Genomic DNA, 135,839 nt, shown 5'->3' on the forward strand with positions numbered 1-135,839 from the left:
CGCGGGGCGATGCCGCCCCCGCCCCCCGCCGCCACAGCCCGGCCGTCGGACGGCGCCATGCGGGGAGGGGTCCCGTGCCCCGCCGGGCTGCGCAGGCTGAGGGGGCTCCCCGCGGCCCGAGCCCCCCGCCGCCGAGGTGGCAGGGCGGCCAGGCGCCCGGCTGGCGAGGCGTGAGCCGGGAAGCTCGGGGGCGCCGCGCACGCCGGGCCCCAGCAGCGGATCTCGGCTCGGCAGAAGAGCCCCGGGGAGCGGCGGGGCGCTCGGGAGTTACGGAGCGGACCCCTGGCGCCCACCGCCGCGGCCGGGGCAGCAGTGGCGCCCTGTGACGGTGACGACACACCCCGGCGGACGGCTCCGCCGCTGGGGGAAAGCCGGCAGCACCCTGCTGATGGGCCTGATCCTGCTCCGGGGTGCGGGGGGGCTGCTCCCCGGCTGGCTGCCCTCGTCCCTTCAGGGCTCCGCTCCCCCAGAGGGGGAGTCCCCCGGCCCCGACACCGTCCCATACCCGCAGCGCCGCTTCCGGCCGGGCCGACCCCGCTCTACCTCAGGCCACCCCTGTTCGCTGCGTGTGTCTGTGTCCGTGTCCCCGTCCCCCTCCACCCCCGGGAGAGACTCTTCCCCTCCGCGCCGCTGCTGCAGGCGGCCGTTCCGACTGAACCGGGCACAGACACCGGGCACCAACCGCCCCCGACCCGGCCCAGCTCAACGGCCCACGGGCAACGGGGGCTTTGTATGGAATCCCATTCAAACCACGCCGTAACCTTCCGCCTCGGGGGGAGAAGGAGGGGGGAAAAGTAGTCCCTCGCCACCCTCCTCCCGTTGCTGAGTTCACAGTGGGGCGGAGGACCCCACTGCCGCCCCCGCCGCGGGCCGGGCCGAGCCAGGGGGCGCCGCTCCGGCGGGGGTGAGCGAACCCGCCTCTCCCCCTCTCCGCCCCGGCGCAGCCCTCCGAGGAGAGGTATCGCTGGGCGGAGAGATCGCGGAGCCCTCACACGTACGGCCCGGCGATACGCCTCCACCTAACCCAGCAAACGGAAGCGCCGGGCCGCCACGATGGACAGGAAACGCCGTCCAATGGGCAGGCGGCCTGGCCTCCCAAAATGTAGGTTTAGCCAATGCGGAGGGGTAGGAGCTGGGGGAGGCGGGGCCTACCGCAGGCAGCAGCGCAGGTTGAACGGAGTCCCAGCGCAGGGCTGGGATGAGCCTCAAAGTTAGGGGCGATCGTGGTGGGGGATGTAGCAGCGCCGCTGCCGCCGCGCACCGGCCCGGCCCGCCCCGGCTCCCGCCCGCCCTCGGCGCCTCCCCCAGCCCCCCCCCCCCGCAGTTTTTAAACTCTGACCCCCCCCCCCCCCCCCCCCCCCTCCTTTCCTTCTTCTCCACACCCCCCCTTCCTCCCCTAAATGCCAGCCATGATCGAGAAGGGCCCGGAGGTCTCGGGGAAACGGCGGGGCAGGAACCACAACGCCGCCGGCGCGAATAATAACAACAACGGCGGTAGCAAAAGTTTATCCGCCGCCCCCAACGGCAACAGCAGCGGCAACTCCTGGGAGGAGGGTAGCTCGGGGTCCTCCAGCGATGAGGAGCACGGTGAGGAGCGGGGGGGCGGCGTGTGTGGGAGCTGGGGGGGCAGGGGCCGGGCGGGCCCACGCGGGTAACGCTTCTCCCTCTGCCTCCCTCAGCTGGCGGCGGCATGAGGGTCGGGCCGCAGTACCAGGCGGTGGTCCCCGATTTCGACCCCGGTAAGTCTTTATTTATTTCTTTTTTAGGGGGCACGAATACATCTCCCCCCACCCACCCCTTTGGACTTCCCACCGATGAGCGGAGCCGGGGGGGGTACTCTGCTCATGGGGGGTGGGTGTGTGTGTGTGCCCGAAAATAATCCCCCCTAATTCCGGCCCCAAACACCCGGAGCGGGAGCAAGGACCCCCTCTTCCCCCCACCCCCCGGCTGATAAAAGAAGTCTCGATGCTTTCCAGAGGGCGCTTTGCAGGCAGGGAGGAACAGGGAAGCTGGCAGGGCTAGAGGAGGCAGGAGATGGCAGTTGGGTGGTTTTTTTTTTTTTTCTTTCTTTCTTTTTTTTACCCCCCTCCTGGACTTGTCTGTCTGTGGGCTTGGTGGCAGCGGTGGAACTAGAAGATATCAAGTTGTAAATATAATTTTTTCGAAGGTATTTAGAAGGGGCTTGGGTCTGTATTTTAATTTTCTCTCTTCCTAAGAAGCTACTCACTTCCCCCCTCAAAAAAAAAAAATATGTTTCACATTCCAGCTATTCTGCTGCGGTTCTTTGTAAGCTAATTTAAAGTGGTATGGAAGCAAATTTTGAGCAAACAAAGGAATTGGGGCTGTGCTGAAAGGCAGGTGCTGGAAGCACGTTAGTACTGATGTATCTCTGTGTATAGAAAGACAGGCTGTTGACCTCCTTAGTTTGAAATCTAAGCATTTCTATTTTTTTTGTTTTGTTCCTTTGTAAGTGGAGGGTGAAGCTAGCAAAAACCCTCCTCTTGTCTGGAGAGCCTAGCGTTTGGAGTTGTCCCTTTGCCCAGCCCAAACTTAATTGAATCCTCCGCACCTCTTGCCTTAAAACAAAAAGAATGGTGTGGAAAGCCACAGTGTCTCCTTATTGAATCATCCTGAGAGTTACTATTGTGTGGATTTAGGAAAAAGGCTTCTCATGGATCATCTTCAGGCTGTGCACTAATGTGTTGGATGCTTTTTTTTAATTATTAAATACATATGTTTGTTAACTGTTAAGGTGTCGAGCACGAGGGTGAAGAGGATATTTTTTTTTTCCTTAAGTTCATTATTACTTGTAGGTATTTACGGATTCATTTTCCTCCACTCCTCCCCCCCCCCTTCATTTTGTGACAAAATAAGATACAAGGTCTTGGCACATAGGAACTCCATTTCTTGGTTGACCAGGAGGAAGGGGGGGGGGGGGGGGAGGGGAGGAGGTGGAGAAGAAGAAAAAGGCAAGGGGGAGAGCTGTTAGTTAGGCAGCAGTTGACACTATTTTTCAATCTGTAGGTCAAATGCAACATTTCTGTAACACAATGTGCATCACACTGGCTATTAGCCAGGTATCACAACAATACTTGGGCTTTTCGGTCACCCCTGTGAATTACCTCTTTTGTGCAATTCATTTCTCTAACATAATAGATGGAGGGGAAAAAATACTATATGCCCCTTCCTCACTATTATGTGCTTAGTTATACATTGTTCTGGTTTTAACTTATAGATGCACAGTGACCTATACAAAGGTTATTGCTTTTTGTACTGTGTGGAATGGAAGGGGTGGGGGGAAGTATGTGATGTAGGGAAGATTTTTTTTTCTGAGTAACATATACCCTAACACGGCATCAGCAAGCGCCCTTGAGTACACGGTGTAATACAGGTTTTGGTAAATTCACTTGAAGTATATGATCAGTCTTCTGATGACCTGAATGGGCATTGGATCCTCATTTACTGATCTATTATTTTCTCCCCACCTCCCGCCCCCCCCCCCCCCCCCCCCAAAAAAAAAAACAAACCCCAAACAAACAAAAACTTTATAGTTAACAAGTTTGAGGTGAACTTTGTCTGCTTGTGTATTGAAGAGTTGGTTTCCTAGCCTCTGGAATTACTCGGGAATGGTTTTGCAATGCAACGTTGTTTCCTGAATTTTGTGATCTTTTCTCAGTCCTAAAGGCTAAATAACCATGTTGTGTTTATTTGTTATGCTTCTTTTGTTCCCTTCTTTAAGAAAGAAAACCCTAAATAAGCCTAACACCCTGCACTAAGACCTTTTGACCGAAACTGTTATATTACCAGTGAGACAGGACAATTTCAAAGTTGAATTGATGAAATAGTGTTATCAGAGCGCACAGATGCTGTGTCTGTTTCTCACTAGAAATTTTAGGGATGGTTGACCAAAGGGTCCTAAAGCTTGAAGGTTGCTTGGTGTCGAGTTGCAGAGGCTTTCACCTTCAGATTAGCTGGCTGGTAAAATGTAAAGGGCTCACGCTGCTCTAGCTGTGTCTAAGGGGAAAATGGCACAGACTAGGCCTTGTATGTCTTACCTCTTTTTTTTTAGCTTAATGTTCAGTTATACCTTGAGTTTAGCGGAGATATCTGTAACTGCTGATTCTTACATCAGCGTTCTTATGTGGGTGTTCTTCTGTCCCTATGCATAGGGCAGAGAAAACATTTCATTTTGTTTCACTTCTCAGCCACATGCAGTCTGTAGCAAAGAGCAATAAAATCAGGAAAGCTTTTCTGAAATCCTTTTCTGTGAGACTACGGGACAAAGGAGAGGTAGAGCAAGGCAGTGGTGTGATGCTATTCTAGGTTTCATGAATTAAATAGCTGGAGAAGAGCAAAAAAAGTACCATATGGTACGGCCTGAAAGTGAAGAGAGTGTCTTCTCAAGATCTCATAGGTTTAGGGAGGGAAGGGACCTCAGCGCCTTTCTGTTTGCATGGAAGGGGGACAGGGAGTGAGAGAGTGCTCGTGTCTCCCTTGTTTGAATAGAGCGTGAGGAAAATGGTTAAAGGTTGTGCTTTGGTTTTGCTTCATCCTTATAACCAGAAAATAACAAGTTCTCATTCTGGATTAAAATACCTTGGTGCAAGTTTTTGATACTCCTTGTGGCTAAAACTTGCTGTGATGTGACCGAGGAAGGGCATGATGTGATTTGGACTGTAAAAATGCTTGTGGCTGGAAAGCTCTGTAGGAAGTAGTCCTTACTTGCAGTTCCTTTAGTGAATCTCTCTATGGTGGCAAGGCCTATTCCATGGGCTGGCAGAGCCTATAGGTTCTTTGCCAAAGTTAATGTTCCTGTCTTGCTTGCCTATCCCAGTCTCCCCTTACTTTGGGAAAGATTTTGCTGCATTGATCCCACTTATTTTATCCTCTCAAAAACTTATATTATTGGTATAGTACTTACACCTCTATTATTTGTATAATAAGAATATTTGTACAGTAAAGGCAAGGCTTTTGCAGAGGCAGTGTGTTTATTAAATAAGCCAAAACTTTTTTGGGCTGAAAATCCCATGCCAGATCTCACTAGAATCAGTAAAACTTGCACTTCAGCTGTGTTTCACTGTTTGGCCTTTATTTCACAGATGTGATGTGAAAAATTGCTATTGTCTCTCCTATTTTTCTCTTATTAGAGCTCAGAGTCAAATATTTGCCAGCTGAAAATTCTGTGTGTTAAACTAAAGGCTGGTATTGGTAGGTCAGCATTTCTTGCAAGTTCTTGGTCTGAGATGTTGAGGGTTTTGAAGAGGGAAAACTATTATGGTTCTTTTAATCCATACAAATGAAACTCACATGTCCTGTTAATGAAAAAACTCAGTGGAAGGAAACATTGCATATCCTAAAGCTAAATAAAAATCTTTCATATGGCAAAGCGCTGATACTGTGCTTGACCATTTTACTTGTTTATTAATTTACGCTATTGGAACATTGAAAATAGGAGCAAGAAAACATTAGTGAGTACTTTAACACGGCCAGTGAATTTAAGTAAAGATGAAAGCTTCTGTAATTTTGAGAAGTGTTAAATAACTCCCTGCGGAGAACGGTGTCTCCTGGATTTTGACATGTAGTGAAGGCAGATGAGCTTTTTTTTCCTCTCTTGTAGCACTACAGCTTTAGATTCCCTCATTAGCTGCAATGGCAGTAAAAATACAAGCCGTATCTTGTACCTTTGAACATCAATTGTGTTGGTCATCTTTGGAAAGCATCTTCCGAAGCTATTTCCAGTGGAAACGAGCGAAAGCTAGTTTGACTCAATAGTGTCTTGTAGAGATCCAAATTTGGGATGCGTGTAAATTGGGAGGCTTCAATCCCTTGTTAGCAACGCTACTCTCTTCCCAGTATTTTGTTGTTAACTGTAACAATTGTAACTGTTGTGAAGTAGAAATGGTGGAAGGAAATACTTTGTAGTGCTTCTACTTCTAGGTGCAGGAAAGTCTACTGGAAGGTGCTTGCTGCTGGAGTGTAACTAATCCTTGAGGAGCTTGTTTGCTACTCCACAGTTAGCTGTACTCTTGTGTGCTCCTGCACAAACACTTGATATTCCCTGAACCACTTTAGTGGCCAAGACTGTGTTGTTTCACCGTTACAAAAAACAAAGGGGGAGGAGTATGGGAAGAAACCAACAACCCTTTTCAGTGTAGTCAGAAACTCTGTCAGTGTAGTTGTATCTAAGAAGGGGTAAAAATACATATATATAAAAAATATATGTATAGTCATGGCTGTCTCTGATCTGAAATGCCTAACGGCGAAGTGGTGGTGTGGCTGTGCCCTAGGGGAGGAAGCTGGTGAATCCATCTAACTCTGTAAAAAGTGCACCCATCCTCTGTCTATTTAAGATTAAAGGTGAAAGTATAATAATGGAATAGCCACTGAGTGGCTGATTCCCCTAGAACAGCTGTCTTTCTTTGGTGATTGTAAAGGCCAGATTTCATTAGGTTATATCTTCAACTATGAAGCGCCTATTGGTCTACATGATGGGGACTGTAACCCTTTAACAAAAGGTTGTTAAAAGCCCCCTTAGGACTTGCACTTGGTAAGTGCAGCTCCCAGCCAGCTTGTTCTGTTTCTTTGCTTGCAGATAGTCCTGCTCGTAACAGTCCTAGTAGTTTGTGAATAGTCTGAATACCCAAGGACTGTAAGAGAAAATGGTATTTAGATGAATGGACTTGTCAGAAAGGGGGTGGGGAGAAAACTGTGCTCTCCAGGTGAGACTTTGGGATCTCCATCTGAGCAAGTGGAAAAGCCAAAACCAAGCTCCTGAAAATGGAAATACTGGTATCCTGGAAAGCTATCTCATCTTCTCAAATGACTTTGCCTTAAACACTACAGGCAGGAAGGAACTTGGTGCAAGTGTCTCTTTGGAAAAGAAGGGAGAGTTACGAGAAGGTTTGATCTAATCAGAAATACCAAACCATAATATACTAATGCCCAGTGTGTTTGGGCTGACAGAGACTGCCTGGTATCTTGATAAACCAGGTGTCCTTTCACTGTTGTCTGAGGAGATGTGCATCGTCCCCTACATGAGTTTTTCCTCAGGTGGTGGAAAATCAAGGTACTGTGGGTTTTCTCTTGAACTTTTGGGTGGGAGAAGAGGAGTTTTCCCCTAGTTGATCTGCTTAGCCCTTTATTCCCTTGTGGGCTATATGTTTCTTGTCTTCCTTCTTCCAGAAGTCCAAGCCTCTCTGTATGTGGTATACTTTAGAGCAGATGAGGAAGTCCTCCACAGGCGCTCCACCAAAAGCTGTTGCCCAAACCTTGTTTTTTCAGCTGTCTCAACCCCATAGGCATTTAGGTACAGTTGAAGGGAGTTCTTAAGGCCAGGCCTGGTCCCCAGCAGCCCTGGAGAAGGGGGAGATGACTGCTGCCACCTCCTTACTGTGCTGGCAACTCTGCTGGTGTGTGGTGAATCTCAGTCTCGTCTTGTTCCTTGACTGGTACATGCTGCTGGTCTAGTCACTATGGCAGGAGAGTGTGCAGTCCCACTACTACATTACAAGAATGAAGCTGACTTCTGGATGCCGGCAGGTTAGCTTATTCTCTGTTTCTTAAATCCACCCTGGAGAAAATAGTAGTGCCCAAGTTGGAGACTTTGTTATCCGTATCTCTGGCACCTCAGCAAGAGAACAGCTGTTGCTTTGGTGCCACACCTTTCTTACCTCTGGGCTGTTTGCCCAAGGGAGACCATTTTTAATCCTGCGTGGCTCAGTAGTTAGCTTTCACCTGCTCTGTTCACTTGTCCTGTGAAGGGGTGCAGAGGCTGCTGTGGTGAGCAGAGCTTCTGGTCCACGTTATTCCAAGGCATGGCTTTGGAGCTTTCTCATTATTCAAATAGTACCAAGAACATCCTTCTCAAACCTTAATGCTGTAGTAAACAAACAAGTCTCGGTGCAGCCAAAGCCTGTGGCTTCCTTCCCTGCCTGGCACATGCAGTGTTTGTATGTGGAGGTAATAGCTGTCTCATGTACTGACAAATGTATTAATGGCTGGACTGGAATTAATACTAGGTAGAGTGACTACTTTGTTCTTCATAGCTGGTTCCTGCTGCTTAATGAGTTGCTCTTAAAAACTCTTGTTTGCAGCCCTAGTTAGGTCTGTGACTTGGCCAAGTGAAGGCTTAGAGCTCCCTGTGATTAGTCATTATAATTAGCTCGGAAATCTTTGCCTCTGTGATCAAGGCACACTGTATAAAGGCACACTGTATAATGCGGCTTATAGTGGGCTGCAGTCCTGTCACATACCTTCAGAGCAGTGTAAATGACAGCGCTTTGTTGGACATACGTATGTATTTTAACTGTGCTGTAACTTTAATATATGATTTTTTTTAATATGTGCCGGGCAGGTAAATCTGAAGTAACTGGCTCCTCAGAAAATTGTGGTTTGTGCTAGTCCCCGCTTCCCTAGGATACAACAATTCGTGGTTGTGGCCAAGGCTTGCCTTACTCATTCCAAGTGTAAGGTAATATTTAGACATGGTGACTAGTGGCTGACTTGAGTCTAGAGACCAAATTAAAAAAAGAAAACTTTGGGGTAGTTAGAAAGAGCCTGCTGTCTTCCTAGGAAGTCTGTACCTCTTTATGTACTGGGTGACCTTGTCTTTTGAGGCTTTGACTTGACAGTATAAGAAGATGAGCAATCCCACGTTCTTAAGTGTTTAAACTTGAAACAACAGTTTGAAATTCAGTTCTTGAACACATGAAGTTGATTTGTAAATGAAACTTGGTCTTAAATGCTTAAGTAAGGTATGTTAGATTAGATGGCTTTTTAAACTTTACAAGCTTTTAATTTATAGTTTGATATGAAAGTTTTGATGACTTTGTGCTTTTCGAAAGTGCAAGAGGATGTGCTCAGCCTTTGTGAAGGCAGTGAAAGTTTCTCCAGCATATTCTAGAATTGGGCTGCTTTTGTGCTCCTGTTTCTGTTTTGAAATGCAACAGATTGTGATGGGACTGCCTTTAAGTATTGTAGGTCAAACTGAATAAATTTGTACAATATTGAGACAAAACAAGTGAGTTTAACTTACCTTTCCAAATATCTTCAAAAATTCAACTCCAAGCAGCAGTTTGCTCTTTGAACTTCATAAAGGAAGTATTGGTAAATGTTGCGTCTGGGGTGAGGAGGCTGCAGCCGTGTGATAAAATTGCAAAAATCCCCTCTCAGGAGGAAATTGTACTCTATGCTTCCCTCTTCAACCTGTCTTTCTATCTTGTATGTACCTATAGGGCACATCAGCAGAGTCTTACATGTATTCTGTATAACTACGTATATCTCCAGAAAAATATTATTCCCCTGCCCTATTAATTATAGGCAGGAGGATAAGGTAGTGAGCTTTTGTCCTTAAAGTTATTTCATCTTCCTCACCACCTCCCTTATCTCTGTGCTCTTCATCTGGATGGATTTCACAGGTAATAATCTGAGAAAGTCAATGGCTTGTTTTTGTAGTGTAGTTGTCTAATTAGAGGAGTCTAACCACATGGCTGTCTATCGCAGCTTTTCATTTTTGCTGTCTGTAGGTATCTGTGATAACTTGTGATGATAACATGTGCGTGTACTTTTAGATGGCTAGATGCCTTATCAGGTTGGGGTTTAGTTCGTACAGACTTTGATTTGAAAGTTGGGTATTAAAAATAATTATTAGTGTATGTGACCTTGAACTGGTGTTCTTCTAGACTTTATAACCCTAGTATGAAAGCCTGGTGTAACAAATGTGTAATCATAGTTTTGGCTTCTGGGTTCAGAAATCCCTAAGGCATATGTATAAACAAGACTTGTACGCAGGGGCACGATGCCTGCCCTCTGCTCTTAGCCAGTCCATGGAGGAGGCACAGAGAGATTCCAGTTCCACAAGGGGATTGGGGATGCTAAGAAAAACCTTTCCTGAGTAGGAAATGGACTCCCCTTTAAGAACTGAAGTGGCAGGACTGGGAAAGTCTCGTTTACAAAACAGCATTGCTTTTGAAGCAACTCTTTACTTGCAGTTTGCATTGAAATATGGAGTTTTTTTCTCTTCCCTGTGACTTCCCACCTTCCTTGGGGGTCTAAACTCATCCCTCTGTTCTCATCAGTAACATTGGTTTGAGTCTTGGCCACGTGTGGATGGGGATAGGGGGAGGATTTTTCACCTCCTGAGAGCTAGCTGCCCCATGTGGCAGGTGCTGTTGGCTGGAGTTGTTCAGTTTTGCGTTTGGGTTGCTAACGGCTGTGTGAGAAGCTAAAAGGGCCGTGTCTGTAATCCAAGGGCTTTTTTTTTTGTGTGCGTTGAACAGTGTAAATGACCTGTAGATACCAGTGTGCCTCCCTAGGAGGGGGCTGCTCTGGGTGCTTTTGGGGGGAGTCAAGAACTGTAAAGCCAGGCAGGTGTACCAGGTGTAACATTTGTACTTCTGTGGTATTGTTTTCTGTCTGGGAATCTTAAAGATGTCCCTCCTGGGACCCTTGTGCAGCTGCCACTGCACTGTTCATGACAGTAGCCATGGGAACACAAGTAGGATGATACAAGTTTAAAACCCCAACTTGTTGCTAGGCAGACCCAGCGCAATGTGTAGATTAAGTAGGTTTAACAACAACAAAACACCAACCCTGTTCTCATGTTCTACCTCTTTCATGGGGGAAGACAACTTGGCTTGCCCCAAATTCTGGGTCTTTGTCTTTAGGCTGGCAGAATGGAACCAGCCCCCAAAGGGTCCCCTGATACCAGCCAACTTGGGGGGAAAACCCCTTTTGTACATCTGAGTGAGTACGTGGTGGCTGGGTGAGTGGGAGTTTCAGCAGGTAGGTTTTGACACAACCTTTTCTTGAAAACAAAGTGCTGCGAGGCAAAGCGATGTGCCATCCAATGCAAAACTGTTGTGCTGCTTGTATAGTCTAAAAGTTGTAGCCTGCGTTAAAATAGATACTGCTAAAAGTGACACTCTAAACAAAGGTCACAGGCTTAAAATATCACAAGATCGCTTTTAAACTCTGGCTGTAAAAACTTAAAATTATGACTAAGGCAAGCTAAACACCTTCAAAACTTACAGTGCTTTTGCACACAGCATAAATGACGGTATGTGCTAGATGAGCTGGCATAGACCTTTTAACAAGGGCAATCTTTTGTTGATAAGTTGCTTTGTCCCAAGATCATGTTTTGGTACTTCTTGTTCAAGAAATAAGAGCAGCCTGTTCCCTCTTGTTATTTTTGCCATCGATGCCTGACAAAAGATGTGTGGCAAATTGTAGGGGCATGAAGGGAACTGGAGACCCAGTCTCTAAGGGAACGATGGGCTCTGTACTTCTTGAGGGCTGAGCTCCAGCATGCCTTGGTCTCTGCAGCTTCTGGCTTCCTGTATCACAGCAGTAATTGGTTATGTTCTGGCCACTGGTTTAAATGGATCTTTTTTTATTTTATAAACATTTGCTGTGCAGTAACTGTCATTCCTGTTGGAATAAGGCCATTTATAGAGATGCTCCCAATTACCACCTGCTCTTTTTCTTTCTTAGCAAAGTGCACTCTTACCTAATTTAACCTCCCACAGCAACTGTTTTCTCTTTGCACCTTGGCTCACTGCTATCCCTTTCCCCTCTGACCACCCTAACTAACTACAGTTGTCCTTGCTTGTACTTCCAGAAATTACCCACTTCTTGGGGGGGGGGGGTGGGGGGAAGCTGCTTTGCTTGGTTTGCCCCAAATATTTTTGTAGTCAGCTCTTACAAGAAAAGATTGCTTTCCTTTTAATATGCCTCAGCCTTTTTTGTTGTTTCCTAAGTTGCTATTTGTGGTTCTCCCACTTTCATTATAATTTGTGTACAGCTTTTAGATCCTATCTGTCCACCCTCTTACTAACCCAGCCTTCCTTGGATTTCTGTGCTCCTCTCTATGCTCCTCAGCCCTCTTTCCCTGTACTTTGTTCCTCCAGGAGAGACCTCTTCTCTGTGCCTGAGCTGCTCTGTAGTTGTTTTCCCAAGTTCCCTTGCAGGCTGGAAGAAAGTGGTCATGATTTTTATTTTGTTATGATTTTGCTCTAAAAAAGGGGAAAATGTAGCTGAACTCTTCCTCTTAATCTAGTTTACAACTTGTATACCTCTCTGGATGTGGGGTCTGCTCTGCCTGTTTTTCAAGCATTTAAATAGCAGTGATGATTTTGCCTTTTCAACCTCCTTTCTCGAGGCTTTTATGCATTGTTGAAGAGTTTCTGCCTCAGCTTTTCCTGTGGAAGCCTCAAGGTGCCGCTTGCTCTTGCAGGAGCAAATGCTTCCCACCACTTTAGCCTGGCAGAGCACCTGTCTCTGGCCAGTAGCATCACTCTTTTCCTGAACTGTTACTGCTGTAGCAAACAGGTGTGAGAAGGATGAGAGAGTTCATCCCTTCTGCAGCCTGGGCTGCCCTGGGGACAGGCTGAACGTTTGGCTGGAGCTTTCAGCTGGCCCCTGCCTGCTGGGCACTGAGGCTGAGTTGCTGTGAGTAGCTTTGAAGCCTGTCCTGTGAATTTGTTGAGGAGGGATGGGGGGTCTCCTCACCTGTTTTGTGAATAAAGCAAACCTTGGGGTTGCTGGCTGACTGAAATCTGCAAGCAGCAAGTTTTGATGCAGTGAGGATAAGCTTTTTCTCGCTTTGCTGTAGACTCAGCCTTGGGCTCATTGTTGGGTGTGCTGAGTGGGGTGATGCTGAGGGGAGCTGGGACAGTACAGCTGGATCTCATCTGAAGTTCTCATCACCTCTCCTCCTTTTAGGCTTTATGCAAGTATTGAATGACTTGGGGGAGAGGCTTGCTGGTGGGAACTTGGTGGCAGAGGGAAGATTTTTCAGAGCTGTCCTCTGGCTCTCAGCCCAAGATCTGAGTTGCTTGGCAAATTGTTTCCTCCTGTGCATACTGGCTCTGAGAAGCGGGTCTGCTCTCTGGGAAACTGCTTCATTGTGTTCTAGCTCTTTCTGTATTTTGGGTGGGTTTTTAGGCCTGTTGATTTGGTTCTTAAAATGGTTCCCCTCCCATTATTTGCTTGGGAGTGTGAGTGCCTGAGATGTGTGTGTGGTTTTTTGTGTGTGTTTTTTTTTTTTTTTCTTAAGGCAATTTCAGGTGAAACAGCCAGCTGTCCTCCATGAGCAGGTCAGATGCTTTCCTTGTGGTGCAAACAGGGCAGGCATAAATCCAGGTATCCTGCCAACAGTCTGAAAATTGGCAAGGGTCTAGGGGCATATTTGTAGATCTGGGTGAAAAATGACTTTTTCTATTGGAGCAGAAGCAAAGATGATTGGAGTTGGGGGGTCTTGTGGTTTGCTTTGGTGCAGCTGGTGACAGAGCAACATCCCTGTGCTGGTCCAGAGCAAAAATGGGCAGCCTTTGTTTTGCCTGACAATCTGAGACTTGCTGCTGCTGGTTTGAAAGGACAAATGTGTATTGAGAGGTCCTTTATAAACGTTTAAGCTGTTTAGAGAGTTGTATGCGAGTGGTTACCTTAGGCATAGTGATGTCTTTTATTGTACCCATCTTGCTGAAGTTATTTTGAAGGATGGAGAAGACAGAACTTCTTAGATCCTCAATAAGAATATTTTTAGAGATTATAAAAACAAATAAATGAGGTGTTGAGGGGATTAGACTTGGAAGCAATTTTTACTGTTCTGAAACTTGCTGGGGAGGGGACTGTTTCATGCTCTCTTACCTGAGCCCTTCTGAAGAGGCTCTGGGAGCAGATGCTGGCCTCGTCTTGAAACCAACTGTCTCTATCTCAGTTCAGTGGAATGCTGCCCTGTCTGGTTATTGCTCACTCCTCTGCTGTTGTGTTGCCCAGAGCAATACCTCCTGAGCAGCAGTGTGTCCTTTTGTTTCAGCTCAAGGGAAGGAAACTACTGGGTGCAGTAGTACTGCTTGCAAAATGATTTCAGTGTCTGCTGGGGGAGTGGGGTAGGAGATGCAACTGGGGGCTCTTAAAAGAGGTGGGTAGGAGAAACCTTTCCAGTGACTATATAGTGCCTATATAAATAAAGGCAGCGGATTTAATTCATGCTGCCAGAGCTGGGACAAAGCTTGGAGCAGGTGTACATCCAGAGTTTTGCTTAAGTTGGATGGATGCCTGCTGAAATGTTTATCAAACGTGAGAATAAAAGGAAAAAGGTTGCCTTGAACCTTTTTTTGATGATGCATTTTAAAAATAACTTTTCTAAAGTGAGCAGCAGGTACAACTAGAGTTTGAAAAATTGACTTGGTGCTTGCAAGCCACAGTGGGAAACACCTGTACTGCAATATGCTCTGCAGCAGGAAGGGATAAAATGGTTGGGTGGTGCTTCCTTACTGTGGTGTGTTTGCTGTTGTGGGGTTCTCCTTGTGTGCTAGGGTTGCCTTTGCACTCTTATTGCTACTCTGTTCTTAATTTTTCATCAGTAGATGTAATTTGGCTTGGTAACTGTATTGTACTGCTGTTCGAGAGGTTCTGGAGTAGGAAAGTTAATCTTGGTAGTCTTAGCTCAGGTTTACCTCTAAAACTATGGCACGCAGTTGAAGCGCTGAAGCTGTCTTCAGACGAAGAAAGACACTACTGCACTAATGTGCTAATTTTATACTCTCACTTGGCAGGTTGCCTTTGTAATCAAAGGGCTGGAAATTTTTCAGTTTGAACAAAATGTTCTAAGTAGCTGTTCTCTAGGTGGAAACGGATTTGATACGGGATACTGCCTTCAGAAGAAATCCATCTTTCCATAACTTCCTGGGCATAATCATTCCCACTAAAATTCTCTTTCCTGACTAAGTGAAGCTATAGTAAAGACCTGAGAAGGCTTACCTGTGGAGATTCCTCAGCAGAGGCATCTCTCTTCAGTCTCTGTGTCTGATGGGAAGGGGTGGCAGGGGTAGGGGATGTGTTTTCAGAAAGTACCTGTAAGTTTTAGGAATGGCAGTTGTTAATGAATTTCAACAGGGCCATTCTATTATGTGCCATTTTCTCCCTGTTTGGTTAATAACTATTGTACGTGCTTGGTAGAGAGCATGGTCAAAATAGAAAAGCTTGTTTTAAGGAAGTTTGGAAGAGAATGTCCTGGTGAGTTGTACAGTACCTGACACGTGAGAATTATGCAGCAGGAGGTAAGTATCTGCTTCTCATCAACAGTGTAAAAGTAATTAGAAACATCTTTTGATGCCCTTAAGTTTTTGCCCATTGTTTAAGGGAATCGGTGAGCATTGACTAGAGAACATGGGTATCCAGACTTAACTTTTTCCAATGAATGTCCACAGGAGCAGAACAATCACAGGGCAATCATATATTTTTAAAGTGGTTTGATATGAAATGTTAACTCAAAGGCCATGTTATGTTACTAGAAAGCTTAAAACAAATGGCAGAATTGCTTCCAGGCTCTATGAAACTCATGTCTTCCTGTTTTCTCTGATTTATTCTTTTTGAAGTAGCTTCCAGTGTTCTTGAATCTATATACAATTTTAAATACAGTATTTTCTAATGAGCCTAAAATTTCAACCTCTGTAATACTATAATGAGAGCTGGCTGCTAAACTTTGTTGCTTTGAGTTTAAGATGAAACAAAACTCTGTGTGCCATATGTTAAAAGGACAAGCTGACTTGACAACAAGAATGTTTTATCTTCTGCATTTTGGCAAGTCTCTGTAGTCTTGGAGGGCAACTGTAAGGAGAGAGAAATCAGTGAAGGTGTAGGAATGATGTGAACAGGACTTGTGAGGTCAGCAGAACTGGAAGCTGTGTCTTACATGGGAGGGGGGAATAGGAAGAGAACCAGCCAAGAAGGGCTGAAAAGCGGCAGTGGGGAAAATCTTAACTGAAAAAAAGTCTCATGCTGTTAGTGTCCCCTCCTAAAGATATTTGGCTATTCTTTCTGTTGTTTTATCATTTGATAGATCAAACATAGAGTTGCCAGTTCAGATGAGTGCAAATCCACCCTTCCTACACTTTGCCAGAATATGGTCTTAAATTGAATTCCTGAGATCAGGAGTCAAACCAGGCTGGTGGGGTGGTGGTGGAAGGGAAGCTACATCCATGACAGTATCTTACTAGCTAAAGGCTGCTGTACCTGCAGGTCTGACACATCCATGTTGAGCTGAGCTACTGCTTCTGCCTACAGCAGCTGTTCTTATCTGTTAGGGCCTTACGTACATAACTGGGTACTGCCCTGGCAACCTGGGCAAGTGTGCAGCTTGCTTGGTGATGGGAGAGCCAGAGCAGGCCTGTCCTTCCTTTCTCTCTTCTGAGGGAAGGAGAGCTGTGGCTTTCTCTGCTCACATGCCCTCTGCGAGCCCTGCAGCTGCTCAGGCCACTCAGCTGAAACTCTTCTTTGCTCTGGGTTTTGTTCTATCTTACCTGAAAGCAGTTTGCTCAGAACTTAAGGACTTACATAGTGGGATGCAAGTTGTGTTCAGCATCTGCTGTTGTGCTCTGTCACCATCAGCAAAGTGTGATGTCTCCATGGCATACTGTTCAGTTGGTGCTGCTGTGTTGGGCTTGGTGAAGCTTGATCACCATGGGTCTAATGACTTGCTTGCCATAACCTGTGATAAAGGGGGAGGGGAGGATTGCAAGTGAGTGTTTCAGCCATCCTGTCAGTATATTTTACTGTCCTGTTGGTTGTCCTGCCTGTCCTTTGAAGCCAGGCAGCATCCCTTTGTACTGCCTTTGGGGCATGAGGATCTCGTATGTGATGACTTTCTGCTGGACTGTAGCAGGCTGCTGGAAGTTTGAGCGAGCCAAATGAGCTGCTGGCTCTGGGGATGTGCCCAAGCCAGATGCAGGGAGAGCCAACACTGTAAGTCACCATGCAGGCTGGCTCTTGGCACGGTATGCAGCCGAGTAAAAGTTGCAGGACATGCTTTGCAGGGTCTAGAGGCTGAACTCACCTCTGAGTGGATCTTCTAAAGTTTTGTTACTTCTGTTCAGGCTTGAGTTCTACAGTACGGGTCTTTTTCCTCCGTCTCTGTGTTTTACACTATATTAAAGTTCTTAAACACTTGTCTGGGTGAAGGGGCCCTTAAGGAGTCTGGAAAGAAGGGAGGTTGAAGGTGGAAGGACAGAAAGCCTTATTTCATCCGTGAGCTGCACAAAGCACCATATCTCTTTCAGAGGTGGAAGTACTGTTACTACATGCATTCATGCCTAGACCTCTCAGGGGCTGGGACAGGTCTTGCCTAAATCTGATCTCCCAGGTCATGCTAATTCTAGTTCTTCTTTCTTGTGTCATGCAATAGCTCAGCCTCCCCCCTCTGAAAAACAAGCAATATTGCAGTCATTCCTGTGCTGTTCATGTGCTGTGTGTTCAGAGCAGGACCCTCCTCTGCCACTGGGGTGTCCTTGCTGCAGCAGGTGGTGGTTACACTGTCACTGAATTTGGCCAGGCATGTCCAGGATCCTGATCAGTAAGAGCAGGCACTTTGTGCTGGCGCTGTTGTTAGACAGGCATGAAATCCCTGTCTTGGATCACAGTACAGTTTACACCCTGTTGTTTCACAGATGTCTGTGTCATACAGCTGTAGGGTGACAAAAATCATCTTGTCAAAGCAGATGTTTAAGTGGCTATTTAACTTGCTTTGTAGTGAACTATCCCCATGCAACTACAGCTGAGTGGAGAAGGAGTATGGGCTAGCATAGAGGGAAGTGGTGGGAATACTGCCTCCAAATAGCCGTAAATAAATAGTCCTTGATTGCAGCCAAGCACAGCTAGAGCATTAGTGAAGTGAGCAAGGGAATGAAGTAATGATCATGGACAGACCCTGGAATGAATTGGACAGGGGAAGCTGTCAGCACACCCAAAATGGCCCTTCTGTGTAGATGTCTGACTAATTGGCAGTGATGGGGGAAAGAGCACGTAGGATGCTGGGATTTGACACTAGCCTCTGAAGGGCTCTCTAGGGCATATGTGACCACTGGAGGTGGCTTGTGAAGCTGGCTGATAGGGTCCTTCCATAGGGTTTAGATGCATAGTAACGAGAAGGTTGTCACTGGCAGGGAAAGAAAAATAACTTGTTCCCCTCTTCAGTCACTTGCACTGTAAGATTACAAGCTTGTGCTGGGATTGGGCAAAATGAATGCTATCGCCTGCAGTGTTCATGGCTCTTGGTACTTGCTTGCCTCCACATAGAGGAGCTTGGGACATTTATGTGCTGCAGGGACAGTAGCCACTTTTCCTGTTCAGGGCAGGACTTTCAGTGCACAGTTAATCCAGGTACTAAGATAAGTAATTAGCACCTCTACTCTGCATGTGCGGTCTCCATAGCTAAGCCTCCATCAAGTTCTTAAGTTTCTTATTTTGTTAGCCCCCAGCTGGATCACTTCTCTTGGCACAATGGAGGCTGAACTTGAATGAATGAGAACCCAGCTGGGAGGTGAGCCAGCTTGCTGTGCAGATAATGTGGCGATATGTCTTCTCCTTCCTCCTGTTTTTGGCCCAGTGGCCTAAAACCTTTTTCTGAAAAAGCATCCTCCAGTTGATTTTTCAAATGGGGAAACAGGCAGGGCTTCTTGTAACAAGGGAGGGTAAACTTGGTTTAGGTTACTTTGCCCTGCAGCAGAGAACCCTGACACCTGAAGGTAAGAGGTGGTGGTGGGGAGAAGACTCCAAAGAGAGCTTGGTTTCATTAAGCAAAGTCACCTAAAATCTTGACATGTTAGAATCATTTCCACTTGGCATAGCCTGTGACAGGTGTTTCACCATGGGAAACTTACTGCTTGACTTCCAGTATGACCTTGGGCAGAAAGCTGAACCTTTTGGCTTTCTCCGTTTTATGTTAAAGCTGCCTGTGTTGTTCAGTATGGGGATGAGAGTGGAGTGGACAAGTGTGTGTGTATCTAGACACATTAGAGAAGAAACCAGCAGCCTAAGCAGAGCTAATGCTTTATGAGGCAGGGCTGGAGTCCCCCCTGTCTGATTTGGAGACAAGTTAAGACAGGGAGAGGAGGTGTCAGTGTTTGTAGTCTGTCTTATTAACAGAATTGATGTATCTGAAGACTGGTTTGACCACAGCAGATTAATTAATGTTCTGAAAGTAAAACAAGAAGAAAATTTCCTTTGTAATCTGTCTTCCAAAAGTCGAAAGTGTTTCTGGCTGCAGGATATCTAAGGTGCATTAACTGTTCCAATGTGAATTCCTTGTGGAGACTGTGCTTGCTCTAGCATTGCTGCGAAGTAAAGCAGGTGCAGCCAGCGCTTGGCTTGCCTGGCCATCTCGGAAGGAGTCTGCATTTGTGCACTGGTTTGGGGGGAGGCAGAGATCTCTCTAGCAGGGAAGGCAGAAGCTGAATTTACACGTTTCCCTTTCAGGCTGCTTGGAAGGAAGAGAAATATGTAGTAAATAAATGTGTGTTGGGGTTAGACTGTTGTGCCAGACCTGTGATGTGTCTTGAAGTTTAATTCTTTCCCACTGCCTGTAATGGAGTGATGAGGGACCAGAAGGTTTCCTGGACTGTCCAGTGCTGCTCATGTCATGTAAGGGCATATTTCTCTGGGTTTCCTTAATTTCTAGTTCATAATAACTGACTCTCTTGTTCGCATGTGCAAGAAAAACTGCTCCCAGGCACCACTGGAGTTGGGGAGGCCTTTGCGCTGACTGCTTTAGTATTGTTCCTGTTTCTGGAATGTCAGTTCTATGGGTGAAACCTGGTGTGGTGGAGCAGCCACAGCCGCAGAGCAGGTGGATTTCACTGGCTCAGGAGAAATCCTCTTCCCCCTTAAAAAAAGGGTTTGGAGGGTGTTTCTCGGCAATTTCTCTGCTATGCTTTTTTCTCTGGCTATTTCACCAGAGGGTTTTTGAGAATCTGGAGGCCTGTCCCCTGAAAATCTGGGAGGGGAATACAAGATACTAGAGAAGGTAGGGAAACTCTTGAGGCAGTGTGTTCTGGTTTGCTGGATTCAAGCAAGTGCCTGAAGCCCAGAAGTTCCCCCACTCAAAGCCCCTGTTTACTGTGAGAGCTGGAGAAGTGAATGCCAGGTGATGCCAATAGAAGCATATTCAGTTCTCCTGGACTTCTCTCTAGCTGCCTGCCTAAATAAACACCCTCTGCATCAGTCACACTATTGTCTCATGCCTCTGAGCTAAGCTAATTTTCCCCTTGATGGTGTAAAACAGGAAATGCATTCCAAATCTTTGACAACTCTAGCTCTATCCCCTCTTAAACGATGAGAGGACAGCTGGTCTATGGAAACACCACAGCATTTATCACCTGGCCACATGCAAGGTAGCCAGAGGGTGCTGCGTGCCTGCCACATCCATTGGAAGTCCGCGGTAGTGGAGCTAGCGTTTGTCTCAGCCTGCTTTGTGCAGTGTGTTTCTGTACAATGTGTGAATGCCAGTTGTTTAGAAATGTTATGGAACTCATGTTCAGTCTACTCCTGGAAGGGAGAGATCAAAAGCAGGTCCAAATGTGTTGTCTGTGGTCTGTGAAAACCACAGTGTATTGGATGGTGAGTTACCTTCCTAGGTTCAGTTATAACGGAGCCCGAGGGGACCCTGAGGGGAATAGGCTCTTGTTACTGTGATGTGGAGACATAATTTAAGCAAGTCCCTCTCAGGGTTCAGGGCCTCCTAGTGACCTGCTTTACTGTGAAGAGATGCTATTGTGACATCGACAAGCAGAAGCCTGTCCGAGGCGATGACCAAGTACGCCCGGCTGTAGTTTGACATGTGTATTATGACAGATGGATACGCAGGTGAGCCAAGAAGAGGGTAAGAGGTCAGAGTAGCTAGAAGAGCTTCTCCTGGATCTAGCAGCCAAACAACTGTTGTCCTAATCAGCAACTTGTGGGAATGGCTTGTGGAGACAGGATGAAACAAACACTGGTCCAGCATTCTGTTTGCTAGTGTGCACCCAAGTGTCTTGACAATTTATTTCTTTAAGGTGTATTATCAGCTATGCAGAGCATTTAATGTCTCAGACAAATTGGTCTGTAGCTGTACCTTGAGACTTTTTGCAGGCAGTGTCTATCATGGCAATATAAATCATCCATCCATCTAGTGACAAAAATGCCTGCTGCTTACCCCTGGAAACATGCTTTTGAACTGTCAGAGTGTGAACACTGTGGTGGGCTAAGCAGTAAGTCTCAAGTGCATTGTGCTGGCATGGTCCCTGCTTGGTGCAGTGCATGCAGGGGAGCCTGGATGGGGCCCCTGGGTTCAGGAGCAGTTCCTGGAAGCCTGGCTTCCTGCTGCTTGTGACTTCTCAGCTCTGTGAAGTTTTATGCTTTTAAGTGGATGATCTGTCTCAGTAATTGGTCCAGGGGCTTGGAAGACAGAGGTGTGCAGCACCGTGTTCTGCTGTAGAGCTGCTTGTAGGGAGTGGGGGGCGATGTTGCTGGTGTTTTGAGAACAGTCCTTGAGGCTCGTCATTAAGTACATTGTAACTGGCTCTGATCGAGGGCTTGCAGTGTGTCTGTTGCTAGTCTGCAAAGCTCTTTCCTTGTGGCTTTATCAATTTCAGCTTTAAAAATAAACTTGGACTTATTGGCTGTGTGCAGGCTTGGGATGGCACAATACACTGTTAGTTCATCTTTGGAATAGAGGTGTGGGTCAGCTGCTGGCAGGCAGAAGTCCCTGATGTAGATGCTGTGTGGTCAGCACACCCCACCCTTCTACCAGCAGAACTTGCTGGGAGGTGGTTTGGCATTGCTGTACAAGCACAGCTCTGCCAATATAGCAGGACACATACTGGGAATGCTCTGAGGATGCTTTTGTGCTTAACTGCTATGGAGTGAATCCATGAACCAGAACCTAGCTAGGTCAGTGGAACCAAGTCCCTTTGGGTTGGAGGACTGTAGGCTGGGCCTTGTATTGCCATTCCTCCTCTTTCCCAACTTACAATGTGAAACAGTTGTGTGGGTGGTGTTTTTTTCTTTTTTTCCTTCCTCTCCCTTTTATTTTTATTAAGCTAGTTTTAATCCACAGTATTGTCTTATCCTATCACCTGTGATTCTCCACAATTGTAAATTGGCAAGAGACTTGATTAAAGCTTAGCAATACATTAAAATCTTTTCTAGTACTCTAGGAGCTTTGACAATAAGAATGACAAGATTTCTAGAACCTAAATGTTTTGTCCTCATTTGTTCAGCTTTTTGCTTTAACAACTGTCTCCAGTGGTCTTTTTCAGGCAGTTCACCTGGTGCGGAGGCAAGATTTGCTGTTCTGAACTTTTCAGAATCACTTCTGCCTCCCCGCTTCCTAAAGGCTCTGCTCTTAGTACTCACAGAGTTGCAACACCAGGTTAGAATAAACTGATGTGGCACATGAGGAAGGATGGACTGGGGAAATACGGTAGAAGACTTGTGTCTGAAACTGCAAAGGCACAGATAGCCTCTTTTCTTGTGGTTAATAGCTTGCTTTTCTTTCTATTTCACTAATTTATTCCTTTATTTTCCTGTGCATTAGTCTTTGAAATACTGCTAGAAAAGGATAGGTAGGCATAGATGCAGTTTCCTCTGTTCTGAAGTGTAACAGAGATAGATCATTAGCTTCTCTGTAACCAACCTACCCTCCTTAACTACTGCTTTTTGTTCCTGGGTTTTCCAGAAGGTCTTGCTGACTTGCATCAAAACAGGAAGTCTGCAGTGCTGTAAATAACTGGGTGGTTCAGTTTGATTTTTTTTCCATCCAACATTTTACCAGCCAGAGTTAAAATTCTTTTTATTGGCATCAGTCATCCTGAGCTAGAGCTAGACTTTCTTTTGGCACATAATAACCTATCAAGTTTCATTATGGAGAAATGTGGGATTTGAGGGAGAGTGGGGTTGGTCCTGCTTTGTCCCTCCGCTGTATTTTGGCAATATTCCCTACAAAGGTACTATATATGAAGACAGTGCAGAATGTCAGAACATCCTTGGACTGACCCTGAAGGTTGCTGTCTGTCTTAACCTGACTGTAGGAAAAGAAGGCTTAGTTCAGCAGCCTCAGAGGAGGAGCACAGCAGATGAAGACAGAGGATTTCGGTTTCCTGGTGAAGTTCTACTGCTGGATTGATGCGATCATACCAGTATAAATGTGGAGCAGCCTCCGTGCACAGCAAGAGTGGACATAGTGGGTGTGACTACTTTTCCATGGGTGACTTCTCAGTTTAACTTGCTTTCATCTTCCACATCTGTACAGAGGTTTGAGTTATGTCATGACTGTCCCTGCTTGTGGTAGCAGCTCTCTAGTAGGTTAACTGTACTCTGCAGTGAGATACCTGGATATGAACTTCAGGAACTCCTTTTGATAGCCTGGGCATATGGATATGATTCTCCTGCTATGTTCTTTTAGTAGTTTAGGTAAAGCTTAAGCTGTGTAGCACATCTCTGGCTGCAGGTCTGCAGGGTTCTGACTTACACTTTGTCTACACTAAAAGGCTTTTTCTGTATAAGCTGAGCTAGGCTGTTAGTTTAATCTGCTGTAGTTAAGGCTGTATAACCCTTACAGAGGAACTCCAGTCAGTTGTGAATAACTTGCTTTCCCCTTCCTTTCTTCTCCTTCCCAATGGGGTTTCCTATTTAGAAAAGGGTTTTATGAAACCTCAAATGATATTTAGGAAGCTGTAGACTTTCCTAGGTAGGCAAAGTATCTCATAACTTACTAGACACCACTCTGAAGCTGTGAGCCCAAGGACACCTTCCTTTTGTCCTGCTGGAGTGAATGGTTTCTGCTCTTGCTTTGCTTCTTCAGGCAGGAACCATTTTGTGGAGATCTCTGATATCTAGGTCCCTGGAAAGGCCTGTGTCTGAAGCAGAAGGGATACAGCTACAGAAAAACCTGTCCAGGTAACTGGCCTGACACCGGTGTCTGCTCCTGTTAGCACTGGAACTGGATGTGCAGTTGGTGTCCGTGCTGGAAAAGTTATGAAATAACAGAGGGTGTGACTGCAGCGCACAGTAGCTCTCTTGCAGAATGCCATTTTTCTTTTTCCCTGCACCTGAGAAGGGGTATTTTTGTACTTCAGTCTGCTGTGGCAGTTGTTCTTCAGCAGGCGTGATGATCTGCCTGTGTTGGTAAGCTGTTAGTACTGGGAGATTAATTCTTTGGATGTGATGGATGGAAGCCTCCTATGGCCACTGTTACCTCCAGGAGGTAACTTGAATTGACTTTCTGTGGTCTGTTCACTTTGAAGTGCACTGTGGTAAAAATTCCCCCAAGGTCTGTCTTTGTCTGGCTCCCCTGTGTGCAGCAGTTCTTTCTGTTGTGGAGTGTGGAACGCTGTCCTGATAGTGGCCTTTAGACTTGCTAGCCCTCTGTGTGTATGTCTGCAAAATGCTGAGTATCACTACGAGTTGAAGGCAGGAGGAAATAGAGGCGTTGAGGTAAAATGACTTGTATCATCTGCTCCAGGGAACAAAATGTGGTTTTCTAATAGCATCCCTGTACCACGTTCTGTCACTTTCTGTGGTAGTCAGAAATAAATGTATTTTCGATCGGACAATCTAAGCTTTTGTTGTAACAGTGCTTTAGAGGAGAAAACATGGGGCTTCTGGCTGCAAGGCAACTTAGCAGGGTAAGGTCTTCATGAATCAGTAGTGAAATGTAGAGTCCCATTCCAAGATTCAGATCTTGTAGGTCTATGAGAAGAAAAAATTCCCTCAGGTTTTTTGTTTGTTTTAATAAATTAAGTGGTGGGCTTAAAGTGAGAAGGTCAGACTAACACAGATACTTGTAACCAGAAGTAAATGATACCTGGGACTGGTTCATGGATGGTAGCGCTGTGTTTCATGAAGGCCAGATAGTTCTCTAGGGCAAGATTCAGTACATGAAACAACACTTAATCTCTATGGAAAGGTCATGGATGTGATGTACTAGATGTGAGGACTCAATAGGGAAAGAGAGTAAGTCATTAGTGCTCAGAATCTGCTTTTCCTTCCCCAAGTCCAGCATGAAAAAATCCGAAGGGATATTCTTGAGATATACTTAGCATTAAAAGTGAAAAGCTTTAAATGGAGATGGCTGCTGCACTTAAGTGATTCAGAATGTTTTCTGTCACTAATGAATTCAAATGTTTGCTTCATTTAAAAAAAGAAAATCAGTATGTATGAATTTAATTAGTGATAACATGGGATCAGATTTACTTTTTGTCCTTGCTGTTTCCATGTCACAGTGAAGGACACTTATGTAGACTGGGATGTTGTACTTGTTTCTTTGTTTGCATTATGACGCCATTTCAGGGCCCCCAGGATATGTAACCTTCTATTTGAGTTAACAATATTGATACTTTCTATTTCTGACATTTCCCTCCCTCCTTTGTCTCATTTTAGAGATACACCAACTGGCAACATATACACTTATTACTGTAGTGTGCTGTGATGTTCTAGTCTCACTTCTGAATGGTGATAAATGTGCCTTGCGTTAGAGCTTTAGTTGAAAGCATACCTGATGGAAATTTATGGGCTAACTCAATTAGGCATGATGTGTTTCTCATTCCTAGATGAGCAAATGAAGTTCCAAGTTCCTACAGCTGACTTCTTAGAAAACTTCTGGGAAAGGGCAGGTAGAAAGAAAATAGTTTTCACTCCTGGCGTTTCAAAACTTCAGGAAATGTTACACATCTGGGTGATGCATGAGGTGAACAAAACTGATTGTCTTTGTTAGGATGTAACGAGACAAGACAGTGTCTAACCTGAGAGAACACGAGGCATGTCACAGACCTTTCCCTCTGCCCTCTGCATGTGTCCCTTGTTCTGCCAGGATTTAGGTGGTTGGGGAAGTTCCCTTCTAACTCACAAGTGTTATTTTTAGTGGCAGTGCTGAGAATACTGGTGTAATGGCCTTGAAACCATCCAAACAAAGAGATGGGAGGAACAATGGAAACCCACCATGTCTTTTGAACAACAGCAGAAGTGGTAGGGTTACACAATGGTTTCAGGTGAGTTTTCTACAGAAGAGCCAAGGGAGGCTGGGAAGAGATTGTTAGTATAGCTAAATGGCAAACCCAGGTAATTGCTGCTTATGTTAAAAAAGAATAAAAATCTTCTCCCTTGTGGCAGGGTTTCTGGTGGCTGAAATTGATGGTTCTGTAGGAACAGTAGAGGAAGAGCTTCTGAAAGCAGAAAAATCTGCTTTCCTGGTGGTGTTGGTAGCATGTCCTTGGCCTATACATTTGAATTGAAACTTCTGTTCAGGAAGGTGCCAGCATCAGAGGGTAAAGTTGGACATGATCAATCTTAACCTTGATGAAGGAGCAACAACTGATGGCCTAGCATGTGTGCATACAGCTTGTGGGGGGGAACCCCCTATGCAGTATTCTGTCAGGAGGTGGCTGTAAGAGACAAATGTTTATATTTTGTTTCTACATACTATAGCCTGGTGTATTCCCTGTCCCTTTTGTCTTTCCCTTGTTCCTACAGGGGAAATTTTCTTGCAGGTGGTGCAGTAGAGCAAAGGCATGGTGCCCTTGCCTTAGACAGTGTTACTGCAGGACACTAGCTGAGCCTGCTTACATGTGACATTTGGTTTTTCAGAATCCAGAAGCAACCTAGAAGCTTGTGAAGGCTTGAGTTTTCCATAGCGTCACCCAGGCAAAGTGGGGCTTGGAAGAACAAGGTGTAGTTATTCTGTTCCTGTAGACCAATGGATGAGATCTTCAGAAGGGCTTTGCTCTTGGTTAGGATGTGAGGGAGGGAGGTTGCCATCACCAGCCAGGGTCAGATGGAAACAAGCTTTCCAGCCTTACCAACTGCACAAAAGAACTGTCCAAGGGCAGTAAGCCAGGGATGTGGGAACTGTGGTGCTCTGGTGTCACTTTTCCTAGAAATTGCTGTGGAGTTCTCGGCTGGAGGTAGCCCAGATATTTAAACAAACTGCTTTAGAGGAGGGAGTGCTGTTTTCTTGGTGTATTGCTATAGTCAAGGGAGCAAGGATCCTGAAACAGATAGAGCCCAAGCATCTTATTAGACATGGCTTAATTATCACTCCTTGTGCAGGAATAACTTAAAACCTGCTCTCCCAGCATCTGTGCTAGTCTCATGTATCTCTTCTACATACTGACTGGGCAGTTGCATAAGGAGGCGCTGAGGTTGTCAGGGGACATGTCAGGGCTCTGAGACTTGTTGAACTGCTCTTGGACTGATAATGTCTTCTGATGAACCTGTTCATACTTGTGGCTGAACTGCTGTGCTCTGAGAGGGGGAATATGGAGGCTTTTGGAGGGGGCTCTGCAAGTTTAGACGGAACCTGGCAGTAACAGGCATCTCTCCTGCATGTAAGTTGATGCCTCTGCTTCAGGATAGCACCAGATGCAATGGGATTGTCTTGTTCTGCAAGCCTGGAACAGCTGGCAATGAATCTGGAACACTGCTATGAGAAAGTGGTCTACTAAGGAGTTTTGTAAGCAGCTTCCTTCTTCCTTTCTCTGTGGGGGCCCAGAAACAAGGCCATGCAGTCAGCAGCTTGGCAGTCTGAAGTACTGTGCAAAAGGTGGCTACAGGTCAAAGGCTGATGTAGTTAGGACTGTTGCTGGAGGCCATGTGAGTTGATCTAGCATGGGCTTACCAGCCTGGACACGGTGCTGGTACCTGTGATAATTATGACCTTGAGGAAAAGAACATCCCAAATTTCTTGGGGCTGGTCCGGGATGTTTCGGGCTCTCTCCCTTGTACCAAGGTCTTGTAAGTGTTGCTGGTGTTCAGGCCTTGTTAGAGCCGAAGAGCTGGTCTATGCTGGATATACCAGAAAAATACCTGAATGCAAAAATCTAGCATCTAGCTGTTGAGAAAGCCTGGGCCATGTTGCTGCTGAATGACAGGTTTTGAAGATGAGGCTTGTCTGGGGCTTTAGGGAGTCCCATTTCCCTGCTGCTTCTGTGTCTTGCGGAGCGGCACAACGTGACTGTTCCTGCAGGAAGCTCCCGTAGCTGTTGCAGGATAGTGGAGAGCTGTCTGTGGAGCTGTGGGAGGGCGAGCATGTCACAGTGCTGCAGCTGGATGCCCTCACACAGAGCTCTGCAAGTGGAGATGTAGGAAGTGTTTCCAAGAGTGAACTTGGAATCTTGCTTGTATTTGGGCCCAGTACAGGCAGCCAGCACTTTCTGCAGGCATTGCTTGGGTGGGATCTTAGGAATGAGTAAAGTAAGATGTTCTTGTTGCTCTGCACAGTAAATGCGTGCCACAGAAATCTGCCGTAGGAAAAGAGCATTAGTAGTCTTGTTCAGTGAAGCTGGTTTATTCTTGAGTATTTTTTGGATCTTGGTATCTTTTACAGGCTGTGGACTCTTCCTCCTTTGTGCTTGTACATTCATGCTCTGTATTAGTGAACAGAATTATCACAAGAATCATTGTGAGCATCGTGAACATGTGACTAAAATAGTTTTACTGTTAGAAAGTTGGACCAATTGGAGCATGCTTTAAAGGGAGCTGAGGCTCTCAGCGGTGTCTCTGGCTGGACTAACAAATAACTGGTTTAATGTGTGCAAAGCACATTTAGTGTTTGGCAAGGGGCTGTGTGCGTGCAAGGGTGGGGAGGTAAGGCTGAGGGATTTTCCAGGGTAGGAAGAAGAGTAGAAGAGAGGTCTGTGGAGTCAATTTACCCTGAGCTATTTTGACACTCATTCTTTCCCTCGTAGCAATTTGTATTTGAGTGATGGCACAGAGCAGAAGACTCAAGACTTTCAGGTGCACAGGCTGAAATCAATGTTGCAGCAGTACCTACAGCTCCCAGTCAGAACTCAGTTGTGCTAAGAATGGTGGTTCTTGGCACCTATCTTGTAGTCTATCCTTTAAGGTAGCAAACTGTTATTGAAATAGTAGCCTATGAATATCCAGATGTGAGGGAAAATGGTAGTCTCTCAGTAAATTTAATGAATTGTTCTGGGAAAGTTATGGATAAAGTGCAGGCCAGGATAGAACTGAGGAGGACACGCAGCTTTTCTGCTGAGGAAGATGCAGAACGCTTGGCAGAATCCCCTTGTTACTGGTGAATGGTGCGGATTCCCTGGCCTGCCTTGCCTTGTAGTTTTCTTTGACAGTCTGCTTTCCTATCTGGTGCCAGTGTGTCTCAGCTTTTCTCTGCTCCAGCCCACATATGTACCTGTAAGGCTGTTGTGTTTTCCAAGATGCTCTGCACAGACTTCACCCCCTCCCCCCACTGAAGCCCCAGCAACCTTAGCATGGTTTAGCTTCTCGATCTCTTAACAACTCTATTCTTCTAAATACTGCCCCTCCCCTGAGGCTCTCTGTCCTCTTTACATCCCTGTGTGTTTTGTTTCCTTTGCTGCCTTGTTCTTGTTGCTGGTTGTTTTTTGTTTTTGTTTTTTTTTACTTGTGTATGGATGTGTATAAGCCCCATTAAGCACTTTTCTACCAGCTGGGGAGCTAAGGTTTGGATTTGAAGCAACCTCGTGGCAGAACAAGAGGCTGTAGAAGGACAGGGAGACTGCTTAATGCCTCTTTATGTGGCTGGAGCTCAGTATGGTGCCCTGTGGAGAGCCGCTGGTTGCTTTTATGGAGTTATCCAGTGGTCACTGGGTAAAGAAAATGAGCTTGGCAGCCACGTTTTTAATTTGTCTAGTGCAGTGCGGGGCAGCATAGCTGATGTGAGAGGAGGCACAGCTGTATTCCTATCAAACAGCTGCTGGGGGATGGCCACTGCATTTTTTTCTGTTATATAATTTGTGGGAAGGGAAAACCAGACCTCTGGGCTCTTAACACAGGCAGGGACACGCTGGCTGCTTTCACTATAGTGATGGGTTTTTGGAAGGAAGGGAGAAGAGAGGGTGTTCTGCCCTGAGCATGAATTATGTCTAAAAGGGATTTTTTTTTTCCCTTCCCTTCTTTTTAAGTTGAAGCAAACAGAAGAATTTTCAGCCTCAATAAAGAGGCATTTATATGCTGAATAGGATTTCGGTCCTCAGATTGGAAAGACTAATGGACCTGAACACAGTAAAATTAAGTTAATTTTGTAGCTGTGTATCTGTGTGTGTGAGGAGGACCGTGCTGCAGTGTGTGGTACGAGGGACGTGCCACAGGGCAGGTAAGTGCTGTGCAAGCTGCCTTCCTCTGCCTCACCGGGAAGGTTTCCTCCTGCCCTCACTGGGGCACTGCCAAGCCAGGTTCCTCCCTCCGCTCTCTGCCACACCAGGCTTCTTCCAGCAGGGTCTTGGCTCCTCCGTTTATCTATACTGCCAGGCTGGCATTTGGCCGGCTTCTTATCTGCTTAGCCTCACCGTCCCCTTTGTGCTTGCTTCCTTGTGCTCGTGGCTGGAGAATAAGGCTTGGTCTCCCCTTCCCCCGTCTTCTGGCTGCTGAGGCTTTCCCAGCCCTCTCCCGTCTCCCTGCTTCTCAGCTCTTTGTGTGAGCTCTGCTCCTGTTGCTCGCCACGTGGTGGTTGCGTTTTAGAGAGCCTGTAAGGCCTTGCGCCTGCAAACTTCTGTCGCCTTTGTTAAACAGGGTGGGGAAGGGGATCATACTTAGATACGGATAGATTGCAACCAGTTTGCTTTTCCCTGAAGCTTCTAAGCAGAGCAGAAAGCGGTGTGCTTTTCTGCAGGGTGCCCCAAGCACTACGGGCTGCTTCTCCATGTTCACCTTCATGCTTGTGTCCCGATTGATTTCTTTGTAAATATGCTGTGGTATGCAAATGCCGGCAGTGCAGAAGGAGAGTTTGTAATCCCAAAGCAGAGGCAGCTCAGTAAAATCCAACATCTTGGCAGGGCTGTGCCTCTGTTTTGTTCCTCCAGGTGTGCTTGCTGGTGCTTACTGCTCAGAGCCTGTCTCTCCGGCGTTTGGTTCACTGTTACTTGGCTCCTTTTTAGGATCAGTTACGTTTGGCACAAAGTGGCAGTATGGGCAGAACAGCAGTGCAGAATGAGTGCGAGGCAATTTTGGTGTGGAGCAATGGTGACTTGTTTAGCCTCTCTCATAGTTATACTGTTTTCTTGCTCTGAAATTATTAATGTAGATGCAAGACAAACCAGTTCTCAGACTCTTTTGAAAGCAGGAGAAGGAGAGCAACCAGATAACTTCTTTTGAATAGTTTTACCTAAAAGTTGAATGTTGAAAATAAAATTTTAAGATTTGCCATGATTGTTGCTACATTTTAAATATAGCCTTTACTGTGCCTCCAAGTGTGCCAAAATGGGGGAAAAAACCAAACTGACTTGTGAAATCTGTTGGAAAAAATGTGATCCAGGAGCTGCCTTGCATTTCAAGGGCATGTTAAAAATCTGACTTTGTGTTTTTGGGTATGAATATTACCTTTACAGCACCCTGTTGAGCAAGGCCCTGTGCAGACAGAAGCAGAGGGACTGTCTGTATCAGACAGTGGGGAGCTTGTGAGCTAATGAGTACACCGGTCATCTCCAAGGAGAGCTGGAAGCAGACTGAGTTTTTAAGATCTGATTTGAAATATTATAAATGTGTTATTTATGGGATCCTCTCAGATTTCAGCATTTCTGAGAGTGGGATGATGAGGAAGGATGACCCACAGTTGGGGCTTTAACATGGGGCCTGGGAAACCTGGCTCAAATCCGGCGAGCCTGGCACTTGGTGTTTTGCGTGTGTGTGTTGATAAAAGCTCTCATCTGCTGGTAGGGGTGCTGTGAGGATAAGGACCTGGAAGACTGTCATGGATGGGGGTGAGAGGAGGATATGCAACAGTTGCAGACGTTTAAAAGTCGGATTTGTGTGGGTTAAACTGGGCATGCTCGCAGCCTGTTGATTGCAGTTGCACACCACATCGGTGCATGACTCAGTGCTGGGTGGGATTTGATATATAAGCTTCTTGTATGCTCATGTTGGCCTGAGGACAGGTGTCTGCTTCTGGGGATGGCTGCATCAGGAGAAGAAGCTGTGTCTCTTTTTTAGAGGTTCCTGTCTCTGCTGCTCTGCCAGCCAGGCCGCTCATGTAACCAATATAAAATGAGCTTTGAGTAGAAGTGGCTGGGTTAGTTTAGGTGACTTCAGCACAGAGGTGGGGCCTCTTCTGGGCACACTGGCAGGGCCTGATTCTGCTGCTCTTGAAGAGCACTACTTTCAGCAAGGAGGTGTGTGGTGGTCCTGGAGGTCCAGCTTCTCCTCAGCACCCAGCTGTGCTTGGAAGATATGTGTCTGCCATTGTATGTTGTGGGCTTGTCTACTTAGGCCTTGAAAAACATTGGTGTTTACCATTATTCTTTAAAACCTGGGTCAATGTGAGACATCCTTACTGTATTTGAGAGCTGACTGTGCTTAGCTGTTGCTGATTGATTCATTTGACTGTGTGAAATGATTTGGTACTACGAGAGTATAATAACTTGAAATTTCTCATTTGACCTTTTGAGTGGACTCTTGTTTGGATGGTGACACCAGTGTGTCTGATCTGCATGCCCTTCACAGTACTGTTTTGCCAAGCGGTAACACGTTTGCCCAGCAGCCTTAGTACATAACCCATTGAGCATTGCTGGTTGTGATTTTTTTTTTTCTTCTTTTTCGTGAACCCCTCAGATGTGGGCACTTCTCCTCACCCTACATCCCATATGCTTTGTAGACCAGGTTCTAGTTAGTCAGATCTGTTCCTGACTCTCTCGGCAAGGATTTTTGAAGTGTGGTGGAAAAAAACCCAACAGTTACTTTGTTAACCAAGAATCTACATTTTATATTACTGGTGCTTTCTAGGCATTTGTTACTTCCACTAACCATTGTAAGCTATCTCAAAAGGATGCTGTCAGGTGAACTCTGGATGGGTGGGAAGGGGTGTTGCTAAAAATACCAGAAAGTAATCTCACTGCTTTGTGAATGCTTGAGACTTTCCTTTTGTCCTCCAGTGGGCAGTACAAACAGGTCGGCTGGTCCTTAAGCATGTGGGAAAGATGAGTAAAATGCTGCTTGTTTGGGTTGTCAGTGCTTGTGCAGGCCTGTGGAGGCCAAGTTTGAAGCTTTGCAGGGGAAATCAGGTCTGGTCTATGAGTAAGGAGGTTCAATGCTTTCTAAAGCTGGGGTGGTGGGAGTATCTCTTCTGAGTGGAGGCAAAAGCACTGGTCCCTATCCCCCATTTTCTGTTCCCCTCCTCATTCCCCAGAGGGTGCTGGGGAATGGGAAAGGGTGGCTATTGCTGGAAAGGTGGGACTACTTGGTGGTCTAAATAGCATTGCTGTTTAATGGGACAGGGAATGGGAGGGAGTTACGAGGTCTGAGAAAACCCTCTGTTGGCTTCTTGCTCCTTATTTCATGTCTCCTCTGGGAAGAAGCTGTAGGAAGCCGGAGGTGTCCTGGAGCCACGGGTTGGAGAGGAGGCACTGTGCACTTCTCACTCTCAGAATAAAGCAGTGCTTGTTTATTCTCCATTTCAAATTACATTGCTTGTTTTAGTAATAAAAATAAATAGCAAGAAACAAACAGCTGGATTGTCTTTCCCTCAGTGTCTAAAAGAGCATGTGAATGGGAGGAGGGGGCAGCAGGGGGAGTGTGGGTTATCTGCTGAATGGGGGGAATGGGCAACCTGTTCAGTCTTGTGACAGCTTGGCTGTAAAAATGACAGGTGACACTTGTTGTTACGTGTTCAGTAATATTTGGGGGTGGGGTGGAACAGCCCTTAATGTGTGTACCTAGTGGTCTCTAAATTAGCTGTTGTGTTTTCAGATAAAGATCTTGAGAGTAATAGTGGTTTTTTCATCAACTCAATGGTAATAGTGAAAAGACAAGTGTATTGTTAAAAGCTGTTATGAAAGCATCTGAGAACAAAACAGAACCTCATTATGGCATGTTTTATAAATCCTGTGGTGTACCCTTTTCTTGAACACTGCGTACAGTTCTGGTTGTGCCCCATTTCTATCCCTCCTCCACACATACATGCTTCTTGGAGCTGTAAGACAAGTAGATAAAGTACAGGATTTGTTCTTGTTTCCCATCTTTGTACGAGGGAGAAGCAGAAAAGCCCAGACTGTCTAGCTTGGAAAACAGCAAGAGGAGCATGTTAGAGGGTCTGTAAAACGGCAAGAGACACAGAGGAGGTGAGCAGGGTGCAGTTATTCTCTGCTTCTCATAAGGCACGAAATGGGGCCACCAAATGAAATGACTGGGTAGCGGCTTCAGAGCCGAGAAGGGAGTGTGTGCATGGGCTTTCTTTGTTCTCTTTCAGACAACAAACATGTAATTAAATTGAAGCACTCTGCCACAGGATGTTGTAGATGCCAAAATTACAAATGGGTTCAAAAAGGATTACATGATTTGATGGACTTCTACCCCCTCCCTCCCCCAAGAAAGGGCCATTAGATCCAGTGATGCAAATACAGTGTCAGGCTCAGGAAGTCTCTCTTCTGGTCCTGGTCTTGTTAATTCCTAAGTGCTGCCTGTGAATAATGGGCAGGACTGGGCCCAAACAGCTGTTCTTGCTGGGGGTAAGGGAACACAACAGAGGACCCTGTTCAGTGGGCAGCAAGAGCTGAGGTCTGGCTTAATAAAGAAATGGGAGACCATATGAATGTGGAGCCCTGCATGTAGGAGTTGCTAATTGTCAAGGATCAGGAGGGGCCTGTGATGAAGAATAAAGACCTGTGATGGAAAGAGAGGAAGATGTGTCTGCGTTATCTTTGCTTTTGCATCGGTAGACTGTTTGGCATCAAATAGATTTGGCAGTGCCTAGATACTTGTCAGCAGCATGAGACCTGGCATCTGAGGGAACTGTGCTATGTTATTGTTGTTCCTTTTCCATGTATTAAATTCTATACGTGGATCTTGCTCACATGCATGTAGGCGTGCGTGTGTGATTTCTCAGTCACCTAAATGAAAGTGTAAGGGAAATACGTCGAAGAGGAAGGAAGGAAATCTCTTCTTGTTGGGGCAATGTTCAGGGAGATTGAACTGACACCAGTAGTAGCTGGTGCATGGTAGCTTGACTCTCAAAAACTAATTGTGTGCATCTATTTACCTATTTTAAACAAACGTTAAAATGATTCACACCATGGTTGTGTGGAGGTCCTGCATTTAAATTTTTTTTTATAGCATTGTGAAGTATATAGGGGTTCCCAAGATCGGTGGCAGGAGGTGGGGCTCAGCATGGCAGCCATGGGTTGTGGGGTGGCAGCCATAGAGTGTGTGGGGGCCACAAGGCCCTACATGTCGTACTTGCTTTTGTTACTATTGACTGGTGGGGTAGCGTGGGTCCAGTCGTCTTGGAAGGAGCTTTGGAGCTGCTGCAGCTCTGAACTGGAGCCTGGGGAGGCAAGAGATGCTCTGTGATGTCGAGGGGGAGGAGTGTGCTTGGGAGGGCAGGTGAGCCTTGTAGGTCCAACACAGTGCATGCAGTGCATGCTTTTGCTTTGTTCTGGTAGCCTGCTTTTTGGTTGGGCATGCAGTATAGCTGTAGTATAGTTACTAGCCTTCCTCCCTTTTTTTTTTTTTTAAAAAAAAAAAAACAACCACAAAAAATGTAAAAGGGAATGGTGCAAATGTTTACATTATTAAAAAGACTTGTAGGACATCTGTGGTAAAATCTTAATCAAATGTGCATTTTATTCTCTTAATGTTATGTTTAACTCTGTCTTTAAACAAACTCCAGCCCTTTCACATTTCAGAACAAAACCCTAGCCATGTCTAGACAAAAGCCCGTTGTGATTAGCAGAGGTGTGCTTCTCAATACTGAGTGTGTGCGGGGATATTCATGCTTCTGATATGTTAACGTATTTCCTGCTCCTGTGTGAGTTGCAGGGCTTGTGTATGCAGAACTTGCTGCAGAGCTCGGATTGGAATTGCATGTATGTAGAAAAAAATAATTTTACACACTCAAAGTGTATATTGAAAGGCTGTTTGCTTGTATAGTTATTCAGACCTCATCTATGGCTGTACATTGGTGCCACCTGCTTGCAGGAAAGAATGAGTGAACTCCTATTATTCAGGGGGGGGAAAAAATCAAGGCGAGGCCTCAACATCTGTTCTGGCTTTGTTTGGTCTGGCCTGGGCTGTGGGCAAAATGTAGGCCACAGCTTTTGCTTGACTGCTAGCTCTTAAACTGGAAAGGCATCTTGGATCAGATAAATTCTTAAGAAGTTTAAAGTAAAATAAATTACAAAGATGTGAAGTTCAAACTTAGTATGGCTTGAACTTGGTAACTTTAAAGAAAAGGCAACTATTGCTATCCATGCTTTTTCTCATTTTCTCTTCCACTTCTTCTAATGGTAGTAATTTTTATCACTGCAAAATGACCTTTGTAATCATTGCTGGATGATTAATCTTTAACTGGGTAATTTTTAAAGCAATATTTTTCACACTGTTGTAATGTGTGATGCGGTGGGTTTTTGTAGCACAACACGTACAGTTATTCTGAGGGAATAAGGCACTTCAGCCTGCATTTCTAGTGCTGCTGCTCTGTATAGAAACCCAAAGAGTCCCCTTTGTTTCCCTAGGCAGATAGAAAAATGCCCTCAGAACTTTATTTGCATATAGATTATAGTGCCAGCCGGGTGTAGTCATGTATAGGAAAAGCTAGCTGGTGCTTAATTTATAACTTTTTAATTAAAAAACTTCCCTCAACTTGCAGGATTCCAGTCTAAAATGCTGTGCTGCATTTAATGCTGCTGTAGTGTATACAAAGATGGTATTTCTGTGAGGCAACAGCTACTATATCTAGACAGTCCCAGAAAACACGAATGAAAGGGGATCACAAGCATTATCTGCTGACTCAGGGAGAAGTCACATGCAGAAGGAAGCAGAGATGGGTGGCAAAGTTCTTCAAATGTCTTTGAGTTGCTGCTTGGGGCACCAGTGCAAGCAGTGGGGAAGGAAGGTAGAAAAAGCTTTGCAAACAAAACTGAGTGTCAGAAGAATTCTCCTGTGCCACATAGGTATTCTGTTGCATCTCAGCTCTACATTTACAATTATACTGTGAGTCTGAGTAGTATCAATGAACCAGTGAGAGCGAATTTTTAAACTATGGGAGCCAGTGCCTCCCTTGTCTTATTTTCTTTAACAGTTATCATGGGTACTGTAAACAGGGGATTTTACCCTATGCGGTAAATATAAGGTCTGCATTGATAGAGAAAATGCAGGGCTGGGAATGGAAGCACTTGTTTAATCTCACTTCATTAGAAGTAAATACATTTAGACTTTGTCCAAAACTGCTTTAAGCAACATTCAACAGCTAAGTTGTTATATGTCAGCTCCGACTTTCCCCCAAACAATAAAACCATTTATTCACCTTTGGGTATTCTACAGTTCATGTTTTATATATAATGCTGAGGGTTACATATTAAAAGGGAGAGGTGTTTCTTAGTCTTTCTTTCTAAACCTGCAATATGTGATTTAAAAATGAGTTAGTACCAGTTACAGGGGATCAGTAAGTGCTGTTAGTAATGCACTAGCCTTTCTAGGTGGGAATCTTGCCATCCTTTACCTTGGGATTTCTGTTATTGTTGCGTAAACTTTAATAACTTCATGAAATACGTTGTTCAGATCTGGAAATCTTACTTGTTGCCTTGCAAAAGATCAGTACCTGAAGAATTCCCTGTACTGCTGTGGCAAGTGCTTTTTAAACTTTGATTTGCCCATGTTTGTTTTCCAGAGAGGTTACAGAAGTCTGTACCCGTGTCAAGCACAATGGAGACACTTTTCTGGGTTACTTTCTGCTGTTTTTAAATAACAGAGGAACTGACTAGCAGCAGGTTCCTACTCTTCATGGTGTGTGTTGCAGTGTGCTCATAGTCATGTGTTAGTGTGTTTTGCTTTGAAGTCAGAGGGCTGCAGTAGCTCTGAAATACCTTGTGCAAACAGCAACAGCAAAAACTCTTATCGGAGACTATTGAAGGGTTATGGAGAAGGAAGAATGCTGGAAGCCTCCTGGCAGAGCTTCACCCCGACTTGGGCAGGATGGAGCTGAGAGCAAAGTGTCCTGGCATCTGCAGGAGGCAAGGATTGTTTCTCCAAGTGGTCAGTATAGGTACCAAAAGCAAAGCATAAAGCACTCTTGAATGGCTTACCAGCTGGAGCTGGAATGTGCAGCATCCTGGGGGACAGCAACTCCCTCAGGTGCATGAGCTCAAGTGGAAGCTGGCACTGCTGCCTTGCACAGAAGCAAAATAATAGGCCACAGAGTGACTGGTGGCTCTTTGAGAGGCCTCGGCTCCCACAGAGTTTATTCTGGCGTGTTTCTTCTCTAACTCAGAGAAGAAAAATAAAATGGGATCCATCAGGCTGGAGCTGTGCAGCACTGGGGTCCTGATTGCTGGCAAGCTCTGTTGCCTTCATGTATGCTGTCATTCCCCCAACGGTTCTTAAGGCAGCCTAAACTGATGCTGTGATTCATGGAGATGTCCTGCCTATTCCTGCTTCCTTATTCCCCTTCCTGGTCTCTTAGGATATGGGGTAGAAACCTAGTAACTGATATGAGTTAAACCAACAGCTTTTTTTATTGGATTACTGTTTTGTGTTTGGGTTCTTTTTCATAAGCTCAGGTACATCCCCTGGTTTGGTTTGTCAAGTTAGGTGTTGGTGGAAGGGGAAACAGCCTCTCTCATCTTTGTAGTGGTGCTGCTGTGAACCATTGCATTGGGGTGAAGGCAGAGAGGCCCCTGTCTACATGAGCGTGCCGCTCCCTGTGCACCCGCTTGGCTGTTTGTCTTATCTTACAGCCAGCTGGTTTGATTTAATAACTGGGAAAAATGTTGTTTGCTATCTATTTTGCCAGGTTACTTTTAACAAATGTGCTTGGCTTGGAGGGATAAATGCCAGAGTCAACACAGGATGGCGGGGAGAGGCAGTGAGCATGTGTCAGGAGAGCAGAGAAATGCTGGCTGAGCAGGACCTCCTCTCCCATCAGAAGTGGTGAGGTGTTGGACAGATTCAAGCTGTGAAGTGCAGGCTTCACCCTTTGACTTTTTGACACAGCTCTTCAGAGGTTCTTAGCTCAGCTCACCAAAAGGAGATTCAGGTGGGATGGAGTGGTATTACTGCTGGGCACAGCTTTCCTTCTGTACAGATGCCAGCTGCTTCATGGCTAACTTGAAGTCGGGGAGGGGTCAGAAAGATGGGGAAGGTACTCAGATCTCTAGGGGGGGACTTCACCTGTGCAGTACAGTGGCCCGTTTTCCTTTCCTTGTCAGGTATCCTGACTTCACAGCACCCTGGTAGAGGTGGGGAGAGAAGCTCACTTGTTGCTTTTCAGCCCTGCTCTGTCATCCATTCGCAGCAGCTCCGCTGAGTGTGGTGGCTGAGGAGTCTGCAGGGCAGGCATGCATGTCTTGGCTCTCTTGCAATGTTCCGGAGAGAGCATGAACAAAGACCTGTGGTTTCATGTCAACACAAACGTATTCATGATGACAAATTGTGCAGCATGTTCAACACTGAGCTAATCCATACAGTCCTGATTCCAGCACCAGTACAACTTGGGTTTGCCTGAGAAAATGTAAAGTTACAGAGGAACCCCTCAGATGTGAGGAGATGCATGTGCATTTCGTGGTGTAGGGAGGGGGTCCAGACCCAGGGTTTAAGGTAATACACACATCAGAGGACTCATAAGGGTATTTAGGACTTGGTGTCCTTTAAGAAGTTATGTGCAAGGAACTTGGAAGTTCAGCTTTTCCCTTCTGTTTCTGCAGAGGGTCCTGGCAAGGCTGACCCTCTGCTCTCTGGCTTGAGCTAATTGCAGCAGAGGAGTGTGGCTCTGGGGGGAAGGGAGTGGATTTTAAGAGTTGTGGTTTGGTGAGATTTTTATTTAAGTTGAAAAGGAAAAAAAAAAATACCCCACCAAAAAACCAACCCCTCTTTGTGCTCGCTTTACTCTTTGTTCTCCTTCTCCTGTGTGAGCTGGGATCATTCAGGTATGGGGTCTAAGGTGGATTTACCCCTGAGGCTTTAAACTTTGTGGGTGGTAGTGGGAGAGCAGGACTGACATCTTTCTGTATGCAAGTGGAAATTGATTGGCCAGACAGATGTTGGGGAGTGAAATTGTATCATGTAGTAACCTTCACAGCAGGGAAAAGACATGCTTTAAAGGCTCAGTCAAGATATTTTTTTTTTTTTTTAAATGAGCTTAGTACCTCTTGGAGTCTGAACTGACCGCTGCTGGTTGAAACACCTCTCTTGTTTTTTTTCTGTAGGGCAGTCTTGCAATGGCTTTCCAAAAGCTGGGGAAGAGCCATAGCTGCTGCCGTCAGGGTTTCATGTCTTGCAGCATGCTGCTTTTGCATGTGCCCGGCCTGTGCCTTAGCATGGGCAGCCTGAGGATGGAGAGCTTCAGCCTACAGGTAGAAATGACAGGAACTTCAATGGCAGTGTTGTCTTTCTGTTGTGCAGGTCAATATATTCCTACGCACTGTGTGGTCAACTGCATGCTGGTCTTGAGATGTGTCCTCACGGTGCCGGGGGTGGGTGGGGGTGGGGGGGGTGGGCGGAGAGAAAGCCCCCCCCCCCCCCCCCCCCCCCCCCCAACTTCTTTTTAGAATAATACTGGTATACGAGTATTCTGCTCTGCCTCATCTCCTCCCTTGCAGTTGAACTGTTTGAGCTTTTGCAGAAAACCACATCTGTAAATGGACCAACTTAAAAAAACCTTTTTTTCACAAAGTGTGTTTTAACCTGGATCTGCTCCCTCCTGTGTTTCGGTGTGTAGTCCATGGGGTAGGGGTATGCACTGGTGATGAGAGAAGAGAAGAAGGATGGGAACTGCTGTGGAAAAAGCAACATGATACTGTGGTACACCTCTGCTTGGGTACAGACAAATGAGAGCTTGCATGCCCTGTAAATTCTGACAGTGGAACAAAAAAATGTAGAGGGTGCTGCTTGTAGTAGGTCTTCCTTTTGGGGATGGAGGGAGAATCCATGATTCCTCTCATACTTGGGACAAATGGGACAGTGATTACAAGAGTGTTTGCTCTCACAACAACTGTGATAGGGAGCTAATGGCTGTGGCAGAGACGTAAAAATACCTGTTGGGTAGGCTAGATGAAAGTGCAGTATTAACTGAAATGTCAGATCATCTTGTCTGCCAATACACAAGCTTCTCTGAAGACAGGTTGCACTGGTTTAACTGTAGTTGCTTAAACAAGCAAACCCCATTGATCCTGAATTGATCTGTTCCCCTAAAAAAGAGTAACCCTCACCCTCCATATGTGGCTATTTTAAGATGAAATACATGATGAGTTAAATTGAATTAGCTCTTTAGCTTTTTCACTGAAGTGTTGAGTGTTTGAATGCACCCAGGTATCCTTTGCCCAGAAGCAGGGGACAGGGAAAGGAATTCCCCTGTGTTGGTGAGCCTTGCAGCTGTGCTTGGAAAGATGCAGGAAGGAGGATGTAATAACTGTTCTGCTCAAAGCTCCTTCTCTTGTGGCTGCTGCTCTGAAATAATTTCAACATGCTTCCAAACTCTGAGCAAGCTCTTAAGCTTGTCCTTGCTACATTACATAGCGAGAATACTTGTTCTGCTTGTATTTATGATGGGGTCAACACTGGACTTGGGAGAATGCCTGTTGAGTCTGCCTTGTGTGTGTGACAGTAAACGTGGGGGCTGTGGGCTTGAGAAGGGGTGATGGGGAGGATGTGCTGCTGGAAGGTGAAAGGGCCGAGTGGCAAGCAAAGTCATCCCTGATGTTAGTGAGGGATGTTTGAGAACACCCCCCCTCCCCTTCTCTGTGTGTTGGTCTTTAGGTGCTTCTGTCCTTTGCAGAGAAGCATGAGTTTTAACTTCTCTGCTGTGTGCCTTGCACCGGCCTCTGCCTCTGTGGAGGAATGAGGGCTGAGGGTGGACAGGTGTGGGCTTGGGTGGAGAGCCAGAGTGGCAGAGATGTTGTGGGAATACCAGCGGTGCTGCTTCACATTGGTTTGCAAGTGCAGTGTGACTTGGCTGGTTGATGCTACCGAGAGGCTGGGAGGGGGAAGAAGCTGGGCTGTGGGAACTAGGCAGAAGGGAGGTCCCCGAGGACTGCATGAAGCCTAGCATCTGCAGGGGGTTCTTGTTCTGGGTGTGAGGCCCAGGGAGTGGCTGCTCTGGCTTATAGGGAGGGGATGTGGGGCTGGAAGGAGGGGGCTCCTAACCTGAGATGTTCAGGGGGAGCTGTGATGGAGGACGAAGAACACATTTCACTAACCCTGCTGGGGCACCATGTGGTCCCGCAGTACCTCCCTGCATTGGTTGTCACCTTCCAGGGCTCACTGCCGTTCACAGCCAGGAAGGCTGTGGCACTCCCTCTGCAATGCCCCAAAGCGTAACTTGGGGTTTTAACCGTGGGAGGTGAAACTCACCATCTTACTGTGGGTGAGTTGAGCTAGCAGTGCTCTCTGCTCCTGAAAGGGACAGCCAGGTTGAGATGTGTGCCTGGCTTGTCAGGGAGGAGGTTCAGCCTGCTAAACTAGGAGAAAACTTTTCCGGAGTTAGGTGGGTTTTGCCAGTTTAGCAAGTGAGACTGTGGTAAAGCCAGGCTGACAATTTGCCTAGTGTGTTAAGCCTCACTGGCAGAATGTAGGCATTAGGTTTCTGAGCTGCAGTGGGGTTACTAGGGGTGTGTTGGGGTTTGGGTGGAAAGTGTTTAATTTCTGGAGACCGGACTGATTATTTTTGTCTCTAAGTATTTTTATGGCATGGGAATGTGCTGTTCAGTGTAATGCAAAGTGAGGAGAGAGACTTCTTTCTGCGTTACAAACCCTGTGCTAGACTTCAGTAGGACAGGCCATCCTGGATAGGGAGAGTGAGGAGCAAAAATTGATAAAGGGGAGGCTTAAGATTGCCTCTTTCTTTGCATTCATGACCTGGACTTGAAATAAGGGAGAAAATAAAAATTAACTTCCAATTAATGTTCCAAGACTTTTTTTTTTAAGTGAAGTTTTAATTTTAAATTCACGTACCCTTTGTGTTCTGTTGTAGGCCTGGTCTCCAACACTGTTTCTTGCCACCAGAGGCTGTCTCTTCTCACTCCTGTTTTTCTGTCTAGAGTAGAAAATAATGAACATGCAGAGTGCACAAAGTATCTTGTATTTGCAGTTGCTAACCTTATTTAAAAAAGCAACAAACTGAAAGATAATCACGCTGTTTGTAATAAAAAAACCTTGTTAGTTCAATGTAAATATGTTGCTGACAACTGGTTATTTTTAATACGTGCTATTTGTGCTTTAAATATAATCATAAAATATTTTTTGTCGTCTAAACCCTGACTGTTCTTAGCTGAGCAAATTTCAGGTTAAAAATGTAGTCAAAGCACGAGCATTCATAGCACTGTAATGTATTTTCGTGTTACTGGAACTTTCTGACCTGTTTGTTTAATGCATCACGAAGTGGTGGTTGTATGTCTAATTGCACAGTGCAAAGAAAATAGCATTGTGTTGAAATATTGCATAAAACTTCAGAGTTATGTGATGTTTTGTAGTGGAGGTTGTACTGTAGGCACTCGTTCATAACAAGACCTGCAAGTTTCTCTTGGCCAGGGCGGTTAGTTGAGCTGGCTGTGTGCTTGCTGACTCAACGGAGCAAGTTTCTTGCTCTTCTCATCCTCCTCCTCATCTTTTGACTGTTTGTGACCAAACAGCAGCAGATTCACAAGAACTTGCTGTTGAAACGTACCATAGCTTGAGGTTGCTCTTTCAGACTACGTGAAGCTGTGGTTCTTCACTTGAGACTTTCGGAGCTCTCATGCCAACCAGGTGTTAAGCTGGTTAAAAACGGACTTGCTGTCTCTGTGTGGGTGATCAGACAGTGTGAGTGTAAATGCACAAGAATTTCTCTGGAGCGATTGAGGCAGGGAACCTGATTCTGATCTGGGGGACCCAGTGTCATCTGGGTGGGTGTTCCTGTCTGTGTGTGGGGGTGGAGGCATAGAAGGGCTGTTGGCACAGTGGAGGAGGTGCTCAGAAGTGGAATTGTGAGGTTCACGTATGTGTCTACCAAAAGTGTTAATCTAGCTGCACAGTACAGCCTCATGATGTCAAGGGCTTGGAACCTGCTGCTTGGGCCTAGCTCCTCCCTTTTCATTTAATGATGGCTGGAAGAAAAATAATCAAGTAGGCTGGAAGAGAAACATTAATTAACTTTTAATTTAGACCTAACATATGCTTCTTACTGTACTGCATGAAAGTGAGTGTGCGGTATCTGTCATGTTACATAGGGGGTGATGCATTGAAGAAACAAGGAAGAGCCTCGGGTCTGAATGGGAAGATGGGGTTTTAACTCAGTGGATGGGTTTTGTATCTTGATTAAAAACTGCAGATGTGTGATAAGTCATTTTTGTATCTGTTTTACATCTGAAATTACTTTCTCTGTAACTTGGTTTGTCTGTTTTCTCTTAAGCTAAACTTGCCAGGCGAAGTCAGGAGAGAGAGAATCTCGGCATGCTCGTCTGGTCACCTAACCAGAATCTGTCTGAAGCAAAATGTAAGTCTCTTCAAATACTTTGATTCCCCCCTTCCCTTAAATACATCACTTTAAGAATACAAAGTTGCCACTTTCAGTAGCGAGGTTATGTCTGCAACCTTTCCATTATGATTTGAAATTAACTTGAGAAAAGAAAAGCCTACAAAGCAATCTTCCAGAAGAGCTTTGTTCCCCACTGGACAGCTGCTTAGAGCATCATATCCACAGAGGCAGGGAAAGCAGGAGAAATATGACACTTTCTTCCTTGGAATGAATTCTTTAAGATACTTATCCATGGGCCTACACAATCTGCTTTTTTGCTGCTGGTGCTGTAGAAGATGACAGAAATAGCTGGGGAGATCAAAATGAGAAGTATTGGGGGGGGGGGGAGGAATATGGTAATTAGTAGTAGCTTTTTTCCCACAAAGACACAAATAAAATCCACATTTGGAGCCCGTCGAGGTTTAAATGCCAGAACAATTGCATTGCCTTGGAATTCCACGTGAGGGCAATTACCAGTGTTCTGTTTGTGCCTGGAAACAAGTCTCAGTGCTGCTGCCAGATGGCAGAACTAGTGTTTGAAAGGTTTGTCTGGCTACAGTTCTCCTCATGAATAAGTAGGACTCCTTGATTAAAGGGCTGCTGTTTTAATGCTGTAACTAAACCTAAGTCCTTTTAGGGGAGGGAGCTGAAAGGAGCTATTTTTGATTTTGTGCTTGTACCTTTTTTCTCCTTTCTGGTTCTGGGACCAAGAATAAGAATCTTGCTTTCCTGTTTCTCTGAAGTTTTTTGTAGTGGCACTGTTAAGTTGATACCTGCTTATATCCTAGACCGAAGGGCTAAGATGGATCACAGGACACTTGTGAGGATGTAGTGGCATTTGCAAATTAATGCAGCAAAGATTGTGCACAAACTGGCTCTGTCATGAAAGGGCTGGACTCTGCCCTGGAGCATTTGTTCCACGGAGCAAGTTGCCCTTAAATTACAGAAGGATGATGATGATACTGTGATCTACAGCTAAAAAGGGCTTTGCAGGGATCGTGTCTGCCTTCTCTCCTACCGGTAGTGTCTTGTCTGCTCCCTGCTGACTGTTGGACGCTGAACTAAAGACTGATGAGGAGAGGGATATATTTGACAGTTCTCTACAGCTAAAAATCTCTAAAAAGGTATAAGAGCAAGGAACTGTTGTCTCCACTGAAAGGAATGACTGTTCATGGGTTGCCTGTGACAGAGGATTCCTGTAACTGCCTCTCAAGTCTGAGAGTCTTCTGAATCTCAGCTCAGCTTTGGAACATTTAACTCCTCCTGGATAGGAAAGAGTTTTCTTGGGGAGGGAATAGGATGGAGGAGGAAAAGTAGTAAAGATACGTGGAATTGAGTAAGATAATCTGTGACTGAATATCCTGTGGCAATTGGCACAAAATTATGCAAGGATATTTTAGAGCATAAAAAGGATATAATATTTGCTAAGAAGATGGCATGAACCTAAGAGGTAATTAAAAATGTAACATGACATTGATGAATAGAAACCAGGTGGCAGTTGACTGTTGCTGGTACACTAATGTTGGGGAAAACAATTTGAATATGAGATGAGGGCAAGAAGAAATTCCCCAAGGACTCAAAATTTTGATAAAAGTGTAGGCTCATCAGTGATTTCACCTTCCAAAAAAACAGGGAAAAATTAATAAATATTTTATATGGTGTTTGGAGGAGAGAAGTATGATGCTCTTGCACTGTGTGTGACACACAAAATACCTCCCAGATGCCTAATTGATGTAAGAGGGATGGAGTTGTGGAATTTAACATCTAGTAGTAGTAAAAAAACAAAGGAGCATTGAGAGATGTGACTGAGGGGGGACCTTGGGGTGGCAGGAAAACTCCAGGAGATGGGGAGAGGGAGGGCAGCTATGCAGGGAATGAGAGAACAGGGTAAATAAGAGTAGACTGGTTGGTCATTGCTTTGTGTCAATTTGAGCTGACACTACCAAAAGGTATCAGTTATTCCTGTCTCTACCTGGCATTACTTAAACTGTGAGAAACAAATCCTGCTGAAGGTACCTGCTTTTGTTCTTTTTGAGATTAGAAATGGATTGATCGGTAGAAATAACTTTATGGCTCTAATGTATCCAGCCAGCTGTTAGGCATTGATTACATGAATTCGATTCAATCCCCTTTCCTTTCAGAAGATGGGAACCTCCTCCAAAATACCAGTGCTCTACAGTGGTAGAGAGCACTTAAATGTATTACAAGCAGAGTTCCCTAATCTGTTTTATGGTTTATGATGAAAGAACATCAGGGGACAGGAGGTCTCTTCAGCTACTCTTTCGTTCACTGACAAGTCTTGGCATTGTTGATAGTGAATCCTAATTAAATGGACTCTTTGGGGATGTCAGAGAGGACCAATGATGACAACATTTTCATCAGTGATACTGGGAATTCATAGGAATTGCTGTGGAGAGAAACTGAGGATGAGGCATAGACTGACAGGATGGTAAATAAAATGAATGCTGCTGATAGTCTTGTAGAGTGCTTCGGGTCTTTTCTGAACTTGGGCTGATGCCACTGCAGTGGGCTCTTAATCACCCAACTGCAGAGTTATGAATCTCAGTACTGAAAGCTCTGGCCTTTTGCATCAAGGCTGATGTTTGGAAAGAACTGGCCTGGAAAGTAATTTTGGGGGCACAGTGGGCAGGTAACTTGACAAAGCTTCCCAGTGTCGTCTTGACCCCAATGGATGATGTGGGTGTAAAGAGAGCGAAGTAGTCACTGGGACAGTTTTCTGCCTCTGCACCCAGCAGCATCCAGGAAAATGGATCTCAGAAGAGTGGTTTTAGTGTTGAAAAAGTGAGCAAAGGATGGAGATGGGAGCTACTGAAATGTTCTGGAAACTGAAGATGAAGCAAACTCCATCTGTTTAGCTTACTGAAAAGAGACTGAAAGGGGGCTATTGTAAATTATTTTCTCAAAGGGAAATTTTGACATAGTAAGAGATATGCATAATACAAATACAAATAGATGGCTGCAAAATAAGTCCACGTGGACTGAAATGAAATGTCTAGTGTGTGGGGGTTTCTTTTGTGATTGACAGTTATATTGGAAGTTATCCAGGGAAGTGATGGATTTTCTATTTCTTGGTGCCTTTTCAAACTATGGATTTTTGATGGTGTATGTTATCCTTGGTGGGGGGAATCACCAATGGTGTGAAGTTGCAAGTAGAAGGAGCTGTGGTCTCCAGGAGGCTGGTGTAACCCCTTGGGCTGTAAGTACTGTAAATCCTAGCTAGCACATACACGCTCAATATTGCTTTTCAGGTTGAAGTGTACCTGAACAAATCCTGCTCAGCACCACGTTGGTGTCTGTGTCTGTTTACTTTCATTTGTACTCCAAAGCCTTTAATCCATCCTGTGCCTGTTCTTGTGCTGAACTCTGTCACACTATTCTTCTCTATTCCTGTGGCTGGGGCTTTATGCGAAGGTGGAAGTTAGTGCAGCACATGCTAGCTCTCTGCTTAGACTGAACTGGTAGCTCTCATGAGCATGACAGTTCTGCGCAATCAGGGAAGCTCTTGGAAGCCACCTCAGTTAAAGGTCATTCTGTGCTACAAAACACTGTGAGCAGATCTGTGATGATGCTCAGAGCAGTGCATGCTGATGGGTTTGGCAGAGGGCTGGCCAAACTGGTGGAGGTTGTAGGAGGGTCCTCTGTAAGTTGCTAAAACAAATCCTGGAAAGAGCAGTGTGTCAGCCAAGACTTGGTGGATATCTACATACCTTATGCTGCAGGCGCATACAATTACTTAAAGCTTGTTTGGGTCCCATGCGCCATATATGCTGGAGCAGTGTTCTGGTCACATTGGGCAAACCTTTTGTTCGGATGCTAAAAATGATGGATATGGTAGAGAAAATTATAACAAAAGTATATATTGGCACACTGATCGCTTTTTTTATCCTGTGCCTTGTTAACCATTAATCCTGGGTACAAACCACTGCTGTGCCCATATTAATTCCAAAGTTGAATGCTGCCAGCGTGCTCCATCTCTACTGCCAGACTTCTGCCTTTGAGGGGTTTACTTGCATAGCAATTGCCACTATTGGTGAGTAGTTCATAAAGTTAGCTCAACGCTAAAAGTTTGTCTGGTCTCTTTTGAAGAAGAAAAAAAGAAATGTCATTGTGCTGTTAGAGAACTACTGGGCTTAAAATAACTGTGCTCCCCTTCCAGCTCTGCTCCAAATAACCCTGTGTGCTGTGGCTGGTGTCGCACCTCTTACAAAGAGTTTGCTCTCAAACTGAGACTCCAGAGAGGCTGTCTGAGGATTGGTGCCACAGAGGGCAGTTGTTCTGGCTGCTGGGACTCTGTCACAGAGGGTGGGGAAAGAGGCAGGGGGAGAGGAGGAAGAGTGATGTCTTGAGCAAGGTGACATTGAGGAGCAGGAGCAGCTTGGTGGAAGACAGGCATCTGCTCTCTTTGAGTGGCACCTGGGGAAGGAGGGGGAATAGCGAAAAATGCATTGTAACGATGCTGTGGAAACCCTGCACAGGGAAGAGCTGGGCCAGCATGAAGCTATTAATAAAACAGCAGTGTCTCTCTCTGTGCCAAGTACGCCAATGGGTGGAACCATGAAAATGACATTGGGTTGGTTTAGAAATGAGCAAGTGCTGGCATGCTGCAGCTGCCCAGGAGTGAGAGATGGAAATCAGGCAAGGCAATAGGATGTGATGGTTGCTTCTATACATCTGCAGCTCAAAGGTGAACTACAAGAGGAGAAAGGTGTATTGTTTTGCTAGTGATAAACTCTGTTTTGAAAGTAATTTTTCTGACAAAACATGTGCTGTTAGATGGGAGTTTTGGTTTCTCACTGATGCCTTGGTGGGTGTCTCCAGTGCATTTGCAGCTTATGGAGCGTCACTGAAAAGGCAGGCACTGTCCCTAATACCCGTGGGACAGTGGGTCATGGATGGCAGCTGTGTCCCCTGTTCCTGCAGTGCTGTTTCTGTTTGACCTGATGGTTGATTGGCATGTCAACTGTGGACATTCCCCTAGTCTGTCCCTCCATTACCCAGTGGCATCTCTTCCTGCGAGGCTGCAGCTGGCTCCCTGCTTTACATTATGCCTGCCTTGGTGCATGTAGAGAGAATTTAGACAGGCTCCTACCCCCTGCGGGGGGGAGGTAGAAGTGCCAAGGAGGGGAGATTGAAGTGCCCAGGGGATGTGGTGACAGGAATGCCAGAACTAGGTGAAGCAGTGAGTGCTCAAACATCCTCGTGAATGCGCTTGGGCAGACCCTGTGGCTGGGGGGAAAGGGAGGGTCCCTAAATGTGCTGCAAAACCTGATGCTGGGAAGGCAGCAATGTGCCAGCTGAGGCTCTGATGGAGGAAAAGTGCTGGTTGCTATGGTTACTAAGGATATTAACCCTGTGGTGTCTGGATGGGCAAGGTATAGTTAACTGTGCCACAGGCTGGATAACGGTTTGGGAGTGTGGAGCAGTGGTGCTCCACCCTAAGAAGCTATGAGTTGGTATTCAGGATCTCAAAAGCCTATGTGCCAACCAAGCCTGTAAGTGTGTTCTGGTCCTTTGTGTGTCAACAGCCGCCCTTGGGTGAGCGTGAGTTTTGGTAGTTGTCTTCTGCTGTGAAGGTGAGGTGAATGCTAGAATTTCTGAGGGCAGGTTGCAGGTTTAAGTGGCCAGTCTGTCAAGTTCAAGGGGTAATCTTTGTATAGAACATGCTGTGATGATTCTTTGGTTTCTCTTTTTAAGATGTTACACAAGCTTGGAAATCACCTTTGTCTGAATTTTCTAACTTAAAATGACTGCCAGGGTAGAGGACAGAGAAATGTCTGTCTTCTCAGGTTGCCGAGTGTCTGATCATGCTTGTGTGGCAAGTCCCTGTTTTCAGTGTGTAGCTGAGCCATAGCTGTTTTAAGAAAGGCTTCTGCTTGGACATGTCCTTTCCTGCTTGGCTCGCTTATTTTGTCCTGTGAATTCTGGGGACATAAAGCTCCATCGAGTATTGTCATCAGTTCTTAATTTCCTTGGGATGTCGGGTGCCCTAGCAATAAACAAACGCAAGTAGAAAACCACAAATGGGAGAGAGTAGACTGGGGAAAGTGTTGATCTTGAAATCTCCCTTTTATAAAATGAAGCCCCTATTTAACAGGGTGCATTTAGAAGTGGAAGGGATTAACGCTTCAGAGGTACCAGAGAGCCACCCCCTGCCCTGCACACAGGTACTCCTCCAGGCAGCAGCAGTGAGGGAAAGGATCAGCAAAGCTGCTTTGTGAGTCCCTCCTCTCCATCATGCTGTAAACAGGATCCTTGGAACAGTTGGAATTGTGATTTTATTTTTGGTCCCCTCTCTCCTCCAACCCCTGTTGTTTCTGTGACCTGGTTTATAATACAACCCCAAGAAAGATTATGTTGGTGCTCAGTGAGAGTGCAGCCACCTTGGTCAGGATGGGAGAGTGGGAGCTGCTTAGTCTGTGCCACCAGAGAGAAAAAAGTATTGTTGAACTCTTAGCAGAGCTTATACTGGCTTTTTGTTTGTGTGTTTTTTGTTTGGTTTTGTTTTTTTGGTTTGTGTTTTGTTTTTGGTTTTTTTTTTGTGGCTGGCTAAGTGCTGCAGGAGGTTTTGAAAGGAGAAGTGTATGTATTATGCTTTTGTTGTTGGGGTTTTTCTCCTTGTTTGTGCCTGACTTTTCTGTAGAGGTGTGTTTGGTTTGGGGTTTTTTTTGGTAGTAGGAAAAGTGTTGGCCTTAAAAAATAGCTGCCAGGTGAAGCCAAGACTTCCAGGTCTCTGAGGGGTGGAGTTCAGGGGTTATAATTGTCACTTGAAGCTAGGTGCTTCTCTTTTGTCACTCAAGTGAAAATAGCAAAAAAAGCAAACCTATAATCTTGCTGTTTGTATTTCTAGGGAAGGAGCACATACAGTTTGGCTGTCCCAGTGACAGCAAAAAGGATTAATGGAAAAGCAGAATTGCGTTTATGTTTATCCCTAATCCAAATTTCATATTATGCAGTGAACCTGGCAGCTGTGAAGCTTGGATGCAAATACAGTAGCTGAAGAATACAACTCCATGAATTCAGAAATGAGAGAACTGGTGTTTAAGATTCTGCTTGAGTTTAGCTGTAGGAATAATACAGTCGTGGCCACTTCTTCCAGCAGCTGCAGTTGCTGCATTTCAGAAAATGCTCAAAAGATGAAGGCAAAGGGATGCAGTTTTTCATTTTAGCTGAGGCAACTTTTGGTGCTTACAGTAGCAATGTTGCGAACAGCAAAAAGAAGATACCAGGCTTCAAAGGCTATGGGTGTATCCCAGAAATGGCTGAGTTGCCTCAAACTTAGCTGCAGTTTCCCCTTTGTTTGTCTTCTGGTATGCTAGTTGCTGTTGCAATGCTGTGTGGAAATCTCAGAGCAGCTCTTTCATCATTATTGCTGCAGGTTGATATTTCTGGATCCTGGATGCATATTTAAATTGAGATTTTTAACTCTTTTGTAGCAGTGGTTTGTATTGGAGCCAGGAAAGCAATTTAGTTAGAAGGGATTAGGGGGTGTGTTTGGATTGGATTTCACTCAAGGTACAGTGGATTATGTTTTGATTTTTTGGGGTTTTTTTCTGACATTAACACACCACCCCCCCCCAAAAAAAAAAACAAAAACAAAAACCAACAAACAAACAAACCCAAAAAAACAAAACAACAAACCAAAACCCAAAAAACCCGCAACCAAAACAAACCCCTAAACCCCACAAACGAACATGAAGGAGAGAATATGTTGGAGAGCATTCAGGAAGATGTCTTATCTAAGGTAGCTGTGTTACCTTGGAAGTATTTTTGCTGCTGTGTTGGGGGGGGGGGCAGTCACCAGTTTCTTCATGTGCCTTGTTCTCTCCTGCCACCTGTTTGTTCCTCCTTTTTACTGCAATGTGAAACAGGCCTTCTCTGAACGCGTGGAGATGACCCAGTTTGAAAATGCTGGCTGCCACTACTGTTGCTGCTGTTGGGAGTGACCTAGTGCTGGCTCTAGGAAGAAGCTTTTTTTCCTAACAGAAGTTTAGCGACAAGATGACGTGGATGTAATGAAGTGATGATAGCTGTGTTAAGAGTTACCCTGGCAGCGAGCCTTGATCTAAAATACATTTGGGAGCAGTCTTGGCCAGCCCGATAGGTGCTGCATGAGTTGTAGGACCAGTATAACGAGAACTAGCAAGCTGTAGCTACTTCACACTGCTTGGACCCAGTCCTGGGATGGGCTGGGTGCACTCCAGTCTTGCTGGTCTTGGTGGGAACAGCAGGCTTGGAGCATTTCAGAGGAATAGGTCGTTTTTTCCCCCTGGTCTCTTACTGTAGCCATGAGGGAAAAATAAGAAGGATCAGGGAACTGGAAGCTAACTTGTAAAAATTTATTTTTCCTTGGAGCAAAGTTAGTCAGCAAATGCACCGAGTGCATGTTTAGAGTGATGTGATGGGAGCTGTGCCCAGGCAGGGAGGAGCTCTTGTGTGATTATGTCCTCCAGTGGGGAATGCTTGAGGAGGTCATGGCCGTAACAGCTTGCTGTGATGAGTTCATATGCTGCTGAGTGTAACCTCTACAGAGGTGCTAGTGCAGGAGGCAGAACAGCAAGGCTTTCTCAAGGACATGTGACAGGGCTTCCCTTAGCATAATGGGTTTGCTGTAGCATTATTTGCTCTAACTAGGAACCACTCCCACTAGTTATTTTTCCTATGATCTTAATTTTGCACTCAGTGTTAAATTACCTTCCTGATCATGCTTCTTATGCAGGTTTGTATTATGGTAGGGTAGTAGTGAATCTTCTAGCACTGCAACGATTAGTAGTGATACATAATAACTTATTAAGGATGGGGCTTCTAAATCCTAGCTAAAAGCCATGACCACCTAGCACTGGTACTCCAAGATCTAGTTAGTGACACTGTTTTATCGTAGGCTTTTCTGCTCAGTCTTGGGCTCGGCCTTGAGGACTGAGGGCCTGTATGTAATCCATGTTTCAGCATGTGCTGTGTGAATCTGTAATTTGATTATTTTTTTCTAAGTTGACTTATTTTGTGGTTTTTTTGATACCTTAATATCTGTCAGCATAGCACTAAAGCATTGGTTTCGAGGCTGATACAAAGATTATGTCGTCCAATATCTGGCTGTGTAAGCTTGCTGTCTTTCTGCATGGATTTCTTGGAAGGGTCAAAAACATTTGTTTGTGCCTCTTTTACTTCCTGCAGGTCTGAAACCAAAACCAGGTGCAAGAACGGGTGTACTGAGTGTTAAGTGTTTCCCAAAGGCTGGCCTGCCTACAGCAGGGCAATCTGTGTGAGTTTGTGTGTTAGGTAGCTTTTGATCTCTGGTGGAGAAAGGGCTCTTCACCTAAACCTCTGTTCGTTGCCCAGCTGCTCATGTTGTGTGGGGTAAGGTACCAGGATTTTCATGAACCACTGCACCTTAACCTGCAGTAGGCACTTATTTATGTTGCCTTAGTTCATGGCCTGCCTTATTAAGTGATTAAGCAGCTGCTTATCAAGCAGAACTGTTCTTGCGGGAAGCAGGAATGGGAACTTCCAGGAGAGGGATGGGGCAGACAGCTGTGGGGCAGAGCCACAATGGCTCTCGAGAGAAGCTGTTCTCTTTAGGTTGTGCACTCTGTGCATTGGAAGTTAGTCTCTGTTGTTCTGCTTCCTGCTGACCTGCTCACATTCTGCTGATCTGAAAGTCAAGAAAACTGAGTCTGTCAAAGCAAGTTTGAGGCCTAATTTTTTCATTCTTAGCAGCCAGGTGCAGTAGTGCAATGAGTGGAGTTGTGGAAAGGCCCATACCTTCTCAGAAGGGGCCAGCCCCGAACAGCTGAAAATAGGTTTTTGACTGTAAATACAGAAGGGACAAAAGCATCTCGGCAATACTTGAGAAAATACAACTGAAGGAATAGCTTCCCTCTAACTTCAAGATGCTTTTGCTTAGTTCCTATCATTCTTCATCTAATTTTGTTGAAAGCAAATTTCATTCAACTTGTTCCTGAGTGCAGAGGCCACCTGAGACTATTTTACTTGTAGAGTTAGGTTTGGAAGTAAGGGGGCTGACTGCAAAAAAGTAACTGAAATAGTAAATGGTGGTTTTGTGACCTGGCCACTTGCAGAATCGCAGGGTTCTCCTGTTCCAGCTGCCGAGGAGTTGGATGTGGGCAGTTACAGCTGGAGGCTCTCTCCCCTCAGAGTAGCTCTTGGCTTTCGGCACATCTGCTGAGGGCAGCTCCTCTGTGTGACTCTGACTTGTCGTCTTCTCACTGCCTGCTGGCTTGCCCCATGCTTCCTTTCTGCCCAAGTGACATCCTTCAAGGAGGTAGCTAGGGGACAAATTGATCGTTTCTTTTGCTTTTGTATTTGTTATAAAGGGGGTCAGCATGGCTTCTACTCTCTTGTCATAAGCTTTGTTATTGGTAACAATAATAATGAGCTGTAATTTAACCTGATGGCTATTCTGCTCCAACACACCCCTCGTGTGTGCCCTCATGCTGCACAAAGACCCTGTGTCATGGGGAAGTGGAGTTCCCTGTGCTGTTCGGGAAGCCTGGCTCTGCTACAGTGCTTTTATTAGTTTGCAGTCCTACTAAACAGGGAATATCACAGTTCTGGTTTTAAACAGGAGCTTTTAAAATCTTTTGGAGGGTGGAAGATGGACCCTGTGGAAGGCTTCACCCTCTTCCGAGGGTTTTGAGTCTGGATATTCCTTGCTGGGTTTTGAAGCTGGCTGACAGCAGGTTGCTTGGCCAGGCTTCATGGTAGTCTGCACCGACTGTTTTGCAGACCAAGAAGTTCAGCATATATAGTATGATGTGGATAAAAGCTGAGAATGTTCCTAGGTAGAATACTGCAGCCTTCTATCAGACTGCTAGTGGTCTGAAGTTGTGGTCTCCCATACTGACTCTGTCATCAGTGTGTGTCAGACTGTGTTTATTATTTATTTTTAATTAGTGAATTTGACTTCTGGAAAGGATGCATTGGATCAGGTGTTCCCAAGGAGTGCAAAAAATGACTTTTGTAAGAAAATCTGCACGGTGGAGGTTTCTTCTAATCCAAGATGCCATCTCCTGCACTGAACATTCTGATCAAATAGTTTTTAAAAACATTATAACCCTTTTCACCACTGTATTGATAATGTTGCTACTTGCATTCTTTGGGCATGTTGCTGTCTGTAGTTGAAGTATATAATCCAAGGCTATAACCTCGCAGTAGAGTTAACTCAAGCCATGGTTTGACAGCAGAATAAATCTGGCTTTAGGGCTTCTCGGACTGAATTGAGAGCACTGTGCTGAATAATATAAAGAGCTGTTCTGCTATAAACCCACTTTGTTGTTCAGGCGCGTGCTCTGTGCTTTTATCCTATCTATAACTTCCTGTCTCTGTCTTGGAAGGTCATATGTGGGAGTGAGTATTACCTCCCTGCCGGCAGCTAATGTGTGCTGGTTTTATGTTCTTACGTGGGCTCCAAACCCAATATCAAGTGCTCTGGCTAATTACATTTAATACAGTCCAGTGCCTGTGTCCGATTTAGGATCGGGTTTGCACTGCTGAATAATAGACATTATCAGATCCTGGATGGTCACAGACATTATTACATCACTGGGTGATCTGATGTGGCTCTGCCTATATTGTGCTAGGTCCCAGAGGTAGTGTTTGCTCTTTGCTGCTGTCCTGCCAGATGTCCCTCATCCTTTTCTGTGGCACGTATGGAGACATCTGAGCTCTTGATACCCAGGGCTCTGTAGACACTGAAACCTGTGCCGTCCCTCCATTAAAGTGGCATTCAGTGCTATGGTGGAGTAAATTTTTAGCTGGAGGTTAAATGTGCTGGATGTATAAGAAGCAGTCTTTCTTCCCAGAGGGTCCTCCATGGATGTCCTTGCAAATGGCCGTCCACATGGCTTTTCTGAAGAGCAGCAGCAGAGAGCAAGAACGAATCAGCCAGCTGGCTTTCCTTATGGTAATCCTCATCAGTACACCGCCCCACACATATACATGGTGTATTGAACATTTTCTTGATGTGATAGTGTCAGCTGAGGGTGCAACTTCAGAAATGAACATATGCTAGTAAACGTTAGTAAAAGCTTTAGAAGTAACATGTGCCTACTAGCAAAAGGCCTTTCCTGATAAACAGTTTAAAATAGTTCTGGCAAGCTAGAAAAACTGTGCTAGATTTGTCAGTACACCTGTGTCTGCAGTACAGTCTTCTTGCTGGTATAGCGAAATCTAAAGGCAGATGACTCAGGTCTTTTAATAGTGGAGTTTCAACTTTGGACTTGCCCTTAGATGCAGGCCATGCAAAAAGCAATATTTAAACTAATAATGAAAGGTGGGGTGAAGAAATGTGGTGTTTCTTTGCTAGTTGCATAGTGTGCCCTACCTGGGTGGGATCTGGTTGCTGTGGTGGGAGAAAGGAAGGTGTATGGGGCTTCTGAAGGGATAAATCTCCCAGCAATAGGGTACTCCATTTTATTCTTTGTTCTGTGCTCTCTGAGGGTGCAGTCTCCAGGTGTTACTCTGTGAGTAACTCTTCCCTCACCAGTGCTGGTTTACGTGGCCGTGCCTGTTCCTGCCTGCCTGTTCATCCCTGCCACTGTGCTGTGCCAGGGCAAGGAACGAGTTGCACTTTTGGCTGAGCTAGTCTCATCCCTCGCTGGAACTAGGAGGGCTCGTCTCTTCTCAAGCTTGTGTAACCTCCCAGCAAAGTGATTTTTATATTGTATACAACATATAGAAAGTGTAAACGGTTATGTGAATAGCGTGGTGGTCAGCTGTTCAGGGCCTTGAGCAGCTCCGGAGCTACTGCAAGAGAAGGGAGCAGCCAGTGGGGGCTGGCAATAGCAGGGACCACCGCTTGCTGCTTGGGTGAGAGGGCCCATGCATGCAGCAGGAGAGAGGGTTGGTTGTTTTTAGGCAGGGCAGTTTCCCAGTCTGGTTCCCTGGGTGTCCAGGCAGATATTTGTGTTCCCAGGTGGGAAGAGGTGGCTGGAGGCTGGGGGTGCTTAAGCTAGCCCTGCTGCCAGAGGAGACTTCTGATGCAATGGCAGCCTGTGGTCTTTGGTATGAGTACAAGAGATGATATACAAGTAAAATATGAGCTACAGGGAGGTGAGCGGATGGGAAGTTGAGAAACTGTGGAGTCCAGCGACTCAGGCAGGGTACCCTGCCCTACTGCAGGGTATTTTCTCTTGCTCCTATTCAAGTAAGCGTCTCCAGGTACGGTTGGTGTTCCTTGCAGTTGCATCTAGACTTTTACCTCACCTGCTGCAGGTGCGGTGGACTTGAGGCCTAAATCCTCTTATGTCCTCAGCTGCATGAAGTGATTTTTAAGTAGCCTTTGTGTCTGTATAACTCGTGCTCTCTGTTCCTAGAAGCAGTGTTAAAGGAGGCTTATGCCTGTCCAGGCGGGTGCAGCATAGGGCACAAACCACGGCAGTGCTCTGGCTCTCTGCTCCTCTCCTGCCTGTGGTACACATCGCATCTTGCCAATAATAGCTTTTCCAAGGCAGAATACCCTTTAAATAGGCAGGGTTTATTTCCTTTGGAGTGATTCTGCCCAGAAGAAGTGGTCAAGCCACCTCAATTTGATCTCTGCCTGCTCTCCCCCCTACTGTTGCAGCTGGTTTCAGCGAAGACTTGTCCAAACTCTTGTGCTGTGGGCAGTGTCCTCTCCTGTGCTGCGACCACGAGGTGGCAGGGTTGTTCCACGAGTGCTCTGAGGGTCGGGGGGGACGGCAATGCAGCTGCTCGTTTTTATAGCCAAGGCAAAAACTGTGCTTAGTTGTTTGTCTACCGTCATAATTGTGTTTTTGAAATTTGGAAGAATTTCACATGTATGTGTCTAATCCGTGCTCCTTATTTTCTTTATATAATATTGATTTGTTCAGGGTCTTGACTGTTTTCCGTCCTCGAGAAGGATGGAGAGGAGGGGGAGATATGTACAGCAACATCCAGAATTCCTCACAGGTTCCAGCATTGATCAAACCCCATGAAGCACATTACTGAGGCTGTGAAGGCTGCTGCTTTTGTCCTCATTTCACCCTGTTCTGTCGGGGTATTGCATCACGTAATATGCAAAGTGTTCAGAGCTCCTGCAGTACCCCAGTAATAGGGGTGAACTGAGGTTGCAGCAACAGCTCTACCTCTGCATTCCTGTTGCTTTCTATAGGCTTTAGCACACTTGTTTCTGCTGCAAACCCTCCTTGGGGTCACTGAGTCCACTAAACAATGCGGTGCCTGTGGGGTCATTAAGGAGCAATTTGGGTAGTGGGTCATTAAGGAGAATTTTTTCCCCCTCGGACAGATCGTTTAATCTCATCAAATGGTGAGGAGGGGAGTAATTGTTTTCAGGCATTTCTCTTTTCAGTGTTCTCTTACTCCTCTGAAATTAATGCTCCTGTTTTACATCTCTGAATTCACTGTTCTAGGATGCGGGACTGAAAATCAGCAATGCAGTTGTTTGCTTATCTCTCCTTCCCTCTGTCAGCCAGGAGGGTCCCCTTTCTTTTGCCTTCATGAGGAATTCTTGCAGGAAGATAGTGAGCAGAATAAAGGGGTGTATGAGAGAGACTGCTGGAAACAAGACCGCATAATTCAGGGGGTTGATGGCACCATTTTGTTCAGAAATTCTCCTCTTTAGATGGCGGGGGAAAGCATCTTTCCCTACTTCCTTTTCTGCTCCCTTCCATTTCCCCTGTATCTTCAGTTGTGTTAGTGCTACACCCGGTGTCCTTTCATCATATCATTGTAGACCTCACTTCTTCCATTAGGGAGAGGTGTTTTTTGGCAGCTGAATGCTCTGTGCTCATCTTTGTTGGTTACAGTGTGTATGTGGGGCTCTGTCCCCTTTGCATCCCCATCTTTTGTGCTACTTCTGCCTTCCGGAGCGTGACTGGCTGTAGGAAGGGGCTCTTTGGGCCAGTGCTCATTCCATTTTGGCTGTGGGCTGGACAGGAGGGTCCTGCTCACCCCACACGGCTAAAATGTATGTAAGAGAAGTGTAGCCAAACAGGTAAAGAAATACAGATTTATGATTCTCTTTTTCTGTCCTTCCCCCCATCTGGTTTCTAGTAGCAACAAGAGCCTTCCTTCACAGGAGCAATGCATCTCCTGTGTCACACGACGGTCTCTATTCAAGTATCTTTGTCTTTTTGGCCTGGTCTGTGCCGAAATATCTTTCCAGCATAGAGAAATGAGTTGGATGGGAGGGAGGATGCTTTTTTGTCTGCCCTGTTTTAGGGAAAAGTTATGCTGGTAGGAGGAGTGTGAGGTGGCGTAGTTTATGCTGGGGGAAATGGGATGGGATTGCTTAGCTGCTCTTGCTTGTTCTTTTCTGGAAAGCAGCTAAGAGCTGTGCTGGCAAACTGTCTCTTTGGTGTAAGCCGGGGTCTGCCCCAGGCTCCTCTGGCTCTGAACTCTGATGTCTAAACAGATTGCTGGGTTACATGCTGACTGTGACTGAATGCCACTGAAGTGCAGTGGAGCAGAATTTCACGTGCCCGCTGCCCTGGGCTTGCTAGAGGTGCATGGGGATGGTAAAAGTGGAAGATGCTTATTTATCTGGTACAGTAAGTGAAACGTTAAGCTTGTGGCAATTCTGGGCTGTGCTGGTATGGGAGACTAAAGGGATCCTGTGACTCAGCTGGTGCCGCTCTCTTTCTTGTTTACTTCATATGGAGCGGGGTGGTAAAGAGCAATCGGAAGAATTGCTCAAGGGACTGTCATGCCTCTCAGATGGTGCAAGCATCAGAGTGAGCGAGCCCACAATTAGCCAAGAAATGACAAGCAGAATGGGCTAGATTGTCAGTAACCAGGCAGGGAACAAGCCAAGAGTCGAGTATGATGTTTGTACTCCTTGTCCTTACTTCATCCACAAACACTCTTTTAGTGTACAGAAGGAGCACTGCTGTGTGCTCATGGTTGGTTTACTGCCTTATTGCCTTTTTCTTTCTTTTCTTTTCCTTCACTGTAACAATGAGGTGTAACACTGAGGTGTTGGGTTCCACTGTGGCAAGAAAAGCATTCTGCCTCTTTTCATGGTGTCTGATCACTCATAGCCTACCGTTTGGCTGTGTGGTGTATTGACTTGTTTCAAGAGAAATCCTGTTGATATTGATATGTGGGGACCTCGCTAATGTTCTTGCTTAGTTAGGAGAAAATGCTGTAATGATTTTTTTTTGAGGAGTGGGGACCAAGGGGGAGGAAGTATATTTTCATTGCTTGTAACATCTGGCGTAAGAAAGGCAATATGCTGGAAAGGAGAACGACCTCATCTCTTCTCTGTATATATTAAAGGATAAGATGCTGACCTGAAATTGGGAACTGTAGATCTTTCCACAGCAAAAGCGAGCTAGTTAATGCAGCAGTACTTAGCATTCAAGAGCTTAATTCAGCCTTGGACTTCAGAGACTTCAACTCCTTTCCCTCCCCCTTAGACAAAATATATAACACTGCATGTGCAATACCTGTCCTAAGGAAGCCAAGACCATCTAGCTCAGCTACAGGGAAATGCTGCACTTAAGATTTCCTGGCAGACTTTGATTGTGGTGTGGTTATAAACTCTGGAAGCACCTGAAGTCACTCTTCTTGCCCATGTCCTGTTGATGTTCCCTGCCTCTCCTGTTTGGCAAGTGGAGGGAAGGGATGCTGTGTGGGGAGGAGGCAGTTGCCTTCTCTGCTGTTGCGGCTTAACCCCAGCCAGTAACTTAAGCACCACGCAGCCACTCGCTCACTCCCCCCTTCACCCAGAGGGATGGGGAGGAGAATCAGAGAGGAATGTAAAACTCGAGGGTTGAGATAAGAACAATTTAATAATTGAAATAAAGTAAACCCCAAACCAATAATAACAACTATAATGAAAAGCAGGTAGAAGGGGAGCAGAATGAAATCCAAAGGAAAGGGAGAAAAGAAAACAAGTGATGCACAGAACAATTGCTCACCAGCTGCTGACTGATGCCCAGCCAGTCCTCAAGCAGGGATCAGCAGGCCTCGGCCAACCCCCACCAGTTTTTATCCCAAACATGACATCCTGTGGTATGGAACACCTCTTTGTCTAGTTCTGGTCAGCTGTCCTGGCTGTATCCCCTCCCAATTTCTTGTGCCCCTCCAGCCTTCTTGCTGGCAAGGCCTGAGAAACTGGAAAGTCCTTGACTTAGTATAAACACTACCTAGCAGCAACTAAAACCATCAGTGTGTTATCAGCATTGTTCTTGCACCAAATCCAAACCACAGCCTTGTAGCAGCTACTAAGAAGAAAATTAACTCTATCCCAACTGCAACCAGATCAGTATCCACCCCTTATTCCATACCATTTACATCATGCTATGTTTTCTGATACATCAAGCGCCACCTTTCCTGTCTTCTAACATAAATAAACAGATACCATTCCCTTAGTCTATGGACCATCCCTCTAATGTCTCTTATGGACTAAATGAACGGGGCATTGGGCTCCATCTGTTATAACGGTCTTTCAGGCCTGGGAAGATGGTGGTACAAGGTGTTGGACTGTTGCGTTTTGAATCCAGTTCTGATTCTGTTAACCTGTGCTGATCTGTTTTCACCAGAGTCATTCTGTATTGGTGTGGTAATTGAAAAGGAGTCTGGTTCAGATCTTCAGCTCTGAAGCGGTAGAGATGAGAGCTGCAAGTGGTGTGTATATATATAAAAGGCATATAGAAGTGACAATATAGAATATCATGTAACAATATCGCACAATTCAATTCATTGGCTGTTTTTGCCCAAAATCAGATCCCCTTGAGGCAGACTTTGAACTTAATCCATCCTTACACATTATCCGCTAAGTACTTCCAGGTTCTTGAGCAAAAGCAGTTCTGTGAATGGGTTTGCTTTTGCCTGAGGCAGGAATGACCTAGACTGTTTTCCTAAGCATATTTTTAAGGTGCACTACAGGAACTTTATCGCCTTCTGCAGTATGTAAAAGCCTTGATTGGGCAGGGACAGCTTGGCTGGCAGATCCTCTGGTGTTGACTAAGCAAGTGGCCTTTGTGTATCCCAACACTTAAGTTCTGCCACCGATTGCTTTCAGTGTAGTCTTCTAACAGTCTGTTACATCATTCCATTTTCCCAGAGCCTGGTGCATGATAGGGGGTATAATATACCTACTCAATGCTCTTTGGCACAGGCGTCTATGAGGTTGTTTTGGAAATGAGTTCTATTGTCTGATTCAATTCTTTCTTGGCATGCCATGTCACCACAAGACTTGTCTTTCAAGGCCCAGGATGGTGTTTTGGGCAGTGGCAAGGGGCATAGGATATGTTTCTAGCCATCCAGTAGTTGCTTCCACCATTGTAAGCACATAGTGCTTGCCTTGGTGAGTCTGTGGGAGTATAATATAGTTAATCTGCCAAACCTCCCCATATTTATATTTTAGTCATTGTCCTCCATACTAAAGAGACTATAACAGCTTGGCTTGCTTAATTGCAGTGCACGTTTCACATTGATGGATCACCTGTGCAATAGTGTCCATAGTTAAGTCTACCTGTTGATCCTGGGCCCATCTATATGTTGTATCTCTTCCTTGATGGCCCGAAGTGTCATGAACCCACTGAGCTATAAATAATTCACCTTTATGTTGCCAGTCCAAATCTACCTGAGCCACTTCAATCTTGGCTGCTTAATCCGTCTGCTGGTTGTTTAGGTGTTCTTCAGTGGCCCAACTCTTGGGGGTGTGAGCATCTACATGATGTACTTCTACAACCAAGTTCTGCGCTTGGGCAGTGGTATCTTGCCATAATGCGGCAGCCCAAATGGGTTTACCTCTGTATTGCCAATTGCTCTGCTTCTGCTGCTGCAGCCACCGCACGGGGCATTTGCCACCATCCATAAGTCAGTATAGAGGTAAAGTATCGGCCATGTTTCTCGTTCAGCAACATCTAAAGTCAGCTGGATAGTTTTCACCTCTGCAAACTGACTCGATTCACCTTCTGCTTCAACAGTTTCTGTGCCTTGTTGTAGAAGACTCCATACAGCCACCTTCCACCTCTGATGCTTTCGTACAATAGGGCAGGAGCAATCGCTAAACAAGGCATATTGCTTCTCATGTTTTGATAGTTCATCATACAATGGGGCTTCTTCAGCATGTCACCTCTTCGTCTGGTGATGTTCTGAAATCTTTACCTTCTTGCCAGTCCATAACCACTTCCAAGATTCCTGAATGAATGGGATTTCCTGTATGAGCTCGTTGTGTGATCAGTGCCACCCGCTTACTCTGTGAGCATCAGTTGCATGATGTGCGGAGGAAACCCCTCCTTTCAAATATCCAGCACTGGCAACTGGGACACCAGAAGGAGTTGTGCTTCAGTACCGGTCACTTCTGAAGCAGCTTGAACCCCTTCATAGGCTACCGATATTTCTCTTTCAGTTGGATTACAGTGGGCCTCCAATCTTCTATATCCCCAACTCCAAAAGCCCAGGGTCAACATTGAGTCTCCCCTGGTGCTTTCTGCCAGAGGGTCCGGGTAGGGCCATTCTCCCCAGCAGCGGTGTAGAGCAAGTTCTTTACATCTTGCCCAGTCCAAACTGGCCCAAGGCCTACTGCCTGAACTAGCTCCTGTTTGATTTGTTCAAAGGCTTGTTGTTGTTCAGGGCCACATTTAAAATCATTCTTCTTTTGGGTCATGTGATAGAGGGCTTATAATCATACTGTAGGTTGGAATGTGCATTCTCCAAAAAGCCCCAACGCTTTGATCGCATCCACTGGGATTTCAGAATGTCCGTCTTGCCATTATATTCCCAAAACCTGGATCTCCTGTGCAGTGATAGGACTTGACTTTGAAAGCTGGTTTTGCCATAAAGCAGAAGGGTTTGGATTATTTTTCCCCTTTCTCAAATACTACTTGTGCTGTGTTGTCCCATGCGATGGTGTCATCAACGTATTGCAGGTGTTCTGGAGCTTCACCCTTTCCCAGTGCAGCCTGGATCAGTCCATGGCAGATGGTAGGGCTACGTTCCCACCCCTGTGGCAGTTGATTTCAGGTGTATTGGATGCTCCTCCAAGTGAAAGCAAACTGTGACCTGTACTCTGCTGGTAAAGGGACTGAGAAAACCACATTTGCCATATCAGTGGTGGCATACCACTTGGCTGCCTGTGATTTTAGTTCACATTGAAGTCCTAGCGTGTCTGGTACGGCAGCACTCAGCAGTGGGGTGATTTCATTCACACCACAATAGGTCACTGTTAGTCTCCATTCTGCGTTAGACTTGTGAACTGGCCATATAGAGCTATAAAAGGGTGAGTGGGTCCTGCTGATCACTGCTCGGCTCTAGTCAGTGAATCGGTTTCTGGATGGCAATCAGGGAGTGCGGTATTGCCACCGGCGTACCGCAGTGGTAGCAGTCGGCACCTGCTGTTCTTCTGCTTTCAGTAACCCCACCACAGAAAGGTCTTCTGAAAGGCTGAGCAAAGTAGACAGCAGCTTAATGTACTCTTGTTTCAAGGCAGCTATACCGAAAGCCCACTGATAACCCTTTTGGATCCTTGAAATACCCTCTCCTAAGATAGTCAGTGCCAAGGATACATGAAGCCTCTGGGCCAGTCAACTGGGATGTTTTTGCCACTTATTCCCAGTCAAGCTTATTTCACCCTCCAATACGGTTAGCTGTTGAGAGATCCTCCTGTCATTCCAGTAACAGTAATGGGTTCTGCCCCTTCATAGCTTGAAGGTATTAGAGTACACTGTGTTCCTGTATCTGCTAGAGCTTTATACTCCTGTGGGTCTGACGTGCCGGGCCATCGGACCCACACAGACCAATAAACCTGGTTAGCCCTCTCCTCCACCTGGCTGGAGACAGGGCCCCTCTAATCCTGGTCATAGGATTCTCTACCAGGGCAGCAAGCAGTGCAGAGGAACGAGAATTCTGGCTGCGTGTACCCCAGTTCTAAGTCTTTCAGGGTACTAGCGCTTTGGTGATCCTACAGACAAACAATGCTTCCAGCATCTTCCACTCCATTAGGTGAAGCAGGAGTCTCACCTTTTTGCTTGGGTTTTTTTTTTTCTTCTTCTTTTTTTTTTTTTTTTTTTTTTTCAAGGTTGATATTATCATTATGGTGCATTTAATAATGACCAAACACAAGGGCACAGACTTAGAACACCACCGCTGGTACTGATTTTGATCCAGCCCTCTCAAATGGGTGCTGTTAGATACAATGTAAGCTCAGTCACTCAGGGTTTTAATCCCATCTGTACAAAATATAGCTCCTTAGGGCATCCTCACATTATAAAGGTTAAAAGCTTGTGGGGGTCTAATAATATATGGAGGTGGGGTTTGGTCCAAGATGAAAATTGCTGAGGCATAAGGGCTGAAAAATTTGCCAAGATCTCTGCAGTGGTTGTGCAAACACTAGGAGTCTGGCAGCATTGGAAGGTGTGGATTGTGTCTGGGGATTTTTGTTCTTAACAAAAAAACTGCTTTGGGGGATTTTTTTTTTTTAAAAAAAACAAAGCACAAAAGCAAAAAAAACCCCACAAAACCAACAAAAAGTAGCTGAGACAGTCATGTCTATAGTTTTGGTGAACAAGTCCTGAAATATTATATACTATGTTTCAGAAGTACTGGAACTGGATTGGCCATCATGCACCATTTAGGCTTGTTAAGGAAAATATGTAGTAGTTTGGTGACTGTTTTTCTTCTGTTTCCTTCCTTTCCCAAATTGTTGGAAACAGCAGTTATTAATGAGAGTTCTCTGTGGAGGATGCAATGACCATGATTGAAGTCAGAGCTGCAGGACTGGGTTTTAGACTGGAAAGGGGAAGGGAAGAAGAGATGAGATTACTGTATGAAATGCTCTTATGCCTTCTTTTTGTTTTTCAGTGGATGAATATATTGCCATTGCTAAAGAGAAGCATGGATACAATATGGAGCAGGTAACAACCCTTTGAATACTTCCTTTATTTTAAAACTTTTTTCAGCAGGTATTAAAACATGACTTAAAGTAGACTGCCTAGGGCTGCTTCTTCCCTTCAGCTGTGTTTTCTCCTCGCCTTCTTCTCCTCAAACTGACTGTTAAGAGTAGCCTGTGCTCTGGGGATATGGAGTTCAGCCCTAGTTTTACATTGAGTCAAAAGAAGAAAAATGAAACCATTGTAATTTCGAACAGAATTTGGCCATGAGCATTATGCTTCCTATGGTGACTATCTCTTGAACATTTTCAGAACCCCTAAACAATGTCAAAAAGAGCGGTTTGTCTTTGGACAGCTGCCTGATTACATTGCAGTTTCCAGCTGACTGCTCCATCTCTGCTTCATGGATGTCTTGGCAGTTATTAATGAGCTATTGAACCATCATATGCTTTTCTGAGGCAAACGAATAACCATGGTTATTTACCTTCAAACTGAGCTGCAAATCATTTTGCATTTCATAGCTGAGCACCTCAAGATGTTGGTGCAGTAGCAGTGGATGACTTCACCAGCTGTCCTTGAAGCTAGACAGTGCCTTTAGCCTAGGGGTGGAAATCTTGGTCTGAGCAGACCTCTCCTTTCCTCTGCGTGGTCTAGGACTGTGAACTAATCTTCCATGTGTTAATTAACATCAATTTCAACACTCATCTAGGGAAATGAGTAGACCTGTGCCTAGGAAGCTTTTCTGAATTTTGCTGAATTATGCCCGGAAAGGGAGGGTGGGGAATCTCATGACTTACTGTATTGGCAAATTACGTACTGTCTCTACAAAGGGATTTTATGAAAACTTGAAAGTTCATGAAACTGTTCAGGCAAATGCCTGATTTGGATGGGTAAGGGTTTCTGTTTAAATGACTGCTGTCATCTTTGAGTCAGACTTTCAGTGGTTGACACTCGTGCTCAAAAAGACTTCTTGCAGAACAAGAACATTGAAAGTGAGATAGCCAGCAAAATTTCTAGCAAAACCAGGAATGATCAGACTTAATTAATTATAGTTTCTAAGACCAGAAAACAGCAATAAAAGGAACACAAAAGAACAAAAGGGCTGTGGACTTAAATGAAAATAAGGATGGTAGCTTACTTCAGGTGAGATGAGTATATCCTAGTATTGAATATTCTGGGTAATATTTGCCAAAAGAGGTGGTTTCAGGTTAATGAAAATGGGCTTCATTATTTTGGTGGAGAAGCGTTTGGAGAGTGTAGACTGATCCAAAAGACTGATCAAAGTGGAGCTTGTCATTTAAAAAAAACACGACTGAATTCTTGTGTTTCGATAAACTTAAATTTGACTCACAGAGACTTGCATTCATTTTAACATTGGAAATTCAGACCTTCCACTCATTCCTTGAAGTCTTTCTCCCAATTTTTCTCCTCTCCTCTTGTGTGGAGAAGTAGAAGTTATGGGACTTGCCACACCTGGATGTAAAGTGGCTGAGCACTTGCAAAAAAATGTCCCTCCTTCTAAAAACTTCCTTATTCTTTCCCTAGCACTCTTGTGTAATACTCTAGAGTTAAATAAGTTTCCCGGGTCCTTTGGGATTTCCTAGAGGGCTATGCTAGGCACTTCTAGGAAATAACTGGAGAGCCTCTATCTCATATTGCTGTGGAAGGCATGTATTCATTTTGTATTATAGGGACCAAGTGTCAAGGCTTTCAAATGAGGATGATTTGTTGTGTCACCAAGGGACACTCTCTCTTCAGCAGGTATCATCAGAGTTGCTGTTGGCTGGATAATTGCGGACAAGCTGATATGGGCTCCCTGGAAGCCAGTCAGAGCTCGCTTTAGCATTTGGCCACAGTCTCTGGGCTTTGCTGGCCGTGGCAGCCCTTTCCCGTGTGTGCATCCCCCTGACAGCTGGTCTCTGGACGTCTGTGCAGGTGGCTTGACTGACAGTCATTGTACAGAGATTTCCTGTTCTTCTGTCTGTGCCCCTGCCCAAAACCTACCTTTGGAGACTACAACGTGCCCGCTTGCTGAAGGGCAAGCTGTCTGGCAGGGCAGCAGGGGTGTGTGCTGGCGCTCCTCTACCCAGTGGCTTTTCTGTCCAGCTGGCTGCATCTGTTCCACGCATGGCTCCCCATCTCTCTGTCCTTTCTCTCCCCTTGTCTGTGGCAGAGTGCCCCATTTGTTGGCTCTGCTGCTGTTGGATGATGGTTGGAGGCTTGGGCCTGTGCTGGTGGGAGTCCCTGCAGCCTTGCCAGCCTTAGGGTAGGCAAAGGGACGGCTGCAGCAGGTCAGTGAGCTCTGGCAGGGCAAGCCCACTTCAGCGGGTGTTGCAAATGGCTGTAGGTGGTTGTGCTGAGCTGTAGCAGTCATGGGCTTTTTTGGAACAGTACAGCAAGTCTGGCTGTGAGCTGTGCTCTCCTGCCAGCCTGAGTCAGACACTCTGGGACGAAGGAGGCTGGAAAAGCTGTATACTCCCCTGTGGGTGAGTGGAGAGCTCCCTAGGACAGCACAGGGTGGAGGAAGAATACCACTCTCCTGTTAAACAAGTCTATAAGGAAAACCTTTTGTTTACTTTTTGCTTCATGTAAAGCCCTCAGCCCTCACCAGCACCTAAGTGGTATTTAACACTACCCTGCCCTCCCGGAATGTTTCCCTCTTTGTTTTTCCCTTGCTTTTTCACAAGGGTATTTGGTACAGCTCATATCTGAAGCTGAAAGGGATGGCAGGGGAGAGAAAACTCAGTCCTTTGTGACTGCAAAATAGTTTCTTTGGCCCCATGCTTGCCAGAGCGGATGGAGATAGGTGGCTGTGTGGCCCCTGTGACATCTTGAGTGACTGCTGCAACCAAGCCTACTACTTGTCCTGCATGGTGGCAAAAGGGAGGAGAGGGTGCCCTACTGAGAGGACCATAGGGGCAGGACAAGGTCTTGGATCATACTAATACGCATACTTTTTGCGGAATCTCAGGGGAGCAAGATCCCATAAAGGAACTGGTTTTTGCATAGCAAAGCATAATGGGGAACCCCCGAATCTGGAGAGATTTTGTAACTTTGAGTGGCCGGGGTGAAACTACTAGATGAGGGGAACTGTGGCTGTAAAACCTGAGCTGAGTTTGCATATAACGAGCAGGTTACTCTGATGTTTTACTCAGCATGTTAGGGATTGTTTTCACTTTACAGCCATTGTGAAAGGCTGGTATCTGGCTCTGCAGAGTCAGGCCTTCCCAAAATGACTTGTGGTGCTCGCTGGCGTGCCAGATGTAGTGATGTGTCATAACGCACAGGGGCTGTGGACCCCTGGGAGAGAGAGGTGGCTAGGAGCGAGCATCCTGGAGATGGTGGGATGAGGTCAGTTTGCAGGTGGTGAAATGCAGCACATGCATGTTGTCTTTGGAACTGAGAATTAGAGACTGCAACAGTGAAACGAGGTGTCTTTCAAGGGAATAAACGAGTAGCCCCCAAAATGAGTGAGATTCGTTCTTCTTTGGGCCCAGCAAGTCAAGGTCGTGCATGCTCTCTGCCTTTCCTTCTTCCAGTTCTTATTTTCTCCCCGTTTTCCCCCTCCTCCTCAAAAAGAGCCCCTTAACAACCATCAAATCCCAGTCAACTAAACAGTCTTCCTGATTGCATGGGAAATGGAGTCGAGGCTGGACAGAAAGTAGGTTTTTGCCAGTGCTGGTTGTTAGGTAGTCTTCCAAAGTCTTTGCTTAGCTTTCCTGTGCATACCATGATCAGTGAAGTTAGAATAATTTCTTCAATTTTCTTCTTCCCTCTTACTGTTTCTACTCTTTTATTACATTACTACCTGTGTGGTCTGGATAAACTTTAAGTTGGTCTTCGCAACCTAGCAGGCACGGAGATCAGATTCCAGGTTTCTTGCACACAGAAATGTGTCTGACGTGGCTGAGAATTAAAATTATGTCTCTCTTTGCCTGAGAAAAATGCTGTAGCTCTTTCTTTGCATGCATATAATAATGTTTCTTGTGATTAGAATTGTCCCCTTGTTATTTCTAGGCCCTTGGGATGCTGTTCTGGCACAAGCACAACATCGAGAAGTCTTTGGCGGATCTGCCAAACTTTACTCCATTCCCAGATGAGTGGACAGTGGAAGACAAGGTCTTGTTTGAACAGGCCTTCAGTTTCCATGGGAAAACCTTTCACAGGATCCAGCAGATGGTAAGTGGTGTCACAGGGATGGAAAAGCATAACAGGCAGTTGGACCATCATCTTCAGTGCTGATTGTGCTGAACTCCTGTGTAATGCTTTTGAGAGAGAATAGGCCAAAGGGGATGTTAGAAGAAAGGTACTGCCATGAATAGAAAGAAACATTATTTCCAGAGTCTCCTAAGAAGTGTTTTTCTGAAGTACTTTACTGGTTCAGGATAAACATTGAGTGTGCAGTTTTTTTGGTTGGAAATTACAGTTTTCAGTCCCCTGTGTGCTATGGTACTGTTTGTCTCAGCTGGAGTTCAGGCATGGTCTGTACACACGTGCCCACCCACACACAGCGTAAAGATCATCTCTGTGCAAAGCTGATTTCCTTTCTTACAGCCTGCTTTTTAGGAATTCCTTTTATTTGACTGTGCTTAATGTGATTTGGGACTGTCAGTGGATGCTGTGATGGAGGTTGCAAGCATTCAGTCCTTTGCTTTGGGTTGGTAGTGATTTTTTTCTAAACTGTGACTGATAACTTCAAGCGTAGGTTTTTGCCTGAAAGGGAACTGCTGGGGTGTGGGCAATTTTCTTTTGAAAGAGGAAGAGTATGGGATGTAAAAATCTTTTATTTAATTATATCTTCAGAGTTTCTTCAAGTGGTTCATCACCTGAGTGGGAACCAGACTTTGTTCTTTGCTCTCCTTCAGTAAAGTGTCTCTTGAATATTCCAGCAGGACCCTGTTATGTTGATTGTGACCCTTTGAAGTGAACCTAGGCTGTTGCAGTCTGTTCAGCCTCTTTAAAGCCCCTATGAAGGCCTGTGTTGCTGATCCTGCTGAAAACCAAAAGGTGACTTGCCTCCCAAGTGTGAGGGAAAACTGCCAAGTCCCTTTTCAAAAGGGCGGCAGGAAAAGGTTCATTCTTCTCATGTCCTCCTTGAATGTGCCTTCACTGGTGTGTGTTTCCAGGTGTTCTTGGAGTCCTAGGGTCTCCCACTCCCTTGGGTCAGATGACAGGGTTTGTGCATATTGTGGACAGCTGGTATAGATAGTCTGGAGAGTTGTGGACTCCTGAAGGGTGAAGCTGTTTTCTTCTTTATTCCTCTGTTCTTGCGTAGGGGGGAAAAAATGGGGAGGGGATTGTCCTGGAGGAAGAAAAAGAGAACGTAAAGCCTGTCCCGTTGCTTGGTTAAATGCCAAAGCAAGAAACTTGCCATTTGGTTTTTGTGCAGAAGCATGAATCTGTCCCGGAGTGAAGTGCATTCCAATACAGGAATGCCAAGCTCATGTGCTGTTCTCTAGGTAATGATACTTTTTTATGGTTGCTCCCAGAAAAATCATCCTGCATGAAAGGAATTAAATGGCATGAAGCTATGTGTTTAGCAGGGGACAAGAATCAATGGCTCGGGAGCACGTTAGTTGTTAGCTTATATATGCTGCCTCATTAGCACCAGTGCAGCTTGGAACTGAGGGGAAAAATTATCGAAGCCAGTGAATGAGAAGTGAGTTACGTTATTTACTGGAGCTGGTGCTGATATTTTGGCACTCTTAGCATATGATTGTAGCCAAGTGGATGTTTGTCACGAACAGCCTTGTCCCTGAGTTTGTTCTGTGGAACCCATTTAATTCCAGTGTACCAGCCTGCTGCATGGTTGTTGGCAACACAACGTTGACATAGCACCTGTGCTTTGCCAGTGCAGATGGATTTATGCCTGTGTGCAGCTCTGTGCCAGGGTAGCAGCTCTAGTGTGATCCATTATTAGGACCTAAAGTCAACCTGCAATCTGAGAACCAGGCTTGTCTCAAGTGAAGACTTAAACTGCAGTATCTGAATAAGAGAGATCTGGCTCTTGCTTACAGTTTTGTTTTCCTCTCCACCTGTCCTGCCCTCTAAGCTGAATCAGACACTTGACTGAAACATGTTTTATTCAGCAAGAAAGGTTGGACTTTTACCTTGTAGAACTCTTGTATAAGAACATCCATGCAGAGTACCTCAGAAGTAGGGAATTAGTTGTACGTTTTACACTTTTTGGAGGCAGACTTTTCATAACTACGGGGCAATGACATTAGTGTAAGAGGACAAAGCAAAATCAATTGAGACTTGTTTTCCTATATCCTCAGTCTACCATACAGTAATGTTCCACCTTTTGAAAATGTCTTTTGTTGAGACCTTTGAATAGACTTAATCATGTGAATGGTGTGAATAAGACTTTTTTTAACCAAACATCAAAGATACGCTTGGGATGTAGCCTGCAATTCAGCAGTTCCTGTGGTTGCTTACACATGCCTGTGTTAGCTTTTAAAACTGTTATCTTAGCTTCAGGGCCCCATTTGGGATTTGCTTTTGCTATGGTCCTCTATTCTGAAGGGAACCAGCTACCTGGCTGGTAAGTGGAGGCTTGCTGAGATGCTCTTTAGAGATTTTGATGTCCTAAACAGTGGGCACTAACCTGAAACACTCCCCCATAGATCATTTTCGGAAAGGCTGCAGAACTGCCTTGCTTGAGCCTTTGAGACAATCCAATGTAGAGAGATCAGATGTTCCTTGACAAGAACAGACCGATTGTATGTGAACTCCTGGGGGTACTTTACATATAAACATATAAAAGGATACATGTTTAATTTACAGCTTCCTGACAAATCAATAGCCAGCCTGGTGAAATTTTACTACTCCTGGAAGAAGACAAGGACTAAAACTAGCGTGATGGACCGTCATGCTCGTAAACAAAAAAGGGAACGTGAGGAAAGGTAGGTTTGCAAGCAGAAAGGCTGTGTATTGACGCACACTGATTTCTTCAGACTACCTCAGAGATTCCTGTTAGCTTGTAAGAAACTAGATGTAGGATTTTCCCCAAAATGTTTCCTGGTGCCACACCTTCTTTCCCCACCCCTTTTCCCTGCTGTGCATGTTTTGCTTTGCTTAAAGCCAAAAGGAATCTGTTGGCAATTAAGTGTGCTCTCTTTTTCAACACTGTGCAATTCCAGATTGCCCTCTAGTGCAGCGGTTGCTGTCCCATTGCTCTAGAAGCTTTTTCTCTGATACTGCTTGAGGGTGGAGAAAATGAAGTTAAAACTGTTTACAAGCTGATTGGCACTGTTGTCAGCAGAGCCAGAGAAGCTGATAAGCAGGAGAGTGAAAGGAAGTCATGAAAGAGCTAGAAATCTGCCTTTATTTCCTCCATGTGATGCTGAGTAGAGCAAGAATGTGCACCTGATGGGGAGCAGGGTCTGGCGCAGCACCCCTCAGCCTGTGCGTATGCACACAGAGACCCTTCCCCTGCCTTTTACTTCAAAAACTATTACCAGCATAAGACCATGCTCTATTCCCTGAGAAAAATGAAGTTTAGGATGTGTTTGATTGACTGAGAAGAGGGTAGCACAGGGGAACTTAGGATGAATTCTGTGGCAGAGGCCATGGTATGCTGCGTGCATTAGGATTTGGGGGGGGTGAGGGTGCCGGTATTTGGGAGATCACTAGCCACTGAGCTTCAACAGAAGAGTTTGACTCCTGCTTTTGTGCAGTTTTGTCTGCAAGTTCACCCTCCTGTTGTGTGTATTACTAGAAGTATCTGTACAGTTAGAACTGTCACTTGGTGACTGCCTAGTTCTGGGCCTGACAGAGCCTCAGAAATGTGGTGGCCTCAGGGTGTGTGTGCGTGGACGACACCCCCATTGCCCCTGAACAGCAGCAACTCCATCTGCTCGATGCAGGTGCCTTCTCATCCTGCTCTAAAATGTAGTTAATGTCTTTGCAGATAAAACTTGAGGTGTGCCTGGCTTTGGAAGACTCCTGTAGAATTTTGCCTAATTACATTAGAAGTTTTTTCTCCTCAAACGAGTTGCTGCTTCAGCACTTCCCAGGGAGCTGTTTGCTAGCTCCCGGACATAGGAGCAAGCCCTGTTTGGGAAGGGGGAAGAAATGTGTTTCTAGGGTTGAGGTGTACTACGCCAATGACTCCACCTCTCCCGTTTCTCCATTAGTTCAACAATACTTGCTTAACAGGCAGGGCCAGGGAAAATGTTACCAGCCAACTTGTCCAATATTTGGTTGGCTTTCTCTGACTTGAGTCTTTCTCCATTCTGTTTTTTTCCCTTCTCTGCAAAGGCTGTCTTGATTTTTCTTCTTCCCATTCTGCTTTTTTTTTCCCCCTCTTTTTTTTTTTTTTTTTTTAAATTTTCCTACTAATTAGGGGGTGGGATGGGTGGGTGGGGGTTGGGTTGCCTCTTGTAAGGAGTATGTGTTTGTCTCATTATATGGTTTAGTGTCTTTTACCTCTCTATTTTTATTCTGGCTCATAAATGAAATTACTGCAATTTGGAAATACAACTCCGGTACCTATGCCTGTTTGCTGGGAAAAGCAGCACCTCACACCATCTGGTGATTGGGAAAGAACTCTATGGGCTGCTATGTGCTGTAATTTTGTAACCTTTGAGGAAGGCAGCTGGATTGGAAATGTGTAATTTGGTTTACATCTGCAGCAAGCTAAGCGCCAGGCCATCAACTTGATGTTTGATTTCCCTTCTTCCCCTCTGTTGAGTAAAATAGTCAAACCCCTGCACACCTGGAGGATTTATCAGTGCAGCCATGTGGGGTGTGAAAACAAATCTGGGTGAGTTTGGGGTGTTTGGATTTTGAGGCTGTGCTGTGCCATTAGTTGTTGGGAAAACTTGAAAAACTTTCTTCAGTTAATAGTGATCGCTGTCTAAAACTGCAGAAGTGAGTGGGTGGGTTTTGATCTAGCTCATATCTAGGAACTCGCTAGAATAGAAGAGTAAACTATGAGCACAGCGGAGCCCACGGGGGTTTGGCCTTCACAGAAAGGCTGAAATCTGAACCTAGGTGAGAACACGTGGGAGCTCTTTTGGAGATGGGGTTAAGAAAGAGGCAAGGCAGTCTGAGGTATCTCACTCGAGTACTGCTAGATCTTTTCTGTGGCTAGGCAGGGAAATTCCCTGATCCCTCAGATTGTCACCAAAATAGCTCCCCCTGCATTTGGGACCAGGTTTTCAGTAGCTGTTCTTAGTGTGAGGGGCTTTGTGTATGCAGCTCTGGGAGGGGGTGCTTGTGAGTTTATTCCCTGGAATCGTGATTACACAAACTAAATATCTTGTGAACCAGGCAGCTTGGGAGAGCAGGAATGCCTTGTACAAGTGACTGCTCTCACGGAGATGGATGCCAGCTTAAGCCACCCGGCAGTATGTTCCTCCTTAAGCTACGTTTGCACGGGGTGTCACTGCAGCGGGGAGACAGCCGTGAGCGAGTGCTGCTACCGCAGCCATGTGCACTGGCACCCGCGGTGCCTGCTGTCCCCCACGCCTGTGTGAATGCCCCCTGACTGGCACTAGCACCCCAGTGGTGTAGCGCAGCTTCTGCTGGGGTTTCTCTGCACAGCCCTGCCTTGCAGTGGTGCTGTGACATACCTGCATCAGGCAAAGTTTCTCATCCCAGGCTATAAAGTTTGACATGACAAAATAGGTTTATTTTTTTGATTAAAAAAAAAAAATGAAAAGCCTTGATTAGGTCAGCTTATTTCTTCTGTTTCTGGGCATCATCCCAAATGGTGCAATTAACTTTAGTTGTGTACAGTACAAAAATTCTAAATGGTGAAAATATATTCGATTTAATGTCTGATTAAAATTCCAATGAAGCCAAACTGGCCAGGTGTGCCAAGGTCACTTTCAATATGGCCTCAATTTCATGCCTATTATTATTCTGTAACTGATAACCTCTTTTTCTTTTCCAGGGGAGAATGAAATGTGATGCTGTACTGAAAAAAAAAAAAAAAAAAAAAAAAAAAGCCCAAACAAAAACCCAAACATTTTTTATGCTTGCTCTTGAGGGAGTTCATTCTGTGCATGTCTATTTCACTAAATGTTAAGGAGTTGTATGAAATCTGTGGTTTAGCTACTTGCTGTAATTCTAAGTGTTCGTTTCTGTCTTGGTTTGCCTAAAGTTAAAATGCGCAGTGCCTTGTTCTTTAAAAGGTAACTTGTGTAATCAATTATGTGTATCTTGCCTTCATCTGAGCAGACTTATTTTGCCTAAGTATGCTACTGAGAAGCCTTCCTTTACAAGACATGGGCCCTACTAGCTATACACTTAAGAATTTCTTGAATTAAACAAAAAAACCAAACCCAAAACAACAACCAAACAAAACAAAAAAAAAAAACCCCACCAAACAAACAAACAAACCAAAAAACCAAAAAAAACCCCAACACAAACAACAAACCCACTGCAAACCCCTGAAAAAATGTTCTGGAAATATAACTAAGGAAAGCTTGTTGGACTTGCTGTTGTATCCAGGCATTTCTTTTAGCATGCTATCTATAGAAAAAGAGCCTCACAAACTAATATAGTACTGTTTGCTTTTGTCTTGCAGTGAGGATGAAATGGAGGAAGCAAATGGAAATAACCCTATTGATATTGAAGTTGAACAAAACAAGGAGAGCAAAAAGGAGGTATAATTATTTTCTTACTCTTATAGAAATGACAGTGCTTACTTACTAGCTACTTCATGTAGAAGCTGACAGTATCTAAATTTTCTTTTTGTGCTTTGTATAGTTGTCATACAAGAAAAGAATTGTCTTCAAAATTATTCTTAGTTGAAGACAATTGTAGACAAATAAATTATGGATGGTGCTGGGAAAATGTTAAGATTTTACCATCCCATGGTAATGTACTATGTGAGTGTTTCTAGTCTCTTTGACTCTCTCTTTGGCTGTGTTAGCTTGAACCACCTTCAGTGATAGTTTAAATCAACCAAACTGTCTAGAGGTGGAGTCGAAGCATTTAGACCACTGAGATGGTTTGGTGGAGGGGAAATATGCCCCATAATCTGTTCTAGGTAGACTAGCAAGAGCATGTTTATCTACACCTTAGACTCTAAGGTAAATTCCTGATGTGCTGAAATCCTCAGCAACAGTCTGAGGATTTTGGTGGTACCAGGATTGTAACTACAGTGGTGAACAGTAAAGGAGAAAGCTTTTGTGTGGCCGGTTTATTCTGTCTGGCAGAGGAGCCTTAATCCGTTATTATGCACGGAATATTTTGTCTACTTCAAATGTAGTAATTGCACCTCTCTTCAAATACTTCATTTTGAGTGGGCATAGAGTTCTGGATGAAAATAGCCACACAAATATAACAGACAGTTTTGAAAATCTGGTCTGTGATGCTTAACAGGAAACTGTACTTTTTTTCATATGTATAACCTGCTGGTTATCTGCTAATAAAAAATGCCTTGCCATTCAGCAGCAGTGTGGGTTGTACGTGCACGTGCATGCTACAGGAAGATATTTACCCTAAGGCCTTCTCTCCTTGAAGTAGATCCGTAGCCTGATTTCTTGTAGCCTGATTTCTTGTAGCCTGATTTCTTGTAGCCTGATTTCTTGTAGCCTGATTTCTTGTAGCCTGATTTCTTGTAGCCTGATTTCTTGTAGCCTGATTTCTTGTAGCCTGATTTCTTGTAGCCTGATTTCTTGTAGCCTGATTTCTTGTAGCCTGATTTCTTGTAGCCTGATTTCTTGTAGCCTGATTTCTTGTAGCCTGATTTCTTGTAGCCTGATTTCTTGTAGCCTGATTTCTTGTAGCCTGATTTCTTGTAGCCTGATTTCTTGTAGCCTGATTTCTTGTAGCCTGATTTCTTGTAGCCTGATTTCTTGTAGCCTGATTTCTTGTAGCCTGATTTCTTGTAGCCTGATTTCTTGTAGCCTGATTTCTTGTAGCCTGATTTCTTGTAGCCTGATTTCTTGTAGCCTGATTTCTTGTAGCCTGATTTCTTGTAGCCTGATTTCTTGTAGCCTGATTTCTTGTAGCCTGATTTCTTGTAGCCTGATTTCTTGTAGCCTGATTTCTTGTAGCCTGATTTCTTGTAGCCTGATTTCTTGTAGCCTGATTTCTTGTAGCCTGATTTCTCTGCCACGCTGTCTCTCTCACTCAATTTTTTAATTTTTTCTTTAAAGGGTATATGTAGGAAGACAATACTAGAAATATTTAAAGACATGATTGCACACAGGCAGAAACTAAGTCTTAGAGCAGCTGTTTTGTCAGTCACTGTCAGTGAGATTAATTCCTCTGATAAATTACTTTGAAGGGAAATAACTGAAAGATAACAGCATTCTAGTTTGTTCTTTACCCATGCCAGGGTGCTTCCTAGACTTTCCAGAAAAGCCTGGCTGTTGCTTGCACCAAAGGAGCTGGCATCCCTGATGACTTCCTAGGAGCCAAGTGGATGTGAAGCCACTCATAGTCACCCTTACAAGAAGCTGAGTTTTCAAGCGTTAGCAACACCCGAACTAGAAGGGTTCTCACTTGGCTAAGTTGCAGCTGCATACTGCAGCTCTCCAGTGTGTCTGATGGATAACTGCTACTGTCATCTCGTTTCCCATTGTTTTAATAAATTTTCAAGTTTAGATTCCTCTATAAGCTCTTTGAAAGCTTGAGTCTATAAGAGAGTTCCCTTCAATCCCTTTTATTTCTTCCTTCCCTACCAGTGCTGGCTTGCTCTGCTGCAGAAGAGGGGAAGGTAGTTCTTCACCAACTTAGCTGCCTCTGTTGTAAGGCCAAACCAGGCCAGATGGCTGATAGCTATCACCAAGACATTTTTTTGTAGGAAGTCTTGTATGGGAGGGGGCTGTCTGCCCTCCTTGTCACACTAGTATAGGCCATGGCACTATAATCTGAAAGACATCACCAGAACTCATGGTGCATGTGCAGTCTGGCTGTGTGTGCAACGGTGGGCAGCCTTGTGGGGGCTCTTCTGGACTGGGATTGTACTGGTGGGTAAAACGAAGCTGACAACCTGCATAGCCTGTTCAGAGTTAATTTGGTTTGATTTTGCAGTACCTGAACCACAGGGGCTGATTGAAAATGCTCGGGGAGAGAGCAGGTATTCAGGAGGGGATTATGTTTTCTCCTGATTGTTCTATTTCTTTTAATGACATGGTCAGATGTGCAGGGGTGGTGATGCACCCAGGACTTTTACCGTAACGAACCTCCCTGTCCCAGCCGCACAGAGATGGTTTTTCCAGCTCTGAGACGTGTCGGTTACTGTATGACTTGCCGAGTAATACTGGGATTTCTCAGAGTATCTGAAATATCTCATCTGTTTCCTCTTTTGGGGATCATTGGAGGGGGAATCTTCCCTTTTTTTTTTTTTTTTTTTTTTTTTTTACTACTTTCAGTGTTAGTGCAACTGTTCGGGTTTCCTCAGATAGTAACTCCATAATACTGAGATTGTGAAAAGAGCCGCTTTCTCTGCATCTTCCTTGTTCCTGGAAATGCCTTCCATTTCATCCTCTGCTTTTACATGGCTTGAGATAGCTTGGTTTTTTCTTCTTACACAGTGAAATCTGAGGAGGGAAACTTGTTTGTATTAAGGGCTTTGTAAGACTGAAGTGCGCTGGATAGCAGTAGCAATTTCTAAATAAACAGAGGAGCACTGCTAAATACCTGCATTTCAATTCTTTCTGCTTTTCATGAATTTATTGAATTCTTTAGAGAAATGTGTGTGGCCAGGAAAGCAAGAGTTTCCAAGATGGGGTGTTCAAATTTGTGCAAGCCTGCACGATGTCACCAGGGCATAGAGGTGTTTGGAGCTTGGAAAAAACGTTCTGCTGGAGCTCTGGCTTCTTGTCCACAACATGAAAGAGCTTCACATTCTTTGAACTGTGTAAAACAATCATTTGAAACTGCTTTCGTTTTTCCTTAACGTTGAGGCTTCTGGGATTGCAGGCATTGTGTGTTGGTCAGCCTACACCCTGAACCTGTTGTGAGGCATTATTGCATGATCCTGTGAAATTCTGCACGGAGATGAAATACGAATAAATCTGAAATATGTATCCATGTTGAATAATTTACGCAGCTCAGTTATCAATGTGCTCACTTCTGAAGCAGAGTGCAGAGCTTACCTCATTTGTTCATAGCTAAACCAGTCTGGTTTCACTACTCCCTTCTGCTAAAAGAAATAGGGTATCCATCCTGCAACAGCAATAGTTAATCTCTTGCTCCTGGGCCTTGCCTTAGGTGTCATCCCTCATGGAGTCCTTTGCACTAAAGAAGGAAAAAAAAAGGTTGAACAGGCAGTTGTCCACATTACCACTCCTGTGGCTCTGGCCAGAGCCCATACGCTGGGGTTCTCCAGCCTTCAGGAAACAGAGCCTCATGCTTATGTGGGGCTTTGTGCTCAGCCTTGTGTGGTTTAAATGCGAGCGTTCTAATGCTCACTAATTAGTAAATGCTGCAAACTCTGTAGAAGCTACATGTAACTGCAAATTAGGAGGGAAACAATAGCACCAAGCAAAGCCAATGTGTTTAAAGCTGGAAGTGATCAAGTAGAGGATTTCATATGTGTGGCCTCCCCTTGCTTTTTCTCTCTCTGCCACCCTTCTTCTATTCTGTGCTCTTGGCCAGGCTCCAGCCACTGGGTAATAAATCTTGGGTATGAGCTGCTTGTTGAAAATACCTGCTGGAAGAAATGGTTTTGGTATTAGAGAATCAGATGTGCTCTTGAAGGGTCTGTAGTATAGTGTCCTAGGTAATCTCCCTGTTAGAGGTGTGCACCTAATTCTTTGCTGTAGACAGAAGGCATAAAAATAATCGGTGCTGTGTGAAATACTCCCTTTCCCAAAAGAGCCTTAAATTTTAGTTGTGGGCAAAACTGCATCAGTTTAGTGGAACAGTTGATGTATCAGTGCTATGCAAGAAAAATCGGCTTCCAAGAAACTGCGTAATGATCTAAGAATTACTTCATAGTCACCTTGCTCCTTTATTCTTAGACTTTAAATAGATTTGGTTTATTCTTTCTTCTGTCTGACACATAGGAAAACAAGTCCCTCTGAACTCTTCTAGTTGCATTCTTCCCCTGTCTCCAAACTACTTTGTTTCTTTCTGGTGTTCAGTTAAAGCTGTGTTCAGGCCTGGTGAAGAAAGCAAGAAGAGATGTTTTGGTGTGTTTGAAAATAACCAGAATGTTTAACTACTGTAAAATCGGGTCTTTGTCTTGCAAAATGAAAATGGGCAGAGAAGACAACCAGTATCTCTGTAAACATTGAAAGCTGCCTAGAAGAAAGGAGAGCTTTATATAAGACAGCATTTGTATGATATGCAACTTTGAGCAAAAAAAATGTCTCCCTGTCTTTAAGCTATCTTTTTGATTCTCCAAGTTTTGATGATGGCTAAAAGTCATAGAATCACAGAATAGCTTGAGTTGGAAGGAACCTTTAGAGATCATCTGGTTTTGTAAAATGACTGCTGTTTGCCAGGTGCCGCCCACTGAAACCCTTCCTCAGGTGAAGAAGGAGAAGCACAGTACACAGGCCAAGAACAGAGCCAAGAGGAAACCTCCCAAAGGGATGTTCCTTTCCCAAGAAGACGTGGAGGCAGTTTCTGCCAACGCAACAGCTGCTACCACTGTACTCAGACAACTGGACATGGAATTAGTCTCAATCAAACGACAGGTATGAATGGATTAGTTCAAGAATAACTGCTATTTTTGGTGGTAGTGCTTGTCACAGTCTGCAAAGTTTGCAGGAATTAGTAGCTTGACAGTGATGATGCATGTCATTATGTGGCTTAATTGGCAAGCTGTTAGCCTTGTGCTGTAAACTAGTGCAGCCCTGTGTTTTATGTCTCTTAATTCTGTGGGCAAGCCTACCTTAGATATAAAGTGAAACAGGGAAAAGTCCATAGCGCTGGCCTAAAGGATCATTTGTTGGTACTTTTTCCTGCAGTTCCTTATGTTTTAACTGTGAACTTCCCTTGGACCCTGGTTTCAGCAGTATCTGATTTCCATCTGCAGCAGTTTCCTTTGCCTTTTCATATGGTACTTTTGGAACAGGCAGATTTATCTCTTTTGTTCTTAGACATGCATCATCCAGACTTTCCTATGTACCTGTTGCTTCCCTGATGGATCTGCCTTTTAAGCAAATGTTTTTTAACTATCTGTTAGTAAAGACAGGTTTACTATGTGAGTCTGTTTCCTAGATCTGAACATTTTCACTGTTTTTAAAGCAGAGATCTGGCTCAAGCTTTTTATTAAACTTAATGGAATTGGTATTTTGGCCTGAAGCCTTTTTCTTGGCACTCTGGGAGAAGCAGAGCTCTCTAGCAGTCTTTGATTCATTACTTGCTATGAACGGGGCCTTTCTTCTTATGCTGGGCTTTATACAGTCCTGGAAGTTGAGGCAGTTCTTGCTCAAAAAAACTTGACACAGGGTGGAATAAATTAAATGGGATCTCCTGATATGCCAGCTGCTCCTGCATTCCTTCATTCCAATATAACAAACTTTCTTTTTGGAAAAGGGAGGTTGTGAGAAAAACTGGAATGCTGAGCTTGTGAGGTTCCTGCTGGGGCTGCTGGAAAGAATACTTGTCCAAAGATGATTTTTTAAAATTTTTTTTAATCCTTGTTAAAGGAACGAAACTTTCTTTTCAGATTCAGAATATCAAACAGACAAACAGCGCACTCAAAGAAAAACTTGAAGGTGGTATAGAACAATACAGACTTCCAGAGGTAGGATCATTTTCTGACCTTTGTTTATTGTGGAGATAAATGCTAATCAGTGTTTACATACCAGGGCTATTTGTGTTGCCAGTATACTAGGACCAATGTCCTGTTAGTTGTCAGTGTGAATCAAGAGTGTTACCATTTTCACTGTTGTTGTGTAAGGGAAATGGGAGATGAGAAGAAAGTAAGGGTAGTGTTTAACGTGTGAAAGTGGTTTTTAAGAGAAGTACGGGTACCTCGGATATACTGTGTTTTGTCAGTGTTGTATCCATATGGCCTTGTGAGAGAGGGAGCTGCTTTGCTCTGAATGCCGAGAAATGTAGGAGAGGATGTTTATGGTCCATCTTTCTCTTGGCACTTGGTGCTTCTGCTGTTTTCTTTCCAGCTCTGGTACCTCATGCTGGAAATAATTTGACCAAGATTACAAAGGGTGTCCCTAATAAAAATAAATCGGTGCTGTGGAAGAGCATGGCTCTTGGCTATCTGCTCAGCCTGTTCCCTATCTTTGTGTGTTACCCTGGCTTAAAGGCACAGTGTATGTCACAGGCGACTGAATGGATGCCATATGCAATTCTTTATTGAAAACATTGTTGCTACCAAAAGGAATGATATAGTTTGACAGTTAATTCCTTGTTATGTTTTTTGAGGCTTTTATGTGCTCAGATACAAGTGAAAATTGTTGCTTATGTAAAGGAAGTTACCTGATTTTTTTTTTTTTTTTTGGATGTCTAGGTCGTTCAGAAATTTAATGCACGTTGGACCACAGATGAGCAGCTTCTTGCTGTGCAAGGTATGGCACTACAAGTTCATTTGTGCTTCAGTTGGTGATAGTGAAAACTGCTGCATTTCAGTGGTGTGTTTACTTTCACTGGCTGATGAGGGATTTTTGACGTTGCTGTGTACTGAGGCCCAAAGAACGGAATTGAACAAGGAAACAATATCCCCCCTTCCCCTCCCTGGACAGTATAAATTGCACCATATGAATGTTTTCAAGTAATCTGCGTGTCCAGGCTTTCAGAAAGTGAAACTCTACTGGTGTTAGTGCTGTGCTCTCTGTCTGTGTAACTTCTCAAGTTCTACAGGCAGATTTACACAGGTCTTGTAGGTTTGGCTCTGCCCATCTTTACTACACCTCTGTCATCTTCTCGTCTCCTGGGCTAGTCTTAACTGTGTCTCTTGCCCAGCTTAGACTCTTTTCCTGGATTAAAGTGAGAAAGGCTTGCAACCTTGACAGAAGTTCAGCTTCACATCCTAATGCTGTGACTTGAGCCTGATTTGCGGTCTCTGTGGAAATAACACATTGCTTTTGTTTTTCTTTTTGTTGCTTTTAGCAATCAGGAAATACGGCCGAGACTTTCAGGCAATCTCTGACGTGATTGGAAACAAATCTGTGGTGCAAGTGAAAAACTTTTTTGTAAATTATAGACGTCGTTTCAACATAGATGAAGTTCTACAGGAGTGGGAGGCAGAGCACGGCAAAGAGGAGACAAATGGAACCAATAGCCAGAAGCCTGTAAAATCCCCTGATAATTCCACTAAAATGTCTGAAGAGGAAGATGAGGTAAATCCAATTTAAAAGTCACATAAAATTCCCAATCTGAGCTCAGTTCAGATAGATGTGTGTATGTGTCTATATATATATATATACTCTGCAAAAGCCATTTTTGACAATCTTCAATCTGAGCGTATTTCACTTCCTCTGGATATTCAGATTCCAGTACTGATTTTGGGAATTGGCAATTCCAGACATATATTAAAGTGGAAAGAGAACAGTTAATTTGCAGCCTTCTGACAGTATCTGTATCTCATCAGCACATGGACATTTTAATGCCTCTTGCTGCCGAAACTGTATACATCTTTATCTCACTTGGACGTTTTCCCTGCACTCAATTCTCCAAGCTGTTCTAGGTTTGGCTTTGTGGGACCGTACAGTCTTCTGAGGCAAAGCTTGCTTTTTCATTTTTGATGATGGAGTGGTTTCACTTGGGGGAAGGGAAGAAAGCTGTAAACAAGGCGAGTGTGTGAAACTGTTCACTCTGGAATTACCTAGAGGCAAAGTTTCCTTGATTTTACAGCAGTTTCTGTGAAGACAGAAATTCTAGAAACAGCTTCTCCTTGATGGAGCTTCACGGAGTTAACACTTCTCCAAAGACAATATGTGTTTAAAGTTAACTAAGAGACTGCAGAGTGTTTAAATATGAAAATTAGTTACAAAAATGTAATATTAACAGTCTTGCAAAAGAAAACCCCGCTAGAGGCTTGCGTGTTAAAAATGCCTGATCTAGGACTCCCTTTGGCCTAATTCTATAAGACAGCTTGGCACAAAAGCTGTATCTTCTAAATGCAAGCAGTCGACAGCGTAAGGCGAAGCTTGGTTTCACATGGACTCAAGACCTCTCAGCGTACTGTATACTTTTGTTGCCATGATTATGGTTGGCTCACTTGTACATTGCCATTCAGACGTTCAGAGAGCAGAACTTTGTTGCTTCATAAATCCTAATAATGTATTATTCAGAGATGTTTATATTTGGGGAGTAGGTCCAAAGGCATGTCAGATGAACAAAACCAAACTCAAAAACTTGTCTTCTCAGAAGGGTGTGAGTGAAATTGTCTCATTCTTCCAGAATTGAGAGGTGGAGCAAAGCAGCAATGCTACTAGTATGTAACCACCCATTTGAAAGACAGGTAGCTTGTATCGCTGCCTTTTCATGTGACCAGTAGATTTGTAGCTGTTGGCAGTGCAGAGTTTTTCTTCTCTGAGCCCTCTGAGATTCTTCCTGGCTTCAAACACACCCTTGCTCCTGAAAGTTGCAGTCAAAAAAGGGGAGTCTTACTTGAGAGAGAAAATGGTTGCAGCAGGAACTGGGGGTGTGCTGATGTTGCCAGGTGTGTGGATACTGGAGCAATGAGGGTCCCAGGCAAGTTAACAGAGGAGGGAGAGTGAAGGCATGACAGCAAAGTCTGGTAAAATGACTGGTGGAGCAGCAGGTGTGATCCCCAAACTAGTGATTGAAAATGCCCAGGCTGGCATCAAGCAAGTGCTGAATGGTGGAAAGGAGACCAAAACAATAAGCTGGTGGCAATAGTTGCAAAGCCTAGAGTAAAGGCAGCTATTGCGGGTGTCAGGCGATTTACTGTGCCCTGCAATACAGCAAGGGATTAAGGCAGAGCCCTCCTGCAGCAGGCTGACACAGGCAGGAGCCAGACAGGGTGGCAGCGAGCTGCCAGCTGTGTCATATCATGTCAGCTTTACACTAGTACCGTGTGGCTTGTGGTTCTTGATGAAGCCTGTTCTGGACAGTTGGAACTGAGTCATGGCTGGGAGGAGGAAGGTGCTGGCAGCATGGAGGCAATTTTAACTACCAAGCCTGCAGCTTTTTGTAAAAATGCACAAGGAAGGGACACAAGGGTGTCACACAGTGGACTTCTGATGGCTAACATGCTCTCTGAGCACATCAGACATTGCCTCTTAGGCTGGCTAGACATATGTGGTGCTCCTGCCTTCAGAAGTAATGTAAGCCAGTGCTGACTGGGTGCCTGTATGTGCAGTTCTGGGGCCAAAGTGAAATGTCGTTGGGATTATCGCATAAGTGATCTAGGTGGGCTAGGAGGTCCCTCCTGGTCCCTGCTGAGCTGCATAGTACTGGACAGCTGGTGCCTGCTCTTGAGAGCACTTGCACGGGTAGCCAGTCGAGTCAGGTGGACTCAGTCAGCAGAAGTCAGGAGAAAACTGCTGGCCTAACACTGAATTCCCTCAGGTGCTTTCTCCCCTGGCGTGCCTTGTCCGCCTGGCCGCCAGCCTAGTAAAAGCTTCATCAGCCCTCTGGCTGCGCTGGGCTTTCCCCTTCAGTGTGTTTTCGTAGCAAGTGGCCACAATTCCCTTTTTGTTGTTATTGTTTTTGGGGGGTTTTTTGGTTTGTTTTGGTGTGTGTGTTTGTTGTTTTTTTTTTAAGGGGCGAGGTGATACTGCTGATTATAAAGCAGCCTCAGCTCCGATCTTAATTCTTGTGTGTTTACACTCCTGACAAATCCCAGTGTGGCTCAGAATCGGGGGAGCTGCTGCGATTCCTCCCGTGTGCCAGAGTTGTCTGTTTTGTCACTTTCAGTACCATGGATCTAGGGTGAAGTTTGGAGATGCAAGAAAGCCTCTATGTATATTTATTTTCAAACTAAACGTCTCCTTTTTCTCCCCCTTCCCCCTTCCCTCCAGGCTACTTCTGTTCTTGATGTCAGATATGCATCTGCTTCGTGAGAAGGTGCTGTAGCCTAGAACAATTTGTGTTGACTACTGTGTTATCCAGGATATCAGGTATTAGCAAACCTCAGACAGCCATCTGCATCATATCTGTGGACAAGCAGCTATTACCAAATAAAAAGGCAAACGCTTCCAGTCCTGTGCTACATCTGCCTTAATCTCCCCTCATTCCTCCATACTGCCTCCACTTTCTTTCAAAAGCACCCAGGTAGCTCAGCTCTCCATTTCATCAACGTCCTGCTTAAGCACGGGGATTTCTAGAACCAGTAACATCTGTCTGTAAATTTTGACCAACCTGCAAAAGAAGGAGCTCCTTAGCAGCCCCACAGTAACTCTACACGTTAGGAGTTCTTATAATACTTGGTCCGTAGGGTATGAGTACGTATTGCTGCATGGCCTTGTGGTCTCCGCTTCCTGTGTGTTCTTACGATGACACTATTATTAGTGAGCTTTCTATAAAGGAGAGGTCTGTGCACATGCCAGTGGTGTCGGGTTTGTTTTGAAATGACAGGACATGTTAACAAGCAATCTTGAGTAATGCAAAGCGATAGGAAATGTCATTTCTAAGGTTTGGTCAGTCCAAGGTTGTAGACGTAACTCACTTCTGGTTTGTGCAATTCTTTCCACTATACTTGTGTGTTCTTGCTTCATAGAAAGCTCCCTAATTGAGCGTTTTATTCCTGTATATTTTAATGGCTTTTATTTAGTGCAAAAGGGAATAAGTAACCTGAAACCGTTTGATACGCTATTTAACCCCTGGCATTCAGCATTTGCATTGTAACTTGTTAAACGAGTGCTACACAACTTTCTTTTTCCTGATCCTCTGCGGGATTAAGTCAAAACAACTTTCTCTGGTGCCTCTCCTTTCGGAATATGTGCCTTTTTACATTTGGCTACCATAGGTCACTTTCTGTCCCAGTGTCTCATTCCTCTTCAGAGCGCTGTTTGCCAAAGATATCAAACTACTTGTCCCACTGGAAGTCTGGACGAGGGTTGGACACAAAATTCAACCTTCAGGTAGTTTTTGGTCTCTCAGAAGTTTAGTGAAGAACTGGGTTAATTTCATTGGCCATTTTAACCCTTCTGAAGCACACATCGCTTTCATGTTCTGAACCAAAATATGCAATTTAAAATCTAAGAGGTGCTTTTCCAAATACTTGGTGCATGCAGCTTTCAAATCCCCAGCCCTCTGCTCGGATGACCTGTGCTGTGGCCTATCTAGCTGGCTTGAACCGGAGCTGTTCTTGAAAGTCCTGTATGAGGACTTTTTGCACCTTGAACAAGGTAGCTGCTGACTGCCGAGCAGACAGTGTTCAGAGAAGCTAGAAGCAGCAGTATTACTTCTTGTCCGGTGGAAAGCTGCAAAATAACACTAGTCACAAAGCATTTAAACATGGTTAATTTAATGATGTTGGAAGAACCACCAGGTGTCTTTGCAGGTGGAGAAAAAGGACCTTCTTTCCCTCTCTTCCTCTACAGAGGGTTCAAGCCAAGATGGCACACAGCGATGTAAGGCACCAGCCTCTCTTAACACAACCTGAAATGAGCTAGTCCGTGTCCCGGCCTGCAGCTGAGGTGCTGCAGCTCGAGTCTAGCCCTGAACTTGGTGCTGGTGTTTGGGCTGCTGGGTTGTGCCATGCTGTGTGCTGTGATGGCTCTGTTCTCTGTACCTAGGTGGGGTAGGCTAATGCCAGCTGGCTAACGGAGACAGCTGTGACAGCTCAAGGAAAGGCAGGGGAGGCAGTAGCATCACGGACTGCCAAGGTGGTCTCCTCCTTGGGCCTTGTGTGAGGAAAGTAAATCATCACTGTAAATTGAGCAACAGCACACAGGTGAAGGAGCAGATGGGAATTTCTTAGGGCAAACCGGATGGGGTGTGGAGCCCCAAAAGGGGCTGTTCCAGCCACTTTGCAGCTGTTCCTGAGCAGCTGCATTTTGGTAGCTCCAGAGAGATCCTGTGAGGTGATGGAAGAGAGCTCTTCCCTATCTCTCTGTGTTGGAAACTTGTCGTCCCACGTTTGTGGCAGCATCTCTACAGCTGTTTATCTGCACTGGCAGCTCTGGTGGTGGCCCTTCAGATGTTCCTTCAGTCCTGTGCCAGTTGGAGTTAGTCTCTTGTGGGAAAGGACACTAGCTGTTAGCCAGTGTGAATTAGGATTAAAGACCGGGCAAATAGCACTGTGAATTCAGCTTACAGTTCTGGTGTAAAGCAATGCCGCGCATTAGGAATATTCCAGTATTAAACCTCCTGCTGGTACCAATGCATGGGGACAGGTCCTCGCCAGTGTGGGAGGGGGGTGTGAGCTTGCATCCCACTTGGTGAAACTCATCAGGAGAGGCTTCTGCTGGTGAGTTAAGTTACCTGTGAGGACTTTTCATTGGTTTTTGCCCTCAAATCTGTCCATTTTATGATCAGAAAAGTTGTGTTTTGGCTTCATCCCCAAGGGGTAGGGGAAACATGTATGATTCATGATATTAGGAAGAAAAAAGTTGTTTAATTACTTTTCAGTTGACTGCTATCTTATTGTAGTTGATACGTACAATATAATAGCACTGTATTTTAAATGTTTAGTTTTCTACATTCTTTTTAACTATGGTTTTAAATGCGATAAAATCATTTTAGCTTTTGAAAATTTAAATGGTTTGGTCTTGATTAGGTGAAGACCCTCTCTTTTTCAAATGGGTCAAGCATTAGGTACATCAACTGGTTGCATTCTGATTGGAAGGGTCCACAAAGATAACTGCGTAAGATAGAATATTCACTTAAATTTTGTTTCTTAAACTATCAATGTGAATGTCATAATTATATATATTTTGTGGAAAATGGGAAATTATTTCTCCTAAGTATAAGTTATTGTGCAAAATATGGTATCATTAAAGAAAATGATAGTTTAAGTTTTAGTTTTAGAAATCTTAAAGATATAAAAGTGTATTGCATATGCATAAACAAATTTCATTTCTTCTATTTAATTTTTATGTAGTTGTGTAAAGTGCTAGATAACTTCTTTTTTTCGCTTATCCATTAAAACAACCTTGTTACTTGAATATTTGTGTTTAACTGGTTTGAAACAGTGATCAATTTTTGTAATATAATCTTAACCAAGGGAAAAAAATACATGCCTCAGTTGTGCTTAACAGTATAGCAACAATGTACAATCAGATGCTTAAGACCATAGTAGCCATAACTGGTAGTGCAACCACAATGGTTGTGTCTTGATATATTTAATACCAATGGGGATAATGAATTCTTAATATATTTTTACAAGTTTGCAACCAGGAAGACCCCATTAAGTATCCACAAGAACACTTTTTTAATAGTTAATGTAAGAGTGAAACTCTTATTCTCTTCAAGCAATGTCCTGACAAACATTTTTTTCCTGTACAAATACATCCGAAACATTGTCTAATAAAATATGCTCATTGTCACTTTAAATTTCGGGTTTTATTCTCTAAATCACTAATATGCTGTTGGTATTCTTGCACACCAAATATGAGCCAAACTGTGCATTACACTAACTTGATCACTGGATTTGTGAACATAAATCTCCAAGTCAATGAAGCGAAAAACATCATAGGTTTTTCTGATATTGCGTGCTTTTTCAAATCTGTATAAAATTATACATAATCCATTCAGCGATGAGTGGTCTGATATCTACTCTTTACAACAAAAAAATAAATAAAAAAATTATTAGCTCCAGCTTGTCTTCAGCAAGTCAAAATCTAGTGATCTTGTGCAATGCCCCTGAAGCAAATACTTTCTGCCACTCCCTGGATTAATGCAGCTTTTCCTGTTGATAGTAAAGCACAATTGCAGTGAAAGTTACAGTTCAGAAGATGGAAGGTCAGTATAGTCTATGCATGTTGTATAATAATGAGTGTTTACATTCATATTCTCCTAAAATAAAATTTATACTGGAGTGTATAGTATTCCATTATGTAGATTTTATCAATTTTGTTAACTGCTTATAGATTGCTTAAAAGAAGTTTTTTCAAGATTTTAAAAGATGTATAAGGTTAAGTTTGCAAATATAATGGAAATGCTGTATAGCTTTTGAAGTGATAAAATACTCATTGGGATTTTAAAGAAAGTATGTTATAATAATGCTGTTGTAAGTAATATTTTAAATGTCTTTTTTGCCTGTTTTCTATTATTCAGCACACTTACTGTGATGAATGTTCATAGCATTATAAAATTGCTTAGCCACTGAAAAGTAACATTTGGTTTTGAATTATTTTACTGTATGAGGAACTGTAGTGGGGTAAATTCCTTTGTGAAATTCTACATAATTCATTTTTCTATGATTTCCAATGTTTGCTGACATCAAATAAAATTTTTTCAAGCCATTGATGTAATAAAATACATAGTAAAATGTGGTTCTGATATGCAATTGATCCCATGCCTTTCAGGTTTTGGTCAGGGGAACCAGCAGGGGTTGCCTGGTGCAGTTGATGCTGGTGGCCCTGGAGAAGACTGCAGCTCCTTTTTTTGGTGGTGCAGCATATTATTCCCTGCCCTGGCCATGCAGCTGCACCCTTTGCAGTTCTGCTGGCAGCTTTCCTGTTTGGGGAAGCGGTGGGACTGGGGTGCTGGCTGGTCTGGAGGGGGTAGAGCCAGACTGCAGCTGGTAGGGTGTGGATGGCGACTAGCTGACAGTGTCATTGCTGTTGCAATGAGGACTTTAAGAATAAATTGCTCTCTGCTGCATGCAAAGAGCTAGCACTTGGCCGTACAAGTTAACAAGGTCATGATCTTTGTCCTGAAACGGAAGAATTGCATTTAAAATATGTAGGAAAAGGCAACTCTTACACTTGAAGCTTAGCAGTGTGTAGATGTTTCTTTCGTAGGCGCTCAAACTGGCAGAAAATTTTGCTGGGGTTGAACCTTGGGATTTTCAGGGAGGTAATGTTTTCTGTCTTCACGTGCTGGGCGCAGCTAAGCACTAGATGCGGAAGCACAGGCAAAACGTTATAGGGTAGAAGAGGGGAAACTGCTTTGTGTTACCTTGTTACACTCAGCAGGCAGGGCACCAGCAGTGCTTTGTGACTCTGTGTTTAGCATGGGACAAATGACAAGGAGTTTTCTGCTTTGCTTGCTTGTGTTCAATGCAGCAGAAGTAATACAGCAAGGCACTGTGGTGCTTTCCAGTGCCGTAGTGTATGGAGGGCAGGAATTCCTCATGCCTTTCTGCACTGTGAAGCAAGGTGGGTCGGAGGGAGATGGCCTTAGAGTTTTGGAAGCATGGACAACATTTTTAAGAGTTGAAGGTGTTTCCTTACTGGAAAGCATCTTTGTAATTTTCCTAGTGGTAGAGAATACAGTACCAGTATTGTAAGGTAGTGATCCACTTTTAGTGGAGTAGTTCGACTTGAAGATTTTTTAGCCCTTAAGCTTCAATACAAAGCAGCCCTTCCAGCCCATGTGCCTCCCCAACCCCAAAGTAGAACAAAGAGAAACAAAAGAAAAAGAAGGAACTTCCCTCCTTTCAATCGGAGAGACTAAGCAGGTGAGGAAACTGGGACTTCCTCTGCCTGAACACCTGTGGAATCGTCTGAGGAATCCAGAAGCAAAGGTATAGTAGTGGTAATGCTACTGTTTTTTTAAAAACACAGGTGCTACGTTTCTACTTGGCAATGGTATGTATTTGTAAATGGGAATGCAGTGTAGAATTAATGCTGAATGGAGTTAAAATGGAGTTAAAATATTTAGTATTCGTGATAGCCTGTTTCCTACATAAATTGGTATCTGATAACTTCTAGTGTTGAATTCTTAAGGCGTCAGCACTCCAGCGACTACTGTGGTGTAGACTTTAAGCTCTGGACCTTAACTAAGAATGGGATTATGTGTATATGGGAAAACCTTCGTTTCCAGATCACATGCATTTGTCTTCCAGGCCTTTCCCATCTCTGCAAGCTGTGGAATGTGAACAATATGGCAGCACTGAGCACTTCTCCCTTGGGATAGGAGCTGCTTTGCAGGATGCGATATGAGCTGGAGTTCAGGCTGAGAGCCAGTGTTGGTGCTGTTTGTGTGCAGAGATTTTAATCTAATCTCCAAATATCAGCTTTAGGAAATAACCATGTAAGTGTGGATTTTATTTCATAAGCCAACTTCCAGCCCGGAAGATACAGTGTGAAGTTTTGAGAGAGAACTGAGTATCAAACCTATTATCTCATTCCCCTCTAAAGTCTGTTCTGGCTTATCCAATCAAATCGCCTTTGAACTAATAAAAGCAAATTTAAATTCTGGTCTTGTTTTTAGTAAACAGCTAACAAAATAAAATGTGCATGTATATACGTAAAAATAAACAAAAAACCCCCGAAGAAACAAACCAAAGAATGCCGTCCACAGCTCGGCAGAGGGCCTGCAGAAAGATTGTTTGCTTTTGCTGCAGAAGGGCTAGGGGGAGAATTACTGTAAAATATTAAGGGAACTGGTTTCTGAAGTCATCAAGCAGGGAAATCTCAAGGACAGTAGCATACGGGAGGTCTGAACTTTTATTGAAGATGGAAAAATCACCTGGAAGTTTCCCCTACTGAAAGGGGAGACGTTTGTGTGGAAGAAGGCTGCAGGCATAGCCTGCTAAGGGCAGGGACTTCTAAGATGGGGAAAAACATTGATCGGCCAAGGAGTTTACACTGGGGAGATCTGGAATGCAGAGTAAGAGAAGAACTGACACGTGTTGACTTCTGTGTGTTTCCAGCCAGAGAGAATGGTGAGGCAGAGTTTGGGATGTTTGATGTTTGTTCTGATTCTGGATGGACACTTAGTTTTCACTAAGATAGTATGGAATAAGAGACAGTGTGTGGGGGTGATGGAAATAAAACGTGCACGTGTGAACTGGGAGGAGCTTTTTCCCATCTGCACACTTTGGGGAAGCAGATGTAATTTGTCTGACACCTAGCATATGGAACTGTATGGCTTAGCAAGACCTGAAAAAGCTTTTAAAATGGAAGACAATGCTATGACTGACAACACTGAACTGATTTCTAAAAGAAAAAGATGAATAGGAGCTCTAGGCAGTTGCAGACTTGTTGATACTGCCTTGTGTATTCAAGGTGTAGAGTAAGTTGTGAAGGAAAGGGGAATTAGGTGAATTAATAAAATAGAAGAATGTGTGCAGGGTTTGCTAGAGAAAGACTTGTGCCTGACTAGTCAGTCACAAGGTACAGGATTCATCAGTGCATACGCATATCGCTGCCTGAGCTCGCTGTCCAGAACCCCTTAGAGAGAAATACGCTTTTCTAGGTTATAATTAATTCAATCCTAAATTAGATGTTGAAAACTGATCTAATGTATTACACCCTGAAAGTGCTTATTTCTCTCCTTATTGTAGATTATAGGCAGAGCCTAGGGCTCTGTCTCAGACATGGAAGCTGGGTGTTAAGTGTGCTTGTGCCGGGGCTTCACCCCAGGAGGGGGCAAGGACTTAGACCCCTGGCTGCAGTGCTGGGCGTCGTACTTCCAGCTAGACGAGGGAATGTTGATGCCACCCTGCTAATGCTTTGAAACGCTTCTCTGGGATGTGGTGTAGAATCCTGGTTTGTCCTCTGGAAGATGGGTCTGCCCAAGCAGATGGAAGTGGAAGGCAGGCACCCAGGGAGCTTGGCTTGCTCGGAAGGAGGACTGGGGATTGTGCCTGTTCTCTGCAAATGGCACCCAGGGTCACAGGTTAAGATAAAGGCAGTGCTGATGGGAGAAAAACAAAGGCTGGATTTTAGTCTGTCTGGAGCCTTAGGGAGGTGACTCTTCCAGGTTGGGGGACAAATTTCTCTGTTAATCCTAAGCTCTGAAAGTATGCGAAGGAGGTGCCGTGGTTACTGAACTGGACTCTGTATGGCAGAAGATTCTTCCCAGCTCCCCCCTTCTTGGTACAGAAGGGTATTGGGCAAGCTCTGGGTTGCCAGTTGGGTCTACCCTTAGTGCCAGCTGGATGTCTTCCTCCAGGAGAGTACTGATGTTGAATCGTAGTGATTTGTCCTGTTGGCAGGGCTGCACCTTCTGGTGGAAGGGTCTTCCAGGAGACATACCTACCTCCAACTGTATCTGTACGGTTCCCCTGCTCTGCGTGCCACCTGCAGCTGGCCAGCGCGCTGCCGAGGCCGGGCAGCTTTCTGGTGTGGAGGATGAAGAGAGGTGCTCTGAGTGTGCTTGGCTGTGGATTTCGAGTATGAGCTTGCACCAGGATGAATGAAGCTGCTGGCCGACGGCTGTGTGGGTGGGAGCTGGGAAAGGAGGGCTCCCTGGAGCTGTCAGGTCTGTGCCGTGACTGTGCTCTGTGTGCTGCCTGCGCTGTGGGATGAATGGCTTTAGGATAGCAGGAGACTGAGAGATGCCCTTGGCCAAATGAAAGTTGTGTTGTGGCGCTCTGGTCTGGATTCTGCGTGTGCTCTTCTGGGTATGGAAGCTGATTCAAAGAAGACTTTACTGGCTCCAGTCACCTCGCCTACCTTGGACTGCAGCCCGCAACAGCTGGGCCACTTGCCACTGGGATGCGGTAACTGCTCCTTCTCCCAGTGCCAGCGCCAGGACCTCGCTGCTGGTGCAGGGGGCTTGGGAAGCGCTTCCATGGGAGCATTAGCAGATTCCCAGAGATTCCTCTTGTGTTTGTTCGCTTGTGTTGGCTTATCTTTTCTTCTTCCTCATGTAAGATGAATTAGGTTCCTTATAGGAAAGATTGAAGGATTCTGTTTTAATCTCAGTAGCTACTGGATGTTGAGTTTCCCCAAAGTGCAGCGTGGCATGTCCTGTAGCCTTCTCTCCATTGTTGATAACTGAATTGCTTGTCCTGCTTTCCTGTAGGAAGGGTCCCTACTCCTGCCCTGTGCTCCTTCCTTGTGAAGGAGGATCAAATCTGCTTCCTGCACAAGGTATAGTGGGAAATCTGGGACAGAGCTGGAAACTTCTGGAGCTTCTAAACGAGTATGTCCTCCTGAAGGGCCCAAATTTTCATTGCTTGTTGAAATATGCCTCTAACAGAACTAGCTCCCCTGTGGCCTGGCACCTTTTAAGTACTCTAGAAATGTAGCTGTATTGTGGGGCAGACACATGCACCTCTCGTTGGACCCCATTTCCATTCCTTTGGGCCCTGTGTCCCACCTGTTTTGAAGAGGCAGCTCAGATAAGAAGCATCATCTTTCACGAATGCTGAAAATGTTATTCCTGTGTATTTTCTATCATTTTTAGCCTTTCCAGAATAACTTTAGGGACAGCTTTTCCGATGCCAAAAGTAGCTTTGCATCTCAGATCAGTATGTTGTGCTGTTAATGTTCTCCCTTAAAAAAAATAAATTAAAACTAACCGTTAAAAAGCCCAAAACCAACCCCAAAAGCAGTTAATTGGATGTTCTCCTTTAAGCTAATTCCCTTTTGCTGCATGGCTGGTTTTTTTCCTTGCACAATCAAGTCTCACTGGTACTAATATTCTGAGAAGATAACTTTTAAGCTTAATCAAATTCCCCTTTAAAAGTATTTGCATAAAGGTTCCAGTTTCTGCAATTAATTGCAGGAGGCCCTGGGTTCAGCACCACACCGTACTCGGGAAGCAAACAATACCCTGTGTCCGTGCTCCATCACGAGCAGCCTCTCACTTTGACTTTCAATGAGTGACCCAGAACCACGGTGGGATTTAGCAGCAGAAAAATAATTTAAGAGAATTGTGCTATGTTCACAAGGAAGATAAACTGGCCAGGCAATTTGTTACGACCAATGCCTTTAGCCCAAGGCATGGATGGATGACTTCTCTTCCTCCTGGTTTTATTTTCGTGCATTGTTAGCAGTGAGTACTGGGATCTGCCCAGGGCTCCAGATTTGCAGTTCAGAATCCAGTGTCAAGAAAGAAGTTCCATAATAAATAACTATGAACTGACTTGCACCCTCACTGCCCTCAAATGTGCGCTGCCTCCGGCCTCCATAATGTGAGGTACACCAAATCCTCTTCTGCCAGCCTGCCTCTCAAGGTGCAGAGAAAACTTACAGTAAAAGGAGGAAACTTTATTTTTATATATATATATATATATATATATATATAAAAAAAAAGTAAAGTTACTCATGACTCCCTAGTTTCTGCTGGGTTTCCCAAGGTATTTTTGTATTAATGCTTTACACTGCAAGTCCCCCCCACAAGGATGCCCCTGCTATAGCATTAAATAAATAGCAGGGAGCCTAATCCAAGCCTTGTGAGGTACTTTTACATAGTCTGCAGTAACAGTTAGACCAGGTGGAGAGTAAATAGCTTTATAACGTTAAAACAAATGCTGTTTTAAATGATTACCTGTCAGCCTCTCATTAGTGTCTGGGGCCAAGCAGAAACTTGACAAGGAAGGATGCGCCTTGCTAATGAAGGAGCGCGTTGGTATGCTGTGAGAAGCAGCAAGATTTCAGCAATGCTGTATCGACCTGAGAGGGCATCTAGCACCTCTGAATTGCTTCCTTGCTGGCTAGTGAACCTGTTTTGAGGACTTGGAAAAGGGAATTATGTTTCATTCAGGAAGCTTTGCTTTTTACTCTGTCCACTGGAGATGGTAATTTCCTGGATCAAACCAGTTAATCTCAAGGATTTCACCTGGAGTATGTGTTAATAAGAGGGCAGGATCTTCAAACCTGGATGTGGTCCCATTTTCTGTCTTTCTGCAACATTTTGCCTTTGCTCTGATAAGAAAAGAAAAAGTAGTCTGTAAAATGAAGCGAAGAGGGTTTGTATAATTTTTGTTACTGCTCTTGCATTTGGAGGTTGCCAAAAGGCAGTGGACTCATCTCCGTTTTTCTTGTAAAGGTGCATTTTTTCATTTAGTAACTCAGTCTTGTTTCTGTGGCCTCTGGGATGGAGAGGTCGCACTGCTGTCTAAAGGAAAGCTGAGTAATTGAGATGGTTTTCAATGTTTTTACATTTTACTAAAAAGTGTAATGTTTGCTTAATGCCCTGTAAACACTCAGGATAATACATCTTTGTTTAAAAATTCAGAACCTACTAAAGGCTCTAAACAACTGGTGGTCACTTGAGGGGACTCTCAGCGCTGCTGCAAGTCATTAATGTGCTCATGGAGGAGGAGCAGAACTGTAATTTCTGCTAATTTCTGTCCAAACTAAGTCAGTGTTTACTTACCTGTGAGCTCAGGTAGAGAGCGCCTATATCAGTGTGAAAGCAGCAATACCTGCGGACGGGAGCTGTGGGGATGTGTCCTTCCTGTGGGTAAGTTGGTCCTAGAACAATGCCTGGTTAGGGCTCGGTTTGCCAGCCTGTGGGTTTTGGGAGGTAAAACCCTTAGTTGATGTTGCACAGTTAGAGGAGCAATTATGTACTTAAGGAACAAGGCATTTCCTAATCCTTGTGATCCATGATCACCAAAGGACCCTGGAATGTCATTTTAGGCAGCGCACTCAAATAAGATGCTGTGCGAGAGCGCTGTGGTAGATGTTGTCTAGTAGCAAAGGGTTGATTTCAACTTGGATAAAACAAGCCCAGTGAAAAGTCGATGCTGGTGGGAAGGGAGGTGACTTGAGGAGCTGCATGTGGTTGTGAGGGTAGCTCTGTTGGAGGAACGTGGCAGAGGCTGAGGTCACATGTTTGAGTAGCAGACTAGGGGGATGGGTCCTTGGTTGGATGCAAGAAGCTTCTGGAGAGAGATGTCAGCGTGGACTTGCTTTCTGAAGGCCAAAGCTGTCTGATGCTACAATGGTATTGACCTTGGTGTTGGCTTGCTCCTTGGTATTTATAGCAGGTTTTTCTGGAAACTTCTAACCAGGGATCATCAAAGCACAGAAGAAAGTTGGAGAGCACAAGGAGAATGTCTTGATGTTACACACATCGACAAGATAGCTGGGCTGTGCTCTAGGTACAGATAAGCGTGGGTGGCTAGAAATCAACAAAAGGTACCTTGAACCTGCGCTGAGAGTAGTGGAAGCACTGTCACAGTCTGTGGAGGTGTTGGGCCTTGGGACCTCTGCCATGGTCCACCTCTAAGACCATTCCTCGGTCATGGATGAACAGTTTGGGGTCTCTTTTCCATGGTGAGTCTGGCTGCATGTCACAAGACCCATTTTTCACAACAGTCTTTTATAGCACGTTGTTCTCCTAGAATAGCTGGAGCTTTGGAGAACACTGTCTAAATTTCTTCAGCATGTGACTATTTTTATTTTAAATGAGTTGTTTTGTAGGCAGACCTGAAGGGCCACTTGTCTGGGTGGCTCTAGCTCGGCTTGGTTTATTTTTCATATACTGATTTTTCCCATGAGATTCAGTTTGTGATTTCTGTTCAGCTGTTTAGGTGTCTTAGCTGTGAAGACAAAGTAACGTGTCATTTAAGTAAATTAGTATGTGAAAACTGTGTGTCCTGAAGTGTCTAATGCTTGCAGAAGCCTTTGGAGGCCATGTGTTTGTGGCTGGAAGCTGGGTGGTGCGTGCACGCTGCTGTCTTAGCAGCCGCTGGGGAAGAAACTGCAGACCCTGTGGGGAGGAAGGGGTAGGGAAGTGTCCTCACATTTCCTCTCTGCTCCTTCCTACCCCCTTCAGAAGAAGGTCTTTGGTGTGGGAAGGTTGGCGTGAGCCTGGATTACTGTGGCCATTCAGAGATATGGAAATCTGCTGTTAAAAATTCCCGCTGGCGAAGCTGAGGCTGCAGGAGGGTGACGGCAGAGCAGCCGGGGCGGGAGGGAAGCGGTGCAAGTCCCTGGGGGCTGGAAAGGTGGCACCAAGTGTATGTGTGCCCCAGGTGCAGGAGGAAGCTTGGAGCTCTGAGCCGACAGGATTGATTTCTGTAGGAGACGGCTTCTGGCCAGGGAGGGTGGAGAGGTGGGTTCTTCAGCCCGGGCTGTGTGGTGGGGCTAGAAATGAGCTCTTGACAAAGTCCTGGAAATGAGGCAGCAAAAAGGATATTTAATCATTAGCAGAGCTGAGTGATAGATGTGCCATGATCTTTATTGCTGTGAAACTTTGAGTTTGGTTGTCTTCCTATGCAAAGTGTTTCTCGAGCCTGTGTTCAGTGCGGGATGGCCAGGTGGCACCTACAGCCTGCACTTTGCCCGTCGGTGAAGCTCGGGGGGAGCAGTGTTCCCAGTGCCTCTGAAAAGCGATGAATCGTGTCAGATGACAACCCAAGCAATACCTTGTCCAAAGGATTGGGAACTGATTGAATAAATTATGACTCCAATGATTTATTTGGGGGTTTTCTCTGAAGAAGCGGCTAGATGAGTATAATTTGAGGGGGAGGCACAAGATGTGCTGGGATGCATGGGGGGCCCATGCATCTAGTGGTAAATGATCAGGTGGGATGAATTCTTCTAGGTTTTGAAGGCCAGAAACACACAAAACATGGCTGTGGGCCTATCAGCCCACCACTCAGACTTTATTAGCCCTAAAACATCTCGGAATCTGCCTGATGACCTCTGTGAGACCCTGTTCGGGCCCCCAGGCTGGCCGTACTTGGCAGTTCTTCTACAGCTTCTCAAGGACTTCTCTAGGTCTTCTAGTGCCTCAGTCCCACACACCCATCTCTCTAGGGATGGGTTGTAAACCCACAGCTGCCTTCTCATGTACCACGGTAGCTTCCACGCGCTGGATGTCAGCTCAACCTGCCCAGCTTTGCCAGGGGGGGTCCACACTCGCGCAGGGGAGCAGGACAGCAGTGGGAGCAGGTGGCACGTGGGGAGCACGTGTGTGGCATTCGGTACCAGAGTGAAGGTTGTTCCTCTAAATCTAGCGCTGTTGGGATTGAGCTCAAGGGCCTCATCCAGCCTTCTGAGCCAAACGGTGCTGTTTACTTTGGGAGGTGATGTCTCAAGAGGACAAGCCATCATCTATGCAGGCAGTTGTGGGAGCTTACCCTAATTATCCCTTTCTGCCCTTTCGTCTCCCACACACTTCAGCAGTTCCCACCGGGTAAGGAATACCAATTTATTCATAATGACTCCTGCTTGATGTGACTGTTTCCACAGCCTTTATCATATCTCTACGCTTCCAGAACATCAGCTCTGTCACACCTGTAATTTATTCTTGAGCTGTAACGTAGCTCTTGGAAAGATGCCCAGGTTTGACTTCAAGCAACAATGAATTCACAAGGTCCCGAAGCAAGTTGCTTCAATTGTAAGTTACCTTTGCTGCCTTAATTTGCGCAGCAATCTTTTTTTTTTTATTTATTTTTTCTTTCATCCTGCCTGGTATAGCTCATTGCATCTCCTTCTGCTAGGTTAAAGACTATTATCAGACACTTCTTCCCCGCCTGGTATTTGTAGATGAGGAGGCAGCTACATCTTAGTTTTATTTTGGATAAACCAATAGGTACGTTATCAGATAGGTTCCTGCTTTATGCGTGCATTGAAGATGCTCTGAGAGTTGGGAAACCTGTTTAACCTGATCCTAATTTACAAGGTTTCTTTTTCACAAAAGGCAATTTCCTCTCTTTGTGTCTGTCCTTGTTTGTTGGCTACAACTTGCATGAGAAATAAACGTGTGGCTGCGTTACCTCTTTGAGGAACCTGGCAAGAGCCTGTCTCCCAGCATGGTGGAGGATGCTGAGTGCAGAAAGTGATTAAATGTTTGTCTAGCAAGCAGAGCAGTGTGTTTAGCTGCCTGGAGGAAAAGCAGGCTTGTGGGACTGGAGCTAAGCTCATTCATTTTCTGATCCCTGAACTAATCTAACGGAAAAAACTAAATACAAAATGAGAGCAACTCTGCAGTCTCTGCAACTCTCTCACTAATTGGCAGGGTCCAGGCAAGAGGCCCCAGGTGTTAAAAGAAGTCCCTGTGAGAAAAAATGATGTTTCCGTAGGGAGGCTTGGGGGGCACCAAGGTCTCAAGGCAAAACCGGTCTGTGGGGCAGGGAGCTGGGTTTGGGCTCCTCTGGGAAGGGCACGGGGGACGCTCTGGTCCCTGTATCCCTTCCCAAGGATACCAAGGGGCACAGCAGGTCGGGCATGCGCCCCACTTCCCCTGCAGAGAGGAGCTTTCTAGATGTTGCCTAAGAGGCATCACTGCCAGGTTGCGTTCCCTTCAGTGCTCTTCCATGCTGCCTCTGCTGCCGTAGGGAGAGATGGGGAAATGGTTTGCGGGTGGCAGCCACCAAGGAGCCTCATTAGCATGCCAGGCAGGTCAGCATCAGCATTTAACTTCCTCCTCGTCCCCTGTTTATCTCTGGTATCCACCTGTTGCAAGTTTGATTTAAAAAAAAAAAAAAAACCAAACAAAAAACAAATCAAAAAACAAGGCAGGGAGATGAGTTTCTCCATGCCCGGGAGAAGGGAGTGTGGACCCCTGGCCAGCGGTCCCATCAGCAAATATTGAGTATGGCCGCGGATTAATTAATGAGTCCCTGGGTAGGCTTGTTGGGCAGGAAATGCCAGCCCCAGAAGAAGGCCTGGTGTCACGTTAAGGGCAGTTGTCAGTGCACGGTAACTGTAGTAACTGACTGCACAAAAATAAACATGTTGCTAAATTTCTCATAAATCTTACCTGGACCATGGGGTCTGTTGGGTTCCAGCTCCAGCCCAGTGCCATCAGTTGAAGTGGGGAAAGGGCAATGGGATGCTTGCTTCCACTCAGGAGCAGCCAGCGATGGTCCTGTGTTGAGCCATGCTAAAGGTGACTTTCCACCCAGAGGAGATGGCACTCGAATCTCCTCTCCTCCTGGAGAGGATTGCTTTGCACCCGAGTTGAGGAAAGCCTCTCCAGCGTCTGAAATAATGGGAAAGCTCTGGGATCTGTGGAAGAGGCTAAAGGAAGGATAAATGCAGCTACTGAAATTGCCTCCCTCTAATGCAGTGCCAGCAGTGTTTCAGCCAGACAGGAGGAATGATTATGGAGATACTCAATTCTGACCAAGTGGGATTTATTGGAGGCAGCCTGCTGCTGTCCATCAGCAACAGAGAAAAATTATGTTCTGTGCTGGGAGCAGAATTTGCAAACCCTGGTACAAAATCAGTAATAAGGGTAAATCAGTTGGAGATGTGCTGTGCTTATTCTGGGAACAGCAGAGCAAGCAGCGCAGTGTTCGGTTCCACTGGTAGTGTTAGATAGACTGCTGTATTTCATATGTAGGCATTTACTGGCATTTCCTTTATTTTTAGAAATACTCTTGGCTTTGGTAATCACGCTTTATTTTGGTGTCGCAACAGTATTATTGGGAAGAGAAACAGCGATGCAGATGCTGGATTCCTTCTTGAGCACTGTCCCCATGTTTCTCCAGGTGTTAGGGGTAATTAGGGCCAAAGACCTGCCCAATTTACTGCAGCCTGGGCTGGGTGACTTGAGGGTGAGATACCTGCATGCAGTATTCCCTGCCGCTGCTGCTGCCACATCAGGAGTCTCCTGCGGTGCTTTTGAGCAGTCCCTTGTGGGGACGTGCCCCTCTTGCCACACGAGCCCCCAGGCCTCCACTTTCTGCAGGGTTTGGATTTGCCTTTTTCCCAAATCTGTCTCTTCATCTTCAGCACATTGTTTCTGCCTGTGGCTCCTGAAGCAAGCCCAGAAGCGTTGCAGCCCTCCTACAGATACGCCGCCCTCGGAGCTGTGCAACCCGCAGGCTCCTGCGGGAACACGGGGAGCTTTCTCAAAGCAGGACAGCCTCTCCGAGTGCTGTGTTATAGGTGCCTTTATATTGGCTTGGAAAAGTGGAGCCTTCCACTTTGTTCCTGCAAGAGCTGGTGTCAGCTCGTGGACTGGTGTCCTCTCCGCTGCCCCTTGGCTTCGATCACCAGCGGTACAGAAAGGAGACTTAAATGGCGTGGGGAAGATGTTTTTCCTTTTCCACACTTGTGGGAGATGGATTAAAACGATCGTTGCTTTTTTTTTTTCCTCTAACAGAGAACTGTAATTAAATGTCCCTTTCCTTAATGTCTCCTATGGTAATTTGAGACAACTTATTAAAAGCTCAATGACTGTTGCTGCTGCATAGCACAGCCGCCTCCTGCCCAGCACCCCGAGCAAGGTCAGGGGTCTGTTGTGTGAGATGCTGCGCTAACATACAGCAAGACGTGGCTCTTGCTTTAATGACCTCCTCCGCAGTAGGCAGCTGGGATCTGTGAACCCCCAAAGGAGGCCTGCCTTTCTGGTGGTTTTTTTTAAGAGATGTTCTCTGAAAAATAGGAATGAGAAGAATCCCATATTTCTCTGTGATTGCTTTTAAAGAGGAAGGGTAAGCAGTTGATAATAGGACACGTGCCTTTGCCAATCCGTGCTCAGGCACGTTGAGGTGGTGGACTGAAAGAGAAGCAGCTTTTCCTCACTGAAACAGTGTTTGCTCAGTAGGAAATTTCCTATATGAAAATCTCCCCAAGTAAGGGCAGCAGTATAGAGATGAAGTGTCAACATGAAGCTTCAGCTGTGGAAAGAAAAATATATTACAGCTCTGTGGAGAAAATGAAAAGAAATTCAGCATGCTTTAACACGTGTACTTTGCTAGGACTTCCACCGCTCAGTCAGACTTCCTCTCCATTGAAAAAATAAAAAATGGCAGTCAACTAAAAATCAAACTGTCCCATGTGTGTGAGTTCAAGTGACTGGGCTAAGTTTTTTGATGTTTACTTTATGTACTTACACTAATTGAAATGTTAGTTATATTGAATGAGTCTTTAAAAATGCCCTGGCCTCACTGTATCCCAGCAAATGTCACAGGGAAAAGGACATTTAATTATAGCCTGCTTCAGGGGGGAAAAAAAAATATCAAGATTAAATTAATACTAATGTCTGTTTGAAAAGTATAATAAATGTTAGACTAGGTGAGGAAGCATGAACAATTGTCTGCAGCTTTGCAGGATACTGCTTTTGCAGATTCATAGAAAATTAAAACCCATTAGCATCTCGAGTACTTTGCGGAGGAGTTTTAGCAGAAGTTGTAGCTATTCCCCTGCCCTGCTGGAAGCGCCCTGGGTGCCTTGCCCAGTGCTGTGAGCTCCGCACGATGCCTGCCTGGCTTGGTGAGCTGGAGCCTTCCTCCCCGAGGAGCCCCTGCTCGGGTACAAGGTAGGTTGGTTGCCGCAGCATTGTCCTCAGCAGGGAAGCAGGGGCTTGGCAGAGCTGCTGCAAAGGCAGGGGCTGGGCTGGGGGTCGGCAGCATCGGTGGGTCAGCGTGGGAAGGGGGATGCAGGGGGTTTTAATCCCCGATGAGAGGTGAGGCTGCAGGTTACGTGTGGCTCTTAGCCATCGGGGACAGAAATTTATTCCCTTTGCAAGCACCGAAGCAATAAAACATACTGAAACAGCCAACCTGGAACGCCTGTCAGTCTTTGGATGGGTTTATATTGGAGCTGATCTGCAGCCAAAGTGGGAGGACTTCTACTGCCATTAGCACGTACTGGTGGCTGCCACTCGAAAAGTGAGCTCTGCTGTAACTCCGCTTTTCAACCTTTGCAGGATTATTTTTTCTTTCTCTAGTTTTCACTGCTCTCAAACAGCACCAAATTCTTCTCCACCCCCGTCTCCCTCCACCAGCCTCTCTTGTGCCCCTGCCAAAGGGCTAAAAATTCCCAGTTTGCTGAGCGCAAGTGTCAAGCCTGCAGCAAAGCCTGGAGGTGGCAGTTCCTGCTGCCCCGGGGGTCTTGGTCACGGTACGGCCAAGTGCGGGTGGCCATGTCCAGGTGTTGGGAACAGCTTCTTCACACAGGCACTACGAGTAGGCAGTGGGGGCTGGGGGCAGGGGGCAGCTGCCTGCCTGGGGTAGTGGCTTAGATGCATCTTGGTGTAAGAGATAAATTAAAAAAATATTCCTGCCAGCTGAAGAAAGGCATCATCTGCTTGTCTCTGGCTACAGCCTGTTCCTGTTCCCAAAGCTGCTCCGGCCGGGTCACTCCGGGACACGGCAGCTCAGCCCCACTGTCCTGAGGGAAGGAAGGGCAGGCTCACATAGTACTGAAAAACCAGTTTGATGGGCCGTGGTCGTGCTCGGTGCTGGCCTTCTCACTCTTGTGCACCCCCAGTGTCCCTGTGCTGACCCCTCAGCCCCCTCCCCGGTGCAATGAGCCCAGCTGGCCTTGCTCTACCGCTTGGACAACCAGAGCTGCTGTCTCCCCTTTTCCTGGATGAACCCGATGAAGGGGTTTCTGTTTCTCCTATAGGTCCGGTACCCTCTAGTAATCCCTTTGGAAGCGTGAGGAGTGTGGATTTACTGCCCAGCACCCAGAGTAACACCTCGTTACACATGCTGGGCCGGGACTGCAGGCATTGCTGCCCACGAGGCAGAGAAGCTGGAGATCCCAGGCCAAGCCAAATCGCTTTGGGCTCGGAGGAGTTTCTTCACGATATATTCCCTCCCGAAACACTTGAACTTGTAACTTTCACACTTGTAGTTTGTTATCTGTTGTTTCCATAGTTGTTGTGCTATGACTGGCAGATTGACTTTTAGACAAGAGACCACATGGTTACTGGTTTGTAATCTTTAATAATGCTATTTTTGGATTCTGGGAACAATGATCCAAAATCAATATATATTTTCCCAGCATAAGCAGGCCTGTGCCAGCCTTGGCCTGTGAATCTGGCTTCCTTCAGTATGTTCAGAAATATTAGCTCAGGGGTTTTAAAATTCTGTCTCTCTTCCATTTTACTTTAGAGGTATCGCTGTCTGCATTGCCTTTACCTACTACTGGGAATTGGGGTTTTATTTTGGATTTTTTCTCCCTTCTTTAGTTTTGCTTCTCTTTCTTTTTTTTTTCTTTTTTTTTTTCTCTTTTTTCTTCTCCTCTGCAAGCCCCTGTCCTCTCACATGAGTTTTATTCAGTAAGGTAAGATAAATCCCACCCTGGTTTCAGATGATGGTGACCAGTGAGCTCACATGTAGAGTGGTTGAAAAGCCTTCCTTTTTGTCCGATGGAGAAAAAAAACCCACTTCTAGAACACAACTCATCTTCTCCTAAGCTAGACCTCAAAACTAGCTGAGATGAACTGCATCTCAGAGGTGCCTGTTCTCCTCCCTTAACCCACAAGGGACCCTGGGCACGCAATGAAGGTGCAGGTTTCCATACGGGACATCCCGAAAGTTTGGATGGATAGATCCAAAAAATTTGGGAGATGAACCCAAATGCTGAAGCTGAAGATGTTTTCAGCCCTGAAAAAGGAACTTGTTACTTGAAATGAACTTTTCAATATTTTGTTTTCCTCTGACATCTAGCTTGCCTCTATGATAGAGGCTACTTTCCTACTGTGGTAGCTGAGTTCAGTAATACGCACAATTGCATTTTCTTTTCAGCCCTTTTACTGAAACTCTACCCTCTCACAGAATTGTTCAATTTATAAGAAACCTGAATGCTCACGCTGATGTTTCGCTTGCTGGGTGCCTTGGCTTCTTGAGCAATCCCCATGAGTGGCTGCCCTCCTCATCTTTGTGCCGAGGCCACCTGCTCCCTGCCAGGGGTGGACCTCTGGGCTGGCTTTCAAGGTATGTTTCTGTGGGTCCTCACCATGTTCTTGTAAATGCAGCAGCCTTGCAGAAGCCCACACGTGCTTCCACACTGGATGGAAAACCCTCCGTACAAATATGCCGGGCTTTGCAAATCTTTCCTCCGGTCTTGCGGTTCTGGCCCTGCATCCCTGGCCCCTGGGGCTGGGATCTACTCGCTTGGTCCCCCTTGGTTTTCTGGCCAGGATTTGCAGTTGTGTGGGATCTACTCGCTTGGTCCCCCTTGGTTTTCTGGCCAGGATTTGCAGTTGTGTGGGATCTACTCGCTTGGTCCCCCTTGGTTTTCTGGCCAGGATTTGCAGTTGTGATCTACAGCCGCGGTGAATTCTTACTGGGCTCTTTTAGCAGTCTCTTTTCCGGCTTTGTGTCCCTGAGAGCCCTTACAGCCTACCCTTAAACTAGGCATTTCACTAGGCTTTTTTGACATAAGGGTTTGGGTTTGATGTAAATCTCCTACCTCATACCTCAAAGGCTTCTGTCTTTACGTGAAAGTGATATCCCTCCAATTATTTATTTTTTGTAAGACTGCAGCGTTGTTCTATTTCTTTTCTAGTGTTGCCTAATAACCGCTCTTCCCAGTTAGCTGTAGACTATTGAGCAAGACTAATCTCTTTGACTGTGAGAAATTTATTTGTTTTAGAGCCATGCTTTGCTTGTCTTCCTTTTGAGAATGTCTTCATAAAAATAAAATCTTGCATGAGCCTCTTTTGATGGTATTTCTGGTTCTAGGTACCTTCCCATCTCTTATTTTCCAAATTCTCACAGGCAAGAGACAAGTGTTATAATCCATTATTTAATTTCATATCTCATTTCCCCCTTACCCCTGCCAGTTTTATCAGCGAGATGCCCTGTGCTCTCAAAGCTCCCTGTGTCAGTGGGTAACTTGCCTGCAATAAAGGCAAGAGATTAGGTTTTTTTGAGGAAAAGCAGTGATTTTAGTGAGTCCCATTGCCTTGGTCTTCCCTAGAGCATTGACCTTCGCAGCCATAATATACCAGTGATGCAAAATCCTGCCTGCGAATCTAGTGTGGCTCTCCTGTGTCTGGTCTCAGACTGCAGCACGGGACCAACTAAGGCAATGCTGCCTCTGAGGAAGACGAGCCTGTGCCATCCTGAAATATTTAGGTGCTTTGAGAAGACCAGAAGATTGCTCTCGACTCGAGATCCTCAGACCTGGTTCAGTGTTTCCAGAACTATGGGCACACTGGTGTTCTGAAATGCCCCTTTTTTGGCAAGCCCATTCTTACCTGGCCTACCAAAACCACCATACCTGGCAACGCTGGTGTACAGCTTACCTCCTAGATGGTTTCTGTCAGCTGCCCTGATGGGAATACAACGATTCAAGCCTGCAGATAGATCCTCTGGTATGTAAAATCCTGAAATGACAGATTAAGCTTTCAGAAACAGACACGGTGTAATTCCAGAGCCACTACAAAGCATTTTGTGTACATGCTGTTCCCCTGCCCGATCACCCATCATGGGTTATGATGCTTTTTCTTCCCCTCCCCTATTATGTGCAGTAAAAAAATGGATTATTCTGAGCATTTGAAAGGATAGTTGCAGCCCTCCTAATCCACGGGAAAGAGATGCTGTAATATTTATTAGTCTGTCAATAAGGATGCCTGGAGAGGGAAAAAAAGGACTGAAATACAAATATAGAAAACAAACAAACATACATATCACATATATATATATATATATATATATTCCTTACAGACTAGCAAAAAGAAAGCAAACCAGTGTGTCCTTGGTCTAGAAACAAGCTGCTACAGTGAGAGCGTGAGGAGCATTATCACCTAAACCCTCACAAAAACCGCAAATCAACATTTTCCAAGCTGAGCCACTATAAAAAGGCACCTCTGCATTCCATTTCTAAATTAATTTATATAAAAGCAAAAAACCCCAACCAACCCCAGCCCACACATGCCAAAACCCTGACAAATATCCAGACAGCTCCAGTTTGTGTTGCAGTGGAGAGCATTGCTAATTTTTCTGTAGAATGATTTGGTGCCAGGCTGTTATCCCAATGCTTTTGACTTGGGCTCGTGATGTCCTGCAGCTCCTTTCTTCCCCTGTCCAGGAGCAAGAAGGAGTGCTTTCCTCCGCTTCCGTGATTAATTGTTTCACATCGTGGAAAATGGAAGAGGTGGTGGCAGGTAAGGGTAAAACAGTAATTCCTTGTGACACCAGAGACAAGGTCATGGATGCATCAGCAGTCAAGCAGTTCCTCATGTTTGTTAGCAACAAATCTGAATGTGCCGGTGGCTGCATGTTGGATTAATGCCGAGTCTTGTGCTGCGTGGATAACGTGAGGGGTTTCTGGCAAGGATGTAATGAAAGACATTCTTGCAATAAACTGAATCTGAAGAGTATCTGCTCAGTGTTGCATGGTGAAGCACTGGGAATGAAGGATATAGGTACCTTCAACCGAATCGCTGTAAGTGCCGTTTGATTTTGAGCAAGCGCTGGAGGCAGAGCACGTGGTGCCAGTGTAAGCAGAGATGCCAGCTTGGGAGGGGAAAGCTCCAGGTGCAGCTGGACAGAGGGACGCACCGTGCCCGTGTGCACTCACTGGGGACTCATGGATTTGGCATTGAAGCTCAGGCATCCACCGTGCTCTGCTCTAGTGACACAGCCAAAGGCTGTCCTCTGCCACCATGGGCATCTGCTTGCAGTTTCCAAACCTAACCTCACCCAGGTGGCTTGTGCCCTCTGGGACTGGTGGGGAAAAAGCTGTGGAGGGAAATGGAGGTGCAGAGATTAGGGACCGATCTCAGTGGGGGAGCTGGAGCACCTTCCCTGAGAAAAAACACAGCTTAGTTGAGTGCTGGGGGCTGCAAATATCAGAGGCTGGACCCACCTGGCTTTGATGGGAACCAAGGGAGGGTTCATGACTAGGAGGAAGAAAACAGCAGAAAAAGGTAAAGCAGGAATGAAAGTGATAAAAGGAGACAAGACAGAACAGAGCAAAGTAAAGCAGAAGGAGAACCCTCTCTCCCACCTCTAGTGCAGCTCCCTAGCTGCATGACCACGCTTTCCAGCTGGGCTCATGCCACAGGTGCCTTTGTTCAGCAGCAACAGCTGAGCACAGTTGGCCACTTAAGAAAACACAGCATTTCAGAGCGGTGAAACAGAAAATGAGAACCTCACAGGGGGGTTTGGGGTTTTTTTGGAGTCAAATTGCAAACCCAACCTGGACATCTTGGGGCTGGCACGTGGCGGGCTCCTGGGGACAGCCTGGTGCTTGAAAGAGCACCTTGGGCTCCGTCAAACACAGAGCTCTGGGTCTAGCTCAGTAAATTGACCTATTACTTGAACATCACAAGCTGAGATCTCCCAAGGCAGATAACCCTCCACTGCTGTCTGGAGCACTGGCCAGGAGCCAGCCAGCTGACCAGCAGCATTAACCTCCACCCTGCCTGGTCGCCCTTTGCAGAGCCCACGGGGCACTGCACACAACAAGCCCAGCCCAGAGGCTCTCGGACGTGACCGAAGATGCGGCCAGATGCGTTGCTCACTGTTGCCAATGAGAGTAACTTTATGGCCTGGACTGAGCGATGTTTGCTTCACGGCAGAGATTGTTGCACAGTGGTCCACAGGTCCCAAGCACGTCAGGGTTAGTCGGAGGCAGCGAGGTGTCTTGCTCCTAGCTCCTGGAAGAGCTTGGCAGTCTGTGGGTAAGTCTCCTGTCAAACGATCTACAGCTTATTGCAATGCATGTGGCACAGAGTGTGGTTGGCTGGATCTGGCCTTCACATGGATGCAAAATCGATATTTTGAAGGAATTCTCCCCTTGTTCATCCAGCGCATCCACTGGGTACAGAGAACGAGTGTACCTGTTCTACCTATAGAAATAGGTAGAGTTCTACTCTAGTGAAGGAATGTGGGATGGGGGTCTCTGGCTTGTTTTATAAGAGCACAACTTCCGTTTTACGCAGCAAAGGCAATTCTGTGCAAATAGCAAGTGCCACCACTCCCTCTGTAGGGGCACATCATCAGGTGCTCTTTGCTTATTTGGGTCGTCCAAACATCGCTTGCTGTGGAAGGGAATGCAGGTAGCAGGTAGGAAAGGAAAATCAGATTCTTATGACCTGTGAGCCTGAAATGCACGATAGGGATATTGGGTTTCCTCCATGCCCCCTGTATCTATACACAATTTTAGCTAAGCCAGTGTTTATTTTTGTGCACCTGTATATAGTATCATAGCTTCTGCAGTGCTCTTTTCCTCTGCATGTGTAGCAGAAGTTTTAAGTGATTTTAAGCAGAGCGACCTGTTAATGCAATGCTAAAGCACCGCTCGAGCCCACTGCATTTCATCTGGGTGTCTTTCATTTCTCAGTTCTGGACCACCAGTCAACTGTGACACGAGTTCCAGATAAGCAGCTAGAAGCAGCAAGCTACTGCGGGCAGCTTCCCCTGCCCTCGTGCTGCAGCTCTCGGAGCAGATGATCCCGACAAATGCATTTAATAATTTTACACACTGGAGTGCAATGACCGAAGGCACTTGCTCTTCGGGCCAGGCAGGAATCCCTTGTGTGCCATGACTGCCTGCAACCCTGAAAGTGATTATGCATGTTTTTACCCTGAATGGCCATGTCGCTGCACCATGTGTGATGCCATGTAACTCACAAGTAGGGATCAACACGAGCAGCCTAAGGCATAGGCGTGATTAGCTGGGGTCATTAAAGTCTCCTTGGTTTTGAAGCTACTGTGCTGCGAGCTTTTAGAGGGAAGTTTCGATTCCGTTCTACCTAACCAGGCAACACTCTGGTTTGTGCATCCTGAGGTTGGGGGATGATTTTGTTTTCTTTCCCATAAACTTTATCTCATTTTGAGAGATAATAATGGGAAATAAAACAGGAGCATAGCAAAAGGTGGCAGGCCTGTTTTCTGCTGACATTTGGGTAGTGTTGGGAATTGGTGAGGAATGGAGATGCTAAGAAAGGCAGGGGTAGGGGGCTCTTCCAAGGGTAGGGGCAAGGTCGAGCAGGCCACAGAGCGGTGGGACAGAGCTGGGAAGTGGCCTGGGCAGGAGGAGGTGGCAGAAGAGGGCTGTGACATTTCCTAGGGGTCACTGTGTGATATTTAGAAAGCAAAGTATGTATCGAAGTCGCTCCTAGGCCAAAAAGGAGGCAGGTAAATCTGCCTGAGGACAGAAAAGCAGCCACTCTACTCCACTGCTTTTGACAAAGGGGAACAACGCATGTGCTGAAGCCCTGCAGGCTGGCAGGCGGCACGTTACGTTCAACACCAAAGGTAACTTCATTAGAACTGTTATATTTAGCCTAAGCGATAATGACTCTTATTTCTATGGAATATTACATAGAAACTGTTACTATGTACAACACAGTAGACAAAATGTGGTTTCTGTCCCACCGAGCTCACAATCTGCCTCTGCAAATTAACTTTGCTGGCAAAGGTTAAACGTCAAAAGGTAGAATATTCGAATCTGTGAATTATATCAAATATGGGTGGTGAACTCAGGGCAGGGAGTAGGTCTAGCTGGGAGACTGAGAATCCTGTGCTGATGTGGTCATACTTCTGAGGAGGTGAAGGCTCCCAAGGAGCAGAGCTGGACCAGGGCCCTGCAGAGGATACCAGATTTACACGGAAAAGCAGGAGACCTGGGATAAGGGTGAAGGTGACCAGCTCTGTCCCAGCTTTGATAACGTTTTCAGATGTTGACTGAGATAAAATCCCAGCCTGCCTGGACGTTACCAGTGGCCAAACACAGAAACAGGGCACCCAGGGAGGATGTAGCATCTCCACCCATGGAGATACACCATGTGCATGGAGATACAGACCTGACCCAGCACCCTGCTCTGGCCGACCCTGCCCTGGGCATGGGGTGGACAGACAGTCTCCAGAGGCCCCTGCCAGCCTCATTCACCCTGATACCACAGATCATCTAGTCCCATTGCTCCTCTTGCTCCCTCCTCCTGCTTGGAGACACAGCTAGTGCATTGTAGCCCTGTTGTAAAGCTTGAGGAGGATGCCCTGAGCCCCCAAGATGCCAAGGAGGGTGGCAGCAGGCTGCCCAGGGTGTGCTAGGAGGTCACAGGGTTAATTGTGAGAAGCATGTGCCTTTGAAACTGGCACTGAAACTTGTCTCTCAGCTCTCTGCTCCCCAGGGGAAGGTGTGCAGCTGCCGCTTCCCCTCACACCCCAGCCCTGCACCCTGGGGATGCCCCAGAGCCCCCTCCCACCCACCTGGCCTCCATGTAAACTTCAGGTCCTCTCTCCCCAGAGGTGGTCTGAAAGCATTGGAGGGACCCATGGGACAAGCTCCAGGTCAGGGCTGGGGCAGAGCCAGCCCTCAGTGACCTGCCCCACAGGAGATGTACGTACTTGAGGAGGTGGAGGCACTGAAGCATCCATCCATCCATCCATCCATCCATGCAAAACACATGCTCTGGGGCACAGCCTGATGGAGGGAGCTTCCCTCTGGACTCTTTCTACCCCAAGGGAAAGGAATTTGCCTGTAGAAACCACAAGCCCTTTGGAGGTCTCCTGCAGGGGCAATGCTGTGGCAAGGGTCCACGTGCAGGGCTTAGGTAGCCGCTTTCCACCCACCAGTGATTTTAGACCATGAGGCTTCATGCAGAAAGCAAGAGCTGGGGAAAGCACCTTCAGTGAGGACTCAGCTGTGGGTGGCTTGCTTTTAAAAAGCAAGAAGCATCACCTGGAGAAGTGCCAGACAGCTGTGAGCTGAAGCAGCAGCGCTGTCAGCTCACCAGAGGAAGGCTGGGTGGGTTGGCAGTCTTCCTCGCGTCCTGTGGGAACCACACTAGGGTCCCACCAGCCTCTGTGCAGGGGGTCACAGGCTGCCCTGGTGTCTCTGGAGCAGGTGGCTTTTCAGAAGCCTTCAGCATCGATGGAGTCAGGGAGAGAGATATACCACTCCAAGAATGAGTTGTACAGCCAGCTGTACAGGGAGCAGGGGGTCCTGCTTTACGTAGGCAAAAGTTGCTCCCACTACTCAGCTGGGACAGGAGTGCGCAGAGAGAGGCATCGCTGACATTCTGGCAGCACGTCGCTGCTCAGTCCAGGCAGTGGGTGGGGAGAAGCCGTTCCAAGTGTCAAACGATGGCAAGGAGCTAAGAAAAACTGCAGGAAAATTATTAACCTCGGCTATAAATACTCTGTTAAATTGCCACAAACTGCATGCAGTGGTAGCATAAGATGCTGCAAACAAATGGTCATTCATTCAACTATGGAGCAGGGCTCCTAAAACACAATTAACATAAAAACGCTTTACCTCAAGAAGCCAGAGTTTTATCCTGTTGTTTTTCTTTTCAGAGCAATATTACAATGCTGGAATGTGCTTCAGCAGCTTTTTAGCCCTTGCCCATAATAAAGAGCAGGTGTTTTCAGCCTATGTTATAAAAAGTGGCTGCCTGGTTGTGTGTCCCCAGCAGAATCTGAATACTGGGGAGGGAAACTCCTCTGCTAGCGGCATATCTATAAATGAGGGGGTTTCAAATGTTACTTGCTGAAAGGCAGAGGTCTCGAAAATTGGTTGCACTTTGTTTTCAATCTGGGCCGTCATGGTACTGCAACCCTGAATGAAAGGTGAGCCAGAGGAGGAAAGCCTGGTTAGGAGCGGCGCAGGGCTTTATTCCTCGTGGAAGTGGGGCCACACACCCGGCAGCAGGTCAGCAGCACGTTAAGCTGTCACTAGCGATATGTGTCTCTAACAGCGGGAGATGCCAGAGATTTCTTAGCTGGTGACCTCAAGTCTGCTTGACTGATTTTGTTACCCCTCTCAAACATCTGTCTCTTTTCTGGTCTCCCCTAAACCCCGTCAGGCTTTGGGCATTGGTACCCGGAATGTGCTACAGACCAGTACAAGTCTCTGCTTGCTTTACCTTAATACTTTGAGTTTTCTATTTCCCTGCTGTAGGCTGTGGTCACCTACTTAGTAATTAGAAGGTGGATCTTCAGAGCATGGACGTTAAACAGGAGTCGCCTCAGATTCAGTTTCCTACCATGTATTTACCCAGTCTACAACTAGATTTGCACAATAAGTGGAATACCTGCTTGGCATATTTATATCAAGAAGCACCTTTTCTGAGAGGAACCTTCTTCAGTTGATTTCCAGCAAGTATCTGGATGCACCCAGATTGGAGGAGGCCTTGATTTATGCGTGCTGACACTTGGTTAGCTGGCAGCTCTAGGCTTTGTGTGGGTAAGCGCCTCATCCTGAAAATGATTGTTTTAATTTCATTCTCACGCTAAAGGTAGAGGATATTAGAAACCGAAGTTTTAATGGCTCACAATAAAATATGGAATAGCAACTACCCATTACATTTGTTATTGTCTCTTTCTCCTGTAAATCAATATAATTGTATTTCTCCTAACTTCTCCAGTATTGCGTGCAGCCACTCGCGATCACAGGGGACATTGCACAAAGATGAATAAGAACAACGCTGGTTTAAATGATCAAAGCACCCGGTAGCCTCTCCGTGGGATTTCTTTTGCAGCACACCTACGTTCTCCTGAACTGGCCTGGCTCTGTCCTAGGGAGAAGACTCCCTTAGCACATGGGCTTCTTAGTGCCAGGATTGTCCCAGTCTCAGGAGTGGACAAGATCCTCTGCTGAAGTGGCTTTTCAGTGTCAGTGAATTGATTCCAAGTGAAGTTTGTCTCTGCCTCAGTTTCTCCAGTGGCATGACTTTGCCAGCTAATTGGCTTCTTACATGACTATAATTTATTTTCCTTTTGCCAGGATTCCTGTTTTTTAAACTGAGAAAAATTGGTGTTAAGGCCCTTCCTGCTGTTCCTGCTACACAGCTGGCACATCTCCCTGCCCCTGCCCTCTCCCCGGGGCAGCATCCCTGCGATGGCCCTTGCAGCACTCCCCCTCCCCCCCTGTCCGAGGGCTTGCCAGAAGAGTGGCTGTGAACTCATTTTACAGAGGGGGAAACTGAGGCACAGAGCCAGCTGTCTTGCACGGGATTATCGGGAAGCAAAGGTGGTGCTGGAGGTCCAGGCTGTTTCCTGAGCTGTAGGTCCGTGCTGTCACCTCTGTCGCTTCTCGCCTGGGTGCCTTTTACTCGCGTTGGTGCCGGGCTGCGGGCAGGGGATGTGCAGAGGCTCAGGGTGAGCCCGGCACCTCCAGGCTGCTGGAAGCCCTTGCCGAGGGACGAGGCTGCCTCGCCTGTCCCAGGGAGAAGCCAGGATTTGCGCTCCGCCACACGCATTTGTGATTGCCAGAAAGCTCCTGAGGGACCCCGGGAGAAAGCAAATAGCTCTCGAATGCTCGGAATTCCCCAAACAGGGTCCAAACCTCTGAGCTCAAACGTTAGCGTTTGGCGTTCCACACTGCCCTCGCAGCAAGGCTGCTGGTCCTCGCCTGTCCCCGCTGCTCCTGCCCGCAGAGGCTGCCAGCAGCCAGCTCATTTCTCCCTGTCAGGACACTGCACATCTCCCCGAGGTAACAGCGGGTAGAGGCCGAACCAGCTTTCCATCCTGAGCTGGTCTTTACGGAGGTGCAGGCCAATTCCGTTCCGATTTGGAGCACTGGTCCGCGCTTGAGCGCTGTAAACCGTTGAGAGCAGCTCTGACATGGAGCCTGGAGCTGAGCCTCACCCTTAATCACAGCAGTGACAGAGACGGGACCTTGGCACTTGGCAAACACGGCAGGGGCCCACAGGAACCTACCCCAGGTGCCGGCAGAGCTGCTCCCACCAGGTCCAGCTGGGCTCGGCCGCCAGCAGCTGCGGGGTCAGCCTTGCGGGGTGGCGGCAGAGCGGGGCAGGGGGGCAGCCGTGCCAGCGGGGACCAGGCAGTTGAAGCTCAGCTTTGCAGAGCATCGGCGGAGCATCTGGCCCCACGTTTTGCTGGGCTGCAGTCACGCTAGCTTTTTTGGGGGGGTTAACCACGCTCCTGGGGCAGGCACCAGAGCAAACCTCCTGCATGTGTGGCCAGTGATGCCATCACCTCTAGATCTAGAAATTGCTGCGCATCGAAATGGGCACATCCTCTGGCTGGAACGGATTGCAGCCAGCACGTGGGGAGAGGGCTTCCCGTGGACCCAAGCCCCCCTGGTGCAGAAGGGTTTTATATGCTCAGCTCACCCGGGGCAAGGGCACAGACTTCTCCTGGCTCGCTGTGAAGCAGCTAAGTGTGCTTATCAGTTGTTAACCTCCTCCCTCACCACCAAGAAACTCCCTAAAAATCCCAAACCACCATAAAAATGTTGGCAGAATAGGAGCGAGTCACGCAGTGATATTTGGAAAACATGATCTTGTTTTCAAAATAGATTAATGATGGGTTTGGTGCCGAGGAGTCTGGCATCCCTCCCCACCCCCCCACACCCCACACCCCCCCGAAAAGCATTACAGGCAGGTCTGCAGTCCAGCAGTATAACTTCCTAAAAAATAAATAAAAGACTAGCTAATAATAACAGCGCCACTACTATTACTACTAATAGCGTGCTTCTGGCTGGCAATGTCTGCACTTTTATGAGCCTGCTCTGAATGAGCCGCGCCGGGGCCTGGGGAGGTCACAAGCCCCATTAACTGGGCTCCATCCTGGCAAGGGGCAGCGGCGTTGCCTGATGGAAACCTAACAGCAAGGTTAAATGGCTGCCCCACCGGCCACTAACGCAGTCCGTGCCACTCTGAACGGGAGCCAATTTGCAAATCCAAGGCTTTTCCCTCGCATCTTGCTGGAGGCCAGGCTGTGGTCTCGCCCTGCGGAGCTGCACTGGCTGGAGGTGTGATGAGATGCAGGGGGTGCTTGACAGATCTGTGATGCAAAAAGCCCCTTGGATATGGCCTGAGCAGGTTTTTCCCTGCTCGGGCTTGTTTGGGGTAAGGGGAGCAGGGGAGAGGTAGGGTACATGTATCTGGCAGGAATTCACTTTTGCAGATGACTGGTGCCTGCACCCAGGTGGCCTTGCCTAGGAATAGTCTGGTCTAGTTGTCCTGGTAAAACCCCGCTCCAGCCCCTACCCAAAATGTTCATGGCTGCCCCAGCAACGTTTTATTCTGCAGCATCATCTGAACGGTCCAAGCACAAGCACTGCTTGGAGAGACTGATGCTGTGTCTGGCTGTGAAGGATTTCAGTGGTGGTTCCTGGGGACGCAGGGCAGAGCGGGGCTGTCGGTGGCAGCCCGGGGGCCGGGGGATTGCAGTCACATGCTGCTGCTGCAGGGCTGGAGGAGAATTAGTAAAATCTGCTGCAGGATTCCCACACCCTTGCAGCAGAGGCTGGCACTGCATCCCGAGGGCCTCTGATTCAGCTCTTTCTCCCCTTGGTCTCGATTGCCAGCACCACGTTTTTATCAGATACTATGGACTATAAAGTGATTTTCCTAAGAGCTGCTATTCAGAGCAATTTTTCCCCCACCCAATGCTATTATTTAATGAAATCAATACATAGTGTTGTTACATGTTATGTTGTTTGTAAGCTATAAGCTTTCAAGCTAGAAATTGGATCAACATTACTCAAAGCCTTTTCAATTTGCCATGCCTGCCAACTTATATGTTGATTGTGGTATTTTTCCCAAATAGCATCAACTTACTAAATCATAGGAAGAAATCTAGGTACGTTAACAAGGATTAGAGTCTGTCATCAGGATTTACCTGCATGTAAGGAGAGATGTGGCTGCATACACTTTGTTTTTCCTATCTGTTCCTCAGTTTGCTCGCATGCATGTGTAGCTACAGCACATCCTCCTTCCAGGCACTGTCAGACTGCACCACGCACTGTTTGCTGAAATGAAAGCCAAGGTGCAAGCCTGCAGAGGCACTGGAAGTTGCACCCGTGCTGTGCCAAGTCTCCCTGAGCTCTCTGCTGTGCCAAAGCATCGTGATGGAAGCTGTAATGCTGTCAGAGTGCCCTCACCCAGGGAAACTCACCTGGGTCACTGCAGCAAGGCTGGGCTGACTACAGCTGCTGTTAAAACAGCCCCTCAGCTTCCCCTTTTTGAGCTCTTTTTTAAACTGTAATCCTGCAGTTGCTTTAGCGCAGAGTTCAGTATTGAACTTCTCTCCTTTTTTCATAGATGGAAGCTTGGAGGGCAAATGAACTTTACTTAATAACACTATTGATGAAACAGTCCCAACTCCCCCCTGAAGTTCAGTGCTCATTAAGGTGAACAGGCTGCAGCTCTGCTTCTAGCTGTTTGCTTCTTTCAGCAGAGACCCACAGACCAAACGGCAGCACTGCAGCTCTCATCACCGACATGGTGTCTTTTTTTGCACAAAGATCATTCGAAGATTTTTTCCTTTGAAACAAAGACTTTGTAGTTAGCAAGAAGATCTGAGGAGACACTGTCGGGTTAGGGGCTCAATGAGGTAACAAGCGACTGAGTGAATGAATTGACCTGCAGCATACAGTCCGCATCTCCCACCGGTCCTTTGGACTTGTTTACGTGAGACATTTTTGCTTTATCCGCATGTGGAGATAGCAGTACATCCCTTCCCTTCCCTCCCCTCCCCTCTCCTCCCCTCCCAAAATGTTGTGTGTAAGTGGTGTGGGAGTTAGTGGGGCTGGAGAAGGGGGACAGAGCAGATAGATGCTATCAGAGATGCAATGGCCTGTGCTTCTGTTTTGCCAGCTTCGTTGTGTTGGTTGGAGCAGTGGCTTTTACCTTCCTCTTGCCAAAAAATAGCTGTGCTGGCAAACTTCCCAGTGCTGATGCAGTCATATCACTTGAAAAGGACTTTGCTGGCATTATTTGCTCTCTCTCAAGAGCTAGTCTGAGGTATTCCAGCTGAAGGACTTTGCAATAAGCTGCATTTCTGTAAGGGTGTTTGCTGGGAGATGTGACCTGTAGCTGGGAAATGTGGGGATGCTCAGGAAGAAGAAGGTATCTTTTTAAAAACGTTAATCAACCACTGGCAAATTTACATGCATTTCTGTTCACCTATAAAAACTAAAAACAAACCCCAGATTTTTGTGGTGCTTCCCTGCATGCTTTTCAAACCTCTGCAGTTACTGTGAGAGCCAGACAAGTGCAAGCAGGAAAGAGGGAGTAGTTTTATCTTCATGAGAATGACCAAGCCACAAAGACCAAGGGTTTTGCCAGATGAGCTCCAGGAGGTGCTGTGGTGGAGGTTCAAAGTCGGATTGTCTCCATCTGACTGCCCCAGCCTTTGCTGGACGTTACCACTTGCGTAGCAGTGAATGGGAGTCCCTGTCTCAGTTGTGAATGGTCCCCCAGCATCAGTGATCCAGGAGGGAAAAAATGGACTTGGTTACACGCTTGTTAGGGATGTCCCACTCAAAATGTGTGACACACACGTTGCTGTGCTGCGCTCTTGTTCAGCACACAGGAAAAGTTCCCATGGTAAGAAGGTCAATGTGGCACATCCTTCTGCTGTCCTGCCCTCAGCTCCCACAGAGGGCCAGGGAGCTGCAAGAAAGGGGGCGTGAGAGTTAGGCTAAATGGTTACTGTGCAAGTGAGATTGCATGTCCATATTATCACTCTGTCCTCTGATTGTGAACTCATTTGACCAAATCAGACAAAATTTCAGAGACTTTAGAAGTCTTAAGTTCCTTCAATTCTATTAATAGCTAGATCCTAGGACAAGGAAGGGGCAGCGACTCAGCTTTCCCTGGGTACCTGGGAAGAATCCAGCTTGAACTTAAAGAATTTTATGGTGGGAAACAAAACTATTTTGCCGTGTATAATATTACTTGTTTCTTTAATTGATAGCACTTTTCTGTTTTACTGCATAAAGATCCCAAGCAGGCCTCCATGATGCTGAGACTCGGGGTTTGTTTAAAGCCCAAGGGCAGGGCAGCCTTGACGACATCTGTGTCAGACCTTGTCATGGCACAGGGCATTGGGAGGTGGGGGGTGAACAGTTGAGCAGCTGCTCTTCAGGTGTCCCCTATGACAAGTCTTTCAAGACAGCCCATGGTGTAGCCTGAAGATGCTGACCAGCGCTGATGGCCTGCAACACGAACAACCAGGTGATACGGACCAGGACATCCCTGGCATTCGTCAGGGTTGGTTTGGCTGCCTGCACCAAAACCCAGTGCAGTGAGATTCAGAAGGACCCCTGCCTGGACCTGGACCTGGACTTGACCCTGCCAGTTGGCTTGATGGGTAAGTCTGTTGAGCAGAAAGGTAACAGCAACCTGGATATGCCTGGGGAGGGACCCTAGCAAAGTCAAATTTGAATGAGGACAGGTTGGTAGAAATGGGGATGATGACAGACTAATGTCCTTCTGGCATTTCAGAAGGAGGATCAGTGTAGGTGCTTGAGGCACGGTTTGTGCTGAGGTACCGAGATACCTCAGGATTGTGCTCAAAGCCGGAGTTTATGTGCTGCTGGTGCAAACCAGTGTCAGCACTGACAGAGGTTCGCTGGTGCTGATGGTGCTCAGCAGGTATTTCAGGGCTGTGACACAAGAGTGAGGCAGGGCAGCACGGACTGAGTCTCGCGCAGACACATGTACTTCTGGCATGGCGTGGACATGCCTCTGAGACTTACAGGGCTGGCACAGGTGTTGCAGGATCAGCTGGTTACTGAATCACAGGCACCAGAGCTGGGAAGGGATTTTTAAAATCCATCTGCCTGCCATCAGTGACACCAACAGCACTATCACTAGCAGCAGTGGTGTAGGATAGTCCTTTCTTTGTGGCCAGATGATCACAGGACGTTCCAAGCCCCTCTGTTACTGGTATGAAAAAAACCTGTGCCAAGCTCTCTGGTTTCTGAGCTCTCTATGGACTTTAGATCCTATTTCTGCTCTGATTCAGCCATCAAGCACCTGGGAGGTGCTTCAGCCTGGAGCAACGTCTGATGTCCATGAGCTGGGACAGACCAGAGCATGTGCGCACTACATGGGTGGAGGGAAACCGTATGTACCTGAGCGCACTTCTGCACAGACTGAAGATACAACTCGTTTCTCTCCTTGCTTCAGGATACAGACAAAGGAGAGAGGGGTCAAGTCCATGTCCTCTGGATCCTGTAGGAATTGCTTGGCAGATGAGCAGTGGATGAGGTACTCACATGGGAACACCACCTCTGAGCTCCTGGCAACAGAGAGGTGAGGGAGAAGTGGGGAGCTCTTTCCCCATGGTCTCAGGGAGCCAAAGGGAAGGAGTCTCCCTAAGTATGCTGGTATGGCCAGTCCCCTAGGCATGGGCTCTTATCCCACCACAGGGCTTCACCAACGCAAAGAGGGAGGAATTCCTTTTTATATGCTGAAGTTAACAACAACAAAACAAACAAACAAAAACCCAAAACCCACACACCCCCCAAAAAATAAAGGTATTTTTTACACAGGAACTTTAAAGTAAAAAAAAAGCCCTCCATTCAAAGAACAAATCCAGACACAAGCCCCAAGGTGGGAATTACAACAGAAACTATTTTCCTTTAGTAACATTCATGGCAGAATTTACTTTACCACAGCGTAACGTCAGAGCACACATTACATGGGCACAAATGACATTACTTTAGACAGCAATAAAACTTGTAGTTTGAATGTCTTTAAAAGTCATCCTTTGTTTCGTGCCAAGGGTTTTCTGATTTTTAATTTTATCTCCTGTTTTCCTTAACGGAAGTAGAAAACACCCCTGCTCGATGGCAGAGGGAGATGTATGTACCTTTATTAAATGAGAAAACCCCATTATGTATAAATAAAGAACGCTCTGACCCCCAGCACATACCGGCAGCTTTTGCTAATGCTGAAAGGATGCTACCAATTTCAGCATCACGCTACTTTTACATAATTAAAATGTCTCTAGTGTGTTTCTAGTTTCTAGTGTGTTCACTGGATAAATTTGAGGACATGCTTTGTGTAATCAGTTTTGCTGCTACTTCTATGTAAAACCAGCTATTTTGTTTCCCTTGTAGCTCTGGTGGCTCCTTTCTAGAGTAAGAAGGAAGCACAAAAGGAAACTGCAATTATGTACCCAGAGAAGCATTCAGTGGAGAGAAAAGGGTCAGCTGTAGCACGTGAAATTGTCCGTATTTTCTACCACTTTCCAACATCAGGCTGAAAATATCCCATGGAATTCACAAGGATCTTAAAATAAAAGGAAAAAAACCCCACAGCATGAAGATTTTCTTGCTCTTGTTCAGACTCCAGTCAGGTCAGAGAACTGCCTGTTTGCAATATTCATGCTAATTATTTCCCCTGAAACAAAACAGCATGAAACAATGTTGGGATTTTTCTTTTTACTTTGGGCTGGCTTTTGTGGTGAGCATTGTGTTTGCCTCTGCAGCACATTTTTCCATTTGTTTTCATGTACTTTCATAACTCCTACCAAAAAAAAAAAAAAAACCCAACCAAAAAACTTTTGAAGGATAACTCAGAACAAACCCCCACTTACTTTAACAGTATTTTTCATGGTCCATGTAACATGCACAGCTCATCCACTGGTGCAGTCCTGTGGCTTAAAAGGTGTTTGCTGTTATTATCTCACTTAGATAATTATGTAAGCACTGGTGAACATGGCTTTAAATAGTCAATAAAGTAAGGTGAAAACCTGAATTATCTTTGTTTCCACACATTTTGGAATGCTTATAGCAAACTCAAGAAGAAATGCTGACAGAATTATTGTACGTGTGCATTTAGCCCTAAAGAGTCATCTCAGTCCAGCTCCACGGAGACCACAGAAGCTGTTACCAGACCAGGTGTTTTTCACATTCATTAAGAGGCACTGGCCGGCATATATTTCTGTACAGAAAAATGTTTGGATTGATGTAGGCAGGAGACCACTTCGTGTTGTGAGCTCTGATCTTACACCCGCTGTCGCTATGCCCGCGTGCCACAGGGCTACAGAGCAGACCCTCGGCGTGCGAGCTGTGAAGAAGCCACAAAACCAAGAGGCACAACTGTACATATCCATTAGCCACCAGGAGAAGGGCTGAATTTCTTGTCCCACTGAAGCTGGTAGGAGTCTTCTCATCCACTTCAGTGCGTTGTACTCTGACTGTCTGGTTCTTTGGCTCCAAACCATACATTTTGATCTCTTGAGCAAAAAGAGAGTTCCTGCAGCTGTTGGTAGTAATAAGGCTCTTCAAGTCAGTCACTGGGAAGCAACTTCACTCATTTGTACACACAAAGCCGGTGTAATGCAGGGATGTCAAAAAGCAACCATGGCCGACACCTGCAGACAGGCTGAAAAAGTCAATTCTCATTGACTTTGGGGCAGCCGTTCTGTATCGACTCCCCCAGAGTTTTCTCTGCATGACAACGGTGGGGTTTAGCCTGGAAAATGCTGGAGCCAGCTAAAGGAAAGTGCAATTATAGCTGCTGATTATAGATGAGGAGTGTCTGCTGGGATCCCCCTTCCTTCCTTTTCCAGCCCAGAGGAGTGGAAAGCAACCAGCATGTGGAGCATGACACAGGTTTAAACCTCTGGTGTCTTTCAAAGGTGGCCAGCTGTAGCTTCAGAGAAAGATGCCACAAGATCTGTTTGGGGTTTCATTGTTTATTTTAAAAAAGGTGAATTTTATTTTTTCTTGGAACAGTCGAGTATGGTGGCTTTTTAAGGAAATGAAGCCTAGATTTTTTTTCGTCATTTTTGAATGATAACTAAACTATCACGGCTGGTGGTGAGAGGGCTGCTACTGAGTGAAAGGACAGCAAAGGTTCTTGTGCTTGCCAGCAAAGCTTCTCCTGGGCTGCGTCTGGCTTGGCAAAAAGAGTTCCATATGGTCCCATATATCTGTATGTATATGTGTGTGTGTGTATATATGGAGAGAGAGAGATATGTTCTCTCATGTGTGTATGTACCTATACACCTATATAGATGGGAGTTTTTAAAAACAAAAAACTGAACTCAAGGAAATAAACCACTTATCAGATCCCAAAGGGCTCTGTTGATTCAAAAATATTTTTATTCTGAAATATTTGCGTTATCATTCCCCATGAGCTTAAGATTCAGAAATATCATCTCAAAAGACTGTGTATTTTTTAGGTGTGTGGAGGGAATGCAGGGTGAGGTTAAGTTATCAGAAATGTCAACAACAGGCTACACGAGCATCGCAGCGGTATCTGAAGAGTGGATTGAATTTTATGCTGGGTTCATGGTTTGGTGAAGGGTTTTTGCTGGTGCTATGATGAAAACCTGTCCCTCTGCTCATATTTTGAATGTAGAACAAGAGCTCTATGGGTGTTTCTTGTCAATAGGGATGATTTCTGGTCTGAGAACAAGGAATCTTTTCTAGCACGTGATGTGAGAGGGACGGGGTGATTAGTTTACTAGCTTTGTGCACTTTGGCCCTTTTACGCATACTAATTAAAGTGGTTTGATGGTAGTTTGGGGATAGTATTAGGATCATCTGTTAGTCAGACTTCAAGTTAATTAACCAGCCAACCAGCTCACACTGGAAGGGGCTCATGTATGATTATGAGTCACCCACTTGGGTAACTGATATTTGTTTATTTTTAGGCAGACTACGAGGCTCCCAGATGCTACGGCAATGGGTTACAGATCAGTACTTTAAATATATGAAATATACTGGTGATTTGGACCTTGCAGATGAGAGGAGTGCCTGCTTGCTCACAGCCTCTCCCTTTGTAGATGATGAGGTCAGGCTCATCACATGAAGGCAAATTCCTTATCCTAAGTATAGTTAAGGCTCATTCCTGAAATATACAGAAAGCATTATTTTGGGATGGATCTGTATGTGCTCTTGCAGCCTTTGACTGGCCCTGTGTTCCCAAAATGAAAAAGTTGGTCTTATCTGTGTAAGAGTATAAATATGTATGGTGCTACATTAATAGCTTCCACAGTTGTTTTGTGCCTTTGTCCTTTATTCTTGAAGCATGGTGCTGGTGGGTCCATCAAAGCATGAGAGGCTGACAGAAGCAAAGCACAGAAAGCACAGAGGGATTTTGGAACAGAGATGGGGGTCTTTGGGACCCTTGAAACAAGTTGCCTGTCTTTGCAAGGGCTCGCACTGTATAATCCCTTTAATGAATACATCAAGCCCCATTTCATACTGAATTAAGCTCCTGCTCTTTGCCACCCTAGAGCCATGCTTCTTGCTGCCACCTTAAACACATTTGTGGCCAGCTCAGACCCATTTGTTCTTGTGCCAATGCTGACACAGCTTCAGTAGCTTTTGTTATAGGACATGTCCCAATTTGTTTCATCAGGAGCAGGAGGAAAATTGTTCTTGTCCACATTTCTGTATGGGGAATTTGGAAACAGAAGGAGGGCTTTGTCTAACTGGGAGTCGTCTAAGGCCAGTGTCTCCTTCTCGAGCAGAGTAAGTACTTTTCTTTGTTTCCCCTTGCTTTCATCAATTTTTGCCTCCTCTGTCTTTCTCTATCATACGTTGCTCCCACTGGCCTCCTGTTTTGTTTCCTGTGGCACCTGGCACATGCATTCCCTGTCACTTCTGTCCTCATTTTGCTCCATTTGCTCTCTGCCGTTGCTTTGATGCCCAGGTGTCCTGGAGACTGGCTCCTTTGCCCACGGTGGTTTGGGTTCCCTTTCTAGCTCAGGTCAGGCTCCCTCCCCTCCCGGCCAGGCACTGGCCCATCAAGGGCCAGGCACAGCTTTACAGTGGTGGCTGAGGACTTATACTGCTAGTAGCTTCAGCCAGTGCTCAACCCTCAACAGGGACGAGATGTCGCCCATCGTGGCTCTTCAACCCCGTTTCAGTGAAACCATCATGCCTGGCACCCTTAGCTCACCATCTCTTACTTGTTTCTCTCTTCAGGGACCCCCCTGGTGCTGTCATAGTGCATCTCCCATGGGTGGCCTCAAGCCTAACAGAGGGGACCAGTGTCTTCCCAGCTCAGCCATGGAGCTTTGCTGTGGTGGGCAATGAGGAGCACCTGGGAGAGGGAGCTGAGAGATGAAGCCTGCTGCCCCCCTGCAGTAAGGCAGCCACCCATCTTCTCTGCGTGGAAGGGCAGCAGCGGAGAGAAAGGTGAGATGGTTTCCATCGCTTGTTATTTGCTTTAGGTTTTGAGAAAAGCGTGGGGTAGGGGGGCATAAATGTCACTGATTTCCCTGCAGAAGTGACTTTAGACTATGGAGGGTGATGGGAAGAGAGACAGCCATAGTGAAATGAAGCCCAGGCAGCTTCTTTATATTGCTGTATGTCTTGAGTCCCAAACATTTATCTGTGAATGTGAGATATGGAGCATTACTTAAACTGTGTAAATAATGATTTATTCATTCTTACTCTACGGTCTGGCACACAGAAAAAAAATATGCTGGGAATAAGGTATCATTATGGAAAAGTGTAATTTTTATAGGAATTGCCTTAAGCAAAGAGTTGACTTAATTTAGAATTGCCCTTTTCTGGATTTATGTCTTAATATTGTAATTTTAACATTGGTTTTGTTTCGTGTATTTTGTGTAAGCAGTCACTTAATTTGAAATGACTTTATTTCATTATTACAAAGCTGATTTCCCTATTTTTGGGTATTTGTTTTAGCATTGTAGCTATATGCGCACAGTCTTCCCTTCGGTTTCCAGATGGAAACCCCTGAATTGACATTTTCCTGAAGTGGGATTTTTAAAGATTTTTCCCTGAAATTGTTTTACTGTACACACTTCATGTTTGGTCACTTCTGCAATGAAATTTAATGAGCTTCCCTTCTGGTAGTTTCCAGTGCAATAGTACCGCAGCACGATTCCTATGATTTTGGTACATGCAGCAAGAAGAGAAGATTTTTACATGAACTCTTTCTATATGGTGGTTACAGTAGGATTCGGAAAACAATTTTTGGCAATTATGGTGAAATTAAAGAGAGGCCCTCTGTGCATGAGTTCAGGCTCGGGGACAACTTCCCACAGAAGTTTCATCCCAGTCCTTGCAGGGGGGAATCACATTAAGGAGGTGTAGTACTGGGTGATTGGAAAGGGATTTTCTGCAAGCCATGGAAGCCTGGCAACAGCAGCGTGATGGGGGAAATTTTTCTGCATGCCTTCTGGCTCAAGCCAATGGCACAGATCTCATGCTATTACAAACACTCAACTAAATCAGCACTGTATTTAATAAACAATTTAAAAATATCAGATGTAGCAAAACAAACATGGAGATTACAGTATCAGTTTTGTTTTTAGAGGTGGCAGAGAACAGAATGTCCTTTGCTTGGAAACGCTACACATCCAGGAAGAAAGCTGCTCCTTTGCAGTGCGTGTCTCAGCTTCTCCAGACTCTGTTTGCAAAGTCTCAGGCACACAAACATGTGCCAATGTTTGTAGGAGCATGGGCTCCCCAGGTCTCCTGGGGATGGTTGTTCTATCTGTCACCTAAATAAAAATCACTCCTGCAATTCTCGCTTATGATGGCTAAAAAGATTTGGTAAGAACCTAGGAAATAATTAATTCTGATACAGAAAAAGAAGTGCTTTTACTGACCTAGAGGCAGCTGTCCATTTTGAAAAGCAGAGTCAAAAATCATGGCTGGGCTTTGTCTTGTAATCTGTTATTTTAAGGTGGTGACCAAGAAGCAGGTAGCTGCCACGCTTTCCACTTAGACAACTGCAGCCAAGGGCTGGGTTTGGCTGGCTGATGTGTGAGGAGGGATGACCAGCCTCCCACTTCAGGTCTCAGGTTGTGTTGATGCTTGAGTAGTTTGAAAACATACTAATTACCTCTTATTTAATAAAGGAATGGAGCAAACCTCACTTCAATATCCTGAACATCCCGAATATGGCACAATATTAAGTCACTTCTCCAAAGTAACCTTCCAAAGTTAAGCTGCAGATGAGTCCTCTTTTGTGTCAGTGTCCTAATATCCCTGAAGTTCTCAAAGAGTTGGCCAGTATTTGTTCTCTTAGGGCTGACAGATGCATTTCTGAGCAGGCTGTAAGGCTTTCATGCAGGTTGCCCCGTTGCCCGCATTTCATGCTCATCTTGTCTTGAGGAGCCACCCTGCTGCTGCCTGTCCCCATTTGTTGGTGTGCTGGTAGGAATGCTGGTGCAAGGTGAGAAGCTTACAGCTGAGATCCTGAGGATTAATTTAGCATGCAGCATGGATGCAGCAGCTCTGGAAAGCTGCCTTAACTTGCATGGGTGCTGTATCCCCAACAGGTGCTGTGATGACAGAGAAATTACAGGATGCCTCACTGTGTTTGGTTTTGCTCCTTTTTCTTTCTACATCTGGCTCTAGCAGCTCTCTTTGGGGTACAGATTTTCTCTGCTGGAGCCATCCTCTGGGAAAGCTTTACAATCCTCTCACCCTGGCTTAGCAATTAAATGTCTTGCAGTCTGGGAGAGTTCTGAGGTTTTTATGTTTGTAAGGTAGAGATGATCCTCCCGAATGGACTAGATAACCAGATGGATTAGATGACCTCTCAGGGGACCTTCAATCCTTTCTTCTGTCATTACACTCCTCAAAGAGATCCTGCAAGTGCTGGGAGTGGGACTAAGGGCTGCCTGAGGGGTCAGAAGCAAAAAGACTGAAAATGGGTATTTCCACAGAAGGGCAAGAAATGACCCTGATGACTGAAAGGGACTGGTGTCCTTCTGTGAGTGTTTGCAGTTCAAGTCCCCAGTATCACGTGTCATCTCTGGGGGCTTGGGGAGAATCTAGAGAGACCAGTGCACTTTAGCCTCTAGATAATACTCATTTAATTCTTGGGCTCCACACCTCCAAAAAATTGCATTAAAAATCTATTAAGATTAGGTTCTATTTTGGTAATGATTTATTTTTGTCAAGGACTACCGGTTTCATTCTTGGGTTGGTGTGCTCCCTGGCTACCTGTGTTCCTCAGCTTTAACAGCCTCTCAGCTCCCGAGGTTTCTCTTGAAGCAATGCCCGGGTTATTAAAAAAAAATGACAGTCCCAAAGAAAAAGCAAAGACCAAACCAATTCAGCTTATGAAATTTTACAGGGAGTGGAGGCAAATATTTGTTTAGCTCTGTTTCAGTTTTGTTGGCATGAAGTTAAGATGTATAAAACGTCCTGGAGTTTAAGCTGTCAATTCTTCAGGTCATTTTGCACAGGTGGGTCACTGCGTGATGCAGAAAGTCTGCCTGACCTTCTTTGCTCCTGTCCCTTCTCCCCCACCAGACCCAGCAGCACCCTCAGCTGTCAGCTCCCTCACCTGGGCCCAGGGCTGAACGGGACCCTTTTGCCAACCTGGTCAGGTGTTTTTATCCTCCTACCATCACAAGGAAGAAAAGGGAACAGCAGCAAGAGAAGAATAAAAATCAGTTCTCTTCACTGGGGCCTGGACAAATAGTTGACTCTCTGTCATCTCCAGGTTATTTTTATTCAGTAAAATGGAGCAGAGGAGGCTTTCTCAGGAGACTCTCTTTACTTCACTCTGTACTTCAGGGTCAATGTTTTAACAACTCTTTTTTTCCCTGGCATTTGTACTTTTACAGTAAATATTTCTGCTGGCATGGCTGAGGTGGAACAGGCCCCATTAAAATGCAGGGAGGGAGGAATTAACAGCTGGGATCCTCAGCCTGTCACACAACACAATGAACAAAATGCCACCAACATGCACACCAGGGACGGGCGGTGGGAGCTTTCTCAGGGCTGGTACAGAGCGTGCACACAGGCAGCGAGGGGCAGATCCGTACCCAGGGAAGTGGAAAACCACAATCCTGAAAATCCCTCTGTAGCTCAAACCTAACCCAAAGCAGCCCCTTGTTTTTCAAAATGAAAATTCAACAGACACCTGAAGTTCGTGTGTGTGCGCGGAGCCACTGCCCCCCTAAAGCCACCAGCGTGATGCTGAGCTCATGCCCATGCATCTCCCCGCAGGGTCGGCAGAGGACAGGATCCAGCCCACCTCCGACGTGTCTGTAGCTGTGCTTTCTTGCAAGTCAAGGTGAGGGGAACCCCTCTCCTGTCCCCTCTTGTGCTGGGCCAAGGCTCTGCTCTGGCACAGCCGCAACAGCCTTGTGAGCAGCCCCGTGGCTCAGACCCTCTCCAGGGGCTGGGGGAGCCAGGGCTGGCTTCTCTCCTGCTGCGCTGCGGGTCGCAGAGGGGAGCTGGCACTGCAGAGGGGCTGCTGCGGCCGTGCTGGCCCAGGGAGGGTCTGCCTGCCCGCTCTCCGTTCGGGGCAGCTGCCAGCAGCAGCCTTGCTTTCTTCCCTGGAGCCCTGCAATCCCTTCCCTGGCGTTTCAGGGGTAGATGTTTGCTCACGCATGGAGCTTGGTGCTCGTCCTCCGCTTATGGGGGAGAACAGTGGCTGGGGATGGCTGTGGTGCCAGCCAGAGCAATAACTCTGCGGGCCCCCTGCCCGAGCCCCTGTGGCAGCACGGGAGCAGGATGCGTGCGGGGCTTGCTCCCCTCCCAGCACTGGCCATGGGGGCTCTGCTGGAGCCCAGCCTGGCACAAGGAGAGCTTGTCCTACAAGAGGTGACCACTCTCTGGGAGCTTACACGCTGCAGCAGATTAGAGTATGATAGCTGAATCAGCCTCCCAGCAGCGCTGTGCCCACCCTCCACAGCATCCCTACAGCAGGGACGGGATCTGAGGATGTGCAGAAGCTTCTGAACTGTGGCAGTTGTGACAGCCCGCTACGTTAAATTGAAGCAGGAGTGATTTTGGTTTAATAAAGCAGGGTGAAAATGTGGAAATCAACACCTTTAAGGTATTTGGAGTTACACAGGGCAGCACTTGGTTCCTCACACAAGATTTTTTTTTAAAAATAAAAGCAGTGAAAGTATTAAAAATATATGGATGGAGCAAAAGGCCTGTTGTCACAGGCTCAGGGTTCTGTTAAATTCATGCAGCAAACTAGAAGGTCATTAATAAAGGATAAAATGATGAGTGAGTGGGGTTTCTGCCCATCTGGGTTCTGCAGTGGACACTAGATGAGGACAGATTTCTGGGGAAGCTGTTAACTGTCAGGGCTGCCCTGCCCAGGCTCTTCTCGAATTCCAGAAAACACTAGTTACTAAGATGGGTGTCTTCTACTTGCTCTCAGAAAAAATTATGTAGTCAGGGAAACTGAAGGAAAGGATCTGTCTGAAATCTTCATTTCCACCTGGCTGGGCTTCTACTTTTTATTTTCTTTCTTCCGTCTCCCTGTTTCCTCTTCTGCCCTCTGTATTCTTGTGCCCCTATTTCAAAGTCTGGATTAGGCAGCCAAGATTGCATTTCTGTTAGAGTACTGCGAGGGTGCTCAGAAAGGCTGAGCAGTGCCCTGAACAGCGAAATGCTGGTACAAATCATCTCAGAGGAAATGATAAGAGCATGTCCTGTGCCCTTTCTTTCACAATGAGATGGAGAGGAAGAGTCAGCACCGCAACAGCCACTGTGTTTTCTGTCTCTGCATCTCTTCCCTCTCACTCTCTGTTTTTGCGCTCTTGTCTTTTTTTTTCCTCTGGAGGAACAAAAGAAAACAACATCTGCTCAGGCCCATTTAAAATAACCTTTTCCCTTTCTGCCAAAATGGACAGTCGTTGTCACCTCCAGTACCTTACAAGAGCCAGCCAAAGAGTGCCTTTCCCCGGTAGCAGGCCGGTCTGTAAGTAGGAAAAATAATGAAGCCTGTTTCTCTGCAGATCTATGTTCCTGCCACGTAAAGGGCAGTATTGACTTTTAATTTAATTATGCTCAAATCTACTGTTATCTCTGCATAAAGCATAAATGATGTCGTGCTGTGTGACTTCCATGTTCTTCAGCCCCTCTGCCTCCCGCGCCTCCCCACGGCTGCTCCGCTGGCTTTAGCTGGCTGGCTTTCCTCGTCTTTTCCATTTTCCCTGCATGTTAAAGCTTCCGTGGTTTTCTGCTGTTCCAGGTTTCTCTTGAGATTGTCTTGTCATTTCCTCCTCCTTTTTAACCCATCCCTTCCCCTGACATGACTGTTTGCAGGGCCACGTGAGCTGCTGTTGTAACTGTAAAGAACAGGAGGGCTGTGGTCAACCAGCAACAACTCCCAGTACACAGGGAGCACCAGGGGAAGTGGGGCAATACCTCACCCCACTTTCCCACAACCAGTGATCTCTCAAGGTCTCCTATATCCTCATTAGCCACAACAGGCCCTCCAGAACTAGCTGTGCTCCACAGATGGGACCCATAAATGGTCCTCTGCCACCGTTGACCATTTATCCACTGACTATAGTCCAGCTGGAGAATCTCTTCCTCCTGCTCTCTGCCATTGCACTGCAAGGGCCGCAGCCCTTTCAGAGAGCTCTAGACAGAACAGGGTTCATCTCAGCTCTCGGTGTGGGGGTGGGACAGCAGCTGTAATGCCAGTTCCAGGGCCCATGCAGCACAGCAACTAAAGGTGCAAGAACTGAGCTACAGCTACTCCTGCCTTGTACTCAATCAGCCCTTTGCACTGTGCAGCACACTTCCTCGGTGGCTGCTATCTCCTATTATACATTTTTAATTGATTAATTTTTCATCCTTATCCTAAGGTCGCACGTTTATGGCAGTCAGTCAGCACCCCATGTTCATTTCATGTAAAGCTATATTTAGATATTTCCTGGATGACATATCCCTAATGTCCAGTATCCTTTTACAGCTCATCTTAAGTCAGACTTTAGACCTTTAGGCTAGGATTTGGTCAGTTCTTGTCTGGACCGTAAGCCACGGTGCTCAGGAGAAGCTTGTCAGTCCCAGCAGTGTGACTGCCGTTACACAGCTACATGAGGTTTCCTGTCTTTTTCACACTTTTTTTGGCATTGCATTAGCTTGCCTTCTTCCCTCTACTGCCTGCCCTTGGTGTGCTATATGAGTGTGGCCAGGAGGGCTCTCATCTTTGGCCACAATGGCACTGCGGTGGCTGTTGCGTATGGTGTGAGCTGAGGCACTGTGTGTACTCACCAAAGCACCGCGCTTCCCCTTTCTTTTCCCTTACAACATTCCCTCCTGCCCTGAGTATTTTAAAGCCAAGTGATATTCTAGACATTGGGTGATAGGAGCAACATCATCTGAGGTCAACCTGGGAAGGTCCAAACCACGCTCTTTGCTTCCCGGCGACTGTTTTTTATAAATTCTCTAAGAATTTGATTGTCTGAAGAACTTTACCCTCTGTATTAAATTTGGTGAGATTGGCTAATGGGGGGAAAGAAGATGGGGGGTAGAGATGTGCATTGCCCAGCTGATCTCATGAGCCTTATTTCAATAGCAAATTAGGATAAAATGGGAAAGGGAATAAGAAGTGTTAGAAATAACAGCCTTACTTAATCCTTTGCATATCCAATGCTTTTAACATTTTCTCTCTCTTTCAATACATTAAGGGGGATATGCAGGGCTGAGATTGCTCTGTCTGAAGCCTCGGACTTCATTTACCAAGCTGAGGTTGAGTTAGCACCTCCGAGCCTCTGGGGCTGTGTCTTGCATCAGAAACAACACAACTCGTTATCATCTCTGAACTCCGCTCCTATCAGTTGCTGTGCTAGGTGATGCTAGGTGACACATGGAGGAAAACAGGATCTCTTCCAGAAGATATGAAAAGATAGGTTTGACATAGATTAAATCAATAAGAGGAAGATGGATGAGCATTCATTACCTGTATTTATTGAGGAGACTGTTTTAAGAGAAGGGAAAGTTTACCTTAGGACATTTGTTCCCCTCCTTTTTGTTGTACAGCTGCTTGTCAGTCAGCTCTTTGGCTGCCACAGTTGGGAGCGTGTGTTTCAAGGTGAACTGTTGCTTATTTCAGTTTGCCTTAAAATGTGGCTTGGCAAACCGAGGTAGTTCAGGAGATGATTGATGAGCAATGAGACAAGCACGCAGCAGGGACAGGCTGGACAGCTGGGATGACTTCAGCCACAGTTCAGAGTGGATCCTATCATTTAAAGGGCAGGATTGGGTCGAAAGCAAAAGGGATGCTAAGGGAGAAAGGATGAATATGGGAGAGAGACCGTTTCAAAGGCTAGGATACAGGCTGTGATACAGTAGTCACCATAGTGATGACGAGGGAGGGAGGCAGGAGACAGGGCAAAACCAAAGTCAGTTGATAGTAAAAACATTCAAGGTTCAAAAGGCAGCCTGCTGGCTTTGTGCACATCTGGGGATCCTGAAGACTGGGCAAGCACCAGCTGGCATCTCCATGCCTTTCTGCTGCTATTGGTTTTATTTTGCTAAAGGTACATTTAAGGTTATTGTTTGGACCATCCCATAACAGTGACAACAATGTTTTAGCTAAAGGATATGCACTTTCAATACAAATGACTCTTGGCTAAGCTTGACCAACTTTGTGGCAGGATTGATATGGGAAAAAGTTCCTTGTGGCCTCCTTCCTGCCTTTTACCAGTGCATTTGAATTGTTAGCGCATTTATTTGCTGTGAAGGGAGGACTGCCCTAATGATGGGGTAATCACAATACAGCTACACACCAGCCACAGCAGGATCTGCAGATCTGTGGTAGACCCCTTGGTCTCCCAATGCCTGGAGATGGTAAGGTAACAAAAGCCACTATGCTGAAGTGCTAGTTATTGAAAATAATCCAAACGAGGCACTGAAAAGAGGAGACATCCTTGGATATACACTACTCCTTTAGAAGAGACTGCAGCAATTTAAGACATGATCATTCTTTTATCTGTTTGAGCTGATCATGTTTCTGCCCGAGTTCACCATTGTCACAGCAGAACAGGTCACCTGAGTGCTTCCCATCTGCTCCAGTGTGATGTC

The 135,839-nt window shown here is 45.7% G+C and overlaps 1 protein-coding gene across 1 annotated transcript; it reads left to right on the top strand.

The window, feature by feature from the left end:
* The first annotated feature begins 1,354 nt into the window (after window positions 1–1,354).
* RCOR1 (REST corepressor 1) lies at window positions 1,355–91,343 on the top strand. Its single transcript, XM_055802755.1, has 12 exons — window positions 1,355–1,587; window positions 1,680–1,739; window positions 44,114–44,197; window positions 66,026–66,078; window positions 70,072–70,233; window positions 72,841–72,959; window positions 76,592–76,670; window positions 81,471–81,665; window positions 82,643–82,720; window positions 83,447–83,504; window positions 84,046–84,275; window positions 86,925–91,343. The coding sequence occupies exons 1-12, from the start codon at window positions 1,401–1,403 to the stop codon at window positions 86,964–86,966; spliced, it is 1,347 nt and encodes a 448-aa protein (XP_055658730.1). The 5' UTR covers window positions 1,355–1,400; the 3' UTR covers window positions 86,967–91,343.
* Window positions 91,344–135,839: the final 44,496 nt, after the last annotated feature.

The sequence above is a fragment of the Falco peregrinus genome, chromosome 1, assembly GCF_023634155.1.
Source record: "Falco peregrinus isolate bFalPer1 chromosome 1, bFalPer1.pri, whole genome shotgun sequence".
Taxonomy (NCBI): Eukaryota; Metazoa; Chordata; class Aves; order Falconiformes; family Falconidae; genus Falco; species Falco peregrinus.

Coding starts and splice junctions, on each gene's coding strand:
- RCOR1 (XM_055802755.1), top strand. CDS start 1,401: ATGCCAGCCATGATCGAGAAGGGCCCGGAGGTCTCGGGGAAACGGCGG. Junction 66,079..70,071: donor ATGGATACAATATGGAGCAG/GTAACAACCCTT, acceptor TGTTATTTCTAG/GCCCTTGGGATGCTGTTCTG. Junction 70,234..72,840: donor TTCACAGGATCCAGCAGATG/GTAAGTGGTGTC, acceptor TTTAATTTACAG/CTTCCTGACAAATCAATAGC.